Genomic DNA, 121,312 nt, shown 5'->3' on the forward strand with positions numbered 1-121,312 from the left:
AGGAAAACATTTTAAAACGGTACACGTGAGCTTCGAAAAAAAGTGGGCCCTACACCTCCTCGTCAAGTCTCCCACAGAGGTAGGCAGTGATTCCTTTTGAACAAACTGTTATTTATTGTTCTTTCTCGTTTATCGTAAGGGTCGTTGTGGTTATTGCTCATTAGGGCATGCGTGGGGAAATGCGTGCGGTTGGGGAGTGGCAGGTGGTGGTGGTGGTGCGAAACGGGTCGATACTGAAAAGCCTTAATGGGAAATGTTGACATGAGCTATCAAGTGTTACAGAGATGTTGCCTTCAGGGACACTCTGAAATTGTAATTTTTCTAAGACTTCGTGATTGTTCCAATGTCAGGTGTTGCTTTCAACGACAGTTTGAAATTCCAGGTCTTTAATTTATCACTCAATAGCCACGTTTGCCTTTCTTAACAGGTGAAAAATCATAAATTTCATCACACCACTGCTAAATAGATAATTTTTAAGTTGTAACATTTACATGTGTCTAAAATATAAACTTCAATATTTGCTCATATTTACGGTGAAGTTGCGAACTTATTGATTAATAATAATAATAATCCATTTAATTTCTAAGTGCCTTTCAGAACTCTCAATGTCACTTTAAAGTCACGGGATAAGTTTTTCTGTGGGTGAGCAGCGGCAGCCACACATGCCAGCGTTCACTCAACCCGGAAGTAAATAGATAGTAAGCTAGCAGATAGCTACCTAGATAGCCATCCACTCAGATAGCTATATTGCCAATAATAATAATAATAACAATAACAATAATAATACATTACATTTTAAGCGTCTTTCAAAGCTCTCAAGGACACTTTACAGTCACAGACAAGCTTAGGTACTATAATAAATAAAATCCAATCACAAATAGAATGCAATAAATAAAATACAATTATAAATAGAAATGAGAGAGAACTACACAGAAAATGCAATTTTAAATCGGTAGGTTTTAATAGATAGATAGCCAGCTAGTAGATAGCTAGCCAGATTTTTTTGCCACCTAGATAGCCATATAGCCAATAGAAAGCTAAATAGCAAGAAAGCTAGCTAATCAGCTAGTAGATAGCTAATAGATAGCCAACAGATAGCTAGCCAGATAGTTAGCCACCTAGATAGCCATATAGCCAATATAAAGCCAAAATACGAGAAAGCTAGCTAATCAGCTAGTAGATAGCTAACAGATAGCCAACAGATAGCTAGCCAGATAACTAGCCACCTAGATAGCCATATAGCCAATAGATAGCTAAATAGATAGAAAGCCAGCTAGTCGATAGCTAATAGATAGCCAACAGATAGCTAGCCAGATAGTTAGCCACCTAGATAGCCATATAGCCAATATAAAGCTAAATAGAGAGAAAGCTAGCTAGCCAGCTAGTACATAGCTAATAGATAGCCAACAGATAGCTACCTAGATAGCCATCCACCCAGATAGCTATATAGCCAATAGATAGCTAAATAGATAGAAAGCCAACTAGCCAGCTAGTAGATAGCTAATAGCCAACAGATAGCTAGCCAGATTGCTAGCCACCTAGATAGCTATATAGCCAATAGAAAGCTAAATAGAGAGAAAGCTAGCTAGCTAGCTAGTAGATAGCTAATAGATAGCCAACAGATAGCTAGCCAGATTGCTAGCCACCTAGATAGCTATATAGCCAATAGAAAGCTAAATAGAGAGAAAGCTAGCTAGCCAGCTAGTAGATAGCTAATAGCCAACAGATAGCTAGCCAGATTGCTAGCCACCTAGATAGCTATATAGCCAATAGAAAGCTAAATAGAGAGAAAGCTAGCTAGCCAGCTAGTAGATAGCTAATAGATAGCCAACAGATAGCCAGATTGCTAGCCACCTAGATAGCTATATAGCCAATAGAAAGCTAAATAGAGAGAAAGCTAGCTAGCCAGCTAGTAGATAGCTAATATATAGCCAACAGATAGCTAGCCAGATTGCTAGCCACCTAGATAGCTATATAGCCAATAGAAAGCTAAATAGAGAGAACGCTAGCTAGCCAGCTAGTAGATAGCTAATATATAGCCAACAGATAGCTAGCCAGATTGCTAGCCACCTAGATAGCTATATAGCCAATAGAAAGCTAAATAGAGAGAACGCTAGCTAGCCAGCTAGTAAATAGCTAATAGATTGCCAACAGATAGCCAGATTGCTAGCCACCTAGATAGCTATATAGCCAATAGAAAGCTAAATAGAGAGAAAGCTAGCTAACCAGCTAGTAGATAGCTAATATATAGACAACAGATAGCTAGCCAGATTGCTAGCCACCTAGATAGCTATATAGCCAATAGAAAGCTAAATAGAGAGAACGCTAGCTAGCCAGCTAGTAGATAGCTAATATATAGCCAACAGATAGCTAGCCAGATTGCTAGCCACCTAGATAGCTATATAGCCAATAGAAAGCTAAATAGAGAGAACGCTAGCTAGCCAGCTAGTAAATAGCTAATAGATTGCCAACAGATAGCCAGATTGCTAGCCACCTAGATAGCTATATAGCCAATAGAAAGCTAAATAGAGAGAACGCTAGCTAGCCAGCTAGTAGATAGCTAATATATAGCCAACAGATAGCTAGCCAGATTGCTAGCCACCTAGATAGCTATATAGCCAATAGAAAGCTAAATAGAGAGAACGCTAGCTAGCCAGCTAGTAAATAGCTAATAGATTGCCAACAGATAGCCAGATTGCTAGCCACCTAGATAGCTATATAGCCAATAGAAAGCTAAATAGAGAGAAAGCTAGCTAGCCAGCTAGTAGATAGCTAATATATAGCCAACAGATAGCTAGCCAGATTGCTAGCCACCTAGATAGCTATATAGCCAATAGAAAGCTAAATAGAGAGAAAGCTAGCTAGCCAGCTAGTAGATAGCTAATAGATAAGTAATAGATAGCTAGCCATATAGCCAATAGAAGCTGAATAGAGAGAAAAGGTATATGTTTCAACTGCAAAATTTCCTACTTAGTTGGCCCCTTGGACCCTCAATTTTGAGACTTTGTTTGCCACCCTTCATTCTTCCCTCGCTCCAGTCACGGCGCTACACTTGACACCAATGCTAACAAGGCAACACACGACACGCAAACTGTGAGCAAATAAACGCGCCCAAAATAGTTGGTGTGGCTCTCCTTTTTTTTTTTTTTTACTGCTAGGCTTTTTCATCTTATCCTCCTTCAGAACAACCACCAGCATTTTCCCCCCCTAATGGTTGCCTGGAGCACTCTGATTTATCGAGGTGACTTTGTTGGCATTTTGCCCGGGCTCTTAATTTCATCTGTAAAGCCCAATTAAGCAAGAAAAGACTGATGAAGGGAGATGGAGGGCGTTGGGGGTAGAACCATGCTGTGAGACCTTTTGACATGTTCGCACAACACCACATACCACAGATTGTTTTTGGTTTTTGTGTTCTACTCTTGTCGCCATTTATGACTGTAGCAGCTAATGTTAGCTTTTGAGTTCGTCGACGGAGGCTGGGGATAGGATGTACGAATATGGATACGGGGTGTTAATGTAGACCTTGGAGGACTTTCAGGACACTGTTTGGCAAAAGCAACAAATGAGTCACGGAGTCTATTAATGCTAATAATAAGAATAATTATAATATAATAAGATAGCTAATGGCTATCTGTTCGCTGGCTATTGGCTATTTATTTGCTAGCTAATAGCTATTCACTCTCTATTGGCTATCTATTCACTAGCTATTAGCTATTTGCTAGCTAATAGCTATCAATTAGCTATCTATTTGCTAGCTAGTTAGCCTGCTATCTATTTGAGTTACTTCAAGGTTGAGTGAACGCTGGCGCATGTGGCTGCCGCTGCTCACCCACAGAAAAAACTCATCTTGTGACTGTAAAATGACCTTGAGAGTTTTGAAAGGCGCTTAGAAATCAAATGTATTATTATTATTATTATTATTATTATTATTATTATTATTATTATTATTATTATTATGTTTTTCAACAGTAGCCAAAATGGAACTGTATAGTGCCACTTAGCAGTTTTTTTTGTTTTTTTTTGACAACGATACTAGTGCAGCGTGTTCTACCGGAAACAAATTCTTTGTGTGTTCTACATACTTGGCAATAAAGATGATTCTGATTCTGATTATTATTATTATTTTAACTTCTATTTCTGGGTTTAGTGAACGCTGGCGCGTCTGGCTGCTGCTGCTCACCCGCAGAAAAATAAAAGTTCTTATCCTGTGACTGTAAAGTGTCCTTGACAGTTTTGAAAGGCGCTTATAAATGAAATGTATTGTTATTATTATTATTATTATTATTATTATTATTATTATTAATCATGATATAATTTGATTTAGACCATTTTTATAAGGTGTTTCTTGGTGCAGGTTGTACTGGATGCGTGTTGAAAATAAACATTGTAAATTAGTTCAACAAAACAATTCCCAGAATTTTTATGGCTTTGTTTTACTGTCAAGTTTCGCTTATCGCTATAATTGTCACCGTTTACGGTCCAATAAAGAATTATAGTAGCAATGCATAACACTCAACAATGTCAAGACAATCGTTTTTATAACAACAATTAAAAGTACGAGCCAAAAACGAAGGTCATATCCGTTGAATTGTTTGGTGTCAGGGACCACATTTGTCTTTCTGTCTTCAGTATGTCATCTTATAACTTCAGCCAATGGCTTTGTATTGTCGTCGTATTGAATCCTATTGTATTTGTAGCGAATCGTAATATGATTAGAGTCACTGGTATTCGATCTGAGAGTCCCCTCTTGCAGTATCGTATTTTCGGTGGATCGTATCGTAACTGCAGTTGGATTGTCAATGGAGCGAATTGAATCGCGCAAAAAACGGAAGCGGATCGTATTGTTTTAAAATTGCTTCTCCATTTGTCAAATTTTATTATACAACGATACTTCGGCTTTAGCTAAAAACGTTTCGCCTTACGAACATTAAATTCACGACAATATCATCTTCGCATACGAACTAGTATTCGGCGGATGAACACCAAACCACACGGTCGAACAGCGCCACGGTGGCTGGCGGGCTAGTTTTCCACAGCCCTTCTCTGAGTGCAGATGTGGTTTGTTATCAAGGATACTTTTTCTTTTATGGGACCGAAAAAGACCCCACCACGGGCTAGTGTTACGCCTAAAAAGACATTAAAGAAAATTACGATTGAGCAGAAGATCGTCGAAAAGCACAAACGAGGTGTGCGTTTGTGTGACTTAGCGTCCCAGTACCAGTATGCTAAGTCGATCATTGCTACGTGTGGCTAAGGGTGTTTCTGGATTGTCTAAACAATGGTCTCAGGCAATAGAAGAGGTTGAACAAATTCTGTTGATTTGGATTAACGAAAAGCAGCTAGCAGGGGACAGTGAGTGAGGGTATTATCGCTGAGAAAGCACGGCAACTTCACTTGGATATCATCAAGAGGTAACCTGGAAGTTCGTCATCCATTGACAACTATCATCACAAAGATAAATAAAACAACGTTATTATACAGTACTGTTTTATTTCTTTAATTACAATGCAGTAGCACATTTATTATACATAAAATAAGGTATATTTTGTGTAGTTTTAAGGTTTATTTAGTAGAAAACTATGTTCTATGGGGACCTGGGAACAGATTATTCTCATTTTAATGGTTTCTTATGGGAAATAAATGTTCAGTAGACGAACATTTCGCCTTACACACACTTTCTGGGAACCAATTAATTTTGTAAACTGAGGTATCACTGTATTTCTATGACAGTGTTGTTTCGATTCACCTCTTTAGCTACAGCGTTTACAGCAGAGGATAGCTTCTACCAATAAAATACAATAACATTTAAAAAGGAAGAATTTCCATGGAGAAAATTGAGTCATGCGATTGGTTAAACACAGAATTCAAGGCATCGATGCATTCAACAAGCCGCACTCCCATAAGACAACCCGAAAATAGACGGTGGCGTCTATAAATACTCTCCGGTTGTGCTCTCGTCCAGAACTCTTATTTTGGAAACACGGGTCGGCGTTTTTATTTTGGGATGCTTTGAGGATAATCACAAGGAGGGGGTGGGTGGTATGGAACAATGAGGCCCCCCTCGTCAGAGCACAAATGGATGCCTTCCCCTTACTAATCAGGGTGATGATAGATACTCACAGGTTGCCGCGGAGACCAGAGGATACTTGGAAACAACATAACGTTGGCGGACAATCGCATCCTAACGGGAAAGAGGCTAACCAAATTAGAAAGTTACCGGAAAATACAGTGATACCTCGGTTTACGAACCCCTTGGCTTACGAACTTTTCAGTTTACGAACGTTAAATGTCTGAAAATTTTACCTTGGCGTACGAACTATTTTTCGGGATACACACGGAGCTGACGTGTCGTTCGCGAACGAGCCCCTTCTCCTAATAAGAAAATGGCGGCCGGCTTGTTTTGGTCCTCTATTCCCCGCCCCCAGTCGTCAGTTAAAGCCACGTGATTGGTCAAGAACGCAGCAGTGAGGGGGGGGGGGTTACAGACAGATCGACCATCACAAAGGTAAATTAAATTTATTTCATTATAATTGTCCAATTGTCAACCCAGCTAAACAGAACACAATTGATGAGGAACAAGGTAAAATTATCGCAGAGAAAGCACCTACAAGGGATCATTCCAAGATAGTGAAAGAAAAAGGCTACATTCCTTATCAAGTGTTTAATACTGATGAAAGCGGCCACTCCATTCCATCAAGCCATCAACGACCCTCACAATGGTAAATAAAACGACTTTATTATATTATATACAGTAAAGTCTCGTTATATCGATATCGGATATATCGATAGTCCCGGTTATATCGATATTTTTTTGGACTCCCTTGAATATCGATATAACGAGACTTTACTGTAGTTTATTTCTTTCATTATAATACCATAGCACATTTATTATACATAAAGTAAGGTATATTTTGTGTACTTTTAAGGCTTGGAAAAATAGAAAGTAGAAAATTATGTTTTATGGGGACCTGGGAACGGATTATTCTCATTTTAATGGTTTCCTAAGTGAAATTAATGTTACAGTACAGTTCATTTCTTTAATTATCATACCATAGCGCATTTATTATACATAAAATAAGGTATATTTTATGTACAGTAAAGTCTCGTTATATCGATATTCAAGGGAGTCCGAAAAAATATCGATATAACCGGGATCAGAAAGTACAAAATTATGTTTTATGTGGACCTGGGAACGGATTCTTCTAATTTTAATGGTTTCCTATGTGAAATTAATTTTTGGGATACACACTTTTCGCCTTACACACTGTGTCTGGGAACCAATTAAGTTCGTAAGCCAAGGTATCACTGTACTTCAAAATGGAAATTTTCTTGCAATTATTATCTCACAAAAACACACTTTTGGTGTTTTTTGCTGAAGTCCCAGTATGCAAATTATACATCCCTATAAATATCCACCACATCATCGCACAAACATTTTGTGACGTTAGACATTAACACCTTGACCTGAGGGATTAACTTGAAGTCTCTGAATGTTGTCATTTTTTTTGGGGGGGAGGATATGTGTAGATTACATAAACATGAGAGTATCCCAGCACATGGCAGGAGAATGATTAGAAATATGACACCGTGTCCATAAAATGAGGTTTGCTAATGCACCCCCCCGCCCCACCCTGCCCTCAGCCCACGGCAACGGCCAGTGAAAGAGCACTTAATGGTGTGTATAAAATGGAAGCTTTCAAGCGAATGCCCTTTTTGCCCGTTTTAGCCAATTAGATTAATGAAGAATGAGACAGCGTATTGATACGCTAATGGCTCATGTTGGTTTCATGTTACTTCTGTGTGTGTTCGACCGGCTTTTGTAGCTGTCAGTGTCGCACTCTTTAGTTGATAGGATGCTCAATAATTAGATTTACAAATATGACATCCAGTATTTTGATTTAAAAAACCTAAGAATACACAAACAACAACAAAACATAATTGGAAAAAAGTGGCTAACATTAAAGAGTGATAATTTACCAACTTCCTAGCTAGCTAAGTAAGTTGGTTCCTAGCCATCTAGCTAACTAGGAACCTATCACTTAGCCTGTTGGTAAATAGATTGTGGGTAGCTAGCTAGCTAATTAATTGGTTCCTAGCTAGCGAGATAGTTAGGTAAATGGTCCCTAGCAAGCTAGCTATCTAAGTAAGGTTGTTCCAAGCTAGCTAGTTAGCAAGTAATTGGTTCCTAACTCCTTCTGGGACATCTGTGTAAGCTCTCAGTCGTACAGGAATGGTCCATCGATGAAAAGGATTCTTCAGCCGTACTTCTTTGATGGTGTCGGACGTTTCGCTTCTTCTCCAAGAAAATTCGTCAGCAAACTAAAGTCTTATTGGTAGTTTTGGGCCTATATATATATATATATATATATATATATATATATATATATATATATATATATATATATATATATATATATATATATATATATATATATATATGCCTACTGTCCGGACGTGGCGGTGCCGGACTCTGCTATGATAGGTCCCTGCTCTCAGGTTGGGGGGAGCAGAGGACTACTCCCTGCGGCTCCACTGATTGCTTCTATTGTCTTGACTGACGACTGGCCTGATTGCTCAATTTGCCCTGGTATCACAGCATCAGTAAACTTTAGTTTGCTGACGAAGTTTCTCGGATAAGAAGCGAAACGTCCGACACCTTCAAAGAAAGTACAAATGACTACTGAAGAATCCTTTTCATCCTTCAGGGACGGCATTTATTACAGTGGCTAGGTTCTAACGATAAAACAAATCTGTGGAGAAAATAAGCTAGCTTGCTAGGAAGCAGTTACATAGCTTGTTAGTAAATAGGTTGTGGGTAGCTATCTAGCGATGTAATTGGTTCCTAGCTGGCTAAATAGCTAAGTAATTGGTCCCTAGCGAGCTTACTAGCTAAGTAAGTGCCTAGTTAGCTAGCTTGCTGGGGACCATTTACTTAGCTAGCCATGACATATTTACCCACAAGCTAAGTAATTGGTTCCTAGCAAGCTAGCTAGCTAAGTAAGTTTGTTCCTATCTAGCTAGTTAGCTAGTTAGCTAGTAATTGGTTCCGAGCTAGCTAGCTTGTTAGGGACCAATTACTTATCTAGCTAGCTAGCAACAACCTATTTACCAACACGCTACGTGATTGGTTCCTAGCAAGCTATCTAGCTAAGAAAGTTGCTTCCTACCTAGCTATCTAAGTAATTGGTTCCTAGCTAGCTAGATAGCTAGGAACCAATTACTAGCTACCTAGCTTCCCACAACCTATTTACCAACCAGCTAAGTAATTGGTTCTTAGCTAGCTAGCTAACTAGCTAGGAACCAATTACTTAGCCAGTTAGCTACCCCCAACCTATTCATCCACCTTCCAATCTTCGAACAAAACTTCCCATCACTCTTTAATTTGAGCCACTTTTTGTCTAATTATGTTTTGTTGTTGTTGTTTGTGTATTTTTAGGTTTTTAAAACAAAATACTGAATTGAAGCCTCTTATCATAATCCGCGCGAAAAATAATTAGTATGAATCCATTACAGTGAATCACATCATCTATCGAGATTGTCTCATTGCAGTTGGATTTTCTCCTATCACATCAGCAGTCGCTTTAATTACATATGGTGAGTATTGTATCGTTGGCAGCGCTTCAATATTCATATCACATTTCATCCAGAGCCAAATATGCTAGCTTTTGTAAAGCTACTTTGTCCACACGGAATGTCCAATTTGTTCCAGAATTCCATTGGCTCCACGTCCCTAAACATTCATTTCACGTGTGGTCCTTTTTCCAATAACATCATCTCCTGGTGTTTATATGGAAGACAAACATGTGGCTACAATTGCTAACAGGTGACCGAGTGCATGCTAAACAGGCTAACAAAGCAGGAGACTTTATAGAGTGATCGGATTGTACCTCAATTTATGAACTAGTGAGACCTCAACTTATGAACTTAATTGGTTCCCAGACATAGTGTGTAAGGTGAAAAGTGTGTATCTCAAAAAAAAAATCCCATAGGAAACCATTAAAATGGGAATAATCCGTACCCGGGTTTCCACAAAATATACTTTTCAACTAAATAAGCCTTAAAACTACACACGACATACCTTATTCTATGTATAATAAATGTGCTATTGTATTGTAATGAAATAAATACACTGCATTGTATCATAAAGTCACTTTATTTACATTTGTGATGGTCATTGATGGCTTGATGGAATGGCGTTGGAGGTCGAAGGTCAAAGGGAATTGCTGTTTAGAAAGAGAGGCACATTACATGAGGACTGTAATTGACTCCAACGTTTCATCGTTGGAGTCAATTATCTCTTTGAAATGTCTTGCAACGTTCCATCGTCGTTCATCTTTGGTTCCACACGTGCTCCTTCCCAAATCAGTCTTTCCTGATGTTTGTATTGACGTGGAACACATGGTTAGGGTTGTTAACATGTGAGCGAGCGCACGCCAGAAAGGCTAACAATGCATGATGTCAGTATTTAAATTGAATGTAACAAATGAAAAAAAAAAAATATTTAAGGCGCCACCCCAACAACCCGACACGAGTTCCTGCGTTCTTTTCCCCGATTCCACCTTAAAACGTCCATCGAGGTCTAATGACTCTTGGATCGAGACTCTCGTTTACACTGCCGCCGGACGCCAAGCATCTGGAGGTTTTATAAGCGGGCGTTGCGCGAGGGCGAGCGCCATAAGTCCTTACCCGTCAACATGAATCCGGTTCTGGTGGCGCTGGCCTGGACCCTGGCGGTCTCGGTCCGGGCTCAGTTTCAACCTGAGTCGCATGAACACCAAGATATGGGCTGGGTCAATGGTTACCGGCAGGGTTTTAGCTTCCAGTGCCCTCACGGTGAAGCCCTGGTGGCCATCAGGAGCTATTTCAGCGCCGCTGATGGTTCCGATCGACTTTGGTCCTTTGAGTGTCAACCTACGCCGGAGAGGCTGGGACACCCCACCGACTGCTGGTGGGATGATATCAACCGTGCTGGGCTAGAGTGGTAGGTGACTTCGTTTGTGCTAACCTAGTTATTTTTTTGAATAATACCTGGTCAGGGTTATTTTTTTCAGTATTTTTCAGAATATATTCTGACAGTATTTTATTTTAAATGTCTTTTTGTTAATTGTAGTTTTAAAAGTCTACTGTGGTCTTTGATAACCTTTTGGTAAAGTTAAAGTGACATTACAATAAATTTTATGGTTTGACATTTCATCTTTTAAAAAAAAGGGCATATTTCCCAAAGTTCATAAAGTCAATTTTACATTACAAAATATCTCAGGGAACTGGATGATCCAAACATAAACTAAATTTAACAAAATGACAAGCACAAAGTACATATAATTGTTTTTAAATATAGTGATACCTTGGTTTACGGACTTAAATGGTTCACAGAAAGTGTGTATAAGGTGAAAAGTGTGTATTCCAAACATTAATTTCCCATAAGAAATCATTAACATGAGAATAATCCGTTCCCACGTACCCATAAAACATAATTTTCAACTAAATAAGCCTGTAAACTACACACAATATACCTTATTTTATGTATAATAAATGTGCTATGGTATTGTAATTAAATAAATAAACTGTACTGTATAATTTGCATTTGCTGTTTCACTAAATTGTTTTTTTAGCTATTGTAATAGAAGTACAGTGATACCTTGGCTTACGGACTTAAATGGTTCCCAGAAAGTGTGTATAAGGTGAAAAGTGTGTATTCCAAACATTAATTTCCCATAGGAAATCATTAAAATGAGAATAATCCGTTCCCACGTCCCCATAAAACATAATTTTCAACTAAATAAGCCTGTAAACTACACACAATATACCTTATTTTATGTATAATAAATGTGCTATGGTATTGTAATTAAATAAATAAACTGTGCTGTATAATTTGCATTTGCTGTTTCACTAAATTGTTTTTTTAGCTATTGTAATAGAAGTACAGTGATACCTTGGCTTACGGACTTAAATGGTTCCCAGAAAGTGTGTGTAAGGTGAAAAGTGTGTATTCCAAATATTAATTTCCCATAGGAAATCATTAAAATGAGAATAATTCATTCCCACGTCCCCATAAAACATAATTTTCAACTAAATAAGCCTGAAAACTACACACAATATACCTTATTTTATGTATAGTAAATGTGCTATGGTATTATAATTAAAGAAATAAACTGTACTGTATAATTTGCATTTACTGTTTAACTAAATTGGTTTTTTTAGCTATTGTAATAAAAGTACAGTGATACCTTGGCTTACGAATTTAAATCGTTCCCAGAATTATTCCAATCATTAATTTCCCGCAGGAAATCATTAAAATTAGCATAATCTGTTCCCAGGTCCCCATAAAACATAATTGTCAAGTAAATAAGCCTTAAAACTACACATAATATACCTTATTTTCCGTATGCTGCTGCGTGTGGCCCCTCCCTCCTCTACCACGGATCTTGACCAATCCTGTGCGGCTTTAACCGAAGACTGGGGGGGAGTAATAGAGGGAAAAAAAGCTGGCTGCCATTTCCAGCTTCGTTCACTTCAGAGATCCAGCTCCAAGAACCGGCTCGTTCGCGAACAACACATCATTCATTGTGGCGCTCCGTGTGTTTCGCGAAAAATAGTTTGTATGCAAAGATTATATTCTCGTTCGTAAGGTGAAAAGTTTGTTAGCTAAAGCGTTCGTAAGCAGAGGTACCACTGTATAAGGGAGAAAATGAAAAAAAGTCAAATTAAGACTCAAGTCAATCACAAAGCTAAATTTGTCACGTGAAATGGCATCGGCCGCGCAACCAGCCGCCAAATGAACCCTCAGCAAAAGCCGAGCCACAAAAGAAGCGTCGTAAAGTTGAACTTCGGATTTACTGCCTCCAGTTGACTTGATTCCAAGGCAAACACTTCATTAAGCGCCACATTTATCCAACACTAACATACTCCGGGCCGATTTAAATCACCACCGCGCCGGGGTTTCGGGGGCCATCATCCCCTTTATGTTCCTCCGCTTTGTTAAGGCATACATGCAAGAATTATATTCCAGAGAATTACAATTTATATATTTTAAATACAGTAAAGTCTCGTTATATCGATATTCAAGGGAGTCCGAAAAATATCGATATAACCGGGACTATCGATATATCCGACCCTGTTTGCATGTAATTTTCTCCGTGCGTGCATAGAAATAGTATCGATATAACCGGGACTATCGATATATCCGATATCGATATAACGAGACTTTACTGTAACTACAGTGTTACCGCAGTCTGCTAGCATAATGCTAATAATGAATGTTATTTTTTCTTTTTTATCTTTATTTTCGCTCTTTGGCTCAACTTTCTTTCGTCCCATTTTTTGTCTTTTCTTTTGACTTTATTCTTATTTCTTTTTTCCTCTCTTCCCTTCCTTTTATTTATCTCGCTATCTTGCTAGCTATCTATTAGTTATATAGCTATCTAGCTGGCTGGCTATCTATATAGCTATCTACTTGCTATTTATTTGCTATGTATTAGCTAGCTGGCTGGCTGCCTAGCTATCTCGCTAGCTATCTATTAGCTGTATTAGCTAGCTGGCTGGCTGCCTAGCTATCTCGCTAGCTATCTATTAGCTATATAGCTATCCAGCTGGCTAGATATCTACCTCGCTATCTATTCAGTGTATTAGCTAACTTGCTATCTAGCTAGCAGCTGTGTAGCTATCCAGCTAGCTATCTGTTGGCTATCTATTAGCTATCTGTGTTTTTAATAGTGGCATTCAGTGTATTGGCTAACTAACTATCTAGCTAACTTTCTATTATCTATATTGCTATCTAAGTGGTTAGCTATCTAGTTAGCTAGCTGTTGGTTATCTATTAGCTATCTACTAGCTGGCTAGCTAGCTTTCTATCTTTGTGTTAAATAGTGACATTCAGTGTATTAGCTAACTAACTACCTAGCTAGCTATTAGCTATAGAGCTATCTAGGTGGATAGCTATCTCTTGGCTATCTGATAGCTATCTACTAGCTGGCTAGCTAGGTTTCTATCTATTTACTTTTGGTTTGAGTGAACGCTGGTGCGTGTGGCTGCCGCTGCTCACCCACAAAAAAAAACTTATCCTGTGACTGTAAAATGACCTAGATAATTTTGAAAGGCGCTTATAAATGAAATGTATTCTTCTTATTAATAATGTGAAATACCATAGCCTAGCTAATAAAGTTAGCATCGATCTTCCAGTGCCATATATAACACATTGAGCGATACATATTCAAACAGAAATGGTGGCGCAACATAATTCAGAGGCATATGGACATTATCCTTTATGGACAAACGACTGATATTACTGCAGTTTACTGAGAAGTTGCGGCCATTTTGTTTTTTTTATGTACTCCACCCTAGTGCCCAAGCACTCTGGTCAAATGGTTATGCTCTGTTTAATTGTTATGACCCTCATAACCCCCCCCCCCCAAAAAAAAAAATAAATAAATACATTAAGAAATAAAAATAAAATGACACTTTTTTCTTCGCAGGACCTCTAAATGCACCCGTAATGGCCTGGTGGCGGGAGTTCAGAGCAAGTACTTTGAGAGCGTCTTGGACCGAGAGTGGCAATTCTACTGCTGCTACTACGAGAAGCGATGTCCATACTCCTGCATGTGCGTATGCAAATATTTTTGGGGAAAACTGAATTTTCCCATTGCCGCTAAATTTCATTGGGTATTGTTTTCACAAGGGGAAATTGCAGTTAAAACATATTTACATGCTCCGGGCGTTGAATTTTGTTGCTTTACGCTCCAGGCGAACCACTGACATTCCGGAATACCACCAAGAGGAAGGCGAGCTAGTGGTTCCAAGCTACGGATACTTCATCCGAGGAGCTCAGACCACCTTTAACGGAGTGCTAAGGTTCGTGTTCCAACGAGTCCTCTGAACTTCTAGATTTCCACTTCTGTTGGACTTGACAAGTTTTGTATTGATATTTCTTCCCTAGGGATCGCCAGTGGAAGTACATCTTATGCAGGATGACCGACTTTGACTGTGAATTTGAGAATCTATAGACCCGTCTGAGAAAACGAGCTAATTTGCTGGTACTCATAGATATTGACACCCAGTTGGATGGTACCGTTCCTTTTTCTGGGCCGAATACAGGTCTGTAAAATTTTACTTGCATGCAATGTAGAGAATGCACATTAAAAAAATGAAAAATAAATAAAAACGAACAGCATGAAGCCGCGGTCAGTTCCAGGAAGTCCCCTCTCATGTCGGTTTTGAGACACACACATATTGTTCGAAAACCACAAGATTAAAACCAGAACTTTCTTCAATCCACCATGTAGGCTTCTTTATCCGGTCTGATGTACAGTTCTATTCTCCCATCGCGTGGCAGAAATAGTCCAACAGAGTTAAAGGTCCGAGGGGGTTTCACAAAAGCCCCATTTAGGGCGCTTAACTTCTTAAGAAGTTCTGTTCAAAAATCAGTCGATCGGATCCCTCAAAACGGCTCTCACCTCGAGCCGATCCAACTAAAAGATGTATCAGTCCCTCCGGAAAGTTTTAGGATTGGAAGTTAAGGACCCAAAACTTCTCTTGGTCACCTCCTATGCTGCAGTTCTACTTGTAGGACACCACAGCCCCATTTAGGGCGCTTCCCTTCTTAAGAAGTTCAGTTCAAAAACCAGTCGATCGGATCCCTCGAGACGGACCTCACCTTGAGCTGATCCAACTAAAAGATGTAACAGTCCCTCCGGAAAGTTCTAGCATTGGAAGTTAAGGGCCCAAGACTTCTCTTGGTCACCTTGTAGGACCCCTCTGCCATTCACCAAACCAGCTAAGACCCTCACCGGTGTGTCCCAAGGTCTAAGTGGTAGCCCAAAAGTAAGGAAGTCACTTGTTCCCGACAGGACCGGCGGTGGCTTTGTTGATCCAGTTCCAAAGTCATCTGGAGGAATACAATCAAGTGAGCGGACTTTCTGGTCTCCAAGAAAGTCCGCTGTTGGGCCAGCTGCTTTTCAGTGCTTGTTTGTTTACGGCAGCTGCCGTCTTGGGGCTTTATGCCAAACACCGCCACACTTGGCCCAGACCACTGGGCCACTGAGTCGCAGAGTGTCTGAGAGCCACGTGCCTGGTGAGGCCTCCCCAATAAGACTCCTTCCAAAGACCCCTTCTAAAGACCCCTTCCATAGACCCCTTCCAAAGACCCATTCCAAAGACCCCTTCTAAAGACTCCTTCTAAAGACCCCTTCTAAAGACCCCTTCCAAAGACCCCTTCTAAAGACCCTAACGTCCCTTGGCCCAGTGAGCGTTTCTTGTTCTTTTGGGCCATCAATCTGATTTTCTAGCTCAGTGGCCAGCAAACGTTCAGTTCTCATGGTGTGGGTGAAGGTATGAGAGGAGGCTTGTTTGAATGATCCCAAGTGGGTCAGCGCAATGTGGCTTGACATCACTTAGGGGACTGCCTGTTTATTTTAGGGATTCTCCAGCGAGGACAAAAACAGCTGCCTATTTTGTCCCCCGCCACGTGTGACAACAATTTCAGCTGGGTAGCCCGGGACAGTTAGCCACTAACAATAACACCATAACAAAAAACGGTGTTGCTCAAACAAATATAGGACACATTTGTGGACTAATTTGTTTCGGTTTGACATTGACATTAGGTTTGACAAATGACATTAGCTCTAAAACCATAAACAATGTTAAAGAAGAGGAGACCCACTTGACCTTTCTTAACCTTGGTTGCGCCCACTCAGGCACACACACACACACACACACACACAAAAGGCACACTCGCAGGCTGGCACAAGTTTGCGTTCCGTCCCTCCCATATATCCCACGCACGCCATTGTGATCACCGTCAACGTTACAGCGTGTTCCTGTGCGACGTGTCTTTGCATGTGGGAGGAAGGCAGCCTTTTTGATGCCATTTCATTTTTAAACCACATTTTTCAATGGCTCGTACGGCAAATTAAGCGAAGGCAATTTATAAAAGCACAAGATGACTTCCACCAAGGCCAAACCCATCTTGATCCAAGTACTTCCAATGGAAATATTTGCTTACCAAGTAACTGATGAACCGACTGAGTAAACTATGAGAGGAAGATGTTCACAGCGGACTGCTTTTGTATTTTTCTGTGCTCATGCTAACAAGATACCAAACTAGAAATATAACTCTCTACATTGCTAACACGCTACATAGCCGAGTAATCAAATAGCCAGCTTTGAAACAAAGTATTTTTTTACATAATACTGCTAACGAATGAATTAACTAGATCTAGAACTCAAGTACTAGCTAGCTACTGCTACGTATGTCACTAAGTTCCAAAATAATCAGCTAGCTAACTAGCTAAGTGACCAAAGAAAACAATTTGCGTACTCCTGTTATGTAACCAACTAGCATACAAACCGACTAAGATAGCCAAAAGAGAGAGGCATCATTTATATACAGTAAAGTCTCGTTATATCGATATTCAAGGGAGTCCGAAAAATATCGATATAACCGGGACTATCGATATATCCGACCCTGTTTGCATGTAATTTTCTCCGTGCGTGCATAGAAATAGTATCGATATAACCGGGACTATCGATATATCCGATATCGATATAACGAGACTTTACTGTAGTTAGCATAACACTAAGAGCTACATAAACAAATTACATAACTAACTAGCAACCCAGCTAACTGACACTATCTGGTGGGTTGCTGCCCAACTTGGTTCTGATGTACAGTAATACTGCTAACTAATGAATGAACTAGGTCTATAGTTCTATAACTCAAGTACGTACTACCGGCTAGCGGAACTAACTAACCGATGTATGTCACTAAGTTACTAGTGAATCAGAATCGCATAAGGGCGGGAAAAGCGAAATGAGTTGGCGGCGAAGGGGTGAAAGGTGAAGGCAGTCGGCATGAAAGCGATGCGCTGTGGGTTAATCTGAGAGTCGAGCCGGACTCTGACAGTATTGTGTCCACACAAAACAAGAGCTCTTCTCGCGCCGTCGAGCATGAGCTCCTGTCTGAAGCCCCGAATGCTGATGTGTTACTCTCTCTAAGCACCGAGAGCCTCATTCAGTTCTCGTTATTCACTAGGACATTTCGAATGAAGTGCTGGATATTAACTAGCGGAATGTTTTTCTCGCTCGTATGATTTTATGCCCACGACGAGTAACACACAGTCATCAATTATTCAGAACGGAGCACATCATCTTTTTTCAGTAAAAAATAAAAAATAAACTTCAGTGGGACCTCGGTTTACAAACACCTTTCCTTACGAACGTTTCGGTTTACGAACGTTAAATTTATGAAAATTAAACCTTGGCATACGCACTACTTTTCGGGATATACACGGAGCGCCGCCCCACCACGGCTGTCGGAGTAATTTTCGGCGGAAGAACACCAAATCACACGACCGAACAGCGTCACGGCCGGCCTACTTTTCCTCACCCCCTTTCTCTGAGTGCACACGTCGTTCGTCTTCAAGAATTTATCGCAGATACTTCTGCTGTTATGGGACCGAAAAAGACCCCACCATAGGCTCGTGTTCAGCCGAAGAAGACACAAAACAAAATTATAGTCGAGGAGAAGAAGGTGATCATTGAGAAACACAAATGAGGTGTGTGTTTGTCTGACTTAACGGCCCAGTAGCATTTTGCTAAGTCCACCATTGCTACCATCCTTCGCAACAAAGAAGCTATTAAAGGTGCGTGTGTTGCTAAAGGTGTTTCCGTGCTGTCAAAGCAACGGTCTCGGGCAATAAAAGAGGTTGAAACGGATTATTCTCATTTTAATGGTTTCCTATGGAAAATTAATTTTTGGTATACACACTATTCGCCTTACACACTCTGTCTGGGAACCAATTAAGTGCGTACTCCAAGGTCGCACTGTAATATGCTACGCTACAAACACTGCTAGGCCTAAATTCTAGCATAGTGTCACCCACCAGTAGCCTACATTCCCCACCAAAATTCCCCATTTTGCCTCACTCGCAATAAATCGTACCATCCTACGCCGTCTTTTGCGGCCCAAACGTGAAGGCTGGGAACCGGAGGAGCAACCCGGCTCACCTTACGCCGCCCTGGTTCTCACACTGCCCCGAGGATGCTTTTATTATTATTCTTCTTCTTATGATTCTTAACCCTAAATCTCCACCATGATATTACCCGACACCCCAAGTTGGACATCACGAGGGCAGTGTGTAAACACTCCCTCCTGAGATTTCGCAGAAGAGGGGCCATTCCCATCCCGCTTTGTGTTTTTCCTCCTAAAATGACAGCGAGGGGGGGGGGGGACCATTCCTAAGAAAGTTTCCTCCCCCGTATACAAACTGCACATCTCAAATATATTTGATGTATTCAAGGTTTAGACACGGCTAACTTGTTTACATCCGATTTAATGCCCTGCACATGTATAATGTACACTGTAAAATATACACAACTCTAATGTATACTGATCAGAATCATCTTTATTGGCCAAGTATGTAGAATACACAAGGAATTTGCTATCTTTTTGAGTTACTCTCTGTCTCTCTCTCCCTAACGATCTCTCTCTGTCTGTCTCTCTCTAACCATGTCTCTCTGCCTCTCTTTCTATCTCTCCCTGTCTGTCTGTCTCTCTCTCTGTCTCTCTCTCTCTGTGTCTCTCTCTCGTTCTCTCTCTAATGATCTCTGTCTCTTTCTGTCACTCAAACTATCTCTGTCTCTGGCTCTCTGTCTCTCACTCTGTCTCACTCTCTCTGTCTCTGTGTGTGTGTCTCTCTCTAACAATCTCTTTCTATCTCTCTCTCTAACTACAGTAAAGTCTCGTTATATCGATATTCAAGGGAGTCCGAAAAAATATCGATATAACCGGGACTATCGATATATCCGACCCTGTTTGCATGTAATTTTCTCCGTGCGTGCATAGAAATAGTATCGATATAACCGGGACTATCGATATATCCGATATCGATATAACCAGACTTTACTGTATCTGTCTCTGTTTCTCTCTCTTTCTATCTCTCTCTGTCTGTTTCTCTCGCTCTCTGTCTCTCTAACAATCTCTCTCTGTCTCTCTTTCTCTAACTATCTCTCTGTTTCTCGCTCTCTCTGTCGCTCACTCTCTCTGTGTGTCTCTCTATCTCTGTCTGTTTCTCTCTCTGTGTCTCACTCTCTAACAATCTCTCTTTATATCTCTCACTATCTTTCTCGCTCTGTCTCTCTCTCTCACTCTCTCTGTCTATCTCTCTCTCACTGTCTATGTCTCACTCTGTCTCCGTCTCTTTCTCTCTCTCACTCTCTGTCTAAGTCTCTCTGTCTCTCTCTCTGTATCACTCTCTGTCTCTCTCTCTCTCTCATGGTGCCACCAACGGCCTGTCATGGAAAAGTACTGCAGCAGCAGCAGAAGAAGGAACACCAGGGACGGCCGTCCCAGCCACATAATCGGATGGCCTTGGCTGGCCGTTACAAACACAATCCATTCAGACAATAAAAAGATAACCCGGCCCACTTCTGGCCTTCCCCGGGCAGACGCCGTTATCTGGGTTCCGAGGCAGGGTCATTGGGCAGATTTGTTTGGAGCCGTCCAACTGGAGTTGAAAGCCATTAATGGAAGAGATTGATGAGGCAGCCCAAGGATGACGAATATACATTGGAAATGGGGAGGAGCAGTGGTGGAATTGTGCACTGGTTGAAGTTGTTACCAAACATGATATAATTTTGAAGTTTAATTTCAAATATGGTAGAAAAATGGAAAGGTGAGAACATGGATCGAAAACAGTGAAATTTGGACTTGTTTCAACTTTATTGATAGTTCAAAGGCAGAGTGTAGACTGCAAGGTTAAAATATCCCATCAATCAGGCTCCATAAATAACCCGCACAAGACATCTGTACAATTTGAAGAGAACATACAAGCAAGGGAACCAGCTATTAATGACGTTTCTAGTGTGTCTGCCTGCATCTGTTGCAATATCACAACTTCCAAGATGTACAACCCAGAGCTCTTTGAGACACTATGAAAAAAGCTATCCATTCCATCAAGCCATCAACGACAATCACAAAGGTAAATAAACTTTATTTCTTTAATTACAATCCAATAACACATTTGTTATACATAAAATAAGGCATATTCTGTGTAGTTTTAAGGCTTATTTAGTAGAAAACTATGTTTTATGGAGACCTGGGAATGGATTATTCTCATTTTAATGGTTTCCTATGGGAAATTAATGTTTGGAATACACACATTCAAATTGACACTGCAGCTAATACAGTGGCCACAGGTCCATTAATGCCAAACCTTGATAGCCATTACCCATGTGTACCTTCAACCTAACAACTGCTTTGCCTCGTGGACCTTGCCTCAACCTTGACTAAGTCTCGCCACTTAAATCAAGTCAATAGCACTTGGCCCAAAATGGATCCCTGTGGGACACCTGTCACAGACACATTGGCCTCGTATAGTATTACTCTTTTCCAATGACAGGATGTAGGTAGATTGTGTGTGTGTATATATACAGTGATACCTTGGCTTACGAACTTAATTGGTTCCCAGACAGTGTGTGTAAGGCAAAAAGTGTGTATCCCAAAAAATAATTTCCCATAGGAAACCATTAAAATGAGAATAATCCGTTCCCAGGTCCCTATAAAACACAATTTTCTACTTTGTAATTTTCTAAGCCTTAAAACTACACAAACTATACCTTATTTAATGTATAATAAATGTGCTATGGTATTATAATTAAAGACATAAACTGTACTATATAATAAAGTGGTTTTATTTACATTTGTGATGGTCGTTGATGGCCTGATGGAATGGAGTGGCCGGTTTCATCGGCATTAAACACTTGATGAGGAACGTAACCTTATTTGACCATCTTGAGGAATTATCCCTTCTAGGTGTTTTCATTGCGATAATTTTACCTTGTTCCTCATCAATTGTGTTCTGTTTAGCTGAGTTGATAGCTTTTTGCATCAAGTGTACAGATGGCTTGTGCGGGTTGTTGGTGAAACCTGATTGATGGGATATTTTAACCTTGCAGTCTACAATCTGCCAAAGTTGCTATCAAAGTGGAAAATTGTGATACAGAGCTGACGTGACTTACTCCAGCTGCCAGGCTGCGTGAGAAAACAGACAAGAGCTTTCTGTTCTCAAGGAAGATCTTTTAGTAGGATCGAAATAAAATATAAATAAAAATGGGTGAACTGTACAATGGAAAGGAAATGACACAGAGGATGAGAAACTGTCACCAAAATAGCCAACAAAAACTCTGTTGTCGATGGTAGGGTGGGGGGTGTAGTGGTAGGGAGGGATGACCCCAACAAAGCAAATCTTAAAATAAACCTGCTTCGTATGCCACAGAGGTGGAATGTTGTCACGCATGTGCTAGTCTCATGGCTAATGTGGGCGTACATATAAAAAGCGGCTATTTTTGTGAGCGTCAGACAAGTGAAACGTCTTTGCGTTTTGGTTGAAATTCAAACCGTTACAATCAAAAACACATTTGACTAATAATACTGTTATTGTTTGTTTTTAATAAACATAGTAGACAATTTAATCTTAAACACTCCATTAAGCCCCACATTTAGTCGTGTAAATAAATCAGTTTTCACAATCCGTTTTCTGAAAATGTCTGTTTTCTTGTCAAATGCGCACGGATTGGCTAGCTAGTTAGCTTTCTATCGATTTAAATTACTTCCGGGTTGAGTGAACGCTGGCGCGTGTGGCTACCGCTGCACACCCGCTGAAAAACATATCCTGTGACTGTGAGGTATGTTCAATGCAAGAATTATATTCCAGAGAATTACATTTTATTTATTTTAAATAACCACAATGTTACCGCAGTCCGCTAGCATAATGCTAATAACTGTTATTTTTTCATTTTTCTTTTTTTTTCTTTTGCTCAACTTTCTTTCGTCCCATTTAGCTTTTTTCCTCTTGACTTTATTTCTCTCTATCCAGCTAGCTGGCTGGCTAGCTATCTCACTACCTATCTATTAGCTATATAGCTATCTAGCTGGCTAGCTACCTAGCTAGCTATCTACTTTCTATCTTTGCTATGTATTAGCTATCTAGCTGGTTGGCTCGCTATCTTGATAGCTATATATTAGCTATATAGCTATCTAGCTGGCGAGCTATCTATTAGTCTAGCCAGTTCGCTTTGTATCTATTTGAGTTACTTCCGGGTTGAGTGAACGCTGGCGCATGGGGCTACCGCTGCTCACCCACAGAAAAACTTATCCTGTGACTGTAAAGTGACCTTGAGAGTTTTGAAAGGTGCTTATAAATCAAATTTCTCATTATTATTACGTGGTTTTAGTAATCATCAAATACAATTTAGTCCACAATGGATTTATGTCTTGATATTTCCACTGCTTGTTTTGCTTTAATGGAATTAAATCGATGACAACACTTAATTCGATACATTCATAGTGACGCTTTAGCGCATTCATCATGAAGAGATATTTTCAAGTGATTCCTTCTAATTGCTCGCTAAATTATATCAATGAATGAAATTACTAATTTTAAGTAAAAAGACATACATTATTAACAGCTGAAAGTGAGATACAATGAGGTCATTTTCACCAATGTTTTCTTTTTAGAATAAACTTGTGTTTCGTTTACATTATTTGACATACAAAAGATATTTGGTTTGGGGGATTGATTTTTCATTAATTATACTAGTAAATTTATTTCATTCATTATACTCGTAAATTCACGTAAAAATGAATAGTAGTTGTTAAATTAGCATTATAAAATGCGATTTGTATTTTGCCTTTTTTATGATTTAATACTGTCTTAAAATCATGGGTTACTTGTTTAAAATTATAAACAATAATAAAAAATACTTGGTTCGTAATCATATCATATTTCTATCGTGGTTCGATCAAAACAGATTTTTGGCAAACGTTTAATTGTAGCATCCCCTAGCGGCCTATTGTGTTACTGTTTTTCCCCTTCAAGGGCGACACTATGAGGACGTAACATCCGGTTGTGCAGCAGCCATTTTGTCTGTTCGGGCACGTCTACTCTGACGGTCTAAAACTGGCGTTCCACCTGAACAAAAACACTCGAAAATACTCACCATGCCTTTATTTCAACTTTATACTCGCGTCTAAAAATATATTAACATCCCAAACTCGTTTCCGAGGAAAGGGAAACTTTTCGCGGTAAGCGTACCCAGCGTTGTAGCGGGCGACAACATGTCGTGCAAGGAAAGCTACTTAGCTATCATTCGCTACCTGACGGACGAGCGGGAACCGTACGCCCCGGGCACACCGGGCAACACCAAACGGAAGATCCGCAAAGCGGCGGCCTGCTACGTAGTCCGCGGGGGCACCCTGTACTACCAGCGGCGACTAAAGGGCCAGGACGTGTTCACCGAGCTGGAGGTGATCCTGCGGGACGACCGTAGGAAGGAACTGATCGAGCAGACGCACGTCCTCGAAGGAGGGGAGCACCTCACCCAGCAGATCACCTGGGAAAGTATCTCACGGAAGTACTGGTGGAGAGGTAAGACCGGGAGACGAGACTCGTGGCGGCCGGAGTACGAAGCTTTGTTGATGGGTTCAAAGGGGAGAAGAGAGCCTGGGGGTGTTACCATGTTGAGCTTTTAACGTCTTCCAAGACTAAGGTGACTTTTACAAATTGGTTGTCGCCACCCTGTGGCCATGAAATGCTTTGATGAACCCCCTCCAAATGGCCCAAATTATTACATAAAAATGGCAAGAACATTAGGGGTTAAGAATTTTCCCCAAAAAAAGTTTGTGTGTGTGTGTGTGTGTGTGTGTGTGTGTGTGTGTGTGTGTGTGTGTGTGTGTGTGTGTGTGTGTGTGTGTGTGTGGAAGGAAAAAAAGAAATAATAAAATGTCTTTTCTAAGCGCCTTACAAAACTCTCAAGGTCACTTTAACGTCACAGGATTGTTTTTTCTGCGGGTGAGAAGGGCAGCCACACGCGCCAGCGTTCACTCAACCCGGAAGTAACTCAAATAGATAGAAAGTTAGCCAGCTAGCTAACGGATACCTAATAGATAGCCCGCTGGACAGTTAGCTAACTGGCTTGATAGCCATATAGCTAATAAATAGCCATCTACATAGCTAGCGAGCTAGCTAGACATATAGCCAATAGATTGCTAATATACTATAGATAAAATGATAATGAAAATATAGAATAGATAAAATGAAACTAGTAACCAAACCTGGTATTTATAATAATAATACATTTCATTTTTAAGCGCCTTTCAAAACTGTCAAGGTATCTAAAAGGTAAACTGTCAAGGTAATCTAAATCCGTACAAATTCGGGAATGGCGCTCCATGTCATATTTTCAATTCCCAAATAAATTTGGGAATGGCAGTGAATGAGTTAAAACATTTGTGACATCAGGCTGCACTTCAAGTCACTGCTCACAAGCTGCCGAGTGCCGACTCAAGCCATGCCAAACTTTTATTTTCCTCCGCCATCTTAGGAATTCTAAAACAAGTGAAGGATCACATCCGCGAGTGCGCCACCTGCACCACTCGCCGTGGCGTGGATGACACCCCCGGGGGAGGCGGGCGAGCAAACAGCCGGGCGAGGAAGCGCAAGGCGGGCGACGATGACAATGATGACGAGGAGGAGGAGGATGAAGAGGAGGAAGACGGGGGGGTGGGAGAAGAAACGGACGATAGTCTCTTCGTCACAGACCTGTCGAGTCGGAGCCGATCCAAGATGGCAAAGACTTCCGATAAGCACGAGCTGGTTTACGTAAGTATTGTTAGCCTACTTTGCTACAGCTCACAGGGTTATTTAATAATAATAATAATAATAATAATAATAATAATAATAATAATAATAATACATTTTATGTCAAGCGTCTTTCAAAGCTCTCAGGACACTTTTCAGTCACAAGCAAGCATAGATACAGTCATAAATAAAATACAATTATAAATAGAAACAAGAGATAATTCTATAAAAAAGAAAATGGCAGCCCCCAGTCGTCGGTTAAAGCCACGTGATTGGTCAAGAACGCAGCAGTGAGGGGAGGTGGTTTAAACATTAAAGAGACAGGCAGACGACAGAGAGAGAGTGACAAAATGGATAGAAAACAGTGACATTTGGACTGGTTTCAACATAGATAGTTCAAAGGAAGAGTGTAGACTGCAAGGTTAAAATTCCCATCGATCAGGCTCCACAAATAACCCGCATCTGAACACTTGATGCAAAAAGCAATCAACCCAGCTAAACAGAACACAATTGATGAGGAACTAGATAAAATTATTGCAGAGAAAGCACCTACAAGGGATCATTCCTCAAGATGGTGAAAGAAGAAGGCTACGTTCCTCATCAAGTGCTTAATGCTGATGAAACCGGCCACTCCATTCCATCAAGCCATCAACGACCAACACAAAGGTCAATAAAACGACTTTATTATACAGTACAGTTTATTTATTTAATTACAATACAGTAGCACATTTATTATACATAAAATATGGTATATTTTGTGTAGTTTTAAGGTTCAGAAAATTAGAAAGTAGTTAGAAAATTATGTTTTATGGGGACCTGGGAACGGATTATTCTCATTTGAATGCTTTCCTATGGGAAATTAATTTTTGGGATACACACTTTTCGCCTTACACACTCTGTCTGGGAACCAATTAAGTTCGTAAGCCATGGTATCACTCTATGATACGAATAGCATTACAGATGTGTGTGTGTGTGTGTTTTTTTTTCTTTCCGCCACAGGTGAACAGCAATGGCGAAGTGAACCAGTTCCTGTCTAATCACGGCCAGACGGTGTTGGACAAACTCAACCAGCAGCGCCTCAACAATCAGTTTTGCGACATCACGTTGCTGATCGAGGGCGAGGAGTATCGGGCGCACAAGGCCGTGTTGGCGGCGTGCAGCGAGTACTTTAACGAGCTCTTCTTCGAGAAGGGCGCCGCGTCCACGCACGAGGCCGTGGTCGACCTTGCCGGTGAGACAGTTTTGGGAGTGAAATGAATCCCGGGTTCCAACTTGAGGGCCTCAACTAGGGTCCAATTTTTAACTCATTCACTGCCATTCCCGAAAAATTTGTATTTTAGAATTTTTTTTGTCATTTTCACTCAAATTCCAGGACCCACAGAAAATTGAGTATTGGGAATACATAAATATTCAATTAATTGTAAGAAACCTTAGACTATCTTCTTTCATCAGAAAAAAAAATATTTCCTAAATGATATGGGTCTGGAGTTATATGAGCATGAAATGAGGGCGGCTGTCCAAAAAATACAGAACATACATCATGATTTCTATCGCGCTTTAACAACAGCAGAAGCTGGAAAGAAGCACTGACATGGAAAAAAGGGAAACGCTGCCCTCTTGTGGAAGAGATAAACATTACCAGAGGTCTTTATCGGCACCCAGGCATGAAAAACATTTTTAGCAAATACAGTAAAGTCTCGTTATATCGATATCGGATATATCGATAGTCCCGGTTATATCGATACTATTTCTATGCACGCACGGAGAAAATTACATGCAAACAGGGTCGGATATATCGATAGTCCCGGTTATATCGATATTTTTTCGGACTCCCTTGGATATCGATATAACGAGACTTTACTGTACGTGAGTGGCGCTCTACGTCACGAATAAATTCGGGAATAGCAGTAAATGAGTTAAAGAACAACCGACAAAAATTTTTTGTTTCCTAACCGATATCAGAAAACCATTTTATGGCATCTAAAATACCCAAAACATGCAGGCTGATATTTGTAGTCAAACGCAAAACACCAATAAAAATGACTTAAAGTTGCCCAAAACTGCCACTAATGAGCTCAAAACTGGAGATTCAGAAAAAAAATTCAAATTTGTGTGAACTTACACCTTCTTTATGCGTGGTACCACAATCGGCTGCCACACAACGATTCACCATTGCGTTATTTATGTCGTTTTTCTTCTGATTTTTGCGATCAACACGGTGTTTTCAGATGAAACAAAGTACAGTGAGACCTCAACTTACGAACTTAATTGGTTCCCAGACATAGTGTGTAAGGTGAAAAGTGTGTATCTCAAAAAAAAAAAATCCCATAGGAAACCATTAAAATGGGAATAATCCGTTCCCGGGTTTCCATAAAATATACTTTTCAACTAAATAAGCCTAAAAAACTACAGGCAACATACCTTATTCTATGTATAATAAATGCGCTATTGTATTGTAATGAAAGAAATACACTGAATTGTATCATAAAGTCACTTTATTTACATTTGTGATGGTTTATTGGTGGCTTGATGGAATGGCGTTGGAGGTCAAAGGGAATTGCCGTTTGGAAAGAGAGGCACATTACATGACGACTGTAATTAAAGAAATAAACTGTGCTGTAAAATAAAGTTTTATTTACCTTTTTGATGGTCGTTGATGGCTTATGGAAGGAGAGTCACCTTCCATAAGGACTGTTGGTAACTTAACCTCTGGTGCTGTTCGGTCGTGTGCTTCCGCCGAAGATCACTCCGCCAGCCATGGTGGGTGTCTATTATGAAAATAGTGCTTATTATAAGGTTTAAATTTCATAAATTTGACGTTTGTAAGACGAAAAGTTTGTAAGTTGACGTGTTTGTAAGTTGAGGTCTCACTGTACATATTCTCGCTTTTTCGCTGGTCATTTCCTGTTTGGGCGGCAGTTGGCGGAAAGCGCAATTTTGATTGGATGATACTGACCTAAGGTGGCCATTGATGCAAGACAAAAAGTTTGTAAGTTGAGGTGTTTGTAAGTTGAGGTCTCACTGTACCTAAAATGCATTGTGTGTCGCTTTCTCGGTCAGGGGGGTTCCCTTAGCGACGTCACTCCGGCATCGTCGAAAACAAGACTTCCTGAATATTCAGCGCGAGTCTTAAAACGTAAAATAGAGCTATGTGCGGTGGAATCTTTGTCAAATGCGCTCAGTAGAAGTGATTTGACAAATTCTGGACGCAACTTGTCCCGAGGTGTCGGTTGTCCTTTAAACTCGAAACGTTTCCCGTCCATCCAGGTTTCACCAAAGACAGCTTCCTGCCTCTACTTGATTTCTCGTACACGTCGATGCTGACGTTCAACTTCAGCATCATGGCGGAGATCGCCAACCTGGCGCGCCACCTGCTGATGCCCGAGGTGCTTCACATCTGCGAGTCGGTACACAAGCAGGTGGAGGAGCAGAAACTGGTGGTGTACCAGCACCAGGACAGCCGCCCCCCCGCCGCCGAACAAGCGGCGGAACCCACCCCCGACCCCGAGCGGACGGCCTCTTCTTACACGGTCACCATCCAAAGCGACGGCAGCGCAGTGGTCACCCACACCGGCCCCCCCGTGGCGGGGGAGTCTTTTGCCATCGTGGCGCCGGCGAGCGGCGAGCAGCCGCTCGCGGCCGAGGGAGTGGAAAACGGCGAGACCCTGACGCTGATCGCCCACCAGGCGGCGCTTCTTGCCGCCGAGGGCGAAACCATGACGGTGGTCACCCACAGCGGGCAGGCGGGCGCCACCGAGTCCCTGGCGGTGGTGTCGGCCTGTTTGGCCATTGAGCAACCGGAGGGGGCGGAGACTTTTCTTTTAAACATGGAGGCGGGGCAAGAGAAGCCCGCCGCGGTCGAGCCACCGGCCCCCTCCCCGCTCGTTCCACCAACCCCTAAACGGAAACGTGGGCGCCCCCCCAAGGTGAAGAAAGACGTAGCCATGGAGGAGTTGCCGCCGCCGCCGTCGCTGGATGACGTGGAGGAAGAGGCGGAAGCGTCCGCAGAGGGCGACCCCAACCAACGGCGACTGCGCCAGCGCTCCATCGGCGAGGGTGGCTACGCCCGCCTCCACATGGGCCTGGACGACGACGACGACGACAACGACAAAAGCGCCCCCTCTCCAAAGGTACCGTTTGTCGCCATTTTATTCCAAAAGATCCACTCACCGTTTTATTTTGGTAGGTGGGCCCGAGACCCCTAAAAAGGGGGCGGCCCCCAAAGCAGCCGGACGAGAGCCCCGTGAAAGAAGAACCCCAGTTAACCGAAGACCCGGAAGCCCGCTGCGCCGACGACGATGGCTCAACCGAGGCCGCCGCGCCGCCTGCCAGCGACGAGGTCCGGGCCGAGGGCGCCGCGGAGGGCGCGCACACCTGCTCCGAGTGCGGCGCCTCCTTCCCGCGCCGCTACGCGCTCATCATGCACACCATGAAGCACGATAAAAGTCGCGGATACAAGTGCAGCGTAAGCGGGCGTCGAGTTCTTGACTTTTTTGGGATTTCAAGCCAAATATTTGATTTCAAATCCTGAAAACTAGCTTGAAGCCCTTTTTTGAAATCCGTACCAGATTGGGCCAATTTTTTTTTTTTTTTTTTTTTAATGGATCCAAGTTGAGGCCCTTAACTTGAAACCCAGGCCACCTTGAAGTCGTTAAATCCGTATTTTGAAACCCTAACTCAGGATCGAAAGCCTTAACCATTTGCTTCAACCCCTAAGTGAAATTTTAGTCTTCATTTTTAACCCCCCCCCCTCCCAAAAAATTGACTCGAAATCCAAACCCTGAGTTGAAAAATAGGAACCCATCTTGAAACCCAACCTTGAAATCTTCATTTTAACCCCCCAATAAAAAAATACAATAATTTTGACTTGAAATCTAAACCCTGTGTTGAAAAAGTTGGAACCTAACTTGAAACCCAACCATATCTTAAAACCTTAATTTTCATTTTACCTCCCCCCCCAAAAAAAAAAAATGTAAGCTTAAGTTGAAAAAAATGTGACCCATCTTGAAATCCAACCGTATCTTGACACCTTAATCTTAATTTTAAACCCCACAATAAAAATAGAATAATTTTGACTTGAAATCCAAGCCCTGAGTTGAAAAAGTTGGAACCCAACTTGAAACCCAACCGTATCTTAAAACCTCAATCTTCATTTTAACCCCCTGGCCCCCAAAAATAATTTTGACTTGAAATCCAAACCCTGAGTTGAAAAGTTGGAACTGAACTTGAAACCCAACCGTATCTTAAAACCTTAATCTTCATTTTAACCCCCCGCCCCCCCAAAAATATTTTGACTTAAAATCCGGTTGAAAAATTGGAACCTAACTTGAAACCCAACCATATCTTAAAACCTTAATCTTCATTTTAACCCCCGCCCCCCCCAAAAAAAATTGAAGTTTAAGTTGAAAAAAATGTGACCCATCTTGAAATCCAACCGTATCTTGACACCTTAATCTTCATTTTAAACCCCACAATAAAAATAGAATAATTTTCACTTTAAATCCAACCTCTAAGTTGAAAAATAGGAACCCAACTTGAAACCCAACCGTATCTTAAAACCTCAATCTTCATTTTAACCCCCTGGCCCCCAAAAATAATTTTGACTTGAAACCCAAACCCTGAGTTGAAAAGTTGGAACTGAACTTGAAACCCAACCGTATCTTAAAACCTTAAGTTGAAAAAAATGTGACCCATCTTGAAACCCAACCGTATCTTGACACCTTAATCTTCATTTTAAACCCCCCAATAAAAAATACAATAATTTTGACTTGAAATCCAAACCCTGAGTTGAAAAAAATGTGACCCATCTTGAAACCCAACCGTATCTTGACACCTTAATCTTCATTTTAACCCCCCCAATAAAAAATACAATAATTTTGACTTGAAATCCAAACCCTGAGTTGAAAAAGTTGGAACCCAACTTGAAACCCAACCGTATCTTAAAACCTCAATCTTCATTTTAACCCCCTGGCCCCCAAAAATAATTTTGACTTGAAATCCAAACCCTGAGTTGAAAAAGTTGGAACCCAACTTGAAACCCAACCGTATCTTAAAACCTCAATCTCCATTTTAACCCCCTGGACCCCAAAATAATTTTGACTTGAAATCCAAACCCTGAGTTGAAAAAGTAGGAACCCAACTTGAAACCCAACCGTATCTTAAAACCTTAATCTTCATTTTAACCCCCCAAGAAAAAAAGCCTTGACTCCAAACCGTGAGTAAAAAACAAAATTAGGACTCATCTTGAAACCCAACCATATCTTAAAACCTGAATCTTCATTTTAACCCCCCTCCCTAAAAATAAAAATGTGACTAGAAATCCAAAACCCCGCGTTGGAAAAATTGGAACCAATCTTGAAACCTAACCATATCTTAAAACCTTAATCTTCATTTTAACCCCCTCCCAAAAAAATGAACCTTGACTTGAAACCTAAACCCTAAGTTGAAAAAATTGAAACCCATCTTGAAACCCAACCATGTCTTCAAACCTCAATTAAGACTTTCTAACCCGAACCAACTGGAAAGCAAATCTAACCCGATCCCCCAACCTTACCTCAACATTTAAAACCCAACATGAAAACCACATGAACCACCAAAAAAAAAAAAAAAAAAAATCCTCCTCAACCTGTTCTTTCCCTTCCAGCTATGCAGCAAAGAATTCCAGTACGCCGCCTCCCTCCGCGCCCACCTGGCCCGCCACAAGCAAAAAAGCACCCAGCGTCCGCCCGCCCCCAAATCGGCGCACCCCTCCTCTTCCTCGCACCACGCCGATGGCTCCCAGGACCCCAAATGGCCTCCCGCCAAGCGCGAGTTTGTGTGCGACATCTGCGGCAAGACGCTGCCCAAGCTGTACTCCCTTCGCATCCACATGTTGCACCACACGGGGGTGCGCCCCCACGCCTGCAAAGTGTGCGGCAAGACCTTCGCCCACAAGCACGGCCTCAAGATGCACCGCGCCCTCCACGACGTCACCAAACAGTTCCATTGTCAGTATTGCCACAAGTCCTTCGTCAGCAAGCGCAGCATGGAGGAGCACACCAGCCTGCACACCGGTTAGCATCATAATAATAATAATACATACATTTCATTTATAAGCACCTTTCAAAACTCTCAAGGTCACTTTACAGTCACAGGATAATGTTTTTTTTCTGTGGGTGAGCAGTGGCAGCCACACGCGCCAGCGTTCACTCAACCCGGAATAACTCAAATGGATAGAAAGCTAGCTAGCTAATAGCCAGCCAATAGATAACTAGCAAAATAGCTAGCTAGATAGATCGCCAAACAGATAGCCAGCTAGTTAGTTAAATAGCTAATAGACAGCAAATAGCTTGCTAGATAGCCAGCAAAATAGCTAGCTTATAGATAGCCAGCTAGATAGATAGCCAACCAGATAGCCAGCTAGTTAGTTAGATAGCTAATAGACAGCCAATAGATAGCTTGCTAGATAGCCAGCAAAATTGCTAGCTTATAGATAGCCAAGCAGATAGTTAGCTAGATAGCTAATAGGCAGTTCACTCAACCCGGAATAACTCAAATGGATAGAAAGCTAGCTAGCTAATAGCCAGCCAATAGATAACTAGCGAAATAGCTAGCTAGATAGCCAGCTAGATATATAGCCAAACAGATAGCCAGCTAGTTAGTTAGATAGCTGATAGACAGCAAATAGCTTGCTAGATAGCCAGCAAAATAGCTAGCTTATAGATAGCCAGCTAGATAGATAGCCAACCAGCTAGTTAGTTAGATAGCTAATAGACAGCCAATAGATAGCTTGCTAGATAGCCAGCAAAATTGCTAGCTTATAGATAGCCAAGCAAATAGTTAGCTAGATAGCTAATAGGCAGTTAATAGCTAGCTAGCAAGATAGCTAGCTAATAGATAGCCAAGTAGAGAGCCAGCTAGTTAGTTAGTTAGTTATTAGGGGATAAGGTTTTTTTTTTCTGTGGGTGAGCTGTGGCGACCACACGCGCCAGCCACACGCGCTAGCGTTCACTCAACCCGGAATAACTCAAATGGATAGAAAGCTAGCTAGCTAATAGCCAGCCAATAGATAACTAGCAAGATAGCTAGCTAGATAGATCGCCAACCAGATAGCCAGCAAAATAGCTAATAGATAGCCAGCTAGATAGATAGCCAATCAGATAGCCAGCTAGTTAGTTAGATAGCTAATAGATAGCCAACTACACAGCCAGCTAGTTAGATAGTTAATAGACAGCAAGTAGATAGCTAGCGAGATACCTGAAGCCAGTAACATAGAACACTTTGAACACAAAATGCACAGCCCACACCCCCAGGACCCTCCTACCCTCCCACCCCCCCTAACTAAACTTCTTGTCGCCCTGGCAACGCCGCAGGTGAATCCAAGTACCTGTGCAACATCTGCAGGGCCACGTTCCACCGAGCTTCGGCTTTGAGCAAGCACCTCAAGAAGCACCGACCCAAGCCGGAAGTGCGCGCCTTCGCCTGTTCTCAGTGAGTAGACACAATTCCGGCTCTTTCCAAAGAGCTGATTCTTTTGGCTCGGCTCACTAAAAAGATCCGGCTCCTATGGCTCCCAAATGGCCCAAATTGTCTTTTTTGGTTACTTTAAATGAATTAACTACCGAAAATTATGTGAAAAACGAATTACTCATGTAAAAAAAATACACTATATCAAATGTTTAGCTATCTATTAGCTATCTTTTAGCTGGCTAGCTGTGTGGCTATTTAGCTGGCTGGCTGGATTGATAGCTTGCTATCTATTAGCTATCTTTTAGCTGACTCGCTATGTGGCTATTTAGCTGGCTGGCTGATAGCTGGCTAGCTGTGTGGCTATTTAGCTGGCTGGCTGGATTGATAGCTGGGTATCTATTAGCTCGAGCTTGACTGTATCCTTCTCGTCAGCTGCGACAAGCGCTTCTACGAGGCTAAAGACCTGCAGCAGCACATGAACAAGCACATGGGCCTCAAGCCTTTCCAGTGCCAGATGTGCGGCAAGTGCTACAGCTGGAAGAAGGACTGGTACTCGCACGTCAAGTCGCACAGCGTGGCCGAGCCTTTCAAGTGAGTCTCGCGCATCTTGTTTTTGCCCTTTAACCCTTTTTTTTAATGTTATTATTATTACTATTACTATTACTGTCACTGTTACTGTTGTTGTTGTTATTATTATTATTATTATTATTATTGTTAGTATTATTATGACTTAAACATCAACTACTACTTTCCTAAAACCACAAACGGGTGGAACGTCACATTGGGTTTATTTTGATGTTATTGTTATATTATGTTATATTATAATGTACTTAATTAATTAATTAAAGTACTTAGCTAGCTAGCTGGTTAGCTGGCTATCTATTAGCTAGTTGGCTGGCTATCTGTAAGCTAGCTATTTATTAGCTAGCTGTCTTGATATCTGTTAGCTATCTATCCAGCTAGCTAGCTATTAGCTATCTATTAGCTAGCTGTCTTGCTATCTGTTAGCTATCTATCCAGCTAGCTAGCTATTAGCTATCTATTAGCTAGCTGTCTTGCTATCTGTTAGCTATCTATCCAGCTAGCTAGCTATTTATTAGCTATCTATTAGCTACCTGTCTTGCTATCTGTTAGCTATCTATCCAGCTAGCGAGCTATTTATTAGCTATCTATTAGCTAGCTGTCTTGATATCTGTTAGCTATCTATCCAGCTAGCGAGCTATTTATTAGGTATCTATTAGCTAGCTGTCTTGATATCTGTTAGCTATCTATCCAGCTAGCTAGCTATTAGCTATCTATTAGCTAGCTGTCTTGCTATCTGTTAGCTATCTATCCAGCTAGCTATTTATTAGCTATCTATTAGGTAGCTGTCTTGCTATCTATTAGCTATCTGGTGGCTAGCTGGATAGCTCGCTTTTTATTTATTTGGGTTACTTTGCGTTGAGTGAACGCTGGCTCGAGTGGCTGCCGCTGCTCACCCACAGAAAGACTGATCCAGTGACTGTAAAGTGTCCTTGAGAGTTTTGAAAGGCACTTACAAATGAAATGGATGATTATTTTTTTGTTTTTTGTTTTTTTTACATTATGTATCACAGTTACAGTAAAGTCTCGTTATATCGATATCGGATATATCGATAGTCCCGGTTATATCGATACTATTTCTATGCACGCACGGAGAAAATTACATGCAAACAGGGTCAGATATATCGATAGTCCCGGTTATATCGATATTTTTTCGGACTCCCTTGAATATCGATATAACGAGACTTTACTGTATTTTAAATAATACATTCTGACATTTTGTCGAAATGACATTTTTATATATAAATGCCTTTTTTTTCTCATCCCTGCCAATGACAATTTCTCCTATTTGACCCTCCCCCGCTCGCTCCGTTTCAGGTGCAACGTTTGCGGCAAGGAATTCTTCGAGAAGGCGCTATTCCGGCGCCACGTGAAGAAGGCCACGCACGGCAAGAAAGGTCGCGTCAAGCAAAATCTGGAGCGAGAGTGCGAGCACTGCGGAAGGAAATTCACGCAACTCCGAGAATACAGGAGGCACATCAACAACCACCAAGGTCATTTGACGCCAATAATCAACACCTGATCGATACGTCGTAACACGCGCCGTTTTCCCCCAGGCGTCAAGCCCTTTGAGTGCGTGACGTGCGGCGTGGCGTGGGCCGACGCCCGCTCCCTGAAACGCCACGTGCGCACGCACACGGGCGAGCGTCCGTACGTGTGCCCCAACTGCAACGAGGCGCACATCGACGCCCGCACCCTCCGCAAGCACATGTCCAAGTACCACGCCGAAAGCCTGCCGGGTAAGATCATGCTGGAAAAGGACACCTTGCAGTTCCACAATCAGGGCACGCAGGTGGAGCACGCCGTCAGCATCCTGGCCGCCGACCTCCCGCCCGAGTTGCGGCTGGCGGCCGCGCCCGTCGACGCCTCCGAGGAGATCGAGACGGTACTCATCACCGAGGAGACGGTGGAGGCGGTGCAGGCCGTGCAGGCCGCCCAGGAGGCGGCGGCGGAAGCGGAGGCGGAGGATGGCTCGATGGCCACCTTGAGCGACCGCGGCATCATGCAGGTGGTCAACTACGTGCTGGCGCAACAGGCCATGACGGGCGTCCGGTTGGAGGAGGCGCCGCCCGACGTCGTTCAGACCATGGAGGTGGAGGTGACCCAGGTGGACTAAATTGATTCACGTTACATTACCACCACGACTTTCTTCTTATTTAGTCTCGCGTCGCCTTTTTCTATTTTAACCTTGTAAATAGCTTCGGAGGGAAAAAAACAAAAAAAACAAAAACCAAACAAAAATCTATTTTGAAGGGCCCTTTCAAGCCCGCGCCGCTTTCCCGTTTTGATTCGATCATGAGATAATAATTAAAAAAAAACTAACAAAATTCATCCCGTCGTCCATTTTGTGAACCGATTTAGCGTCGCGGGGGTGCCGTAGCCTAGCCCTGCTGTCTTTGGGGACACCCTGAACTGTTCGTCACCCAATCAAAGTGACCTTGAGAGTTTTGAAAGGCGCTTATAGATGAAATGAAATGGATTATTATTATTATTATTATAACAAAGCTTCTGACAGTAGTTGCGAAACCTGTTGCGGCTCAATTTGACTTCATATACAGTAAAGTCTCGTTATATCGATATTCAAGGGAGCCCGAAAAATATCGATATAACCGGGACTATCGATATATCCGATATCGATATAACGAGACTTTACTGTATAAGGCGCAGGGTCATCTTTTGAAGAAAATCAAGGCTTTCGGGTGCGCCTTATACACCGGAAAATACGGTATGGACGATAAACCTGTCATCCTTCCGTATGTCATCCAATTAAAATCAATCCGTGATGACAAGTTTGGAACAAAATAAAATAATGCAAAATAAGACACGGCAGTTGGGTCAAGAAGAGTGTATATTTATTTTGCATTTATATCAAAATAGCTTCGACATATTTACAGTGTCAAAATTGTACCAAAAAAAAATGCTTAAAACGTACCGTTTTTTGGGTCTATTTCTAACTTTTCACTTTATTTCCTGATAAACAACAAAAAAAACTATACAACATGTACATACATGAATCCCACGTTATAATCCTCAACCAAAATACAAATTAAGAGAGTGGGTAACACTTAAAAAAAAAAAAATTGAAATGATGCTCATGAATGCTGTACAATAACACTTTGGCCTACAGGTGGCAGCAAAACCAGCTAAATAGAGAAAGATGTACAGTGATACCTGGGTTTACGAACCCCTTGGCTTACGAACTTTTCGGTTTACGAACGTTAAATTTATGAAAATTTTACCTTGGCATACAAACTATTTTTTGGGATACACACAATGAGTGATGAGTTTGCCCGTTCTAACAAAGAAATGGCAGCCGACTTTTTTTTTGTCCTCTATTCCCCGTCCCCAGTCTTTGATTAAAGCCACATGATTGGTCAAGAACGCAGTACTGAGTGGAAGGGGTGGTGATTTAGACATTAAAGAGATTACAGAGAGAAAGTAAATGGACAGAAAACTGTGAAATTTGGACTCGTTTCAACTTTGATAGTTCAAAGGCAGAGTGTAGACTGCAAGGTTAAAATATCCCGTCAATCAGGCTCCACAAATAACCTGCACAGGCCATCTGTACACTTGATGCAAAAATCTATCAACTCAGCTAAACAGAACACAATCGATGAGGAACAAGGTAAAATTATCGCAGAGAAAGCACTGACAAGTGATCAATCCAAGATGGTGAAAGAAAAAGGCTACGTTCCTCATCAAGTGTTTAATGCTGAGGAAACCGGCCATTCCATTTCATCAATCCATCAACAACCATCAAAAAAGGTAAATTAAATGACTTTATACAGTACAGTTTACTTCTTTAATTATAATACCGTAACACATTTATTATACATAAAATAAGGTATATATTGTGTAGTTTTAAGGCTTAGAAAATTAGAAAGTAGTTAGAAAATTATGTTTTATGGGGACCTGGGAACGGATTATTCTCATTTTAATGGTTTCCTATGGGAAATTAATTTTTGGGATACACACTTCACCTTACACACTGTCTGGGAACCAATTAAGTTCGTAAGCCAAGGTATCACTGTACTTGAAATGTACAATCAGGACTTGGAAATGCATTTTTTGAGGGGGTTTCAAAACACTTAAAAACAATTCTGAAGTGCTCTCTTGAAATGGGAACCGTGCAGGGGGGAAAAAAAAGAATAAGTGCACGTTTCAAACAAGGGAATGTTCGGAGATTTTTTGTAATTTTTTTTTGTGGGGTGCGACTTGGGTCCAGTCCTACTCTCCCTCCTCCTTGATGCGCTGCTGCTTGTTACGGCGCGAATCCAGGTCGAAGGAGAAATCGGACCAGTCGTCGCGTTGCGGGAAGGAGATGGTCTGGCGCAGCGTGAAGCGCACGGCGTCGATGACGCGTTCGCCGCGAGCCTCCGACGAGCTGACGGCCGACGCCCCGCTGGTGGTGCGAACGATATGGGGCGGGGGGGAGAAGTCCATGGCCTGTCGGTGCTCCAGGATGCCCTTCCAGATGGCGTGCTGGTACTCGGCGGGGATCTTGAGCCGCGACAGGTCCTAGTTAGTGGTCATGAGACACGGGGAGCGTTAGTTGGGGGGGCGGCGGCGGCAGCGCCGGGGCGGGGCTCCAATCGCTTGGGATTGACGACTGAGGGCTCACCTCCATGTTATAGTTCTCAATCTGGTAGATGTTGCTTAGACCCTGTGCTGTGAAGTAATCCAAGCAGCCTGCGCAGCCCAGACGAATGAGGAAGCTAAAGGGCGGTAGGGGGGAGGGGCAAAAAGAAAACTGGGTAAGTTGTAAAATTTTAGCAGGAGTCAAATAAGGCGTTTTTAGCCCGAAAAAAAAAACAAGTGTGTAAGGTGTTTTTAACCTGGAAAAAAAAAACGACCATGTATATAGTAAGGCATTTTTAACCCCCAAAAAATGACCATGTATAGTAAGGCGTTTTTGACCCGAAAAAAAAAGACTGTATAGTAAGGCGTTTTTAACCTGAAATAAGGGACCATGTGTGGTAAGGCGTTTTTTTTTTAGCCCAAACATGTATAGTAATGCGTTTCTGACCGGTAAAAAGCAACCATGTACATATAATAAGGCATTTTTAACCAGAAAAAAATGACAAGGAGTAATGTGTTTTTAGACCAAAAAAATGACCATTTATAGGAAGCGGTTTTTAACTTGAAAAAAGAACCATGTGTAGAAAGGCATTTTTTGCTGTAAAAAAACCACCATGTATAGTAAGATGTTTTTTTGCTGAAAAAAACAACCATGTATACTAAGGCATTTTTAACCTTGAAAAACGACCATGTATAGTAAGGCGTTTTTAGGTCAAAGAAAACGACCATATATAGTAAGGCGTTCTTAGGCGAAAAAAAAACAACCATGTATAGTAAGGCATTTTTAGCCCGAAAAAAACGACCATGTATAGTAAGACGTTTTTAGGCCAAAAAAAAACGACCATGTATACTAAGGCGTTTTTAGCTAAAAAAAAAACCGAGCATGTATAGTAAGGCGTTTTTAGCGGAAAAAAAACACCATTTATAGGAAGGCGTTTTTAGCCTTGAAAAATGACCATGTAGTAAGGCGTTTTTTTTTTTTTGAAAAAAATGACCATGTATACTAAGGCGTTTTTAGCTAAAAAAAACGAGCATGTATAGTAAGGCGTTTTTAGGCCAAAAAAACGACCATGTATAGTAAGGCGTTTTTAGCCCGAAAAAAACGACCATGTATAGTAAGGTGTTTTTAGCCGAAAAAAAAACGACCATGTATAGTAAGGCGGTTTTTTTTTTCAGAAAAAAATGACCATGTATACTAAGGCGTTTTTAGCTAAAAAAAACGACCATGTATAGTAAGGCGTTTTTAGCCCGAAAAAATGACCATGTATAGTAAGGCGTTTTTAGGCCAACAAAACGGCCATGTATCGTAAGGCGTTTTTAGCCCGAAAAAAACGACCATGTATAGTAAGGCGTTTTTAGGCCAAAAAAACGGCCATGTATAGTAAGGCGTTTTTAGCCCGAAAAAAACGACCATGTATAGTAAGGCATTTTTAGGCCAACAAAACGACCATGTATAGCAAGGCGTTTTTAGGCCAAAAAACGACCATGTATAGTAAGGCATTTTTAATCCAAAAAACGATCATGTATAGTAAGGCATTTTTAGCTGAAAAAAAAACGACCATGTATAGTAAGGCATTTTTAGCCTTGAAAAAACAACCATGTATAGTAAGGCGTTTTTAGGCCAAAAAAACGACCATGTATAGTAAGGCATTTTTAGGCCAACAAAATGACCATGTATAGTAAGGCATTTTTAGCTGAAAGAAAACGACCATGTATAGTAAGGCATTTTTAGCCTTGAAAAAACAACCATGTATAGTAAGGCATTTTTAGCCTTGAAAAAACAACCATGTATAGTAAGGCGTTTTTAGCCCGAAAAAAACGACCATGTATAGTAAGGCATTTTTTTTCTGAAAAAAATGACCATGTATACTAAGGCATTTTTAGCCTTGAAAAAACGACCATGTATAGTAAGGCATTTTTAGCCTTGAAAAAACAACCATGTATAGTAAGGCGTTTTTAGCCCGAAAAAAACGACCATGTATAGTAAGGCATTTTTAGCCTTGAAAAAACAACCATGTATAGTAAGGCGTTTTTTTTCTGAAAAAAATGACCATGTATACTAAGGCGTTTTTAGCTAAAAAAAAACGAGCATGTATAGTAAGGCGTTTTTAGGCCAAAAAAACAACCATGTATAGTAAGGCGTTTTTAGCCGAAAAAAACGACCATGTATAGTAAGGCGTTTTTAGGCCAAAAAAACGAGCATGTATAGTAAGGCGTTTTTTGCTGAAAAAACGAGCATGTATAGTAAGGCGTTTTTTGCTGAAAAAAAAAACAATGTTTACTATGGCGTTTTTAGCTAAAAAAAACGACCATTTATAGTAAGGCGTTTTTAGCCTTGAAAAAACAACCATGTATAGTAAGGCGTTTTTCGCCCGAAAAAAACGACCATGTATAGTAAGGCATTTTTAGCCTTGAAAAAAATGACCATGTATACTAAGGCGTTTTTAGCTAAAAAACGACCATGTATAGTAAGGCGTTTTTAGCCCGAAAAAATGACCATGTATAGTAAGGCGTTTTTAGGCCAACAAAACGGCCATGTATAGTAAGGCGTTTTTAGCCCGAAAAAAAACGACCATGTATAGTAAGGTCTGTGTAAGCTCTCAGTCGTACAGGAGTGGTCCATCGATGAGAAGGTTTCTTCAGCCGTCATCTGTACAAAAGTGAAGGTTTCGGACGTTTCGCCTCCTATCCAAGAGGCTTCGTCAGCGAGTCAGTTCGCTGACGAAGCCTCTTGGATAGGAGGCGAAACGTCCGAAACCTTCACTTTTGCACAGATGACGGCTGAAGAAACCTTCTCATCCATGTATAGTAAGGCATTTTTAGGCCAACAAAACGGCCATGTATAGCAAGGCGTTTTTAGGCCAAAAAAACGACCATGTATAGTAAGGCATTTTTAGCTGAAAAAAAACGACCATGTATAGTAAGGTGTTTTTAGCCCGAAAAAAACGACCATGTATAGTAAGGCGTTTTTAGGCCAAAAAAACGACCATGTATAGTAAGGCATTTTTAGCTGAAAGAAAACGACCATGTATAGTAAGGCATTTTTAGCCTTGAAAAAACAACCATGTATAGTAAGGCATTTTTTTTCTGAAAAAAATGACCATGTATACTAAGGCATTTTTAGCCTTGAAAAAACGACCATGTATAGTAAGGCATTTTTAGCCTTGAAAAAACAACCATGTATAGTAAGGCGTTTTTAGCCCGAAAAAAACGACCATGTATAGTAAGGCATTTTTAGCCTTGAAAAAACAACCATGTATAGTAAGGCGTTTTTAGCCCGAAAAAAACGACCATGTATAGTAAGGCATTTTTAGCCTTGAAAAAACAACCATGTATAGTAAGGCGTTTTTTTTCTGAAAAAAATGACCATGTATACTAAGGCGTTTTTAGCTAAAAAAAAACGAGCATGTATAGTAAGGCGTTTTTAGGCCAAAAAAACAACCATGTATAGTAAGGCGTTTTTAGCCGAAAAAAACGACCATGTATAGTAAGGCGTTTTTAGGCCAAAAAAACGAGCATGTATAGTAAGGCGTTTTTTGCTGAAAAAACGAGCATGTATAGTAAGGCGTTTTTTGCTGAAAAAAAAAAACAATGTTTACTATGGCGTTTTTAGCTAAAAAAAACGACCATTTATAGTAAGGCGTTTTTAGCCTTGAAAAAACAACCATGTATAGTAAGGCGTTTTTCGCCCGAAAAAAACGACCATGTATAGTAAGGCATTTTTAGCCTTGAAAAAAATGACCATGTATACTAAGGCGTTTTTAGCTAAAAAACGACCATGTATAGTAAGGCGTTTTTAGCCCGAAAAAATGACCATGTATAGTAAGGCGTTTTTAGGCCAACAAAACGGCCATGTATAGTAAGGCGTTTTTAGCCCGAAAAAAAACGACCATGTATAGTAAGGCGTTTTTAGGCCAACAAAACGGCCATGTATAGCAAGGCGTTTTTAGGCCAAAAAACGACCATGTATAGTAAGGCATTTTTAGCTGAAAAAAAACGACCATGTATAGTAAGGTGTTTTTAGCCCGAAAAAAACGACCATGTATAGTAAGGCGTTTTTAGGCCAAAAAAACGACCATGTATAGTAAGGCATTTTTAGCCTTGAAAAAACAACCATGTATAGTCAGGCGTTTTTTTTCTGAAAAAAATGACCATGTATACTAAGGCGTTTTTAGCTAAAAAAAAACGAGCATGTATAGTAAGGCGTTTTTAGGCCAAAAAAACAACCATGTATAGTACGGCGTTTTTAGCCGAAAAAAACGACCATGTATAGTAAGGGGTTTTTAGGCCAAAAAAACGAGCATGTATAGTAAGGCGTTTTTTGCTGAAAAAAAAACAATGTTTACTATGGCGTTTTTAGCTAAAAAAAACGACCATTTATAGTAAGGCGTTTTTAGCCTTGAAAAAACAACCATGTATAGTAAGGCGTTTTTCGCCCGAAAAAAACGACCATGTATAGTAAGGCATTTTTAGCCTTGAAAAAAACGACCATGTATAGTAAGGCGTTTTTAGCTGAAAAAAACAACCATGTATAGCAAGGCGTTTTTAGCCGAAAAAAACGACCATGTATAGTAAGGCGTTTTTAGCTGAAAAAAACAACCATGTATAGCAAGGCATTTTTAGCCGAAAAAAACAACCATGTATAGCAAGGCGTTTTTAGCCCGAAAAAAAACAACCATGTATAGTAAGGCGTTTTTAGCCCGAAAAAATGACCATGTATAGTAAGGCGTTTTTAGGCCAACAAAACGGCCATGTATAGTAAGGCGTTTTTTAGGCCAAAAAAACAACCATGTATAGTAAGGCGTTTTTAGCCCGAAAAAAATGACCATGTATAGTAAGGCGTTTTTAGCACGAAAAAAATGACCATTTATAGTAAGGCGTTTTTAGCCCGAAAAAAAAACAACCATGTATAGTAAGGCGCTTTTAGCCTGAAAAAAACGACCATATATAGTAAGGCGTTTTTTAGGCCAAAAAAACAACCATGTATAGTAAGGCGTTTTTAGCCCGAAAAAAATGACCATGTATAGTAAGGCGTTTTTAGCACGAAAAAAACGACCATGTATAGTAAGGCGTTTTTAGCCCGAAAAAATGACCATGTATAGTAAGGCGTTTTTAGGCCAACAAAACGGCCATGTATAGTAAGGCGTTTTTAGCCCGAAAAAAACGACCATGTATAGTAAGCCGTTTTTAGGCCAACAAAACGACCATGTATAGTAAGGTGTTTTTAGCCCGAAAAAAACGACCATGTATAGTAAGGCGTTTTAGGTCCAAAAAACGACCATGTATAGTAAGGCGTTTTTAGGCCAAAAAAAAACGACCATGTATAGTAAGCCGTTTTTAGGCCAAAAAAACGACCATATATAGTAAGGCGTTTTTGGCTCAAAAAAACGACCATATATAGTAAGCCATTTTTAGCCCGAAAAAAACAACCATGTATAGTAAGGCATTTTTAGGCCAACAAAACGACCATGTATAGTAAGGCGTTTTTAGCCCGAAAAAAACGACCATGTATAGTAAGGCGTTTTTAGGCCAACAAAACGGCCATGTATAGCAAGGCGTTTTTAGGCCAAAAAACGACCATGTATAGTAAGGCATTTTTAGCTGAAAAAAAACGACCATGGATAGTAAGGTGTTTTTAGCCCGAAAAAAACGACCATGTATAGTAAGGCGTTTTTAGGCCAAAAAAACGACCATGTATAGTAAGGCATTTTTAGCTGAAAAAAAACGACCATGTATACTAAGGCATTTTTAGCCTTGAAAAAACGACCATGTATAGTAAGGCATTTTTTTTCTGAAAAAAATGACCATCTATACTAAGGCATTTTTAGCCTTGAAAAAACGACCATGTATAGTAAGGCATTTTTAGCCTTGAAAAAACAACCATGTATACTAAGGTGTTTTTAACCAGAAAAAAACCCCACCATGTATAGTCAGGCGTTTTTGACCCTAACAAAAGGCGTTTTTTGGTGTGAACAATACATTGTTGGTGTGGGGAAAAAATTGCAGACAGTGAACAGTCGCTGGTAGTGTAGAGGTGCACTCACTAGCTGTGGGTGCAGGCAATCTGGGTTCAAACCCCTTCCGCTCAGTCACATCTAAACCTTAAAGTTGAACATCAAACACTTGCTTTTTTCTTGGGAAACCGCAACAGTTGATGTTAAGTATGACTAAAGTGCAAAACAAGCCATAGTCACTGGTAGTCTAGTGGTACATTCACTGGCTTTGGGTGCAGGCAGTGCAGGATCAAACACCGCTCAGTGACACCATAAATGTGTGTTCCAATGCCTTGCAATAGGTGACCACAAGTACTTATTTTTGACCTGAACAACCATATATAGTAAGGCGTTTTTAGCCTGAAAATAATTAAAAAATGACCATGTATCGTAAGGCATTTTTTGCCTTCAAAAACCGACCATGTATAGTAAGGCGTTTTTAGGCCAAAAAAACGACCATGTATAGTAAGGCATTTTTAGGCCAAAAAAAACACAATGTATAGTTAGTAGTTTTTTTGGCCAAATAACAACCATGTATAGTAAGGCATTTTTAGCCCGAAAAAAACGACCATGTATAGTAAGGCATTTTTAGCCGAAAAAACGACCATGTATAGTAAGGCGTTTTTAGCCCGAAAAAAACAACCATGTATAGTAAGGCATTTTTATCAGAAAAAAACGACCATGTATAGTAAGGCGTTTTTAGCCCGAAAAAAACGACCATGTATAGTAAGGCGTTTTTAGCCCAAAAAAACGACCATGTATAGTAAGGCATTTTTAGCAGAAAAAAACGACCATGTATAGTAAGGCGTTTTTAGCCCGAAAAAAACGACCATGTATAGTAAGGCATTTTTAGGCCAACAAAACGACCATGTATAGTAAGGTGTTTTTAGCCCGAAAAAAAACGACCATGTATAGTAAGGCGTTTTTAGGCCCAAAAAACAACCATGTATAGTAAGGCGTTTTTAGGCCAAAAAAACAACCATGTATAGTAAGGCATTTTTAGCCGAAAAAACGACCATGTATAGTAAGGCATTTTTAGGCCAAAAAAACGACCATGTATAGTAAGGCGTTTTTAGGCCGAAAAAAACGACCATGTATAGTAAGGCATTTTTATCAGAAAAAAACGACCATGTATAGTAAGGCATTTTTAGGCCAACAAAACGACCATGTATAGTAAGGCATTTTTAGGCCAACAAAACGACCATGTATAGTAAGGCGTTTTTAGCCGAAAAAAACGACCATGTATAGTAAGGCGTTTTTAGCCCGAAAAAAACGACCATGTATAGTAAGGCGTTTTTATCAGAAAAAAACGACCATGTATAGTAAGGCATTTTTATCAGAAAAAAACGACCATGTATAGTAAGGCATTTTTAGGCCAACAAAACGACCATGTATAGTAAGGCATTTTTAGGCCAACAAAACGACCATGTATAGTAAGGCGTTTTTAGCCCAAAAAAACGACCATGTATAGTAAGGCGTTTTTAGCCCGAAAAAAACGACCATGTATAGTAAGGCGTTTTTAGGCCCAAAAAACAACCATGTATAGTAAGGCATTTTTAGCCGAAAAAAACGACCATGTATAGTAAGGCATTTTTAGCCGAAAAAACGACCATGTATAGTAAGGCGTTTTTAGGCCGTAAAAAACGACCATGTATAGTAAGGCATTTTTAGGCCCAAAAAACGACCATGTATAGTAAGGCATTTTTAGGCCAACAAAACGACCATGTATAGTAAGGTGTTTTTAGCCCGAAAAAAACGACCATGTATAGTAAGGCGTTTTTAGGCCCAAAAAACGACCATGTATAGTAAGGCATTTTTAGGCCGAAAAAAACGACCATGTATAGTAAGGCATTTTTATCAGAAAAAAACGACCATGTATAGTAAGGTGTTTTTAGCCCGAAAAAAACGACCATGTATAGTAAGGCGTTTTTAGCCCGAAAAAAACGACCATGTATAGTAAGGCATTTTTAGGCCCAAAAAACGACCATGTATAGTAAGGCGTTTTTAGGCCAAAAAAACAACCATGTATAGTAAGGCATTTTTAGCCCGAAAAAAACGACCATGTATAGTAAGGCATTTTTAGCCGAAAAAACGACCATGTATAGTAAGGCGTTTTTAGCCCGAAAAAAACGACCATGTATAGTAAGGCATTTTTATCAGAAAAAAAACGACCATGTATAGTAAGGCATTTTTAGGCCAACAAAACGACCATGTATAGTAAGGCGTTTTTAGCCCGAAAAAAACGACCATGTATAGTAAGGCGTTTTTAGGCCAACAAAACGACCATGTATAGTAAGGTGTTTTTAGGCCCAAAAAACGACCATGTATAGTAAGGCGTTTTTAGGCCAAAAAAACAACCATGTATAGTAAGGCATTTTTAGCCCGAAAAAAACAACCATGTATAGTAAGGCGTTTTTAGGCCAAAAAAACGACCATGTATAGTAAGGCGTTTTTAGCCCGAAAAAAACGACCATGTATAGTAAGGCGTTTTTAGCCCGAAAAAAACGACCATGTATAGTAAGGCGTTTTTAGCCCGAAAAAAACGACCATGTATAGTAAGGCATTTGTATCAGAAAAAAACGACCATGTTTAGTAAGGCATTTTTAGGCCAACAAAACGACCATGTATAGTAAGGCGTTTTTAGCCCGAAAAAAACGACCATGTATAGTAAGGCGTTTTTAGGCCAACAAAACGACCATGTATAGTAAGGCGTTTTTAGCCCGAAAAAAACGACCATGTATAGTAAGGCATTTTTAGGCCAACAAAACGACCATGTATAGTAAGGCGTTTTTAGCCCGAAAAAATGACCATGTATAGTAAGGCATTTTTAGGCCAACAAAACGACCATGTATAGTAAGGCGTTTTTAGGCCAAAAAAACGACCATGTATAGTAAGGCATTTTTAGCAGAAAAAAACGACCATGTATAGTAAGGCGTTTTTAGCCCGAAAAAAACGACCATGTATAGTAAGGCGTTTTTAGGCCCAAAAAACGACCATGTATAGTAAGGCGTTTTTAGCCCAAAAAAACGACCATGTATAGTAAGGCATTTTTAGCAGAAAAAAACGACCATGTATAGTAAGGCGTTTTTAGCCCGAAAAAAACGACCATGTATAGTAAGGCGTTTTTAGGCCCAAAAAACGACCATGTATAGTAAGGCGTTTTTAGCCCAAAAAAACGACCATGTATAGTAAGGCATTTTTAGCCGAAAAAACGACCATGTATAGTAAGGCGTTTTTAGCCCGAAAAAAACGACCATGTATAGTAAGGCATTTTTATCAGAAAAAAACGACCATGTATAGTAAGGCATTTTTAGGCCAACAAAACGACCATGTATAGTAAGGCGTTTTTAGCCCGAAAAAAACGACCATGTATAGTAAGGCGTTTTTAGGCCAACAAAACGACCATGTATAGTAAGGTGTTTTTAGCCCGAAAAAAACGACCATGTATAGTAAGGCGTTTTTAGCCCGAAAAAAACGACCATGTATAGTAAGGCGTTTTTAGCCCGAAAAAAACGACCATGTATAGTAAGGCATTTTTATCAGAAAAAAACGACCATGTATAGTAAGGCATTTTTAGGCCAACAAAACGACCATGTATAGTAAGGCGTTTTTAGCCCGAAAAAAACGACCATGTATAGTAAGGCGTTTTTAGGCCAACAAAACGACCATGTATAGTAAGGTGTTTTTAGCCCGAAAAAAACGACCATGTATAGTAAGGCGTTTTTAGGCCAACAAAACGACCATGTATAGTAAGGTGTTTTTAGCCCGAAAAAAACGACCATGTATAGTAAGGCGTTTTTAGGCCAAAAAAACGACCATGTATAGTAAGCCGTTTTTAGGCCAAAAAAACGACCATGTATAGTAAGGCATTTTTAGGCCAACAAAACGACCATGTATAGTAAGGCGTTTTTAGCCCGAAAAAATGACCATGTATAGTAAGGCATTTTTAGGCCAACAAAACGACCATGTATAGTAAGGCATTTTTAGGCCAACAAAACGACCATGTATAGTAAGGCATTTTTAGCAGAAAAAAACGACCATGTATAGTAAGGTGTTTTTAGCCTGAAAAAAACGACCATGTATAGTAAGGCGTTTTTAGGCCCAAAAAACGACCATGTATAGTAAGGCGTTTTTAGCCCGAAAAAAAACGACCATGTATAGTAAGGCGTTTTTAGCCCGAAAAAAACGACCATGTATAGTAAGGCATTTTTATCAGAAAAAAACGACCATGTATAGTAAGGCATTTTTAGCAGAAAAAAACGACCATGTATAGTAAGGCGTTTTTAGCCCGAAAAAAACGACCATGTATAGTAAGGCGTTTTTAGGCCCAAAAAACAACCATGTATAGTAAGGCGTTTTTAGGCCAAAAAAACAACCATGTATAGTAAGGCATTTTTAGCCGAAAAAACGACCATGTATAGTAAGGCATTTTTAGCCGAAAAAAACGACCATGTATAGTAAGGCGTTTTTAGCCCGAAAAAAACGACCATGTATAGTAAGGCGTTTTTAGCCCGAAAAAAACGACCATGTATAGTAAGGCATTTTTATCAGAAAAAAACGACCATGTATAGTAAGGCATTTTTAGGCCAACAAAACGACCATGTATAGTAAGGCGTTTTTAGCCGAAAAAAACGACCATGTATAGTAAGGCGTTTTTAGGCCAACAAAACGACCATGTATAGTAAGGCGTTTTTAGCTGAAAAAAACGTCCATGTATAGTAAGGCGTTTTTAGCCCGAAAAAAACGACCATGTATAGTAAGGCATTTTTATCAGAAAAAAACGACCATGTATAGTAAGGCGTTTTTAGCCCGAAAAAAACGACCATGTATAGTAAGGCATTTTTATCAGAAAAAAACGACCATGTATAGTAAGGCATTTTTAGGCCAACAAAACGACCATGTATAGTAAGGCGTTTTTAGCCCGAAAAAAACGACCATGTATAGTAAGGCGTTTTTAGGCCAAAAAAACGACCATGTATAGTAAGGCATTTTTAGGCCAAAAAAACGACCATGTATAGTAAGGCGTTTTTAGCCCGAAAAAAACGACCATGTATAGTAAGGCATTTTTAGGCCAACAAAACGACCATGTATAGTAAGCCGTTTTTAGGCCAAAAAAACGACCATGTATAGTAAGGCATTTTTAGCAGAAAAAAACGACCATGTATAGTAAGGCGTTTTTAGCCCGAAAAAAACGACCATGTATAGTAAGGCATTTTTAGGCCAACAAAACGACCATGTATAGTAAGGCATTTTTAGCAGAAAAAAACGACCATGTATAGTAAGGTGTTTTTAGCCCGAAAAAAACGACCATGTATAGTAAGGCGTTTTTAGGCCAAAAAAACGACCATGTATAGTAAGGCGTTTTTAGCCCGAAAAAAACGACCATGTATAGTAAGGCGTTTTTAGCCCGAAAAAAACGACCATGTATAGTAAGGCATTTTTATCAGAAAAAAACAACCATGTATAGTAAGGCATTTTTAGCAGAAAAAAACGACCATGTATAGTAAGGCGTTTTTAGCCCGAAAAAAACGACCATGTATAGTAAGGCATTTTTAGCAGAAAAAAACGACCATGTATAGTAAGGCATTTTTAGCAGAAAAAAACGACCATGTATAGTAAGGCGTTTTTAGCCCGAAAAAAACGACCATGTATAGTAAGGCGTTTTTAGGCCCAAAAAACAACCATGTATAGTAAGGCGTTTTTAGGCCAAAAAAACAACCATGTATAGCAAGGCATTTTTAGCCGAAAAAACGACCATGTATAGTAAGGCATTTTTAGGCCCAAAAAACGACCATGTATAGTAAGGCGTTTTTAGCCCGAAAAAAACGACCATGTATAGTAAGGCATTTTTATCAGAAAAAAACGACCATGTATAGTAAGGCATTTTTAGCAGAAAAAAACGACCATGTATAGTAAGGCGTTTTTAGCCCGAAAAAAACGACCATGTATAGTAAGGCGTTTTTAGGCCCAAAAAACAACCATGTATAGTAAGGCGTTTTTAGGCCAAAAAAACAACCATGTATAGTAAGGCGTTTTTAGCCCGAAAAAAACGACCATGTATAGTAAGGCATTTTTAGGCCAACAAAACGACCATGTATAGTAAGGCGTTTTTAGCCCGAAAAAAACGACCATGGATAGTAAGGCGTTTTTAGGCCAACAAAACGACCATTTTTATCAGAAAAGGCGTTTTTAGGCCAAAAAAACAACCATGTATAGCAAGGCATTTTTAGCCGAAAAAACGACCATGTATAGTAAGGCATTTTTAGGCCAACAAAACGACCATGTATAGTAAGGCATTTTTAGCAGAAAAAAACGACCATGTATAGTAAGGTGTTTTTAGCCCGAAAAAAACGACCATGTATAGTAAGGCGTTTTTAGCCCGAAAAAACGACCATGTATAGTAAGGCGTTTTTAGCCCGAAAAAAACGACCATGTATAGTAAGGCGTTTTTAGCCCGAAAAAAACGACCATGTATAGTAAGGCATTTTTATCAGAAAAAAACGACCATGTATAGTAAGGCATTTTTAGCAGAAAAAAACGACCATGTATAGTAAGGCGTTTTTAGCCCGAAAAAAAACGACCATGTATAGTAAGGCATTTTTATCAGAAAAAAACGACCATGTATAGTAAGGCATTTTTAGCAGAAAAAAACGACCATGTATAGTAAGGCGTTTTTAGCCCGAAAAAAACGACCATGTATAGTAAGGCGTTTTTAGGCCCAAAAAACAACCATGTATAGTAAGGCGTTTTTAGGCCAAAAAAACAACCATGTATAGCAAGGCATTTTTAGCCGAAAAAACGACCATGTATAGTAAGGCATTTTTAGGCCCAAAAAACGACCATGTATAGTAAGGCGTTTTTAGCCCGAAAAAAACGACCATGTATAGTAAGGCATTTTTATCAGAAAAAAACGACCATGTATAGTAAGGCATTTTTAGCAGAAAAAAACGACCATGTATAGTAAGGCGTTTTTAGCCCGAAAAAAACGACCATGTATAGTAAGGCGTTTTTAGGCCCAAAAAACAACCATGTATAGTAAGGCGTTTTTAGGCCAAAAAAACAACCATGTATAGTAAGGCATTTTTAGCCGAAAAAACGACCATGTATAGTAAGGCATTTTTAGGCCCAAAAAACGACCATGTATAGTAAGGCGTTTTTAGCCCGAAAAAAACGACCATGTATAGTAAGGCGTTTTTAGCCCGAAAAAAACGACCATGTATAGTAAGGCATTTTTATCAGAAAAAAACGACCATGTATAGTAAGGCATTTTTATCAGAAAAAAACGACCATGTATAGTAAGGCATTTTTAGGCCAACAAAACGACCATGTATAGTAAGGCGTTTTTAGCCGAAAAAAACGACCATGTATAGTAAGGCGTTTTTAGCCCGAAAAAAACGACCATGTATAGTAAGGCGTTTTTAGGCCCAAAAAACAACCATGTATAGTAAGGCGTTTTTAGGCCAAAAAAACAACCATGTATAGTAAGGCATTTTTAGCCGAAAAAACGACCATGTATAGTAAGGCATTTTTAGCCGAAAAAACGACCATGTATAGTAAGGCGTTTTTAGCCCGAAAAAAACGACCATGTATAGTAAGGCATTTTTAGGCCAACAAAACGACCATGTATAGTAAGGCGTTTTTAGCCCGAAAAAAACGACCATGTATAGTAAGGCGTTTTTAGGCCAACAAAACGACCATGTATAGTAAGGTGTTTTTAGCCCGAAAAAAACGACCATGTATAGTAAGGCGTTTTTAGCCCGAAAAAAACGACCATGTATAGTAAGGCGTTTTTAGGCCAACAAAACGACCATGTATAGTAAGGTGTTTTTAGCCCGAAAAAAACGACCATGTATAGTAAGGCGTTTTTAGCTGAAAAAAACGTCCATGTATAGTAAGGCGTTTTTAGCCCGAAAAAAACGACCATGTATAGTAAGGCATTTTTATCAGAAAAAAACGACCATGTATAGTAAGGCATTTTTAGGCCAACAAAACGACCATGTATAGCAAGGCGTTTTTAGCCCGAAAAAAACGACCATGTATAGTAAGGCGTTTTTAGGCCAACAAAACGACCATGTATAGTAAGGTGTTTTTAGGCCAACAAAACGACCATGTATAGTAAGGCATTTTTAGCTGAAAAAAACGACCATGTATAGTAAGGCGTTTTTAGCCCGAAAAAAACGACCATGTATAGTAAGGCATTTTTATCAGAAAAAAACGACCATGTATAGTAAGGCATTTTTAGGCCAACAAAACGACCATGTATAGCAAGGCGTTTTTAGCCCGAAAAAATGACCATGTATAGTAAGGCATTTTTAAGCCAACAAAACGACCATGTATAGTAAGGCGTTTTTAGCCCGAAAAAAACGACCATGTATAGTAAGGCGTTTTTAGGCCCAAAAAACAACCATGTATAGTAAGGCGTTTTTAGGCCAAAAAAACAACCATGTATAGTAAGGCATTTTTAGCAGAAAAAAACGACCATGTATAGTAAGGCATTTTTAGCAGAAAAAAACGACCATGTATAGTAAGGCGTTTTTAGCCCGAAAAAAACGACCATGTATAGTAAGGCATTTTTATCAGAAAAAAACGACCATGTATAGTAAGGCATTTTTAGCAGAAAAAAACGACCATGTATAGTAAGGCGTTTTTAGCCCGAAAAAAACGACCATGTATAGTAAGGCGTTTTTAGGCCCAAAAAACAACCATGTATAGTAAGGCGTTTTTAGGCCAAAAAAACAACCATGTATAGTAAGGCATTTTTAGCCGAAAAAAACGACCATGTATAGTAAGGCATTTTTAGGCCCAAAAAACGACCATGTATAGTAAGGCGTTTTTAGCCCGAAAAAAACGACCATGTATAGTAAGGCGTTTTTAGCCCGAAAAAAACGACCATGTATAGTAAGGCATTTTTATCAGAAAAAAACGACCATGTATAGTAAGGCATTTTTAGCAGAAAAAAACGACCATGTATAGTAAGGCGTTTTTAGGCCGAAAAAAACGACCATGTATAGTAAGGCGTTTTTAGGCCCAAAAAACGACCATGTATAGTAAGGCGTTTTTAGGCCAAAAAAACAACCATGTATAGTAAGGCGTTTTTAGCCGAAAAAACGACCATGTATAGTAAGGCATTTTTAGGCCCAAAAAACGACCATGTATAGTAAGGCGTTTTTAGCCCGAAAAAAACGACCATGTATAGTAAGGCATTTTTATCAGAAAAAAACGACCATGTATAGTAAGGCATTTTTAGCAGAAAAAAACGACCATGTATAGTAAGGCGTTTTTAGCCCGAAAAAAACGACCATGTATAGTAAGGCGTTTTTAGGCCCAAAAAAACGACCATGTATAGTAAGGCGTTTTTAGGCCAAAAAAACGACCATGTATAGTAAGGCGTTTTTAGCCCGAAAAAAACGACCATGTATAGTAAGGCATTTTTAGGCCAACAAAACGACCATGTATAGTAAGGCGTTTTTAGCCCGAAAAAAACGACCATGTATAGTAAGGCGTTTTTAGCCCAAAAAAACGACCATTTTTATAGTAAGGCGTTTTTAGGCCAAAAAAACAACCATGTATAGCAAGGCATTTTTAGCCGAAAAAACGACCATGTATAGTAAGGCATTTTTAGGCCAACAAAACGACCATGTATAGTAAGGCATTTTTAGCAGAAAAAAACGACCATGTATAGTAAGGCGTTTTTAGCCCGAAAAAAACGACCATGTATAGTAAGGCGTTTTTAGGCCCAAAAAACGACCATGTATAGTAAGGCGTTTTTAGCCCGAAAAAAACGACCATGTATAGTAAGGCGTTTTTAGCCCGAAAAAAACGACCATGTATAGTAAGGCATTTTTATCAGAAAAAAACGACCATGTATAGTAAGGCATTTTTAGCAGAAAAAAACGACCATGTATAGTAAGGCGTTTTTAGCCCGAAAAAAAACGACCATGTATAGTAAGGCGTTTTTAGCCCGAAAAAAACGACCATGTATAGTAAGGCATTTTTAGCAGAAAAAAACGACCATGTATAGTAAGGCGTTTTTAGCCCGAAAAAAACGACCATGTATAGTAAGGCGTTTTTAGGCCCAAAAAACAACCATGTATAGTAAGGCGTTTTTAGGCCAAAAAAACAACCATGTATAGCAAGGCATTTTTAGCCGAAAAAACGACCATGTATAGTAAGGCATTTTTAGGCCCAAAAAACGACCATGTATAGTAAGGCGTTTTTAGCCCGAAAAAAACGACCATGTATAGTAAGGCATTTTTATCAGAAAAAAACGACCATGTATAGTAAGGCATTTTTAGCAGAAAAAAACGACCATGTATAGTAAGGCGTTTTTAGCCCGAAAAAAACGACCATGTATAGTAAGGCGTTTTTAGGCCCAAAAAACAACCATGTATAGTAAGGCGTTTTTAGGCCAAAAAAACAACCATGTATAGTAAGGCATTTTTAGCCGAAAAAACGACCATGTATAGTAAGGCATTTTTAGGCCCAAAAAACGACCATGTATAGTAAGGCGTTTTTAGCCCGAAAAAAACGACCATGTATAGTAAGGCGTTTTTAGCCCGAAAAAAACGACCATGTATAGTAAGGCATTTTTATCAGAAAAAAACGACCATGTATAGTAAGGCATTTTTATCAGAAAAAAACGACCATGTATAGTAAGGCATTTTTAGGCCAACAAAACGACCATGTATAGTAAGGCGTTTTTAGCCGAAAAAAACGACCATGTATAGTAAGGCGTTTTTAGCCCGAAAAAAACGACCATGTATAGTAAGGCGTTTTTAGGCCCAAAAAACAACCATGTATAGTAAGGCGTTTTTAGGCCAAAAAAACAACCATGTATAGTAAGGCATTTTTAGCCGAAAAAACGACCATGTATAGTAAGGCATTTTTAGCCGAAAAAACGACCATGTATAGTAAGGCGTTTTTAGCCCGAAAAAAACGACCATGTATAGTAAGGCATTTTTAGGCCAACAAAACGACCATGTATAGTAAGGCGTTTTTAGCCCGAAAAAAACGACCATGTATAGTAAGGCGTTTTTAGGCCAACAAAACGACCATGTATAGTAAGGTGTTTTTAGCCCGAAAAAAACGACCATGTATAGTAAGGCGTTTTTAGCCCGAAAAAAACGACCATGTATAGTAAGGCGTTTTTAGGCCAACAAAACGACCATGTATAGTAAGGTGTTTTTAGCCCGAAAAAAACGACCATGTATAGTAAGGCGTTTTTAGCTGAAAAAAACGTCCATGTATAGTAAGGCGTTTTTAGCCCGAAAAAAACGACCATGTATAGTAAGGCATTTTTATCAGAAAAAAACGACCATGTATAGTAAGGCATTTTTAGGCCAACAAAACGACCATTTTTATCAGAAAAGGCGTTTTTAGGCCAAAAAAACAACCATGTATAGCAAGGCATTTTTAGCCGAAAAAACGACCATGTATAGTAAGGCATTTTTAGGCCAACAAAACGACCATGTATAGTAAGGCATTTTTAGTGTATAGTAAGGTTTTTTAGCCCTAAAAAAACGACCATGTATAGTAAGGCGTTTTTAGGCCAAAAAAACGACCATGTATAGTAAGGCGTTTTTAGCCCGAAAAAAACGACCATGTATAGTAAGGCGTTTTTAGCCCGAAAAAAACGACCATGTATAGTAAGGCATTTTTATCAGAAAAAAACGACCATGTATAGTAAGGCATTTTTAGCCAGAAAAAAACGACCATGTATAGTAAGGCGTTTTTAGCCCGAAAAAAAACGACCATGTATAGTAAGGCATTTTTATCAGCGACCATGTATAGTAAGGCATTTTTAGCAGAAAAAAACGACCATGTATAGTAAGGCGTTTTTAGCCCGAAAAAAACGACCATGTATAGTAAGGCGTTTTTAGGCCCAAAAAACAACCATGTATAGTAAGGCGTTTTTAGGCCAAAAAAACAACCATGTATAGCAAGGCATTTTTAGCCGAAAAAACGACCATGTATAGTAAGGCATTTTTAGGCCCAAAAAACGACCATGTATAGTAAGGCGTTTTTAGCCCGAAAAAAACGACCATGTATAGTAAGGCATTTTTATCAGAAAAAAACGACCATGTATAGTAAGGCATTTTTAGCAGAAAAAAACGACCATGTATAGTAAGGCGTTTTTAGCCCGAAAAAAACGACCATGTATAGTAAGGCGTTTTTAGGCCCAAAAAACAACCATGTATAGTAAGGCGTTTTTAGGCCAAAAAAACAACCATGTATAGTAAGGCATTTTTAGCCGAAAAAACGACCATGTATAGTAAGGCATTTTTAGGCCCAAAAAACGACCATGTATAGTAAGGCGTTTTTAGCCCGAAAAAAACGACCATGTATAGTAAGGCATTTTTATCCCGAAAAAAACGACCATGTATAGTAAGGCATTTTTATCAGAAAAAAACGACCATGTATAGTAAGGCATTTTTAGGCCAACAAAACGACCATGTATAGTAAGGCGTTTTTAGCCGAAAAAAACGACCATGTATAGTAAGGCGTTTTTAGCCCGAAAAAAACGACCATGTATAGTAAGGCGTTTTTAGGCCCAAAAAACAACCATGTATAGTAAGGCATTTTTAGCCGAAAAAACGACCATGTATAGTAAGGCATTTTTAGCCGAAAAAACGACCATGTATAGTAAGGCGTTTTTAGCCCGAAAAAAACGACCATGTATAGTAAGGCATTTTTAGGCCAACAAAACGACCATGTATAGTAAGGCGTTTTTAGCCCGAAAAAAACGACCATGTATAGTAAGGCGTTTTTAGGCCAACAAAACGACCATGTATAGTAAGGTGTTTTTAGCCCGACCATGTATAGTAAGGCGTTTTTAGCCCGAAAAAAACGACCATGTATAGTAAGGCGTTTTTAGGCCAACAAAACGACCATGTATAGTAAGGTGTTTTTAGCCCGAAAAAAACGACCATGTATAGTAAGGCGTTTTTAGCTGAAAAAAACGTCCATGTATAGTAAGGCGTTTTTAGCCCGAAAAAAACGACCATGTATAGTAAGGCATTTTTATCAGAAAAAAACGACCATGTATAGTAAGGCATTTTTAGGCCAACAAAACGACCATGTATAGCAAGGCGTTTTTAGCCCGAAAAAATGACCATGTATAGTAAGGCATTTTTAAGCCAACAAAACGACCATGTATAGTAAGGCGTTTTTAGCCGAAAAAAAGCGACCATGTATATATAGTAAGGCGTTTGACTTGAAAAAAAGCTTTTGTATTTTCAAAGTACAAAATGTACAATTTGAGAAAAAGTAACAATCGCAATTTTGAGAGATTTTTTTTTTCTCGGGGGGGAAAGGTTAGAATAAGACGGAATCTCAGTTTGTGCCCTTCAAAAAAACAATATTATGCAAATAAGGCTATCTTTTGTGTATTTTTGCTGACAAAAATTGTCCTCTTCCAGGTGTAATGTGAGATTTTTTTTCCCAGGTGGGGTGTGGAGGGGTACTTAAAGGGAATTTAATTTAATGCCCATCCCTAGTTTTAAAATCACTTGATTTACATTTGATTTATTATTATTATTATTATTATTATTATTAGTCATTGCTTAAAGTCTGAACACCACCGGGATGATTTTTTTTTTTTAATTATGGATCTATTTTTTTGGGGGGTGTGGTGTACCTGGAGATGCTGCTGTCCATAGGGTACGGAGGAGGGGGTGTACAGTGCGAGGAGGGCACCAAGGGCAGCTGGGGCTGTAGGGCGTGAGTGGGGCTCAGTGAACTCATGTCAGCGCTCATGGGGATGTGAGTGCCCATCATGGGAGTCACTGCAGAGACAAAAGCAGTGGCGCTTGGGTCAGAGCCCCCCCCAAGAAAAAAAAAAAAATCAAGCAATAAATAAATAAATAAATAAATCAACCTGAGCTCGCTTGACTTTGCTCGAATTATTATTGGGACTAAGTTAGGACTAAGTCGGGCTGGGCGATGAGTGGATATTCGGTAAACACAAAAACGGTGAATCATTTCCACCCCCCCTTGAGAAAGAAAACGATTTGTAATTGTGTGGAACACAAACAAACCACCGGCGCATGATGCTGATCAATAACATTGATTGATAACCCGCAAGCCAAAATTGTTGTGACCGCACATGGATGAACCGGTATGTGCATTAGTGCTTGACAAATGATTCAAAGTATTAAATGTTGCAACTTGAAAACAAATCAAAAGTTTAGGAAAAAAAAGGTCAAACTTGTGATTGAACCGAACAAAATGAGAGAAAGAATGAAAAGGAGAGAGAACGTGAGAGAGAGAGAAAGAATGAGACAGAGAGGAGAGAGAGATAAAATGGAAGAGAGAATGGGAGAGAGGGGGTTAAAAATGAGAGAGAAAGAAAAAGAGGGAGAGAGAAAGAGAGGAAATAAAAAAATGAGAGAAAGCAAGAAAGAGAGAGATGGAGAGAAAGAATGAGAGAAATATATAAAGAATGAGAGAGAGAGGGAGTGAAAGAAATAAAGAGAGAGGGGGTGAAAGAACGAGAGAGACAGAAAGAGAGGGAGTGAAAGGATGAGAGAAAGAGAGGGAGTGAAAGAATGAGAGAGAGGGGGTAAAAGAAAGAGAGGGAGTGAAAGAATGAGAGAAATAAAGAGAGGGAATGAAATAATAAGAGAAAGAGAGGGAGTGAAAGCATGAGAGAAATAGGGAGTGAAAAAATGAGAGCGAAAGCAAGAGAGGGGGAGAGTGAAAGAATGAGAGAAAGAGGGAGTGAAAGAATGAGAAAGAAAGAGAGGGAGTGAAAGCATGAGAGAAATAGGGAGTGAAAAAATGAGAGCGAAAGCAAGAGAGGGGGAGAGTGAAAGAATGAGAGAAAGAGGGAGTGAAAGAATGAGAAAGAAAGAGAGGGAGTGAAAGAATGAGAGAAAGAGAGGGAGTGAAAGAATGAGAAAGAGAGGGAGTGAACGAATGAGAGAATGAAAGGATGAGAGAGAGGGGGTAAAAGAAAGAGAGAGAAAGAGAGGGAGTGAAAGAATGAGAGAGAAAGAGAGGGAATGAAATAATGAGAGAAAGAGAGGGAGTGAAAGCATGAGAGAGAAAGAGGGAGTGAAAAAATGAGGGCGAAAGCAAGAGAGGGGGAGAGAGAAAGAATGAGAGAGAAAGACAGAGTGAAAGAATGAGAAAGTGAAAGAATGAGAGAGTGAAAGGATGAAAGAAAGAGAGGGAGTGAAAGAATGAGAGAGAGAGGGAGTAAAAGAAAGAGAGGGAGTGAAAGAATGAGAGAGAGAGAGAAAGAGGGAATGAAATAATGAGAGAAAAAGTGAGTGAAAGCATGAGAGAGAAAGAGAGGGAGTGAAAAAAGAGAAAGAGAAGGAGTGAAAAAAGAGAAAGAGAGGGAGTGAAAGAATGAGAGAGAGAAAGAGGGAATGAAATAATGAGAGAAAGAGAGGGAGTGAAAGAATGAGAGAAAGAGGGAATGAAATAATGAGAGAAAGAGAGGGAAAGAAATAATGAGAGAAAGAGAGGGAGTGAAAGAATGACTGCGAAAGCAAGAGAGGGGGAGAGAGAAAGAATGAGAGAGAAAGACAGAGTGAAAGAATGAGAGAGAGAAAGAGGGAATGAAATAATGAGAGAAAGAGAGGGAATGAAATAATGAGAGAAGAGAGGGAGTGAAAGAATGAGAGCGAAAGCAAGAGAGGGGGAGAGAGAAAGAATGAGAGAGAAAGACAGAGTGAAAGAATGAGAGAGAGAAAGAGGGAATGAAATAATGAGAGAAAGAGAGGGAGTGAAAGAATGAGAGAAAGAGAGGGAGTGAAAGAATGAGAGAAAGAGGGAATGAAATAATGAGAGAAAGAGAGGGAGTGAAAAAATGAGAGCGAAAGCAAGAGAGGGGGAGAGAGAAAGACAGAGTGAAAGAATGAGAGAGAGAGAAAGGCGGGACAGGAAGTGGAGCAAACCCCCCCACCAAAATAAAAAAAACAATCTTACTGTCGGTGAGGCCGCTGGACATTCCGGATGGGGTGAGCGTGTTGCGCTGCTGCGGGTTGATGAGCTGACTGACCGACGGAAGCTTGTTGACTTTGCCGTGAGGGGGCGAGCTGGAGCCGTACGCCGGCTGAGGCGCCATCGACGTTCTAAGCGCAACAAAAACAACAAAAAAAAGCATAATTTAACCCTCTTCTTTTTTTAAATACACTCCTAAACGTTTCTTTTCCTCGCAATTTTGACAGCGTGGTCGCCATTTTTTTTTTTTTAATCAAAACGTTTTTTTTTAAAAGTTCTTCAAAACACACATTGAATGAATGACATTCAATTCAACCAAGTATTTAAAAAAAACATTACAAAAGCCTGAATAATATCGATTATTTTTACTAAAATTTACTTCAATACAATTCTGATCATCAATAAAACGGCCGATTTCTTTTTATTGGTCAAAAAGTGAAGACCCCCCCCCAAGACGATAAAGGTGCAGTACCGTAGTTGGCCACAGGAGGGCAATGTGCGAATACAAGAGTCAAAGTTTGAGAAGGAATGGAACGGAAACATTTATAGTTATCGTAGTTCTGTATTTTAATAATAATAATAATACATTGTATTTATAAGCGCCTTTCAAAACTCTCAAGGTCATTTTACAGTTAGGATCAGTTTCTCTGCGGGTGAGCAGCGGCAGCTACACGCGCCAGCGTTCACTCAACCCAGAAGGAACTCAAATAGATAAAAAGCTAGCTAGCTAGCTAATAGATACAGTAATAATAATAATCCATTTAATTTCTAAGTGCCTTTCAAAACTCTCAATGTCACTTTAAAGTCACGGGATAATTATAATATTTCTGTGGGTGAGCAGCGGCAGCCACATGCGCCAGCGTTCACTCAACCCGGAAATAACTCACATAAATAGAAAGCTAGCTAACATATAGCTAATAGATATCCAGCTAGATAGTTAGCTAACTAGCTAGATAGCCATATAGCTAATAAATCACCAGCTAGAGAGTTAGCTAACTAGCTAGATAGCCATATAGCTAATAAATAGCTAGCCAGATAGCAAATAGATAGCCAGCTGGTTCACTTAAAGTCAGAAACTTTTTACAGGGTTAAGTTTGTCTTCCGTTATAGGGCCATTTTCTTTAAACCTGCCCCCATCTTATTTTTTTATCTTGAAAAAAAAACTTTTAAACAGAAGTTGCACTATTACATTTTATCTGCCATTTTATTTATAATAATAATTTCATTTCTAAGCGCCTTTCAAAACTCTCATGGTCACTTTACAGTCACATAAGTTTTTTGTGGGTGAGTAGCGGCAGCCACAATCACCATTGTAAAGCGTCATTGAGAGCTTTGAAAGGCACTCATAAATAAAATTTATTATTATTATTATCAAAAATGGAAACAACCAATAACTAAAAAAAAGACCACCACCATAACCAAAACACACACACACAAAAAAATCAACTTTATTAGCATTAGCCACAAGAAATAACGAATCTGTTTCAAACAGAAGAAAAAAACATTTACTTGTTAGCCCCCAAACTGTCCTGCAGTCACTTTACAAAATATGACCAGCATTTTGTCATAACAAATATTAATATAATCAAAACAATATTAAGACCCCCCCCCCCCCTTACGCCCAGCCACACTATAACACGAAAGAGTCCAGCTCCGAACAAAAAAACAACAACAAAAAAACAACAACACACGTACACGAAACACACGCAAACGCATGAAAAGAGTCCATTGAAGGCAGAAAAGTCTGGAAAACGAAGAAGAAAAGAGGAGGAGGAGGAGGAATGAGGAAGGCTCAAGAGGAGCTGCAGCGCCATCTGGCGTCCCCGGCGGGATCCAGCAGCTGACTGCCGAGACGTGTTTTGATCACACTGCAACGAGGAACCACACACACACACACACACACACACACACACACACACACACACACACACACACACACACACACACACACACACACACACACACACACACACACACACACACACACACACACACACACACACACACACACACGCACGCACGCACGCACGCACGAAATGTCAAGTTGTGGTTAAAAGCCGAAGTGAAGACCCCCCAAAGACAAAGAAGTTGCAGCGCTTTAGTTGGCCATAAGAGGGCACTGTGCTAACACAAGAGAAAAAGGTAAAGAAGAAGGTATGGAAATATTTATGCTTGAGTGATGAGAATTCCGGCTCTTTTCAGAGAGCCGGTTCTTTTGGCTCGGCTCACTAAAAAAGATCTGGCTGTTTTGGCACCCAAATGGCTCCTCAGTTTGTTGATTTTTTTTGTTGCTTAAATTAACTACCAAAAAAATCATGTAAAAAACGAATTACTCATGTAAAAAATACACTATATCAAATATTAGCTGGCTATCTATTAGCTACATATTGGCTGGCTAGCTGGATGGCTATTTGGCTGGCATTTTAACAGCCACCTGCGCAACTTTGTTATAGTGATGGGAATTCCGGCTCTTTTCAGAGAGCCGGTTCTTTTGGCTCGGCTCACTAAAAAAGATCTGGCTGTTTTGGCTCCCAAATGGCTCCTAAGTTTGTTTTTTTTGTTTTTTTTGTTGTTGCTTAAATTAATTAACTACCAAAACATCGTGTAAACCTATGTGAAAAAAGAATTATTCCTATGAAAAAAATACACTATATCAAATATTTTTATTTATAAGTGCGCAGAGAGCATCTACCAACTTTCACTTTCCCTGTGGTTACTCTGCTGTGATGATCCGATGTCATTAATTTGCTCTTCATATTAATAATGCTATCATACCAACTAGTAAAAATATTATAATTGAATAATAATAATAGCATAATGTGATAACATGTCCACCTATCTACCTTGACACCACCTCCCCCTTCTCCTCACTGCTATGTGTTCCGGCGGCAGGGAATAGAGGACCAAAAAATAATAATAATTCGGCTCCCATTTCCGGCTCCTTGTTCGGAACCGGCTCTCTTCGTTCACATCAGAGATTCGGTTCTACGAACCGGCTCGTTCGCGAACGACACATCATTATGTAGTTGATGACAAAAATCTCAATTTCTGTCTTTCTAACCTGCTGCTTATGAATATATAAATATTATAAAATGCTTAATAGTATTCTTTCGATATATATATTATAATGTTTGCTTCAACTCACTGTTTCTGTAAGAGGTTCTGTTGCTGCTGCCGGTACGATTCGATCGTATGTTGTGGCAAAAACTGCATCAGCTCCAGGGACTCTTTAATCTTCACCAGAATATCGTAAATTTCGCGTCCTTTTATCTGCAAGGACAATGTTGTCAAATGGGCAAAAAATGGCACTCGGTTCGAACGGTGGAAAAGGAGGAGGAGGAACTCACGGGCAAACAAAACACCTCCTCATCCGTGGATCTTCTTTTTTTGATGGCCGACATTTGGATGCCGTGAGACACCTGGCGGAAGGCTGGAAAAGTAAAACGGCGGATAAGAGCTGGACACGCTAGTGTTTCCGGTCTACTATGGCAGGGCAGGAAAAAAAGGTAAGCAAAAGTTGCATAAGACCGTCACCACAAGCCTTTATTTTGTAGGATTTTTTTTGGTAAGTCGTGAATAAAATGTGACTTTACTACACGTGCTTGTATTTTTTTTCAACTTCCTCCCATCTTGCCGTTCTAGCCCAACAGCAAATTACAACCGGAAGAAGGGAAACAACCTGCCGAATTACCACCATTGGAATTTATAAACGACGCCAAGTCCCTTACAAATATAACAAAAGAAGGAATTTTTCAAACAACTAGTTCCCAGAATGACTGGAGGTAATATACTGGCTTTTGAGTAGCCACGTATCGTTTTTTTGTGTGTTTTAAAATTTCCAGCCCTGCTATCGTTCGGAAATCGAATATCTTACTGTGAAAGGCACACCGGATGTTGCTCCGGCGATACACTTTCTATTTTACGTTGTCCAGCGACTGAAAGACCGACTGTAGTTTTACCTTTGGATTATGTAAATACAAATGTATTTACACAATACCGACTAAGTAACAATACTACTACTACTACTACTACTACTATTACTTTGTCTGGTGTGTTTGCTATGAATGCACACTTTGAAAGACGTTGCGATTGTTTACAGTTAGCATTGACATCCGCGATTAGCGCATTAGCTAGCGAACGTTAGCAGCACTTTCGTCACATATCAGACAAGTGAGACGGACACCTTGTTTTTTGCTTGTTTTATTTGGCAACAGCATGGAAGTGTTTTTATGCGTGTGTTGGAGTTTTTTTTTATGAATAATTAGTTTTTAAATTAGAAGTAGAAAAGACTGACTGTTATTTTGGATTACATGACAATTTGACATTTTTGGTTCAGGCTTTGTGGGCCACAAAAAAAACCTGGGGCGGGGGGGGGGGGGGGGGGGGGACCAAATCTGGCCTATTGGCTTTTATAATAATAATAATAATAATAATACGAATAATAATAATAATAAGAAGAAGAAGAATAAAAAAAGAAAAAAGGGAAGAAAAGAAAAAAAGAGGAAAAAAGAAATAAAAGGAAAAAAAAGCAAAAATATGATAAGAAAAAAAAAAAAGGAAAAATAAGAAAAAAGAAAGAAAAGGAAAAAAGAAAAAATATGATAAGAAGAAGAAAAAGAAAAAAAAACAAATAAGAAAAAAGAGAAAAAGAAGAGAAAAATAATAAAGAAGAAAAAAAGGAAAAACATTTTAATAATAAGAAGAAAAAAAGGAAAAAAGAAGAAAAAAAGGAAACAAATATTTTAATAATAAGAAGAAGAATAAAAAAAAAGAAAAAAAAGAAAAAATATAAGAAAAAGAAAAGAAAAACAAAGGAAAAAAAAGAAAAAATATAATAAGAAGAAAAAGAAAAGAAAAACAAGGGAGAATAAGAAAAAGAAAGAAAAAGGAGAAAAAAATAAGAAGAAAAAAGGAAAAACATTTTAATAATAAGAAGGAAAAAAAAGGGAAACAAATATTTTAATAATAAGAAGAAGAAGAAAAAAAGGAAAAAAGAATAAGAAAAAGAAAAGATAAAATGAAGAAAAAGAAGAAAAAAGAAAAAAAAGAATAATACATTTCATTTATAAGCGCCTTTCAAAACTCTCAAGGACACTTTACAGTCAGGATATTTTTTTCTCTGCGGGTGAGCAGCGGCAGCCACAGGCGCCAGCGTTCACTCAACTTATGACACATGCGGTCTCGTCCCAGCCTGGAAGTGTGAAAGGCAGAAAAACACATCGCAAGAGAGAGAGATAACGGCTTTGGCGTAATACCTGCAAGGCCGACTCGATTCCACCTTTTGCGGCAGTAAAGCGCAAGCACAAGAAAGCCCCTCACCAAAGCGCCCCCCAACCCCAACCCCCAACCCCCACCCCGCCAAAGCTCTACTTACGGCGCTTCGTACCCTCACTGCTCTTTGTGACGTCCGTGATGTGTTGCTTGCGGATGCTGTCCTCGTCCGCCTTGCGGTCGCGGCCCGGACAGGCGCAGATGCGTGCCTCGAAACAGCGGCGGCCCAGAACCTGACCGCTACAAACAACAAATACACAAACACATCATGAGGATAAAGAAATATGGCAGCTGTTCATACTTTATGTTAAAAACTAGAACCTAAAATGAGTACAAAATCATCCATTGTTGTAAAAAAAAAAAAATCTGTAAAAGTACTTCCTCTTATCACTCACGAAGAAGCTAGCTAGCTAGCTGCATTCATTTAGATGTTCACCAATTGAATACAGTGATAGTTTGGCTTACGAACTTAATTGGTTCCCAGACAGAGTGTGTAAGGTCAAAAGTGTGTATCCCAAAAAATAATTTCCCATAGGAAACCATTGAAATAAGAATAATCCGTTCCCAGGTCCCCATAAAACATAATTTTCTACTTTCTAATTTCCTAAAACTGCACAACATATACCTTATTTTATGTATAATAAATGTGCTGTAGTATTATAATTAAAGAAATAAACTGTACTGTATAATAAAGTGGTTTTATTTACCTTTGTGATGGTCGTTGATGGCTTGATGGAATGGAGTGGCGCTTTCTCTGCGATAATTTTATCTAGTTCCTCATCAATTGTGTTCTGTTTAGCTGGGTTGATAGCTTTTTGCATCAAGTGTACAGATGGCTTATGCGGGTTGTTTGTGGAGCCCGATTGATGGGATATTTTAACCTTGCAGTCTACACTCTCCCTTTGAACTATCTATGTTGAAACCAGTCCAAATTTCACTTGTTTTCTATCCATTTTGTCACTCTCTGTCTTTGTCGTCTGCCTGTCTCTTTAATGTTTAAACCATATCCCCTCACTGCTGCGATCTTGACCAATCACGTGGCTTTAACGGACGACTGGGGGCGGGGAATAGAGGACCAAAACAAGCCGGCTGCCATTTTAGTTGTTAGGAGAACGGGCTCGCTCGCAAACGACACATCACTCATTGTGTCAGCTCCGTGTGTATCCCGAAAAACAGTTTGTATGCCAAGGTAAAATGTTCATAAATTTAACATCCGTAAACCGAAAAGTTCGCAAGCCAAAGGGGTTCGTAAACCAAGGTATCACTGTAACTCCTCTTATCACTCACAAAGAAGCTAGCTAGCTAGCTGCATTCATTTAGATGTTATTCAATTGAATGGTTCAGTTCTCAAAATGGAGACTTCAAAAGATCATTTCTGCTTGATTGATGTCATATTTTTCGTTTTAGCTTTTTTTTTTTTTTTTTTTTTTTTAGCCCATGTCGCTTACTCTCTGGTTTCCAAGGTGACGATGATGAGAATGGGTCGGCGGTTCATGCCGCCAACGCAGCTGGAGTTGCACATGAAGTTGTATAAGATGGTGGTGAATTCCGTGCCCACCTGATGGGGGAACAGGAAGTGAGGTCATTATTTTATTTTGAAATGTGTGATTTTGTGAGAAAATGTCATCACTTTTACATTCCATTGTTCAATTTCTGGCGTCGGAAATAAAGTATATAAATCACCCTTCACTACTAGACAATATACAAAAATGTGTACACTCCAGTATCTCTTAGCTAGCTAGCTTCCTATCCATTTGAGTTACTTCCGGGTTGACTAAACGCTGGCGCATGTGGCTGCCGCTGCTCACCCGCGGAAAGACTGATCCTGTGACTGTAAAGTGACCTTGACAGTTTTGAAAGGCGCTTAGAAATGAAATCATATTATTATTATTAATAATCTAAAAATCAATATTTATCGATTAATCAACAAAATAATCGACAATGACAAAAACCCTGGCACTGTAGTGGACACATTTTGGCACATCAGTGAATTTGTTCATTTAAAATTTAATACTTATTGATTAATCGACAAAATAAGTGACAGATTAACTCCTTCACTGCCAGACGATGTGCCAAAATATGTCCACTCGAGTGCCAGGGTTTTTGTCATTTTCACTCAAATTCCAGGACCTACAGAATATTCAGTTTTAGGACTACATAAACATTCAATGCAGCGTAAGAAACCTTAGACTCTTTCATCAGAAAAAAAAGAGTAAATTCCTAAGTTATATGGGTTTGAAGTTATCTGAGCCTGAAATGGGGGCGGCTGTCCAAAATACAATATTGAGTTAGATAGCGCTTTAACAACAGCTGAAGCTGTAATAAAGCGCAAAACGTATCTAGTTGGCTAGCTAGCTAGCTATCTCGCTAGCTATCTGGCTAGCTATGTCGCTTTCTACCTCACTCACTATCTATTAGATATCTGGCTGGCTGGCTATCTGGCTAGCTAGCTATTTATCTAACTGGCTAGCTAGCAAGCTATCTTTTATTCTTTTATTTTATTTAATTTTCACTCAAATCCCCGAAAAGGCAACAAAAAGTCCGTATTCTCACCTGAGGCGGTTCGTAGGGCACCAACACGCTTTGCCTCCCGGTGATGGAATCCTCCACGTATTGGGCGTGGCTATTTCCCTCCACGCGAATCAGGTGACTCGGAGGTGCGATCTGACCTGTTTTGCAGGGGGGAGGGCGGAGCTAAATACGCCATGATGACTCAAAATGGCGGATGAAAATCAAATGAGTCAACCTACCGTCGTTGAATTCGCGGCTGAGCTCGTGATTGGGGCATCGTTTCACCACTTCGGTGACGTGTTCCGCTTTCTTGTAGACGGGCATGGCGCGGATGACGGCGCCCTGCGGCGGGGTGGTCAGAACTTTGATCTGGATGGGACATGTCTTGGCGATCTGGCAGTAGAGTTTCTTCAGTTCTGTGGAGTACTGTGACCGGATTGGAGGGGGAGGGGGGAGGGGCACATGTAAGAAGGTATGAAGTAAAATCCAGTCGAGACAAAAATGCGGAACTAAAAAAAAGAAAAAAAAATGTCATAAAATTCATTTATTTATTCATTTATTGCAATTTTTATTTACTTGTTTATCTATTCGATTTTATCTGTTTATTCCAAAGTGTTGTTTATTTATGTATGTATTCTTTTTTTTATGTATTCATTCAGTCATTTATTTGTTTATTTATGTATTCAATTTTATCTATTGTACGTATTTATTTGTTTCTTTCTTTAAAAATCCTATTTATTTATTCATGTATTTATTTATACATTTTTTTGTAATAATAATAATAATAATAATACATTTCATTTATAAGCGCCTTTCAAAACTCTCATACACTTTACAGCCTATGTATTTGTTTGTTTATGCAAATATCCTATTTATGTATTTATTTATCTATTTATTTACACATGTATTTATTTTTTTATTTATTTAAAAATCCTATTTATTTATTCATGTTTTTACTTATAAATTTTCTATAATAATAATAATAATAATAATAATAATAATAATAATAATAATAATACGTTTCATTTATAAGCGCCTTTCAAAGCTCTCAGACACTTTACAGTCTGTATTTGTTTTTTATGCAAATATCCTATTTATGTATTTATTTAGCTATTTATTTACACATGTATTTATTTGTTTATTTATTTAAAAATCCTATTTATTTATATATTTTTTATACTACTACTACTACTACTACTACTACTAATAATAATAATAATAATAGTAATACGTTTCATTTATAAGCGCCTTTCAAAGCTCTCATACACTTTACAGTCTGTATTTGTTTTTTTATGCAAATATCCTATTTATGTATATATTTATGTATTTATTTACACATGTATTTATTTGTTTATTTATTTAAAAATCCTATTCATTTATTCATGTATTTATTTATATATTTTTTATACTACTACTACTACTACTAATAATAATAATAATAATAATAATAATAATAATAATACATTTCATTTATAAGCGCCTTTCAAAACTCTCAGGCACTTTACAGTCTATGTATTTGTTTGTTTATGCAAATATCCTATTGATGTATTTATTTTAGTATTTATTTATTTGTTTATTAAATGTATAAAATATAAAATGATATTTATGTATGTGTATATTTATTTATTCATGATGTTTTATCAATGTATTTGTTTACCCAAAAATCATATTTATTTATGTATTTATTTCTGTACTTATTTATCTATCTATACAATTATTTATTTATTTGGTTATTTATTTATTTATTTATACATGTAATTATTTATTTATGTACGTACTGTATTTATTTATCTATTAATATATTTATTTTCTTATGTATCTATTTATTTATGCATATACGTATTTAGTATTTATTCTTTTATGTATGTTGTATGTATATCTTTGTTTGTTTATTTAAACATCCCATCTATTTACTTATTTACGTATTTACTTATTTACTTATGTACTTATTTACTTATGTATTTATTTATGTACTTATTTATTTACCTTTTTATTTACTTATTTATTTACTTACTTGCTTGCTTACTTGTACTTATATACTTATTTACCTATTTACTTATTTACTCATTTACTTATTTACTTATTTCTTTACTTATTTATTAACTTATTTATTTACTTACTTATGTACTTATTTATTTACTTGCTTGCTTACTTGTACTTATTTACTTATTTACGTATTTACTTATTTACCTATTTACTCATTTACTTATTTACTTATGTACTTATGTACTTATTTACTTATGTACTTATTTACTTATGTATTTAATTATTTACTTATTTATTTACCTTTTTATTTACTTATTTATTTACTTATTTATTTACTTACTTGCTTGCTTACTTGTACTTATTTACTTATTTACTTATTTACTTATGTACTTATTTATTTACTTATTTATTAACTTATTTATTTATTTATTTATTTACTTATTTATTTACTTACTTGCTTGCTTACTTGTACTTATTTACTTATTTACCTATTTACTCATTTACTCATTTACTTATGTACTTATTTACTTATGTACTTATTTACTTATGTATTTATTTATTTACTTATTTATTTACCTTTTTATTTACTTATTTATTTACTTGCTTGCTTACTTGTAGTTATTTACTTATTTACTTATTTAATGATGTACTTATTTACTTATTTATTAACTTATTTATTTATTTATTTATTTACTTACTTATTTACTTACTTGCTTGCTTACTTATACTTATTTACTTATTTACGTATTTACTTATTTACCTATTTACTCATTTACTTATGTACTTATTTACTTATGTACTTATTTATTAACTTTTTTATTTACTTATTTACTTACTCATTTATTTATTTATTTATTTGCTTACTTGGTTATTTATTCATTTATTAATGTATTTATTTTGCCGGGAATTAAACCAACCTAGCAAATTTTCCATCGCTCAAGGTTGTGTCAGAAGCCACAAACGACAGAGACAAAATGTCCGCAGTGTGTCATGCCAGGGTCGGGCTGTAAAGTTTCACGCGCACGATACCAGTCATGAGGTTAACTGTTCACTACCCTCTGTTGACGCTCTCTTACTTTTTGAACAAGGTCCCGGTTGGAATTTTAAAAAGCTCAAAACTATCCCAACGGCAGGTCCAATCGAAAAGACGGATGGACACGGGGGGGTGTAGTAACACCTGTTAACTGGACCGACCCAACCCTGTTTTGTTTTGCCCTTTGGCAAAACAAAATGGGGGTGGTTCAATAACAGGACTGTGATTAGCAGCCACTTGAATCCACACACACACAGACACATTCAGGGGGGGTGGTGGTGGCGGTGGGGGGCATCCTCGAAGATGTCTGATGGAAAGCCTTGTGGTACTTCCGAGCGGCTCCATAAAAACGAAGCCCGCAGCCGCAATTAAAGTAAGCCCGGCTTTCATCTTGAGAAAGGCCTAAAGGGGGGAAAACAAGATGGAGGAGGGCGGGAAAGTATGTTATGCTAGCTAAGCTATGTAGCACTCCAACTCTATCCTTCTGGGTTTGCCTTCCTTCCATTGTCTTTCTATCCATCCTTCCTAGAAGTGAATGTCGAGTCTCGACTTTCATTCGTCCGTCAGGACCCCCCCCCCCGTCCCCCCGGCACGCCACCGTCACTCTGCTAAATGAGGCGGAAAAGTTTCAGATTCCACGGAGAAACCAAGATGGCAACTTAGACGTGGGGGGGCAACCATTTCACATGTGTCAGCGTTCACTCAACCCAGAAGTAACTCAAATAGATAGAAAGCTAGCTAGCTAGCTAATAGATAGCCAGCCAGACAGTCAGCCAACTAGCTAGATAGCCAGCCACATAGCTATCTAGCTAACCAGATAGCTAATAGATAGCAAATGGATAGCCAGCCAGGTATCTAGCTAGATAGCTAATAGATAGCCAGCCAGACAGTCAGCCAACTAGCTAGATAGCCAGCCACATAGCTAGCTAGCTAGCTAACCAGATAGCTAATAGATAGCAAATGGATACCCAGCCAGGTATCTAGCTACATAGCTAATAGATTGCCAGCCATACAGTCAGCCAACTAGCTAGATAGCCAGCCACATAGCTAGCTAGCTAACCAGATAGCTAATAGATAGCAAATGGATAGCCAGCCAGGTATCTAGCTAGATAGCTAATAGGTTGCCAGCCATACAGTCAGCCAACTAGCTAGATAGCCAGCCACATAGCTAGCTAGCTAACCAGATAGCTAATAGATAGCAAATGGATAGCCAGCCAGGTATCTAGCTAGATAGCTAATAGATAGCCAATCAGACAGTCAGCCAACTAGCTAGATAGCCAGCCACATAGCTAGCTAGCTAACCAGATAGCTAATAGATAGCAAATGGATAGCCAGCCAGGTATCTAGCTAGATAGCTAATAGATAGCCAGCCAGACAGTCAGCCAACTAGCTAGATAGCCAGCCACATAGCTAGCTAGCTAACCAGATAGCTAATAGATAGCAAATGGATAGCCAGCCAGGTATCTAGCTAGATAGCTAATAGATAGCCAGCCAGACAGTCAGCCAACTAGCTAGATAGCCAGCCACATAGCTAGCTAGCTAACCAGATAGCTAATAGATAGCAAATGGATAGCCAGCCAGGTATCTAGCTAGATAGCTAATAGATAGCCAGCCAGACAGTCAGCCAACTAGCTAGATAGCCAGCCACATAGCTAGCTAGCTAACCAGATAGCTAATAGATAGCAAATGGATAGCCAGCCAGGTACCTAGCTAGATAGCTAATAGATAGCCAGCCAGACAGCTAGCTATCTAGCAAGATAGATAGATAGATAGATTCTAAAAAATTCTAAAAAAAAAGCTAGATAAATTCTAAAAAAAAGCATCTAAAGAAAATGTAGCGAAATGTAGAAATCAGGAATGAAGTTAAAACATACATTTACATTATTGAATATTAATAAAATGAAGGCTATCCCAACTGGTTTTCAACCTTTTTTTTTGCATTTTTCACAATTCCAAACGTTTAAACTACACATCTAAATCCAAGAAAAGGGATTGAATCTGTTTTTTTTTGTTTTGTTTTTTTAATTTGGCTGGCATGGTCTTCTTCTGCATGGTGTTTAGAATAATGACAGGCTGTTTGGCGGCTTTTTGTGGCGCTGCAGGCTAAAAACAAAAGACGCAAACACGCACGCACGAGAGCCGAGGAGAAAAGATCTAATCTTTCTACTAGTTTGTTTCGATGAAATCAAGAATTCCGGGCTGGCTCGCACCCACCCGGTCGTAGTGCGAGGAGAACACCACCGCGCAACCATCCCTGCCCTCCAGCGACAAACTTATCAGCACAAATATGCGCTCGTTCGCTCGGCGCTAACAGCTAATGCTAATGGGTTGAATGATGGCGATTCAGGGCTAAAAGTTGCTCTTTTGACGCCTTTTGATGAACTTTTCTCAAGGGAGTGAAGCAGAGCGAAAAGAAGGCGAGAAAGGAAGGAGGGTGGAGGAAAGTTGGATGGGAGAAGGGAAGGGTGGAAAAATTGCTGGCTTTAAATCACTGATAAAAATAAAAATAAAAATAAAAATAAAAATCACAATAAAAATGAAAAAATAAAAATAAATAAAAAAAATTAAAAAATAAAAAATAACAAATAACAAATAACAAATAACAAATAAAAAAATAACAAATAACAAATAACAAATAAAAAATAAAAATTAAAAATACAACAAAACAAAAAAAATAAAAATACAAATTACAATAAAAATAAAAATACAAATACAAATCACAATAAAAATGAAAAAATAAAAATAAATAAAAAAATAAAAAAAATAAAACTTAAAAAAATTAAAAATTAAAAATTAAAAATTAAAAATTAAAAATTAAAATACAAAAAAAAAAAAAAAAAATTACAATAAAAATAAAAATACAAATACAAATTACAATAAAAATGAAAACATAAAAATAAATAAAAAAAAGTATACATTAAAAATTAAAATACAACAAAAAAAATAAAAAATAAAATACAAATTACAATAAAAATAAAAATAAAAATACAAATTACAATAAAAATGAAAACATAAAAATAAATAAAAAAAAGTATAAATTAAAAATTAAAATACAACAAAACAAAATGAAAATCAAAATCAAAATGAATAAAAATAAAAATAAAAATAAAAATAAAAATAAAAATAAAAATAAAAATAAACGTAAAAATAAAAATAAAAATAAAAATAAAAATAAAAATAAAAATAATGAACATGAAAATGGAAAAGGAGGGAGGAAGTGAGTGAGGGAGTAAGGGTGGAAGGAACAAAGGAGGAAGGAAGCAGGAAGGATAGAAAGAAGAAGAAAGAAGATCGAAAGAGGAAGAAAGGAAGGAAAGGAAGAAGGAAGGGAGGAAATGAGGAAGGAAGAAAAGAAGGGGGAGGAAAGATGGAAAGAAGGGAGGAATTAATGAATAGCTAGGAATGAATGAGGGAGGAAGTAATGAAGGGATGGAGGTAAGAAGAAAGGAGGGAGGAAGTGAGGGAGGGAGTAAGGCAGGAGGGAGGAAGGAAAGAAGCATGGAAAGGGAGGAAGGATGGAAAGGAGGGAGGAAGAAAGGAAAGAATGAGGGAAGGAAGAAACAAAGGGATGGAGGTAAGAAGAAAGGAGGGAGGAAGTAAGGGAGGGAGTAAGGGTGGAAGGAAGGAACAAAGGAGGGAGGAAGGAAGGAAGGAAAGAAAGAATGAAAGAAGGAAGGAAGGTAGGAAGAAAAGAAGGAAAAACGGGATGTTGGAAACCAAGCAAGAGAAATGATAGTCATACCTCTGTTTTCGACCACAATCCGTTTCAGAATCCTGTTTGAAAACCGATTTGTTCAAAAACCGAAACAGCACTTTCCATTAAAATCAATGTAAAAAATCTTAATCCGTTCAAAGTCTAGAAAACAACGTAACTATTTCACAGCATAAACCGGGTAAAAACTTAGTAATAGAGCAGGTCATGTGTAAAATTCTATTAAAACTAACTGTCATGTTTTATTTTCACCATTTTTTAACATCAACATTAACATCTGTACATAAAAATGATCTCTCTCTGTCTGCCACGGGGCGTGTTGGCACCTATACCAGCTGTCTTTGGACATCCTGAACTTGTTGCTCACCAATCACAGGGCACACTAACTTTTCAAACCATCCTCTGCTTGCTTTAAAATCATACTATTCAGGAGATCTTAACCAAATATGTCTGCATTTCCGCAAAAATAAAACAACAACAATATTAATGCGTCGGTCACAATGAGACAATGAAGAAGACGTGACATATAAGGAAGTGACGTACAGTGAGACCTCAACTTACAAACACCTTATCTTACAAACCTTTCATCTTACAAACGTCAAATTTATGAACATTAAACCTTATAATAAGCACTATTTTCATAATACACACCCACCACGGCTGGCGGAGTGATCTTCGGCGGAAGCACACGACCGAACAGCACCAGAGGTTAAGTTACCAACAGTCCTTATGGAAGGTGACTCTCCTTCCATAAGCCATCAACGACCATCAAAAAGGTAAATAAAACTTTATTTGACAGCACAGTTTATTTCTTTAATTACATTCGTCATGTAATGTGCCTCTCTTTCCAAACAGCAATTCCCTTTGACCTTCAACCTCCAACGCCATTCCATCAAGCCATAAATGACCATCACAAATGTAAATAAAGTGACTTTATGATACAACGCAGTGTATTTCTTTCATTACAATACAAGAACACATTTATTATACATAGAATAAGGTATGTTTTGTGTAGTTTTAAGGCTTATTTAGTTGAAAAGTAAATTTTATGGAAACCCGGGAACGGATTATTCCCATTTTAATGGTTTCCTATGGGAATTTATTTTTGGAGATACACACTTTTTGCCTTACACACTCTGTCTGGGAACCAATTAAGTTCGTAAGTTGAGGTGTCACTGTATAAGGAAGCACAGGGTAGTCGAGTGATGCATTCAGATGCACTCAGTTTGTTTGAGAACCGAATTTCGGTTGTATACCGGGGGCATACAAAATATGACATACAGTAAAGTCTCGTTATATCGATATCGGATATATCGATAGTCCCTGTTATATCGATACTATTTCTATGCACGCACGGAGAAAATGACATGCAAACAGGGTCGGATATATCGATAGTCCCGGTTATATCGATATTTTTTCGGACTCCCTTGAATATCGATATAACGAGACTTTAATTGTATTTGGTTGAAAACCGAATGGGATGAAAACCGAGACGTTCGAAAACCGAGGTTTGACTGTACATGAAAAGAAGCAACAAGGAAAATGAGACAGAAGGAAGGAAGGAAGGTCAAGCAGGATGTACAGAAGAGTGGAAGGTTGAAAAGAAGGAAGGAATGATGTAAGAATGTCCATCAAAAAGTAAGAAAGTTGCAATCAAAATGGAACACGGGAAAGTACCAAAGGGGGAAAAAAAAAACAAAAGGGTTGAAAAGAAATCAAGCGAAAAGTCACCGGCGGCGTCCATCTTCCCATTTCGTCCCTCCTACGACGTCTTCCCCCTTGTGGACACGCGAGCAAGCAAAGTTCCCGTGCAGGCGCAGGTCCCGACAGGCCCGCCCGGACCAGCTGCGGCGTTCCTGTGGCGCTGACAGGCGCTGCGGGCGCAATGCGCCCCCGACTTCAAGTCCTGACAAAACAGGCGCGGCGTTGGCGCCTCTGGTCTTGTCCGCCTCATACCTGACATGTCGCGTCTTGCCTGCGGCGTCAATAACGTGTCGGCACCACGCTTCTTCCCTTTCCTTTGGAAGCGTTGGAATTTCATTCGGAGGGGGGGGGGGGGAGTCAAAAGCGCGGAAATTAACGCTGTTTTTGTTTTGGGTGAAGCAGCATGCGGTTCGAGGTTGCGATTGCTGAGAAATTTTATATTAAAAAGACAAAAGCCAAAAAAAAAAACGGATTCAGTCCCTTAACTTGGATTTAGATGTGAATCCGCGGAATATTCAGCAAGTCTTGTTTTTGAGTTGGTGACCAGTCCGTACGTGACGTCACTAAAGGACCGCCCTTGACCGTAAAAAAAGATGCATTGTTGCGGTCCTTCCATCACGTCAATGTTTTTTTGCTGTACTTGTTTGGTCTGGGGACCTCGTGTTGCACCCAAAAGCCGCCAGAAGAGGGCGTCCAAGCTCCATATAAGGAATTTATCAGCCTGTGGAAACGGAGGTGGCCACAGGAGGTCGCCATTTTGTGCCTCTTTTTTTGGGTGAGAGATTTTCCCCCAATGTTGCCTCAAAATGGCACAAATAAATTCTTTCATCGATTGCAAACATGTATGCTTTCCTCTTCAGAACTATTTGAATCATATTCATCATTGAATGTGGAACAAGAAAGCATATTCTCCGAATCTGAAGCTATTGTTTTGATACTCCAGCAATGCAAGACGTCTTTGCGTGACATCACGAACTGGGGGCGGGACTTCTTCTTCTTCTTCTTCTTCTTCTTCTTATTATTATTATTATTATTATTATTATTAGAGTGATACCTTGGCTTACGAACTTAATTGCTTCCCAGACAGTGTAAGGCGAAAAGTGTGTATCCCAAAAAATAATTTCCCATAGGAAACCATTAAAATGAGAATAATCCGTTCCCAGGTCCCCATAAAACATAATTTTCTACTTTTTAATTTTCTAAGCCTTACACTACACAAACTATGCCTTATTTTATGTATAATAAATGTGCGATGGTATTATAATTAAAAACATAAACTGTACTGTATAATAAAGGTGTTTTATTGACCTTTGTGATGGTCGTTGATGGCTTGATGGAATGGAGTTGCCGTTTCATCAGTATTAAACACTTGATGAGCGACGTAGCCTTCTTCTTTCGCCATCTTGAGGAATGATCCCTTGTTGGTGCTTTCTCTGCGATAATTTTACCTTGTTCCTCATCAATTGTGTTCTGTTTAGCTGGGTTGATAGCTATTTGCATCAAGTGTCCAGATGGCTTGTATGGGTTATTTGTGGAGCCTGATTGATGGGATATTTTAACCTTGCAGTCTACACTCTGCTTTTGAACTATCAAAGTTGAAACGAGTCTAAATTTCACTGTTTTCTATCCATTTTATCACTCTCTCTCTCTCTGTCGTGTGCCTCACTTTAATGTTTAACCCCCCCTCCCCCCCTGCTGCGTTCTTGCCCAATCACGTGGCTTTAACCGAAGACGCCATTTTGTTTTTGGGAGAACAGCCTCACTCTCTCTCTGTCTGTAAACCCCGCCCCCACTGCTGCCTTCTTGACCAATCACGTGGTTTTAACCGACAACAGAGGGCGGGGAATAGAGGACCAAAACAAGCTGCCATTTTCTTGTTCCGGCTGCCATTTTCTTGTTAGGAGAACGGGCTCATTCGCAAACGACACATCACTCATTGTGGCAGCTCCGTGTGTATCCCGAAAAAATAGTTCGTATGCCAAGGTAAAATTTTCATAAAAGTAATGTTCGTAAACTGAAAAGTTTGTAAGCCAAGGGGTTTGCAAACAGAGGTATCACTGTATTATTATTATTAAATGCCCTTTGAGGCCCACTCTATGACCAGCCTTCAATTTTTTTCTTAACTTCAGATCCCTAACGCGTAAACGCTTTTCGGTCCCGATGACTCGATCCTCCACCTGAAAATTTCCCATTATCGCTATGTATGTATGAACTTTTCCATCACGGCAAATCGTAAAATACCAACAAAAAAAATGAATCATCCACCCTTCTTTGGCTGCACCTTCAGTCGCTTCCCAAAAAGGGACGAGTATGGACACGCTCCCTGACAAAAACAAGTCTCTGCCCCATTTCGTGAGACGTGGGACGGGCCCGCAGATGTTCCCGGGACAAGTTGCGTCTCGCCGCCTTTCGCTGGAACACTTTTCTCTTTGAGACAAACCCTCCCTCCTCGTCCTTCGGTGCAATGGACTGGAAAAAAAGGGGAGTATTGACACAAGCTAGCGCCCTCCATCCATTACTGTAATCCCGCGCCGACCCCCTTCAAGACAGCGATCGGGTAAATGTCGGCAATCTTCTCAATGCACAATTGAGCTTGGGCGGGGGGGGGGGGGGGGGGGGGGGGGTAGGATAAACTTTGGCGATGCGCCGTGGATTCAGAGATCAGTGATGAAGGAAGAGGAAAGAGGGCGGAGGGTAAGGGAGGGGGGGGTAGGGCTTTCTGGGAAGAGGTAGACTGGAGGTGTTTTGTGTCACCATCGTTTTAGCCAGACAGGAAGTGAAGCAATGGGGTGAGGATAAGGTGAGTCGTCGTCAAAATAATAACAAAAAAAATGTATTTTTTTTTTAAATCACTGATAAAAATAAAAATAAAAATAAAAATAAAAATAAAAATAAAAATAAAAATACAAATAAAAATACAAATAAAAATACAACTACATCAACAGATAAAAATAAAAATGAAAAAAAAAATAAAATTAAAATAAAAAAATAAAAATAAATAAAAAAATAACAAAAATAAAGATTAAAAAAATAAAACAAAATAAAACAAAATAAAACAAAATAAAACAAAATAAAACAACACAACACAACACAACAACGAAAATGAAAGTGAAAATGAAAATGAAAATGAAAATGAAAATGAAAATACAAATAAACATAAAAAAATTAAAAAAAATAAAAATACAACTCCAACTACAAATAAAAATACAAATAAAAATACAACTACATCAACAAATAAAAATAAAAATGAAAAAAATTAAAATAAAAATAAAAAAATAAAAATAAATAAAAAAATAAAGATTAAAAAATAAGACATAAAATAAAACAAAATAAAACAAAATAAAACAAAACACAACACAACACAATGAAAATGTAAATACAAATACAAATACAAATACAAATAAAAATAAAAATAAAAATAAAAATAAAAATAAAAATAAAAATAAAAATAAAAACAAAAACAAAAATAAAAATAAATAAAAAAAATGAATAAAAATAAAAATAAATAAAAAAATGAACATGAATAAAAATAAAAATAAAAATAAAAATAAAAATAAAAATAAAAATAAAAATAAAAATAAAAATAAAAATACGTCTGTGTAAGCTCTCAGTCGTACAGGAGTGGTCCATCGATGAAAAGGTTTCTTCAGCCGTCATCTGTACTTCTTTTATCAGAAGTACAGATGACGGCTGAAGAAACCTTCATCGATTAAAAAAATAAATCACCGAAAAGTTCGTAAGCCAAGGGGTTCGTCAACCGAGGTGTAACTGTACACATTATACACCTGTAGTGGCTCAATACGACTTCACATATAAGGCGCACCTGTATATAAGGTGCAGGGTCATCTTTTGAAGAAAATCAAGGCTTTTGGGTGCGCCTTATACACCGGAAAATACAGTACCTAGGATTGAATATGTGAAGTCTGAAAAGACATTGAAATATGTCTTTGGGAGTGCATAAAAAAGTACAAATCGAAGATATACATGATCAGATCATGTTTTGGTATGATCAGTTTGCTCGCGCGTGGGCGGGTGTGGCGTTCGCAAAACAAAACGGCATACGGGAATACGGCCGCTGTCCCCTTCGTCATCGTTTCCAGCATTCCTTTTAGGCGGCATTGCGCAAAAACATTCCTGCCAGTTTTGTATGTGGTCACGTCACATGACTCTCCAACGCCGTCTACAAGTCATGACATCACTTCCTGCCGACTCATACGCGACGGAAAATGAGAATGATAATAATAATAATAATACATGCCATTTCTAAGCGCCTTTCAAAACTCTCAAGGTGACTTTACAGTCACAGGATAAGTTTTTCTGTGGGTGAGCAGCGGCAGCCACACACGCCAGCATTCACTCAACCCACTTATAGAAAGCTAACTAGCCAGCTGGTTATAATAATAATAATAATAATAATAATAATAATAATAATAATAATAATAATAATAATAATAATAATAATAATACATTTAATTTCTAAGCGCCTTTCAAAACTGTCAAGGTCACTTTACAGTCACGGGATAAGTTTTTCTGTGGGTGAGCAGCGTTCACTCAAGCCGGAAGTAACTCAAATGGCTAGCTATGTATTTGCTATATGGCTAGCTGGCTATCTGGCTAATTATTTAGCTATCTAGCTATTAGCTATCTATTAGCTAGCTAGCTAGCTAGCTTTCTATCTATTTGATAATAATAATAATAATAATATCTATCTATTTGATAATAATAATAATAATAATAATAATAATAATAATAATAATAATAATAATAATAATAATAAATGAATGTATTATTATCCTGTGATTTATTAACTATCAATTAGCGAGCTAGCTAGCTTTCTATCTATTTGATGATAATAATAATAATAATAATAATAATAATAATAATAATAATAAATGAATGTATTATTATTCTGTGATCTATTAGCTATCAGTTAGCGAGCTAGCTAGCTTTCTATCTATTTGATGATAATAATAATCAAAGTCAAAGTCAGCTTTATTGTCAAATATTGGATTGGATTGGATTTGCCTTTATTAGTCTCAATGATATGCATAACATACAGCACAGATGAAATAATAATAATAATAATAATAATAATAATAATAATAATAATAATAATAATAATAATAATAATAATAAGAAGAAGAAGAAGAAGAATATCTAATATCTATCTATGTAATAATAATGATAATAATAATAATAATAATAATAATAATAATAATAATAATAATAATAAATGAATGTATTATTATTATCAAATAGATAGAAAGCTAGCTAATTAATAGCTAATAGCTAGCAAGCTAGATAATTAGCCAGATAGCTCACGAGCCATATAGCAAATAGACAGCCAGCCAGATAGCTAGCTAGTTAGATATGGTTTGGCTTCTTAGTGTGGCGGTGCAGAGTGTGTGTGTGGATAAAAAAATGGCCGACAGTGACGGTACCAAAAAATGCATATTCGCCATATTCGCGCCGAACGAAACTCTGTCAGGATCTTGAAATTGTCTTTCGACGCAACCGGGGCGAGAGAAGTAAAATGTCAGGTGTTCAATCCACAGCTTCTGTTCGGGCTCTCATTCGACAAGAGTGATGAAAACGCAACGTCGGGGTTGGAAGTCACAACAATTTAAGGTGTTCACAGTGCTGACAGCAGGTTAAAGTTTATGGTGGTGTGATGACAGAGGTCAATGGCCGTCCAGGTGTGGCCACGTGACGCCAGGTAACCGCTCTCTATCATTAACAGCTACATCTGCTACATAGTGACTCCCCACGCCCTCCACCCCGAGAAAATAATGGGAATAAAAATCAAGCAGAAGTACCATCGACTGCATTTTCTTGAGGCTACGCAATGAAAACACCGAACAGGTATGCAAAGTGGCGTGTGTATATGCCCGTATAGGCACACACTTTTCCCACCCAATAATCAGATGGTGAAATGCAGTGTTGCTGCGTGAAATTGTTCCGATTGAGCTATGGTGCAGGCTACACAATGAAAAGCGGTGACAAGTGCCCAAAACAGCATTCGTATACTAGTTATCTGGCTACCTATTAGCCCTCTAGGTATAGATATATATGATATGATATGATATGATATGATATGATATGATATGATATGATATATATGATATGATATATGATATGATATATATGATATATGATATATGATATATGATATGATATATGATATGATATATGATATATGATATATGATATAATATATGATATGATATGATATATTATATGATATTATATGATATGATATGATATATGATATATGATATGATATATGATATATGATATGATATATGATATATGATATATGATATATGATATATGATATATGATATATGATATATGATATAATATATGATATGATATTATATGGTATATGATATGATATGATATGATATGATATGATATGATATGATATATATGATACGATATGATATATGATATATGATATATGATATAATATATGATATGATATGATATGATATTATATGATATATGATATATGATATGATATGATATGATATGATATATGATATATGATATAATATGATATGATATATGATATGATATATGATATGATATATGATATATGATATATGATATGATATGATATATGATATATGATATATATGATATATGATATAATATGATATGATATATGATATGATATATGATATATGATATATGATATATGATATGATATATGATATATGATATATGATATGATATGATATGATATGATATGATATATGATATATGATATATGATATGATATGATATGATATGATATGATATATGATATGATATGATATGATTTTATCTTATCTTATCTATTGAATAGCATATAATTGATTCTTTGTATAAAACATGGCCACACATGGCAAACGAGTATCGGTTGGCTTACCGTCCAAGTTGCCGACTTGGCCGTGCTGGACTGCTGGAAGGACACGTCGAAGGTATGCGGGCCGGCGTAGTCGGTGTTGGACGGAATGGCGGGCGAAGGCGACAGGGCGTCAAACGTGGAACTGGGCTGGGCGTAGGGCGACGGCGCCGTGACGCCGTTCTGGGCGTGCTCCGTGTTGTACGGGCTGGTTGACGTGGAGCCTCCGTTTTGGATGTTTTGCTCCATGCTGTTCAACAGGCCCAGGTTGGTGTACTGGGACTGGGATTGGGATTGTGGGTAAAGGGGGGGCGGGGCAAAGAGATTTCATGTTTAAATTTCAACTGTACATTTAATATTTTCTTATATACATCAATCATAGTACGGTCGAGTAGCATGACTTTAATATATTACTTCAACATCAAGTACTACTTTCCTACTGCCCATCGTTTTGGTTACATCCATAGAATACATAGCTAACCACAAATGGGTGGAGCTTAACTATATGCAACTTATTATTGTCGGGGAATTGAAAATATGACGTGGAGCGCCATTGCCGAATTTGTTCGGGTTTTGGTTTGTCATCCTTGGGTGACAATAAAGCACTGGCCAGACCTCTGACAATGTTTTTCCCTTTTTACGAGGAGGCTGAATTTGCCTTTTTTCCCGTGGTTATAATAATAATAATAATAATAATAATAATAATAATAATAATAATAATAATAATACATTTCATTTATAAGCGCCTTTCAAAACTCTCAAGGACACTTTACAGTCACAGGATATTTTTTTCTGCGGGTGAGCAGTGGCAGCCATACGCGCCAGAGTTCACTCAACCCGGAAGTAACATAAAGTAATACATAAATAAAATAAAATAAAATAATAGATAGCTAGCTAACCAGCCAGCTAGATAGCTAGCTAGCCAGCTAGATAACTAGATAGCTAGCCAGATATCTAATAGATAGCTAGTGATGTAGAAAGCTAGATAGCTAAGATAGCTAGCTCGGTCGTCAGATCGCCAACTAGATACGTTTTGCGCTTTGTTACAGCTTCAGCTGTTGTTAAAGCGCTATATAAATCAATATTGTACTTTGTACAGCCACCCTCATTTCAAGCTCAGATAACTCCAGACCTATATAACTTAGGAATGAACTCTTTTTTTCTGATCGTCTGGCAGTGAATGAGTTAAACATTCAATTTAAACGTATGTAAATGAAGAGTCACTTATAGTTGGATTTTTATATTGTTGAAATAAGAAATGCTAAAAATCTATAAAAACAGACAAAAAAAAAACCATAAATACGATTACAATTAAAGGACAACCGACGCCTCCGCACAAGTTGTGTCCATAATTTGTAAAATGACTTCAAATGACTTCTACTGAGCGTATTTTACAAAGATTCCACCGCATATAGCTATATTTTACGTTTTAAGACTCGCGCTGAATATTCAGGAAGTCTTGTTTTCGAGTTGATGACAATTCCTGACGTGACGTTACGGAGGGAACGCCCCTGACCGAGAAAGCGACACACAATGCATTTGGAGTACTTCGTTTGGTCTCAAAACTTCGTGTTGATGCCGAAATTAGAAGGAAAACAAATAACGCGATGGTGAATCGTTGTGTGTTGCAGCAAGACTACTATTTGATACTAGTTGACACAAATTCCCAGCAGACAAATCAGCCCATTTCCAACGGAGCTTGGGCGTCATCTTGTGCATTTTCTGGGACGCTACGTTGGAGTCCAGACTGCTCGAATTGATACGGAAGGACTTCTTTAATCGATTGCAAACATTTATACTTTCCTCTTCAGAACTATTTGAATCATATACACAAGGGGGCGGGACCTTCTCAAACTCACCATTTCCAAGGTCATTTTGAAGTAGTTTTGGGACACTTTAAGTCATGTTTAATGGTGTTTTGCATTTGACTAAAAATATCAGCCTGCATGTTTTGGGTATTTTAGATGCTAGAAAACGTTTTTCTAATGTCAGTTAGGAAACAACAAAATGGTGTCGGTTGTACTTTAAATTAAAGAAAAATCCATTTTTTTTTTTAAATTTAGCCTGTTGCAGCAAGAGGGATGTATTTGGGTGATTTAAAAAAAAATTGGAATCGACACAGGTTGGCATTTTATATTTATTGTCCAGTTTAATTGCTACATATAGCCGACAAGTATCTCTAAATCAAAAATATGTATCTTTATATCCTGTATTTTCTATTTCATAAAGAGCAACGAAGGATTATGTGACACCTGAGGACTTCAAAATACCTCACAGTCTAGTTGGCTGGTTTAAAAAAAAAACTTGCGAAGAGATCAAAGCTAAATGGTGCTAAACACAAATTGTGCGCTAATGGCTAACACTTCTCCCTCCAAAAAAAAAACAACAACAAAAAAAAAAAACCTCATCCTCACTTTCCAGGAGATAAAAGATCCAAAACATAGCCGTCTTCAAACGCAATCTCGCCGTTCCGTTTATAAGCAGCGCATTTCGGGATGACCATAAATCTGTCGTGGATTTATTTACAGCCCCCCCCCCCCCTTCTGGAATGACCACAGCTGTCTCTTCCACTCGCAACCCCCCCCCCCCCCCATCCCCATCCCACTTCGACACCCCCCTTGCTGGCCAGGTGTTAACGCACCCTTATGAAACGCTGCTTTGACACACATCCACATAAACACATATGAGGAAACACACAAGCCGTCGCCACCAAAAGGGGTCATGGGGGGGTGGGGGGTCATCTGAGTGCGGGCAGAATGCGGGTCAAAAACCCAACGAGGCACCGCTAAGCTCCGGAAAGAGCGTCGTTCAAAAGCCGTGCAGGTGTTGACTTTGACCCCTCTATCACCTAATTTTGTGTTGGTGTCATTTATAATAATAAAAATAATAATAATAACAAAATAATAATAATAATAATCATCACAATAACAACAATAATAATAATAATAATAATAATAATCGCAATAATAATAATAATAATAATAATAGTAATAATAGTAATCACAATAATAATAATAATAATAATAATAATAATAATAATAATAATAATAATCACTCAACCCTAAAGTAATAAAAAGTAACTCAAATAGATAGAAAGCTACCTGGCCAATTGATAGCCAACAGATACCTAGCTAGATAGCCAGTCAGTTAGATAGTGAATAGATAGCTAGCTACATCGCTAGCTAGCCAGACAGATAGCTAATAGATAGCAAATAGCTAGCAAATGATGGTATAATAATAATAATAATAATAATAATAATAATAATAATAATAATAATAATCACTCAACCCTAAAGTAATAAAAAGTAACTCAAATAGATAGAAAGCTACCTGGCCAATTGATAGTCAACAGATACCTAGCTAGATAGCCAGTCAGTTAGATAGTGAATAGATAGCTAGCTACATCGCTAGCTAGCCAGACAGATAGCTAATAGATAGCAAATAGCTAGCAAATGATGGTATAATAATAATAATAATAATAATAATAATAATAATAATAATAATAATAATAATAATAATCACTCAACCCTAAAGTAATAAAAAGTAACTCAAATAGATAGAAAGCTACCTGGCCAATTGATAGCCAACAGATACCTAGCTAGATAGCCAGTCAGTTAGATAGTGAATAGATAGCTAGCTACATCGCTAGCTAGCCAGACAGATAGCTAATAGATAGCAAATAGCTAGCAAATGATGGTATAATAATAATAATAATAATAATAATAATAATAATAATAATAATAATAATAATAATAATAATAATAATAATAATCACTCAACCCTAAAGTAATAAAAAGTAACTCAAATAGATAGAAAGCTACCTGGCAAATTGATAGCCAACAGATACCTAGCTAGATAGCCAGTCAGTTAGATAGTGAATAGATAGCTAGCTACATCGCTAGCTAGCCAGACAGATAGCTAATAGATAGCAAATAGCTAGCAAATGATGGTATAATAATAATAATAATAATAATAATAATAATAATAATAATAATAATAATCACTCAACCCTAAAGTAATAAAAAGTAACTCAAATAGATAGAAAGCTACCTGGCCAATTGATAGTCAACAGATACCTAGCTAGATAGCCAGTCAGTTAGATAGTGAATAGATAGCTAGCTACATCGCTAGCTAGCCAGACAGATAGCTAATAGATAGCAAATAGCTAGCAAATGATGGTATAATAATAATAATAATAATAATAATAATAATAATAATAATAATAATAATAATAATAATAATAATCACTCAACCCTAAAGTAATAAAAAGTAACTCAAATAGATAGAAAGCTACCTGGCCAATTGATAGCCAACAGATACCTAGCTAGATAGCCAGTCAGTTAGATAGTGAATAGATAGCTAGCTACATCGCTAGCTAGCCAGACAGATAGCTAATAGATAGCAAATAGCTAGCAAATGATGGTATAATAATAATAATAATAATAATAATAATAATAACAACAATAAAAATAATAATAATCACTCAACCCTAAAGTAATAAAAAGTAACTCAAATAGATAGAAAGCTACCTGGCCAATTGATAGCCAACAGATACCTAGCTAGATAGCCAGTCAGTTAGATAGTGAATAGATAGCTAGCTACATCGCTAGCTAGCCAGACAGATAGCTAATAGATAGCAAATAGCTAGCAAATGATGGTATAATAATAATAATAATAATAATAATAATAATAATAATAATAATAATAATAATAATAAGAAGAAGAAGAAGAAGAAGAAGAAGAAGAAGAAGAAGAAGAATAACTCAACCTTAAAGTAATAAAAAGTAACTCAAATAGTTAGAAAGCTAACTAGCCAATCGATAGCTAACAGATACCTAGCTAGATAGCCAGTCAGTTAGATAGTGAATAGCTAGCTAGCTAAGTATCTATTAATCTATTAGCTAGCTAACTTTCTATCTATTCGCGTTACTTCTGGGTTGAGTGAACGCTGGAGCGCGTGGCTACCGCTGCTCACCCACAGAAAAAAAAAACTGACTGTAAAGTGACCTTGAGAGTTTTGAAAGGCGCTTAGAAATGAAACGTATTATTATTTATTATAATATGGGGAAAACAGACAAAAATGGGGGGGGGGGGGGGGGTACAGATTAGATTAGATTAAATGAGCCTTTATTTGTTTCACAATGGAGACATTTACAAATAGACGACAAAACCAAAAGCCATTTTGTCTTTTCCCAGAGTGAAATGACATCACTGCTACTTTGAGGGATGTTGGTTGGTGCTGCGGGTGCGCGACCATGACGCGGAGGCGACAGGCGAACATGATCAAATAATAGCTGGGAAGAAAGAAAAGGCATCGGAATGTCACCCGCCTGGGATTAAAACACCCCCGGTCATCAAGGATTTGCCTGTTTAATTGACTGGAAATCAGGATGACGCCTTTGATTAGAAAAACAACAAGACTGAATTCTCTTTGATGTGACTCTGCCATAATGGCCCTTTAAATAAGTGCCTCCGGAACATTCCCAGGACTTTGGGAACGTAGATCAAGATCCTTGACATCGCTGGCTATTGGCTATCTGTTCGTTGGCTAATGGCTATCTGTTCGCTGGCTAATGGCTATCTTTTCGCTGGCTAATGGCTATCTATTCGCTAGCTATTAGCTATTCGCCAGCTAATAGCTATGTAATGGCTATCTGTTCGCTGGCTATTGGCTATCTGTTCGTTGGCTAATGGCTATCTGTTCGCTGGCTAATGGCTATCTATTCACTAGCTATTGGCTATCTATTCGCTAGCTATTAGCTATTCGCCAGCTAATAGCTATGTAATGGCTATCTGTTCGCTGGCTAATGGCTATCTATTTACTGGCTAATGGCTATGTATTCACTGGCTACTGGCTATCTGTTCGCTGGCAATTGGCTATCTGTCCGTTGGCTATTGGCTATCTATTCACTAGCTATTGGCTATCTATTCGCTAGCTATCAGCCATCTATTAGCTATCTAATGGCTATCTAATGGCTATCTATTTACTGGCTAATGGCTATCTATTCGCTGGCTATTGGCTATCTGTTCGCTGGCTATTGGCTATCTGTTAGCCGGCTATTGGCTATCGGTTCCCTGGCTATTGGCTATCTATTCACTAGCTATTGGCTATCTATTCGCTAGCTATCAGCTATCTATTCGCTATCTAATGGCTATCTATTTACTGGCTAATGGCTATCTATTCGCTGGCTATTGTCTATCTGTTCGCTGGCTATTGGCTATCTGTTCGCTGGCTATTGGCTATCTGTTCCCTGGCTATTGGCTCTCTGTTCGCTGGCTATTGGCTATCAATTTGCTAGCTATTGGCTATCTATTCGCTATGTATTAGCTATTCGCTATTTTCTAGCTAATAGCTATCTAGTTGCTAGCTATTAGCTATCTATTCGCTATCTATTCGCTAGCTACAATAATATATTCCATCTATTTGCTCTCTGTTCGCTGGCTATTGGCTATTGGCTATCACTTCGCTAGCTAGTGGCTATCTATTTGCTAGGTATTAGCTATTTGCTATTTTCTAGCTATTAGATATCTATTCGCTGGCTAATGGCTATCTATTTGCTAGCTATTAGCTATTCGCTACCTAATAGCTATCAATTCGCTAGCTATTAGCCCCCTTTATCCCAAATATGTCACCAAGTCTGCTCGAAGCCTCTTTGGAAAGCCTTTGAGGCCAAGTGGGAAGCTGTCGGTTCGTTTTATCAAGTACAATTTGACGACAATTATTGATCATTCGCACAGATCCGACGTAGCACGGAATATACTAGCAAAATCCGTCAGGCATTCAAGCCGACTTAGCCCGAGGGAGGGGTTAGCATGAGGGACCAGAGTGTCTGGAGGGGGTTATGGGAGGGTGGGGGTCATTAAAGGAGGTGTGTCTGGGTGGTGTTTTGAGGGTTTGGGGGGTAAAGGTGGTGGTCTCTCCACACCGATGGCAGCAGGTGATTGTATCAACATCAACACACCATCACAGCAATTACCAGCCTTGGACGGGACGCATTGTCCGCTTCTAAGAGGGGCTCGTGGGGGGGCTTTGTGGCTTTGGGGGTGAGGGGGGGGGGCTTTGGAACATGATCCCCTTCGGCTTTGCGGTAGGACTGAGCCGGACACCACTTAAAGACCCCCACACCGCCCGCTTTGCTTAACAACAGGTTGAAAGGCAGTGACCCCTACACACACCTGCTAAACGCTACCTGCAATCTGAGGGGGTGGGGGGCAACGCACTCCCCCACGTACAAAATAAATACAGTGATACCTTGGCTTACGAACTTAATCGGTCCTCAGACAGAGTGTGTAAGGCGAAAAGTGTGTAAGTATGTAATTTTCTAAAAAATAAATGAATAAAAATACAAGAAATACCCCAAAACATTCTTTTTTTTAAATCCCATAATCCAATTATTTTTTTACAATTTCTATTCTCCACCTGTGTGCCCCCCCTGCCCGTCTCAGCACGATAGAGGACAGAGCTTTCAGCTGCTCTGCCCCCAAACCCTGGAACTCACACCCCCTTTTACCTATCTGACCTTCTTCAAATTTCTATTCCCTCAGATCCTCTTCCTCCCTCCACCACTGTGTGCCCCCCTGCCTGTGTCAGCACGATGGGGGACAAAGCTTTCAGCTGCTCTGCCCCCAAACTCCGGAACTCACTTCCAACATTCGTAACATTGATTCTCTTCCCGCCATCGAATCCAATCTCAAAAGTCACCTATTTAGAATCGCATTTTCTGTGTAGCTCTTTTTTCTTGTTTCTATTTATAATTGTATTTTATTTATTGTATTCTATTCGTGATTATATTTTATTTATTATAGCACCTATGCTTGTCTGGGACTGTAAAGTGTTCTTGAGAGCTTTGAAAGGTGCTTAAAATGAAATGTATTTTTATTTTTTTTATTTTTATTTTTAGTATTATTATTAACAATGAAAAATATACACAACTAACTGTCTGCATTGATAACATTCCGGAAAAACAATCAGGGCCTCTGGGGAAAGTGCAACGGAATGCAAGTCGCACACCACAAACAATTGACGATGTTGTCATCCTAACCCTGGCGACCCGGGCCTCACGCTTGCACCAAAAAAAAAAAAAAAAAAAAGCAGTAAATGCTTTCAAAGCAACTCAACCGAGTGTCAAAATCACAACATTGACATCCATCACAGCATTTGAACCCTGGATTGCTTTTCTAAAGTCAGCTACTCATTTTCACTTTCGTGCCACCAAAGCGAATTAATCACAACTGTGCACATGCGGAAGCTATATCAAACATCAAAGACCAGCAAAAGAAAAGAAAAAAAACTCAATTAAAGGACAACCGACACCATTTTTTTGTTTCCTAATTGACATCAGAAAAACGTTTTATAGCATCTAAAATACCCAAAACACGCAGGCTGATATTTTTAGTCAAATGCAAAACAACAATAAAAATGACTTCAAGTGTCCCAAAACTGACACAAAATGAGCTTGGAACCGGGGAGATTCAGAAAGTCCCGCCCCCTTGTTCGTGATGTCACTATTGGTCACACACTGCCTTGCTCCAGAATCAAAACAATGGCTTCAGAGAGTTCAGATTCGGAGAAGATGCTTTCTTATTACTCATCCAGTTATGAATATGATTCAAATCATTCTGAAGAGGAAAGCATAAATGTTTGCAATCGATTAAAGAAGTCCTTCCTGTATTCATCTAGAACTGCTTCATGTCACAAAGAGGGTACAGCAAATCCTGAAGAATGAATGACTCTCTGTGTCTTTGTGTTGTCATATTATTTGTTATTTTGTTTTTTTTTTCCTAAGATGGTGGCGCGTGAACATGCAGCGGCTCTTCTCTCTCCCGGCAAATTGCCGTTTTCGTGTTTATTATGTTTGTCAAAGGCATTAAAAGTGTCTTTCACGCTGGGTCCGAGAGGACAGTAATTTCATCTGTGCTGTATGTCATTCATATTAGCATATGTGACATTAAAGTTGACTTAGCCTGATCATTTTGAGGCGTCTGGACTCCACTGTAGCGTCCCAGAAAATGAACAAGATGGCGCCTAAGCTCCGTTGGAAATGGGCTGATTTGTCTTCTGGGAATTTGTGTCAACTAGTATCAAATAGTCGTCTTGGTGCAACACACAACGATTCACCATCGTGCTATTTATGTGTTTTCCTTCTAATTTCGCCATCAACACCGATCAACACGAAGTTTTCAGACCAAAAAAAAAGTACCCAAAATGCATTGTGTAACACTTTCTCGGTCAGGGGCGATCCCTCCGTGACGTCACTTAGGGGATCGACATCAACTCGAAAACAAGACTTCCTGAATATTCAGCGTAAGTCTTAAAACGTAAAATATAGCTATCTGCGGTGGAATCTTTGTAAAATACGCTCAGTAGAAGTCATTTGAAGCCATTTTACAAATTATGGACACAACTTGTGCGGAGGCGTCGGTTGTCCTTTAAGTATTGACGCAGATTGTGTTTTTCAAGGTGTGGTCCACCCACACGGGTAAGAAGCCCAGAGAACTCGACAAGACATCCAGATTTACTGGCACAAGATCACGATGTTGAGTTCAACAGAAGCTGCGAACGCGGAACTAACATCGAATGAAAAACACGACAATGTCGTTTGAGTTTTTCCAAGGTGTGGTTCGTGTTGTGGGAATAAATCAAAATGATGAGAAATGACATGCACAGAAGCAAATGAAAGGGCTAAGGGGGGGGGGGGGGGTTCTAAATATGGTTCACATTACTCAAAGAAATCAAAATGGCATACGTTTAACATGACTTGGATTGTATTTCAATCAAATTTGCCCCAAAAATAAAATGCTACTCAAATGGCAAAAAAAAAAAGTCTGGGGGGGGGGGGGGGCAGTTTTTGTTTTCAAGGTGTGGTTTATGTAATTTATTATTATTATTATTATTATTATTATTATAAATAAATAAATAAATAAATAAATAAATAAAATGTACATTTCTACACTGTGAGACTAATCTAAGTAAAACCAATCCAAATCCAATGTAAAATAAATAAATAAACAACCAAACAAACAAATAAATGAACAAAACAAACAAACAAATAAATAAATAAATAAATAAATACATACATAAAATGTACATTTCTACACTGTGAGACTAATCTAAGTAAATCCAATCCAAATCTAATGTAAAATAAATAAATAAACAACCAACCAAACAAACAAACAAATAAATAAATAAATAAATAAATAAATAAATAAATAAATAAATTAATTAAAAATGTCAATGAATAAATGAATACAAGCGCATGGAAGAATTTTTTTTACAAATTGCAAATATTGGCATAAAAATGGAAAAAGACAAGATTTTATAAATATTTTAAAATCACAAACTAAAGGACAATGACAACAAATGAGTGGAAGTTTCTATCGAGAATTTGATGTTTTTGCTTTTTTTTTTTAATTAGTCAAAAATTTCAATGAAATTTTTCAGAATGAATGAAAAAAATGTTTTTTTGCAGGTGTTTTTAAAGAATCAACAATTGCAACGTGATTTAAAAAAATGTTTTTGTAGTTTTTTTTTTCAAGAATCAACAATTACAGTGAGATTTTTCAGAATAAACAAAAAATATTATGTTTTAGCAGTTTTTTTTAAAGAATAAACAAAAAAATGTTTTTGCTGATTTTTTTCAAAGAATTAACTGTTGCAGTCAGATTTTTCAGAATTAACAAAAAATGTTTTTGTAGATTTTTTTAAAGAATTAACAAATGCAATGAGATTTTTCAGAATTAACAACAAATGTGTTTTCACTGTTTTTTAAAGAATTAACAAATGCAGTGAGATTTTTCAGAATTAATTAAAAAAAATGTTTTTTCTGTTTTTTTACAGAATCAACAATTGCAGTGAATTTTTTTTCAGAATAAAATAAAAAAATATGTTTTTGTAGATTTTTTTTAAAGAATTAACAAATGCAGTGAGATTTTTCAGAATTAACAACAAATGTGTTTTTGCTGTTTTTTTACAATTAACAAATGCAGTGAGATTTTTCAGAATTAATAAAAAAAATCAGTTTTTTTAAGGAATCAACAATTGCATTGAATTTTTTTTTCAGAATAAAATAAAAATATGTTTTTGTAGATTTTTTTTAAAGAATTAACAAATGCAGTGAGATGTTCAGAATTAAAAAATAAAAATATATATTTTTTGCTGTTTTTTTTAAGAATCACCAATTGCAATGTGAGTTTTCAGAGCCAACAAAAAATGTTTTTGCAGTTTTTTTCTTAAAGAATCAATTAGTGAGATTTTTCAGAATAAACCAAAAAATATTATGTTTTGGCATTTTTTTAAAGAATCAAGAATTGCAATGTGATTTTTCAGAAGCAACAAAAAAAAAATATTCGGAAAGTATGGGGAGGGAAAAAAGTAAAAAATTCAGTCAACAACAGAGAATTGTCTCAAAATTTTTGAGAAAAAAAAAAATATAAAGTATTACTCCTCAAGAACTATAAATACAAAAAAATAACTCATAAAGACAGTTGACGCTTTCAAAATGGAAGCGAGCGCCGTTTTTGCCCGCGCATCCTGGTGTTTACATTCCACGCATGCTAGCATTCCCATTCAGCAAATCCAATTGAATCAAACGAAATATCAATACATCCAACATTTGGGCTATTTTTTTTTATGGGGGGGGGGGGGGGGGTTGTGGGCTGGGGTGGGGTGAGGAATTAGGACATCCCTTGTCAATTGGAGGCCCGTCAACCTTATAGGCTTACCTCGCTGTAGGGCGTACTGTTGCCCGTCTCCAAGTACAACATGTTGGCGCTGAGATTGAGCAGGGCGGCTGCTGTTTGCTCCACCGGCTCCAGGATTCCCCCCTTGAAAAAAATCTTGATACGGAGCGCAAATGACGCTGAATCAATCGATTGCGCTGCTTTGGTTTTTTTTTTTTTTTTCGGAGGGGCCGGGGTGGGGGAAAAAGGAAGAAGGAAGGAAGGAAGGGGGTAAAAACGGGATTGCTTCGTTAGCAACGTGGACGGGTGAGGAGAAAAAAAAAGGTAAGAAGAAGCTCCAGATAGAATCCATGGGAGGGATCTTATATACTGTCAACTTAGGAGTGGGGGAAGGAGGGGGGGGAAAGAGGTTGGAAGGGCTACCTGGGAGCTACCTGAGTCCACGCCCATCCTGGGATAGAAGAGGCTGCCGTTTCCCCCTCCCCCTTACAAATCACTTTTGTCCCAATGGGAGTGTGAGAGAAACCTGGAGAATTGACTAGAGAAGTTCCGATTCAAGACGTTTTTAGAATAATAATACAGTGATACCTTTGCTTACGAACTTAATTGGTTTCCCAGAGTGTGTAAGGCGAAAAGTGTGTATCCCAAAAATTAATTTACCATAGGAAACCATTAAAATGAGAATAATCCGTTCCCAGGTCCCCATAAAACATAATTTTCTACTTTGTACTTTTCTTATCCTTAAAGGACAACCGACGTCACTTTTTTGTTTCCTAACCGACATCAGAAAAAATACCAAAACACGCAGTATGATATTTTTAGTCAAATGCAAAACACCAATAACAATGACTTAAAGTGTCTAAAAAGTACTTCAATTTGAAACCGGAAGTGGCCAGTTTCAGAAGGACCCGCCCCCATGTTCGTGGTGTCACGGCAAGACGTCTTGCCTTGCTCGAGAATCAAAACAATAGCTTCAGATTCGGAGAAGATGCTTTCTTGTTACTCATCCAGTTATGAATATGATTCAAATAGTTCTGAAGAAGAAAGCATGCATGTTTGCAATCGATTAAAGAATTTATTCCGTGTCATTTTGAGGAAATGTCGCACCCAAAAAAGGCAGAACATGGCGAAAAAGCCGTGTAAGGAATTAATCAGCCCGTTTCCACAGGCTGATTAATTCCATCCATGGAGCTTTGTCGCCCTCTTCTGCCTCTTTTTAGTCCTACACGACCTTTTCAGACCAAACAAAATGCACTGACGTGATGGAAGGACTGCTACAATGTGTCCTTTTTTCGGTCAGGGGGGTTCCTTCAGTGACGTAGGGTGAGGACTCATCACCAACTCAAAAACTTCCGGAATATTCAGCGCGAGTCTTAAAATGTAAAATCTAGCTATATGCGGTGGAATCTTTGTAAAATACGCTCAGTAGAAGTCATTTGAAGACATTTTACAAATTATGGATACAACTTGTCCGGAGACGTCGGTAGTCCTTTAACTTTTAATAGCATCTTTGTTGTTGTTTTTGCCCAATTTAGTGCATGTTCTTTAAAGGACAACTGACACCATTTTTTTTGTTTGTCACAGATGACAACCAATCACTGCTCAAATCCAGAAAAGAGGTGAAATCTTTGATTTTCAATTGATCGCAACTTGGCAAAATGGCCGCCACCAGAGCATGAGTTCATCATTCCATTTGCTTAATCCGTATTTCAAAATAAATCTCCTTGTGACGGCGTCCATTTTGAAAGACACGCTAATAAAGCAAATGGCTGCCGCAAAAGAAAGTCAGGGACGAACGAGGACCCGTGGACACAGTGAGAGTTACGGCGGTGGCTTCGTTAGCATACCAATGAACAATAATTACCCCCCGCCCACTGAAAAAAAAAAACCCTCCCCGCCTTACCCACAACAACGTCGAGGCTTTGTTCTGCATTGTGTCATCACAAACAACTGCTGTCGAAGCGTTGTGGGAAACAGCGACTTGACTGATGCTACGATGCGCTCACGAGTCAAATCGGCAACAATAATAATAATAATATGTCATTTCTAAGTGCCTTTCAAAACTCTCAAGGTCACTTTACAGTCACAGGATAAGTTTTTCTGTGGGTGAGCAGCGGCAGCCACACGCGCCAGCGTTCACTCAACCCACTCATAGAAAGCTAACTAGCCAGCTAAAAGATAGCCAATAGCTATCTTACTAGCCAGCCGGATATCTAATAGATAGCTCACTAGATAGCTAGCGAGCCAGCTACATAGCTAATAGATAGCAAATAGCTAGCAAATAAAGTGCTCTCAAGGACACTTTACAGTCACAGACAAGCATAGATACAATAATAAATAAAAGACAATAGACCGTATGTCGGAAGTTAATTCCGATATGTTTTGCTCCAATTAAGGTGCGATTCGGCAATCGTCAGGGCCTGCAAGGCCTTCTCTGCAGGACTAAAACATTATGTGAATAACAGACTAATGTGAATTATATTTTGTCCATGAATTCTTCTTAAATACAGTAAAGTGTCGTTATATCGATATTCTCGGGAGTCGGAAAAAATATCGATATAACCGGAGTATTGATATATCCGATCCTGCTGCATGTAAATTTTCTCCTTGCGTTCATAGAAATAGTATCGTAATAAGCAGTACTATCGATATAACCCATATCGATATAACCAGACTTTACTGTAATTCCGAATTGTCTTTTAGCTTCCTTTCATTGCTTTTCCCCTGTTATGCTGCTTCCAGATGTGTGTTTTCGTATTTAAGCATTGAACCAATCACATTTCAGCCATTATTTGTTACCGGGGTCAGATATCGACCTGAAAGCATTCACAATCAGTCCTGCAGGCCCTGGAGCATAAAATAAGTGTCGATGAAACTGTTGCTTTGCACAATCAGACTTCGAGTTGGCAACCCAAAGGCCTGCTGGAAGGTACTGGCAACATCAGAGTTTTCGCAATTTATGATTGACTCGTCACATGATTGGCTAGTCGCTCGCCAATCATAGTATCACAACAAAAACATTAAAGAGGCAGGCAGACGACAGTGAGTTTAAACTTTGATAGTTCAAAGGGAGAGTGTAGACTGCAAGGTTAAAATGTCCCAACAGTCAGGCTCCACAAATAACCCGCACAAGCCATCTGTACACTTGATGCAAAAAGCTATCAACCCAGCTAAATAGAACACAATTGATGAGGAACTAGGTAAAATTATCGCAGAGAGGGATCATTCCTCAAGATGGTGAAAGAAGAAGGTTTAATGCTGATGAAACCGGCCACTCCATTCCATCAAGCCATCAACGACCATCACAAAGGTAAATAAAATGACTTTATTATACAGTACCGTTTATTTCTTTCATTATAATACCGTATCACATTTATTATACATAAAATAAGGTATATTTTGTGTAGATTTAAGCCTTCGAAAATGAGAAAGTAGAAAATTATGGGGACCTGGGAACGGATTATTCTCATTTTAATGGTTTCCTATGGGAAATTATTTTTTTGGGGATACACACTTTTTGCCTTACACACTCTGTCTGGGAACCAATTAAGTTCGTAAGCCAAGGTATCACTGTAAATAATTACGAAATGTCATACGACACATGATACGATACTCATGATACACGACCGACTCCAATTACGATACAATTTAGTCCGAATACGATGACATCGTATCTAATTACGATATGATCCGATTCATCGACAATATTTTTTTTTTTAGAATTGCCGCGTTTGGACAAAAGCATTCACGACAATTACGATGTGTGGATTGTTTTCCCTCACTTGCAATCGTTCCAAATTCCATCCGATGGTCCCCCTTCCACAAACCACGCAGATGCCTCCGAGTGTTGTTTTAACATGATTAGAAGTTTGTTTAGGTGGGCTAATGATCCCCCTCGCAAGTAGACTTTAAAGTGTTGATGCGTTGAAGCCCCCAACCCTCCACCGCCTCCAGGCCGTGTAACACAGGGTGGGGCTGCTGATTGAAGACACTGACGAACTGGAAGCGCTCAAGACCTTCGAGAGACTTTGGAATTCATTCTGGTTAAAGGACAACAAGCTACACTTCCTGCACATGGACATTTATTACGCCAGACAATGTGCAAAAAGTCGTCCATTACGGTGCCAGGGTTTTTGTCATTTTCACTCAAATTTGTGGGACCCACGGAATATTGACTTTCGGGACTACATAAACATTCAATGCAACATAAAAAACCTTAGACTCTCCTCTTTCCTTAAAAAAAGTGTTAATTCCTAAGTTACATGGGTCTGGAGTTATCTGAGCTTGAAATGGGGGTGGCTGTACAAAATACAATACAATACATATAGATTTTTATCGCGCTTTATCAACATCTGAAGCTTTAACAAAGCGCTAACATGGACAAAAGGCAAATGTTGCCCCCTCGTGGAAGGGAAAAACATTACCAGAGGTCTGACCGGCGCTTTCCTAGCACCCCCCCCTGCAAGAAAAGACAAAACTCGAACAAATTCGGGAATGGCGCTCCATGTCATGCTTTTCAATTCACAAATAAATTTGGGAATGGCAGTGAATGAGTTCATCGCTTCTGGAAGAAATTCATGAGAAAATGTTTTTAAGTCGAGACGCGTTTTCCATTAAAATTCCCCAATCCGTTCCAAGCCCCGCCTAAATTCAGATAAATATTTTCTCAAGTACAAAAATGCGTCAAAATAGATAACACAGGCATTATTATTTTTGTATTATCAATAAGACATAATGTCAAAAACAAAGAAAAGACTTAAAGGCCTTCTCTGCTGGCCTAGGAAGACCCACAAATATTGGTCATTTAACTTTTAATAGCATCCTTGAGGGTTTTTGCATGTCCTTTCTAAAAAGTTATTTTTGCCTGGCCTTTTGTAAAGAACTGATCCGAGGATGTTTGCTTTGGTCAGCTTTTAACAATCCTTCTTAAATGTCCATGGCAAACATCAGCACAGTGAGCCGCAGCCTCTGATGAACACCTTTTCTGGGCGAATCACATTTACGTCAAACTATCGCAACGCCTCACATCCCAAAGACATAATTTAATATCATATTTCATGTTGTGCTAAGCTGTCAGTGTTACGGTTTTGATTAGCAACAGGCAACCTTTCTCAGACTAAAACTTTTTCGTTTTGTGTTTGATTGACTTTTAACCAGCGACGACTCCGGAAGAAGCCGGGAAGCACTAACGCAAAGACGTAACGCGATTCTCCCACTCCCGAGTGACGACGGTGCCACTGTTATACCTTTCAAAAGGTGCGCCGTCGCCACCTTACCCCAGCGTTCACTCAACCCGAAAGTAACTCGAATAGCTAAAAGGCTAGCTAGCTAGATAGCTACTACATACAGTAGCTAATACAGTAGATAGCCAGCTAGACAGCTAATAGATAGCAAGTGAGATATCCAGCTAGCTAGCTAGATAGCTAATAGATAGCAAATAGATAGCAAATAGATAGCAGATAGATAGCAGATAGATAGATAGATAGATAGATAGATAGATAGATAGATAGATAGATAGATAGATAGATAGATAGATAGATAGATAGATAGAACGATAGAACGATTGAACGATAGATAGATAGATAGATAGATAGATAGATAGATAGATAGATAGATAGATAGATAGATAGATAGATAGATAGATAGATAGATAGATAGAACGATAGAACGATAGAACGATTGAACGATAGATAGATAGATAGATAGATAGATAGGTAGATAGATAGATAGATAGATAGATAGATAGATAGATAGATAGATAGATAGATAGATAGGTAGGTAGATAGATAGATAGATAGATAGATAGATAGATAGATAGATAGATAGATAGATAGATAGATAGATAGATAGATAGATAGATAGATAGATAGATAGATAGATAGATAGAGATTGACTGATTGACAGATTGATAGAACGATAGATAGATAGATAGATAGATAGATAGATAGATAGATAGATAGATAGATAGATAGATAGATAGATAGATAGATAGATAGAACGATAGATAGATAGAATGATAGATAGATAGATAGATAGATAGATAGATAGATAGATAGATAGATAGATAGATAGATAGATAGATAGATAGATAGATAGATAGATAGATAGATAGATAGATAGATCGATAGAACGATAGAACGATTGAACGATTGAACGATTGAACGATAGATAGATACATAGATAGATAGATAGATAGATAGATAGATAGATAGATAGATAGATAGATAGATAGATAGATAGATAGATAGATAGATAGGTAGGTAGGTAGGTAGATAGCTAGATAGATAGATAGATAGATAGATAGAACGATAGATAGATAGATAGATAGATAGATAGATAGATAGATAGATAGATAGATAGATAGATAGATAGATAGATAGATAGATAGATAGATAGATAGATAGATAGATAGATAGATAGATAGCAAAAAGCTAGCTAGCTAGATACCCGAATAGCTAGCTAGATAGCCAGCTAGTTACTTCCTAAATTTTAACCCACCATTGTTATGTAGTTGTGATAAGGAAGGATATTTTTACAAGTAGAGCGGAACACCAAACCTCTCTGAGAACAATGCCATTTTTAATATCCATGTAAAATGTTCCATATTTCAAGATTTTGATGCTTTTTGCAACCTTTCTCTTCGCTATAAACCCTTTTCGTTTTGTGTTTGATTGACTTTTAACCAATGACTCCGGGAGAAGCCGGGAAGCACTAACGCAAAGACGTAACGCGATTCCCCCACTCCCGAGTGACCACGGTGCCACTATTATACCTTTCAAAAGGTGTGCCGTCGCCACCTTACCCCCCCCCACCCCCCCAGTACCCCGATAGCCCCTTTGACTCAACACACAGCTGATCCCCCCCCCCCCCACGTGTTATCAATGTGTAAAATCAGCTGTTTGCTGGGCAGGATATAACGTTACTTCTCCTACTACATTCCTCACTGTTACTCTAGCCTCTTGTTTGCATTACCCTAAACTCAACCACTACACTCTTACATAGGCTTGAAGGGGGGGGGGGGGGGGGGGGGGGAGACATCCGCACTGATCGATGAGAGACGGGACTTGTGTTAAATTGTTGCCCCGCAGCTAGGGGGGGGTTGGGAGTGGGGGGGTTAGCGATGGGTGGGTTGGGAAAGAGGAATTTCAGATTAAACATAAAACCCTCCACCATACAAATAAGCTCCTCCGGGGTACTAAACACCAAGCTGACATTTAATGACTCTGTAGAGGCATACCTCAAGGAGGCTGGGAAAGGGGCGAGGGTGTTGGGGGGAGGGGCTTAAGTGGTGGTGGTGGTGGTGGGGCAGGGATATCAGAAAATTGAAAAAAATATATATTCTATGCATAATAGAAATGCCCGAAGACTGTGGCAAAAAATGTTTCATAAAAAGAACTGTACACAGTGCATGTATTGATATATGCAACTGTATTTATATTTCAATACAAGTGGTGGAGCAACACATGCAGACAGATAATATACTGATACTGAAGATTATTCTTTCTCCTCTGCGTAGAATAGTGCTTCTTTGCAATTTGTTGATGATGATACTAGTGCTTGTGTGTTCTACCGGAGAGAAATGCCTACATACTTGGCAATAAAGATGATTCTGATTCTGATCCTGAACGGCTACATTACTACATTTGACTGAGAAGCAACAGTCACTATACTTGGGCCCCCCCAGCACAGATTGAAACAAAAAAAAAATATTACTTTGTATTTAACTCATTCACTGCCAGACGATGTGCAAAAAAATGTGTCTACTCCAGTGCCAGGGTTTTTGTCATTTTCACTCAAATTGCAGGACCCACAGAATATTGGCATTTAGGACAACATAAACATTCAATGGAGCGTATTAATAATAATTCCTAAGTTATATGGGTCAGGAGTTATCTCAGCTTGAAATTGGGGTGGCTGTACAACGTACAATCCATACATATTGATTAATGTCACGCTTTTCTAAGTATTCTATGTTAGTTTTCTAAGTATTCTAAATAAGTATATTCTAAGTATAAAAGTAAGTATTCTAAGTTTTCTAAGTATTCTAAGACCCACAAAATATTGAGGACTACATAAACATTCAATGCATTCAAAGAAACCTTGGACTCTCTTCTTTCATCAGAAAAAAAAGTGTTAATTCCTAAATTATATGGGTCAGGAGTTATCTGAGCTTGAAATGGGGATGGCTTTACTACAGATAATCCATACATATTGATTAATGTCACGCTGCAGGACCCACATAGAATATTGAGTTTTTGGACTACGTAAACATTCAATTGATTTAATTCCTAAATTATATGGGTCAGGAGTTATCTGAGCTTGTAATGGGGGCGGCTGTACAAAATACGATGCAAGACATACATATTGATTTATATAGGGCTTTAACAACAGCTGAAGCTGTAACAAAGCGCTAACAAGGACAAAAGGCAAATGCTGCCCCCTCGTGGAAGAGAAAAACATTGCCACAGGTTTGACCAGTGCTTTATCGGCACCCAAGCATGAAAAAACAAATTTGGGAAAGGCACTCTAAGTGATATTTTCAAATGAATTCGGGAACGGCAATGAATGAGTTAATCGTTTTTTTTTTTTTTGGGGGGGGGGGGGGGGGGGGGGCCTACATTGGATTCCAGACGGCTCGAATTGATTCGGAAGGACTTCTTTAATCGATTGCAAACATGTATGCTTTCCTCTTCAGAACTATTTGAATCATATTCATAACTGGATGAGTAACAAGAAAGACGCAAGAAGCAGTGTCGGATTTTTCATTCAGCAACATGACAAACATAACATATGACTTTGAAATGACGCTAAGTACAGATTCCATTGGAAGTGGCGGCGGTGGGAGGGGTTGGGGAGGCGGTTCAAAGGTCAGGGCCATCATTCATCAACAGAGCACACAGCCTCTCCTTGGGGGAGGTAACATCACTCAGCTCCACTAAACAAATTTATATTTGCCACGTTTCCCAGCCTGCAGCCTTCCGTTTGAGGTCCCCCCCCCAAAAAAAAAATGAGGTTCACTTTTTTTTGGAGTGTCATGACCAGAAAAGGAATATATCAAAACAAAACACAAACCATTTCCAGGGCTATTTCAGACAACTTATGCATGAGCTCATAATAAAATACAGTGATACCTTGGCTTACGAACTTAATAGGTTCCCAGACAGAGTGTCTAAGGCAAAAAGTGTGTATCCCAAAAATTAATTTCCCATAGGAAACCATTAAAATGAGAATAATCCGTTCCCAGGTCCCCATAAAACATGATTTTTTTTTTACTTTCTATTTTCTCAGCCTTACAGCTACACAAAATATACCTTATTTTATGTATAATAAATGTGCTATGGTATTATAATTAAAGAAATAAACTGTACTATATAATAAAGTGGTTTTATTGACCTTTGTGATGGTTGTTGATGGCTTGATGGAATGGAGTGGCCAGTTTCATCAGCATTAAACACTTGATGAGGAACGTAGCCTTCTTCTTTCGCCATCTTGAGGAATGATCCCTATTAGGTGCTTTCTCTGCGATAATTTTACCTAGTTCCTCATCAATTGTGTGCTGATTAGCTGTGTTGATAGCTTTTTGCATCAAGTGCACAGATGGCTTGTGCGGGTTATTTGTGGAGCCTGACTGTTGGGATATTTTAACCTTGCAGTCTACACTATGCTTTTGAACTATCTGCACAATTGTGGAAGGAGGAAAAAAACATTGTCAGAGGTCTGGCTAGTGCTCTATCGGCACCCAAGCGAGAATAAACAAAACCCGGATACATTCGGGAATGGCGGTGTACGTAATATTTTCAATTCCTGAATAAATTTGTGAATGGTAGTGACGATGTTCCACTCCAGTGCCAGGGTTTTTGTCATTTTCACTCAAATTCCAGGACCCACAGAATAAAGAGTTTTAGGACTATATAAACATTTAATGCAGCGTTAGAAACCTTAGACTCTCTCCTTTCATCAGAAAAAAACAGTTAATTCCTAAATTATATAGTGTCCGGAGTTATCTGAGCTTGAAATGAGGGCAGCTGTCCAAAATAAAATGCAATACATACATATTGGTTTATATAGCGCTTTAACAACAACTGAAGCCGGAACAAAGCGCTAACATTGGAAAAAGGCAAATACTTTCATCATGAAAAAAAGAGTTAATTCCTAAGTTATATGTGATTGGAGTTATCTAAACTTGAAATGGGGCAGCTGTCCGAAGTACAATGCAAGACTTACATATTGGTTTATATAGCGCTTTAACAACATTTGAAGCTGGAACAAAGCGCTAAAATGGGAAAAAAGGGAAATTCTGCCCCCTTGTGGAAGGGAAAAACATTGCCAGAGGTCTGACCAGCGCTTTATCAAGCAAGAAAAAACAAAACCCAGACGAATTCGGGAATTATTTTCCACGTCATATTTTCAATTCCCGAAAAAAATTCAGGGATGGCAGGGAATGAGTTAATAAAAGTGAACCATGAACAACAGCCAGAGAAGTGAGGCTAAATTGCAAGGAATGTTGGTTTTCGTCATGGCAACAAATTTGAATCATGACTCACTATGAATGAAAAAAACGGGAATAAACTTCGCAATTTGGATAATTCAGCGCATAAAGGCAATGTTATGCGACCCACAGAAAAAAAATGAAATTATAAACCCAATGCGAACACTTCCGAGGTAGGTCACAAGGGGTCAAAGTGCACTGTGAGATCATATCAGCGAGCCCTTACAGACAACATCTGCTCTGCATCAAAGTCCGTCCCGAGGAAATTCCATTGTTAGCGAGGAGAAATGTCGTACGACTTGATGACCGCAAGTCCTGGATGTCCAGACCACTTCAAGCGAAAGTCGCCTACAGCTTTTTTTTTTTTTTCATGGCGACCAATCATAAAAGTTGTCATTGTAAAGTTTTACCAGGAAGTGCGGAAACTTCGGCTGTCATCCGACTTGATCCAAATTATGTGAGATTTTAGCAATACTGATTTTACTTTGTAGGAGCCAAATATAAGAAGATAAATTCTGGAAATTATCGGTGTTGGGAAAGTTTTTCGCTACCTATACTTACATTAACTAAATTACAATATCATCATCATCATCATCATCATTATTATTATTACTATTATCACTATTATCATCATTATCACTATTGCCATTATTATTATTATTATTATTATTATTATTATTATTATTATTATTATTATTATTATTGTTATTATTACTATTATTATTATTATTATTATTACTTTTATTATTATTATTATTATTATTATTATTATTATTATTATTATTATTGTTATTATTACTGTTATTATTACTATTATTTCTATTATTGCTATTATCATTATCATTATTATTGTAAATTTCTCCACTGCGAGACTAATAAAGGCAAATCCATCCATTATTACTATGATCATTATTATCATTATTATCACAATTATCACTATTGTTATTATTATTGTCATTATTTTCATTATTGTAACGATTCTAATATTTTATTATTATTATTATTATTATTACTACTATTATCATTACTACTATTATCATTATTATTGTTATTATTATTATTGTTATTATTACTGTTATTATTACTGTTATTATTACTATTATTACTATTATTGCTATTATCATAATCATTATTGTTAATTTCTCCACTGCGAGACTAATAAAGGCAAATCCATCCATCAATTATTACTATGATCATTATTATCATTATTATCACAATTATCACTATTATTATCATTATTGTCATTATTTTCATTATTGTAACGATTGTAATATTTTATTATTATTATTATTATTATTATTATTATTATTATTATTATTATTATTACTACTATTATTACTACTATTATTACTATTATTGCTATTATTACTATTAGCAATAATTATTATTATTATTATTATTATTATTAATATTATTTTTATTAGCCATTTTTCAGTGATGAAAACAAAGCGCATCTTACTCACAGCGAGCACATCGTCGGGTTCGTGCATGGTGATGCAGTCCATGCTGATCTGGATGGTGTTGCCCGTCGAGACGTGAGTCGGACCCTCGCCAAATACTGAATGTATTGAGGAGCTAATGGACAAAAAGGAAAAAAAAAAGTGGAAATTACTCAGATGGCAAAGCTGTTAAAGATGGCGGTATTTAGCACAGGTCAAACCATTCACAAAACTCACAAAAATACACAAAAAAAGAATTTACAGATAAGAAACTTCAATTGAGGCCCTTTTTTGTATGTGTGATGTCACCCCAGAGACCACTTGAATACTTAAAATAATAATAATAATAATAATAATAATAATAATAATAATAATAATAATAATAATTTTTTGAATCATACAATTTCAAGTAATTAACTCATTCACGAATTTATACGGGAATTGAAAATATGACGTACAATGCTAAAGTAGAAAATTATGTTTAATTGGGACCTGGGAACAGATTATTCTCATTTTAATGGTTTCATATAGGATATTAATTTTTGGGATACACACTTTTCGCCTTAAACACTCTGTGTGGGATCCAATTAAGTTCGTAAGCCAAGGTATCACTGTACTTCGAAATAGATTTGACAAATAATTTACTTTTTCCATTCACGACCCAGGCTAAACTTAAAGATTGTCTCATTGCCAAGATGTATGACTTTGATATCCTTTTTTGGCACAAATTACTGAACTACAGTGATACCTTGGCTTACGAGCTTAATTGGTTCCCAGACAGAGTGTGTAAGGTGAAAAGTGTGTATCCCAAAAATTAATTTCCTATAGGAAACCATTAAAATGAGAATAATCCGTTCCCAAAAAAACATAATTTTCTACTTTCTAATTTTCTAAGCCTTAAAACTACACAAAATATACCTTATTTTATGTATAATAAATGTGCTATGGTATTATAATTAAAGAAATAAACTGTACTGTAGCCTTCTTCTTTCACCATCTTGCGGAATGATCCCTTGTAGATGCTTTCTCTGCGATAATTTTACCTAGTTCCTCATCAATTATGTTCTGTTTAGCTGGGTTGGGTTGATAGCTTTTTGCATCAAGTGTACAGATGGCTTGTGCGGGTTATTTGTGGAGCCTGATTGATGGGAATTTTAACCTTGCAGTCTACACTCTGCCTTTGAACTATCAAAGTTGAAACGAGTCCAAATTTCACTGTTTTCTATCAATTTTGTCACTCTCTCTCTGTCGCCTGCCTGTCTCTTTAATGTTTAAACCACCACCCCCTCACTGCTGCGTTCTTGACCAATCACATGGCTTTAACCGAAGACTGGGGGCGGAGAATAGAGGATAAAAACAGTTGTCTGCCATTTTCTTGCGAGAACGGGCTCGTTCGCAAACGACAATTCACTCGTTGTGGCAGCTCTGTGTGTATCCCGAAAAATAGTTTGTATGCCAAGGTAAAATGTGCATAAATTTAACGTTCGTAAACCGAAAAGATCGTAAGTCAAGGGGTTCGTAAACCGAGGTATCACTGTACTTTCCTATTTAGACGTTGAGACATTGGCGCCATTTTGTGGCATTTTTTTTGTCGCAAATAGCTAGCATGTAAAAAAATGATATAGATGGTGAACTGCTAGAATTTGTTTTTGGGCGCACTTACTGGTCCAACATGTCAAAGAGCTGATTGAAGACGTCCTGATTGAAAATCTCAGAGGTGGGCGTGACTTGACCATGCGACGAAGCGGCAAGAAAGGGGCCGTCCCTACGTTCTCGGAGTCTACGGGAACAACAACAAAAAAAAAAAAAAAAAGAACTTTGGTCAGACGCGTCGGATTTCAAAATAAAAGAGCAATAAGCCGCCGCGTCAGCGCACTTGCAGGATGCCACCCAGACAGCCAGCCGGCCATTGTGAATATTTGCCGCGCACATAATGAGCTGAAAGGTGACACCCGCTTCACAGCTTACGCCGCCATTGTTGACGCTCAAGTGGCGCACGCTCACATCCCTCCCCGGAGACGCACGGAATCTCCCCTGCCACCCACTTCCACCACTGACAAGCACACCAGAGACACCAAATACCATCACTGTGACTTGTGCTATACAGTACAGACGGGCAACGACGAGCGCCAAATTATTTAAAGGGCCACCGCAAACTATGTAAACAAACACACACTCTAAATATGATACAAATTGTGTGTCATAAAAATTCAACTATTACAGATGCGTATGAGGAACTGCCGCAGCTTGGAATTGAAGCGGATTTACAGTACGTGGGGGACAGGATATGTGAGGCAATCTCTTTTTGTCAATGGATGCTACAGCTGTGTGTTTGCTTTCAAAACTTAGCTTGTAGCAGACGGGCACATTCCACCATGATAATAATAATAATAATAATAATAATAATAATAATAATAATGCATTTCATTTCTAAGCACCTTTCAAAACTCTCAAGGTCACTTTACAGTCACAGGATAAGTTTTTTTTGTGGGTGAGCAACAATAATACGCAACTCAAATAGATAAAAAGCTAGCTAGCTGGCTAGCTAATAGATAGCTAATAATAATAACAATAATAGGAAACTCATATAGATAGAAAGCTAGCTAGATAGCTTATAGATAGCTAATAGTAATAACAATAATACGTAACTCAAACAGAAAGAAAGCTAGCTAGGTTATAGATAGCTAATAATAATAACATTAATACATAGCTCATATAGATAGAAAGCTAGGTAGCTAGCTAGCTAATAGATAGCTAATAATACTAACGATAATACATAACTCTTGACTCAAGATGAAGAGAATTAGCATAATGCTTTACGTGTTAATAATAATAATAATAATAATAATAATAATAATAATGCATTTCATATTTCATTTCTAAGCACCTTTCAAAACTCTCAAGGTCACTTTACAGTCACAGGATAAGTTTTTTTTTTGTGGGTGAGCAACAATAATACGCAACTCAAATAGATAGAAAAGCTAGCTAGCTGGCTAGCTAATAGAGCGCTAATAATAATAACAATAATATGAAACTCATATAGATAGAAAGCTAGCTAGATAGCTTATAGATAGCTAATAGTAATAACAATAATACGTAACTCAAACAGAAAGAAAGCTAGCTAGCTTATAGATAGCTAATAATAATAACATTAATACATAGCTCATATAGATAGAAAGCTAGGTAGCTAGCTAGCTAATAGATAGCTAATAATAATAATAACGATAATACATAACTCTTGACTCAAGATGAAGAGAATTAGATAATACATAACTCTTGATAAGTTTTTTTTTGTGGGTGAGCTCAAGATGAAGAGAATTAGCATAGATAATGTTAACAATAATACGTAACTTTATAGATAGCTAATAATAATAACATTAATACATAGCTCATATAGATAGAAAGCTAGGTAGCTAGCTAGCTAATAGATAGCTAATAATAATAATAACGATAATACATAACTCTTGACTCAAGATGAAGAGAATTAGCATAATGTTTTTTATGTGTTAATAATAATAATAATAATAATAATGCATTTCATATTTCATTTCTAAGCACCTTTCAAAACTCTCAAGGTCACTTTACAGTCACAGGATAAGTTTTTTTTTGTGGGTGAGCAATAATAATACGCAACTCAAATAGACAGAAAGCTAGCTAGCTGGCTAGCTAATAGAGCGCTAATAATAATAACAATAATATGAAACTCATATAGATAGAAAGAAAGCTAGCTAGCTTATAGATAGCTAATAATAATAACATTAATACATAGCTCATATAGATAGAAAGCTAGGTAGCTAGCTAGCTAATAGATAGCTAGAGAATTAGCATAATGTTTTACGTGTTAATAATAATAATAATAATAATAATCCGTTTCATTTAACAGCGCCTTTCAAAACTCTCAAGGTCACTTTACAGTCACGGGATACATTTTGCTGTGGGTGAGCAGCGGCAGCCAAACGCGCCAGCATTCTTTCAACCCGGCAGTAACTCAAATGGTTATAAAAGCTAGCTAGCTAGTCAATAGATAGCTAATAGATAGCTAGCGAGATAGCTAGCGAGCCAGCACAAAAAAAAATGTAGAGAGAGTCAAGTGACGGATGTCTTTTGTTTGTCTGGATGCGGGTGTCCGGTTTCCACAGTCGGCCTGAGGCAAAGGCCACTTAAAGAAGCCCAGACAGTGGGCGGGTTCAGAGGTCAACTCTCAAAACAGGGCCGACCTATTGTCTGCTGACGGCGGCCGATGAAAATCCAATGAAAACAAACAGACTTCTCCAGTGTCCTTATTAATCACTTGTTCAAAGATGCTCTGTCAGCCCACCCTCAAAAAGTCGACATGACGGCCAAACAAAAGAAAGCCACAAAGTTTCTCCCGCATTTCATGTGTTTTGACAGACTATGTTGAACATTTACATTGGAAAAAAAAAAGTTAAATAAACAGTTTTGGGGGGGGGGGGGGGGCAGATTGCTAACGCTGCACATTGGTAGCCTGAGCGTAGCAGTTAGCAGCCGCTATTAGCATATTGGCATTAATAGCAAAGGGATGGGGTGATCTTATCAAAGAGGAAAAGTGATAACGGGGCAATGGTTGTCATCTCTACGTCCTGCTGAAGTCATTTATGACCTTTTTTTCAGCCTAAAACATTTAAAGGACAACCGACGTCTCCGGACAAGTTGTGTCCATAATTTGTAAAATGGCTTCAAATGACTTCTACTAAGTGTATTTTACAAATATTCCACGGCATATAGCTATATTTTACGTTTTAAGACTTGCGCTGAATATTCAGGAAGTCCTGTTTTTGAGTTGGTGACGAGTCCTTACGTGACGTCACGAAAGGAACGCCCCTGACCGAAAAAAAGATGCATTGTAGCGGTCCTTCCATCACGTCAATGTATTTTGCTGTACTTGTTTGGTCTGGGGACCTCGTGTTGCACCCAAAAGCTGCCAGAAGAGGGCGTCCAAGCTCCATATAAGGAATTTATCAGCCTGTGGAAACTGAGGTGGCCACAGGAGGTCGCCATTTTGTGCCTCTTTTTCATTGAGACATCTCCCCTCAATGTTGCCCCATAATGGCACGGAATAAATTCTTTCATCGATTGCAAACATGTATGCTTTCCTCTTCAGAACTATTTGAATCATATTCATAACTGGATGAGTAACAAGAAAGCATATTCTCCGAATTTGAAGCCATTGTGTTGATTCGAGAGCACGGCAAGACGTCCTGGCGTGATGTCACAAACAAGGGGGCGGGACCTTCTGAAACTCGGCATCTCTGTGGTCATTTTGTAGTAGTTTTGGGACACTTTAACTCATTTTTATTGGCGTTTTGAATTTGACTAAAAATATCAGCCTGCGTGTTTTAGGGATTTTAGATGCTATGAAACATTTTTCTGATAAGAAACAAAAAAAAATGGTGTCGATTGTCCTTTAAATCTGTACAACGTTAACAGCTAACTTTAGCTAGCTAGCTCGCTCCTATGAAGGCACGGTTTAAAAATTGGGCACATTACTAACATAAACCTCCCTAAAAGTATTGTTTTAATTCATTTTTAACAGTCAAAAATGGGTCCACGTGGCCACGACAGCCGCTTGATGGCCCTTAACACATGCGTTTCCGCTTTTCCACCCGTCGCGCTACCCACTTAAAAATACATTCCGCCGCCGCCGCGGCAGCTGAGGTAGCAGGCGAACGCAACTGTTGCCGGGGTTACTTTTCACAGGGTCAGGGGGATTCCCGCTTACTGTCAATGACTTTTACATTTAAAACTCTCCCTCACTTGGCAGATGCTACGTTAGCCCCGTTAGCAACACTCGCATGCCGTACTTACCGGTGAAAGGTAAAGTCAGGGTAACACTGCACAGTGGCGTAGGGCGAATTCATGATGTCATGCCAGATTGACAAACGTACGAAAAAAGATACTAGCACCACATCTAAAGCGACAAAATGGCGAAAGAAATTTATCGCGACGATTGGAAATCATCGGCATTAAAGTGCCTGAGGGTACGGCGCAGAGTGGGGAGTGTGTTTTTGAATTTAGGTATTTTGGCTTCATAAGTAGGAGGAGCTTGATCGGCTAGAGCGACCAATTGTTGGCTACGCTGCTGTATGCCACTCGCAAACACACAGTTGCTAGGATAGACATGTCATGCCAAGTTGACCCCGTTGCCCTAACACAAACACGCATACACACATAAGCACAGTGCCCATGCCTATGTGTTGTTAGCCTTTAGCGCATTGTGTTTATTCAAATATGAGATAAAACAAACATGTGTGCTTTTATTTTGTGTACTATTAAGTGTATACTGAACAAATCTAATCCAATGTCATAACCGAATTGACATGGGAGAAGCAGAACTGTGCCAAAAATACAAAACAAGAAGAAGCTAGGCTAGCTGTTCGCTAAGTAATGGCAAATGTGCCGAAAATGCAAATGAAGCTATGCTAGCTGTTAGTTTTGTAAGGGCAAATGCGCTGAAAATACAAAAGAAGAAGAAAAGCTAGCTGTTGGCTTAGTAACGGCAAATGTGCCGAAAATACAAAAGAAGCTTGGCCTAACTGCTAGCTTAGTAACGGCAAATGTGCAGAAAATACAAAGGAAGAAGCTAGGCTAGCGGTTAGCTTAGTAATGGCAAATGTGTCAAAAATACAAAAGAAGAAGCTAGACTAGCTGTTAGCTTAGTAACGGCAAATGTGCTGAAAATACAAAAGAAGAAGCTAAGCTAGCTGTTAGCTTAGTAATGGCAAATGTGCAGAAAATACAAAGGAAAAAGCTAGGCTAGCTGTTAGCTTAGTAATGGCAAATGTGCCGAAAATACAAATGAAGCTATGCTAGCTGTTAGTTTAGTAACGGCAAATGCGCTGAAAATACAAAAGAAGAAGAAAAGCTAGCTGTTGGCTTAGTAACGGCAAATGTGCCGAAAATACAAAAGAAGCTTGGCCTAACTGCTAGCTTAGTAACGGCAAATGTGCAGAAAATACAAAGGAAGAAGCTAGGCTAGCGGTTAGCTTAGTAATGGCAAATGTGTCAAAAATACAAAAGAAGAAGCTAGACTAGCTGTTAGCTTAGTAACGGCAAATGTGCTGAAAATACAAAAGAAGAAGCTAAGCTAGCTGTTAGCTTAGTAATGGCAAATGTGCAGAAAATACAAAGGAAAAAGCTAGGCTAGCTGTTAGCTTAGTAATGGCAAATGTGCCGAAAATACAAAAGAAGAAGCTAGGCTAGCTGTTAGCTTAGTAACTGCAAATGTGCCGAAAATACAAAAGAAGAAGCTAGGCTAGCTGTTAGTTTAGTAACGGCAAATGTGCTGAAAATACAAAAGAAGCTAAGCTAGCTGTTAGCTTAGTAATGGCAAATGTGCTGAAAATACAAAAGAAGAAGCTAAGCTAGCTGTTAGCTTAGTAATGGCAAATGTGCCGTAAATGCAAAAGAAGCTAGGCTAGCTGTTAGCTTAGTAACAGCTAATGTGCCAAGAATATAAAAGAAGAAGCTAAGCTCGCTGTTTGCTTAGTAACGGAAAATGTGGCAAAAATATAAAAGAAGAAGCTATGCTAGCTGTTTGCTTAGTAACGGAAAATGTGCCAAAAATATAAAAGAAGAAGCTATGCTAGCTGTTTGCTTAGTAACGGCAAATGTGCCAAAAAAAAAAAAAAAGCAAGGCTAGCTGTTAGCTTAGTAACGGCAAATGTGCTGAAAATACAGAAGAAGCTAAGCTAGCTGTTAGCTTAGTAATGGCAAATGTGCCGAAAATACAAAAGAAGCTAAGCTAGCTGTTAGCTTAGTAACGGCAAATGTGCCGAAAATACAAGAGAAGAAACTAGTGTAGCTGTTAGCTTAGTCACAGCAAAAGTGCCAAAAATACAAAAGAAGAAGCTAGGTTAGCTGTTAGCTTGATAAAGGCATTCTCCCACCAACTTTTGAAAGTGATTTTTGTTGTCAAAAGATAATTTCCTATACATAAATCCACACACAAAGCCATTTAAAAGCAAGAATGTTAATCACGAAAAATAAATATTGTATAGCAACCAAAAAAAAAAAAAAAAAAACTGTCAGATTGTTTATTTACAACATCCAGACAAACAAATCACAAAAATGTGATCTTTTTGGCTAGCCTTGCTTCTTTTGTATTTTCGGCACATTTGCTGTGACTAAGCTAACACCTAGCCTAGCTTCTTCATTTGTATTTTCGGCACATTTGCTGTGACTAAGCTAACAGCTAGCCTAGCTTCTTCATTTGTATTTTCAGCACATTTGCCATTACTTTGCTAACACCTAGCCTAGCTTCTTCATTTGTATTTTCAGCACATTTGCCGTGACTTTGCTAGCAGCTAGCCTAGCTTTTTTTGTATGTTCGGCACATTAGCCCCACCCCCAAAAGTGAATCTCCATTGCGTCGGATTCCAGAACGTAAGACACAAAGACCTACAAACGTTTATAAACCCCGCCCCCCACCCCCACGATGCATTATCAAGCAACCTCTCCCGACGTCTGGGCATGTAAGCGTAAATCTAGAGGTGTCGTCGAGATGGGCAGCAGGTGAATCAGTGTGCTAAAATAAAAAGGCAAGCAGGGTCACGGTTTGGGGTGGGGGGGCGTTGTGGGGGGTAGCAAATAAATAGATGCTGTGTATCCAGGGAACCACAGTCTCCAAGATGCTTCTTTGTCCTTTGCCTTACGGTAGTACTTTTAAAAGGACAACCGACGTCACTTTTTTGTTTCCTAACTGACATCAGAAAAACGTTTTACAGCATCTAAAATACCCAAAACACGCAATATCATATTTTTAGTCAAATGCAAAACACCAATAAAAATGACTTAAAGTGTCCAAAATCTGCAAAAAAAATTGAGCTGCGAATTGGGCATTTTCAGAAAGTCCCGCCCCCTTGTTCGTGACGTCACACCAAGACGTCTTGCATTACTGGAGAATCAAAACAATGGCTTCAGATTCGGAGAAGATGCTTTCTTGTGACACATCCAGTTATGAATATGATTCAAATAGTTCTGAAGAGGAAAGCATACATGTTTGCAATGATCAAGGAATTTATTCCGTGCCATTTTTAAGTAACATTGGGGGGAAATTTCTGAAGAGGCACAAAATGGCGACCTCTTGTGGCCACCTCCGTTTCCTCAGGCTGATAAATTCCTTATATGGAGCTTGGACGCCCTCTTCTGGTGGCTTTTGGGTGCAACATGAGGTCCCCAGACCAAACAAGTACAGCAAAATACATTGACGTGATGGAAGGACCGCTACATTTTTTCGGTCAGGGGCGTTCCTTTAGTGACGTCACGTATGGACTCGTCACCATTTTATTTATTTGTTTTTTTTTTCAAAAAAGTTGTCGGCCACCTGGGCGGAGACCTTTTGTAAGTTGTACGCCCGACGTAGAAGTTGCACGCCCCGGGCGTCCGGGCAAACGTTATTTCAGACGCTGATAATAACAATAATAATAATAATAACAATCCTAATCATAATCATAATAATACATTTTCATTGATAAACACCTCTCAAAACTCTCAAGGTCACTTTACAGTCACAGGATACGTTTTTCTGTGGGTGTGCAAGACGATCAGTATTGTTGTTGATATGACAAAATCTTTTCGAAATCCCAGTCACATCTCCCGCATTATCTTATTCACGCGACAAAATCCCGTTAATGCGCCTTTTAACGCGCAAGCGAGAGGACAACGCGACCTCTGCGGCGGGGGGGCCATTAAAATACGAGATATTTTTACGAGGGCCGACACTTGACACCTTTACATCATTAATTACACTAAGGCCCAGGCAGCGGGAGCCCGTCAGCGAGCCACGATGACTTCATTTGACATGCATGTGCGTGTGTTTATGACTTGGCGGCTACGTCATGCTGTCGAGAGCGAGCGAGATAGATAGATAGATAGCGAGATAGCGAGATAGCTAGCGAGATAGCTAGCGATATAGCTAGCAAGATAGCTAGCGAGATATCTAGTGAGCTAGCTAGCGAGATAGCTAGCGAGATATCTAGTGAGCTAGCTAGCGAGATCGCAAGCGAGATAGCTAGCGAGATAGATAGCTAGCGAGCTAGATAGATAGTGAGATAGGTAGATAGATAGCTAGGTAGCGAGATAGATAGCTAGTGAGATAGATAGCTAGCGAGATAGATAGATAGATAGCGAGATAGATAGATAGCTAGCAAGATAGCTAGTGAGATAACTAGCGAGATAGATAGCTAGCGAAATATGTAGATAGATAGATAGATAGATAGATAGATAGATAGATAGATAGATAGATAGATAGATAGATAGATAGATAGATAGATAGATAGATAGATAGATAGAGAGAGAGATAGCGAGATGGATAGATAGCGAGATGGATAGATAGATAGCTAGCTAGCGAGATGGATAGCTAGCTAGCGAGATAGATAGATAGATAGATAGATAGATAGATAGATAGATAGATAGATAGATAGATAGATAGATAGATACATAGCTAGATAGATTGTTAGCTAGATAACTAGATAATAATGATAATAATAATAATAATAATAATAATAATAATAATAATAATAATAATAATAATAATAATAATAATCCATTTAATTTACTAGCGCATTTCAAATCTAATGTACTTGTCCGGGCAGCGGTAGCTCGTCACCGAGCCACGATGACTTCATTTGACATGCATGTGCGTGCGTTTATGACTTGGCGGCTACGTCATGCTGTCAACGAGCATCACTGGTAGGTATCAAACCCCCCCCCTGCCCCCTGCACCGCACCCTGATAAAATCCACGTAAATGCTCCAATTTGTGTTCACTGACCGCCAAGCCGCCATGACATAACCCATTCACGCATGTTTACACAGCAGTTGGCTAAGCGACGGCTGTCAGTCATTGCGGAACATTGTTCTCACACGGTATGAGCGTGTCGGGGGTCGGACAGGGAGCGGTGTGAGGGTGCGGGTGGGCGGGGGGGCGGGGGGGTTATATGTACATACTTGAGTGTACGAGTGTGTGTATATTCCACTGGGTGACTAATGCAGGGGAAATCCAAAAGAGTCAAAAGCATCAGTGTCCGATGCAGCGGTGATAATTTACGGCCTATACGCTAAAACTGCCTGGCAACCCGGCATTGTTCGATCCATGCGATATTCTCATTGGGAATACGCTAAAAGCAAAAAGCTAAGCGCAACAATGACGACGATTTGGCCCACTAATGAGGCTACAGCTAAAATATGTGAAGGGGTGCATAGCAACATTTCCATATGTTCATTGTGTGTCTATTGTGTGTCCTTCTAACTTGCAAAAAAAAAAAGATATCGCAAAAAAAGATAGCTAGCGAGATAGATGGATAGCTAGTGAGATAGATAGCTAGCGAGATAGATAGCTAAAAAAGATAGCTAGCAAGAAAGATAGCTAAAAAAGATAGCTAGCGAGATAGATAGCTAGCTAAAAAAGATAGCTAGCGAGATAGATAGCTAACTAGCAATATAGCTAAATAGCTAGCAAGATAGCAAGATAGCTAGCTAGACAGACAGACAGACAGACCGACAGACCGACAGTCGTACTGAAAGTCGTGCAAACGAAACAAAAACATCAAACTGTAAACTTCAAACTTGCTCCTCTGCAAAACAAGTCCGACTGGATTTGTTGTTTGTTTTGTTTTATTTTTTTTGGTAAAGGTTTCTCTTTCCAAGGATACTGAGTTGTTTTTTTTTTTTTTAAGCGGGTAAACACAATCCAAGATTTCCTCCAGCCTTTGCCAAAGGTGAGGAACATGAGTCAAACCGTTAAAATCCGTCACGGAACCTGTTTTAACTACATTTTGCAAGGCACAAAAAGCAGGCAGGAGGGAAAAGCAGGGCGTATTTGACAAATTGTATGAAATAAAGTGGGTAGAAAACAAAATCTCAAACAACAAAGTCATCAGAATGAAAAGGTCCAAAGTAGCAAACAAAACCAAGAGGAAAACAAGACGAAACAAACCTAAGCTAAAAATGCATAGTGGCAGATGGCCGATCGGTACATGCCGCCAGGATACTAATCCATGGCGGGTGACGCCCCTCAATCGCCACCGACGACACTCCGCTCACAAAATATTAGCCAATTTGGTTACTGAGTAAAAATGTTTGATGTCTGATTAAGATATTATTATAATAATAATAATAATACACTTCATTTATAGGCGCCTAGCAAAACCCTCGTATTTCTTCAAAACTAGCTAATACATACAATACATACAATTGATAGCAAATAGCTAGCTAGCTAGATACCCAGCTAGCTAGCTAGATTGCCAGCTAGTTCCTTCCTAAATTTTAAATCTAGCTAGCTATCTGGCTATCAATCTCACTATCCATTAGCTGTCTAGCTGGCTATATACTGTATAAGCTATGTATTAGCTAGCCAACTAGCTTCCTATCTATTTGAGTTACTTCCGAGATGAGTGAACGCTGGCACGGGTGGCTGCTCACCCACAAAAAAAACTACATCAAAATTCCGGATTAAAATTTAGGAAGTAACTAGCTGGCTATCTAGCTCACTATCCATTCGCCGTCTAGCCGGCTATTTACTGTATTAGCTAAGTATTAGCTAGCTAGCTAGTTTTCGATCTATTTGAGTTACTTCCGGGATGAGTGAATGCTGGCGCCTGTGCCTGCCGCTGCTCACCCACAGAAAAACTACATAACAACGCCGGATTCAAATTTAGGAAATAACTAGCTCGCAATGTATTCGCTAGCCAGCTAGCTTCCTATCTATTTAAAAGGCGCTTAAAATGTAATGTACAGTAAAGTCTCGTTATATCGATATTCTCGGGAGTCGGAAAAAATATCGATATAACCGGGACTATCGATATATCCCATCCTGCGTTCATAGAAATAGTATCGTAATAAGCAGTACTATCGATATAACCAATATCGATATAACGAGACTTTACTGTATTATTATTATTATTATTATTATTAGATAGCAAATAAATAGCTAGCTAGATAGCCAGCTAGTTACTTCCTGATTTTTAATCTGGCATTGTTATGTAGTTTTTCTGTGGATGAGCAGCACCAACCACGCGTTCACTCAACATGTAACTCAAATAGATAGAAAGCTAGCTAGCTAGCTCGTAGATTCCCATGAGGGGTCAGTTCCTGAACAGGATTTTACTTGGAAACAACAAGAATACCTCAAAATCTAACGTCGCTAGGCGCGTGGAAACGATCTAGAATTCGGACAAAGGTGACAATACTTTCCACGGAGCGAGCAACTGGCCGCCGTGACACGCTTCAGCACTTCTGTGTTGCTAACCCGATCGTTCCACGTTAGAAACTCTCCGAAAGATAGCGCATGACGCAAAACTAGTGTTTGGCACAACGGCGAACGGCAGTATCCCGGCAACAGTCCCCCACCCCCGGGCCATTTCTCACCGACGCGATGCCGACACGTTAGCTGTCGCGC

At 38.6% G+C, this 121,312-nt stretch overlaps 3 protein-coding genes across 5 annotated transcripts; 2 read left to right on the forward strand and 1 right to left on the reverse strand.

Moving 5' to 3' along the window:
- Positions 1 to 10,607: 10,607 nt before the first annotated feature.
- On the forward strand, positions 10,608 to 15,271 carry dpt (dermatopontin). Its single transcript, XM_089001677.1, has 4 exons — positions 10,608 to 10,981; positions 14,472 to 14,597; positions 14,740 to 14,847; positions 14,933 to 15,271. Exons 1-4 carry the CDS (start codon positions 10,695 to 10,697, stop codon positions 14,997 to 14,999), a joined length of 588 nt encoding a protein of 195 aa, XP_088857803.1. The 5' UTR covers positions 10,608 to 10,694; the 3' UTR covers positions 15,000 to 15,271.
- Positions 15,272 to 23,893: 8,622 nt separating this feature from the next.
- zbtb11 (zinc finger and BTB domain containing 11) lies at positions 23,894 to 36,988 on the forward strand. Its single transcript, XM_089001857.1, has 10 exons — positions 23,894 to 24,419; positions 25,375 to 25,652; positions 26,631 to 26,862; positions 28,899 to 29,761; positions 29,818 to 30,096; positions 32,275 to 32,683; positions 33,983 to 34,100; positions 34,512 to 34,670; positions 35,979 to 36,154; positions 36,218 to 36,988. The coding sequence occupies exons 1-10, from the start codon at positions 24,110 to 24,112 to the stop codon at positions 36,775 to 36,777; spliced, it is 3,384 nt and encodes a 1,127-aa protein (XP_088857983.1). The 5' UTR covers positions 23,894 to 24,109; the 3' UTR covers positions 36,778 to 36,988.
- A 503-nt stretch (positions 36,989 to 37,491) lies between these two features.
- tp63 (tumor protein p63) lies at positions 37,492 to 113,853 on the reverse strand. 3 transcript variants are annotated; one of them, XM_089001859.1, is made up of 14 exons: positions 113,723 to 113,853; positions 109,560 to 109,676; positions 107,921 to 108,032; positions 84,314 to 84,571; positions 69,205 to 69,391; positions 69,008 to 69,123; positions 67,903 to 68,012; positions 66,558 to 66,694; positions 64,531 to 64,613; positions 64,329 to 64,453; positions 61,169 to 61,314; positions 58,869 to 59,016; positions 39,283 to 39,376; positions 37,492 to 39,179 (listed from the first exon to the last, which is right to left on the reverse strand). In XM_089001859.1, exons 1-14 carry the CDS (start codon positions 113,773 to 113,775, stop codon positions 38,889 to 38,891), a joined length of 1,977 nt encoding a protein of 658 aa, XP_088857985.1. In that variant the 5' UTR covers positions 113,776 to 113,853; the 3' UTR covers positions 37,492 to 38,888. The 3 variants fall into 3 exon arrangements, with proteins under 3 accessions (XP_088857985.1, XP_088857986.1, XP_088857987.1); XM_089001860.1 differs by having other exon boundaries at positions 66,570 to 66,694; positions 113,723 to 113,852; XM_089001861.1 differs by lacking the exons at positions 107,921 to 108,032; positions 109,560 to 109,676; positions 113,723 to 113,853 and adding an exon at positions 96,011 to 96,260.
- Positions 113,854 to 121,312: the final 7,459 nt, after the last annotated feature.

Source organism: Hippocampus bargibanti, linkage group LG07 (genome assembly GCF_051943395.1).
Source record: "Hippocampus bargibanti isolate YZ-2025 linkage group LG07, ASM5194339v1, whole genome shotgun sequence".
NCBI classification, from domain to species: Eukaryota; Metazoa; Chordata; class Actinopteri; order Syngnathiformes; family Syngnathidae; genus Hippocampus; species Hippocampus bargibanti.

What these genes read in the sequence shown, in the direction of transcription:
- tp63 (XM_089001859.1), bottom strand. Translation starts at nt 113,775, where the DNA reads ATGAATTCGCCCTACGCCACTGTGCAGTGTTACCCTGACTTTACCTTT. An exon ending in GTCACCTTGGAAACCAGAGA is followed by an intron (nt 66,695 to 67,902) that starts GTAAGCGACATG and finishes TGTTGTTTGTAG; the next exon opens with CGGTCAGGTTCTGGGCCGCC. An exon ending in ATGGACAGCAGCATCTCCAG is followed by an intron (nt 39,377 to 58,868) that starts GTACACCACACC and finishes ACCGCCCTTTAG; the next exon opens with CTTCCTCATTCGTCTGGGCT.
- dpt (XM_089001677.1), top strand. Translation starts at nt 10,695, where the DNA reads ATGAATCCGGTTCTGGTGGCGCTGGCCTGGACCCTGGCGGTCTCGGTC. An exon ending in AACCGTGCTGGGCTAGAGTG is followed by an intron (nt 10,982 to 14,471) that starts GTAGGTGACTTC and finishes TTTTCTTCGCAG; the next exon opens with GACCTCTAAATGCACCCGTA. An exon ending in CGATGTCCATACTCCTGCAT is followed by an intron (nt 14,598 to 14,739) that starts GTGCGTATGCAA and finishes TTTACGCTCCAG; the next exon opens with GCGAACCACTGACATTCCGG.
- zbtb11 (XM_089001857.1), top strand. Translation starts at nt 24,110, where the DNA reads ATGTCGTGCAAGGAAAGCTACTTAGCTATCATTCGCTACCTGACGGAC. An exon ending in ATAAGCACGAGCTGGTTTAC is followed by an intron (nt 25,653 to 26,630) that starts GTAAGTATTGTT and finishes TTTCCGCCACAG; the next exon opens with GTGAACAGCAATGGCGAAGT. An exon ending in CGCGCCTTCGCCTGTTCTCA is followed by an intron (nt 34,101 to 34,511) that starts GTGAGTAGACAC and finishes CCTTCTCGTCAG; the next exon opens with CTGCGACAAGCGCTTCTACG.